The sequence below is a fragment of the Papio anubis genome, chromosome 4 (genome assembly GCF_008728515.1).
Source record: "Papio anubis isolate 15944 chromosome 4, Panubis1.0, whole genome shotgun sequence".
In the NCBI taxonomy this organism is placed as follows: Eukaryota; Metazoa; Chordata; class Mammalia; order Primates; family Cercopithecidae; genus Papio; species Papio anubis.
In genome coordinates this window covers 92,965,256-93,109,434 of record NC_044979.1, presented here as the reverse complement: position 1 = coordinate 93,109,434, position 144,179 = coordinate 92,965,256, and the positions used below count along the sequence as shown (strand labels likewise).

The 144,179-nt window shown below is 37.6% G+C and overlaps 1 protein-coding gene across 4 annotated transcripts; it reads left to right on the top strand.

Moving 5' to 3' along the window:
* The first annotated feature begins 28,821 nt into the window (after positions 1-28,821).
* FAM126A (family with sequence similarity 126 member A) lies at positions 28,822-140,561 on the top strand. 4 transcript variants are annotated; one of them, XM_009203250.2, is made up of 12 exons: positions 28,822-29,087; positions 51,629-51,707; positions 58,972-59,073; positions 64,887-65,066; positions 66,221-66,301; positions 66,828-66,943; positions 67,331-67,426; positions 79,051-79,167; positions 82,204-82,291; positions 83,108-83,267; positions 96,602-96,897; positions 97,686-102,572. In XM_009203250.2, exons 2-11 carry the CDS (start codon positions 51,657-51,659, stop codon positions 96,868-96,870), a joined length of 1,260 nt encoding a protein of 419 aa, XP_009201514.1. In that variant the 5' UTR covers positions 28,822-29,087; positions 51,629-51,656; the 3' UTR covers positions 96,871-96,897; positions 97,686-102,572. The 4 variants fall into 4 exon arrangements, with proteins under 4 accessions (XP_009201514.1, XP_017812343.1, XP_003896263.1 ...); XM_017956854.2 differs by lacking the exons at positions 96,602-96,897; positions 97,686-102,572 and adding an exon at positions 140,205-140,561; XM_003896214.3 differs by lacking the exon at positions 96,602-96,897.
* Positions 140,562-144,179: the final 3,618 nt, after the last annotated feature.

Genomic DNA, 144,179 nt, shown 5'->3' with positions numbered 1-144,179 from the left:
CAGTCCTAATATCATTACCGACAGAGTAGCTTCTTGGTGGATGAACCAAGGATTCAATTGAAGAGAAAATCATTCTAGACAGAAGGAACAATGTAAGGTCCTAAGATTTGAGGTAGTAAAGTGCATTCTAGGAAATATAAGTATTTTCAAAAGATTGAAGCACAGTTATTCATTGTATTATTAACTTTCTTATGCTTAATTTGTTTTCTTCATCATTTCACATATTCTTGAGTGCCTACTTTGTGCCAGGTACTAGGTGAAGCTTAAGGAGGTAAAACTAAGCCTGGGAAATATGACAAGATCCCAACTCTACTGAAAAAAAAAAAAAAAATTAGCCAAGTGTGATGGTATGCCTGTAGTCCCAGCTACTCACGAGGCTGGGGCAGGAGGATTGCTTGAGCCTGAAAAATCGAGGCTGCAGTGAGTTATGATCACACCACCACACTCTAGCATGGGTGACATAGTGAGATCCTGCCTCAAAAATAACAAGAACAAAATAAAAATAAATAAATTTTAAGTAAGTAAGTAAATAAATAAGTCATTATTTCTGTTCTCCAGGAGATCATGGGCTAGTAGGGGAGTCTGAGCGTGTGCATGCGTGTGTACACATAATAATTACTCTTGAGTATCATAAAATTTCTAAATAAGGTATTTGCATGCACATGCAAGTTGCTCAGAGAATAGAGGGTCTAACTCAATATACTGGTTGTGAGCAACTAGTGACAGGGCAAATTTCACAAAAGGACATGTGAGCTGAGTCTTGAAGTATGAGCAAGGTTTGTCAAGTGCACAGGGGACAAATGTCTTGCAAGACAGAGGGAATAGTGTATGCAAAAGCATAGCAGCAGAAGAGAACATGGCACTTAAAAACGACAGGTTGTTTAGTAGTATGACTAGAGGGCACAGGACAAGGTGCATATAAATGCACAAAGAGGAGATGTGATTTAGAAAAGTGGATAAAGGAAAATCATAAGATGTTTATATGACATGCTAAGGAATTGGACTTCCATACAGTTGGAATCTACAGAAATATTTTACTCAGAGTAATGACATGATCAGATTTGCATGTTAAAATGGTCATTTTGCCAGCATTCTTGAATATGATTTGAGGAAGGAAGAGACTAGAGATAGGGAGACTAGTTTAATGATTGCTGCAGAAATTGAAATATAGCATGCTGGGGACCTGACCTGAGGCAGTGACCATGAAAGTATAGTTTAAGGGGGCCGAGTGCAGTGGCTCATGCGTATAATCCCAGCACTCTGGGAGCCCAGACAGGTGGATCACTTGAGGTCAGGAGTTTGAGACCAGCCTGGCCAACATCGTGAAACCCCATCTCTCCTAAAAATACAAAAATTAGCTGGTGTGGTGGCGCACGCTGTAGTCCCAGCTACTTGGGAGGCTGAGTTCAAGAGAATTGCTTGAACATGGGAGGCAGAGGTTGCAGTGAGCTGAGATGGCACCACTGCACTCCAGCCTGGGCAACAGAGGGAGACATCTCAAAACAAAACAAAACAAAACAAACAATGTATAGTTTAAGGGACATTCTTGAGGGATATCTGAGACATGGAACTGATAGACTTGGTAATCAATTGAAAGTGTATGGGAAGAGGCCTACTGAGGGGAATCCAGGGACTGAATATATCTACCAAAGTCCTGATTTGGGTAACTGGATGTTGATTACAGGAGAAGAACTGTTATTGCAGGAGAAAGAGCAGATTTTAAACACAGTTGCCTGATAAGAATCTATTTTTCACATAAGATACCTAAAGCAGCACAAATTTAAATTAGAGAAAGATGTCAATTAAAATATATTATAGATCTATGCTGGGTGCAGTGGCTCACTCCTCTAATCCCAGCACTTTGGGAGGCCGAGGCAGGTGGATCACCTGAGGTCAGGAGTTTGAGACCAGCCTGGTCAACATGGTGAAACTCTGTCTCTACTAAAAATAAAAGATTTAGCCAGGAGTGGTGGCACACACCTGTAGTCCCAGCTACTTGGGAGGCTGAGGCACAAGATCACTTGAACCTGAGAGGTGGAGGTGAGCTGAGATGGCGCCACTGCACTCCAGCCTGGGCGACAGAGCAAGACTCTGTCTTAAAAAAAAAAAAAAGTATATATATATATAAAATTTTTTATCTTGTATCTCATACGGATTTTTGAGATATATATACTCATACAGACACACACACATGCACACACACACACAAGATCTAGATTCCATTCTCCTCTTTCCCAGCCAGAGACATATATAGATATAGATTATAGATATAGATATAGAAGATATATCTGTCGCCAGGCTGGAGTGCACATATATATTTGCTACTTTTCATTCAAATACAAAACAAAATGGACTCAGAGACCTCTCAGACTGTGTCCAATGTTCGCCTGAACTGATTCACTGGTGATACAATGGTTACCTTAGAAATGAGCTAAATAGAAAGTTGTTTCCTTTTGTGTTTCGAATAATTGCCTTGTTGCCTAGGAAGACACATTCTAACCTCAGGCTGTCTGTGAAAGGTTACCACCTCTTCCTCTCTGTTAGTTTATTTCAATTCTGCTTTGAGATTTCCACTGAAATCTTAAGACGTGTTGTTCCAGGTTTGTTTGAAATGCCTCTCTTTAATAGCTTCTACAATTATAACAACAGTTACCAAGTGTCTGCTATGCACCAGGCACTGTGCTAGGTGATTTAGTGATGTGATTTCTTTTCTTTTAATTCTCAAAATCCATATGAGATACAAGTTAGTCTGGTCATTTTGAAGATAAGAAGTAGAAGTTCTGTTAGCTTAAGAATCTTGCTCCAGGTCTCCTAACCAGTTAGTGAAAAAAAAAATCAGTATTTATATATTAGGTCCACCTGACTCCAAAGACCTTGAAATTTCCATAGTCATACTGATTAGAGTCACAGATAAAAAAATAACAATTTTTAATGAAAAAGTTCAAACATAAACCAAAGGGGAGGGTGTAGTATAATAAATCCCCACATATGTTCACTTAGCTTCTGCAATTATTTAACTCACAGCCAATCTTGTTTCATCTTTGCCTTCTACAATTTCCTCCTTCCCTCCCCTACTATTAAATTATTTTGAAGCAAATCCTAGGCAGTATATCATTTTATTTGTAAATATTTCTCTATGTAGCTTCAAAAGATAAATTCTTTCTAAAACCCCACTAACCATAATACTATTATTGCACCAAAAGAAGTAGGCAATAAATTCCTTAATATCATCATATATATAGTTAGTGTTCATATTTTCCTAGTTGTCTTATACATTCTTTTTACAGTTGGTTGTTTGAATTAGGATAATTAGAGCTAATTTTTACTTGAGGCACGTTGTTTAAATTAGTTAAAACCTCATCTCAGTTCAATCTATTTATCATTGTATCTACATGCATAAGAGCTAGGAAAAACTCAAAGACAAACTGTGTATAAATTACTGAATCAGTGAGTGACCAGCTGGTCTCTATTTCTGATGTAGACCAGGACAGACAAGGCTGGTAGTCAGTCCCATTGGTGATCTGTGTGAAGTAAATAATCACATTGGTTCCTTAACCAATGTGCAAAGTTTCACAGTGTTTGACCAACTATGACACATCAGATTATTGTGGCTTCCTTGGCTAACTGAGATCAGCAGGGGGACCTGTGGACCACACCCCCAAGCATAAAATTTTTTTTAAAAAACCTTAAGTTCCTTCAAAAAAAGTTCAGGCACCTAGCTAGCCCCCAAAAGTAAAAACAATAAACAACAATAAAAAAATAACAACAGCTTAAAACAATAGCTCCCAAAATAAAAATCGCAGGATGTTTATTTCTCTCTAAAAAAAAAAAAAACCATAACAACTTAATATATGTCCCTGATCGTTTTCAGAAAACCAGACCCCCACCAAACAAATCCACTGGCACATAAACTGCAAATTAAACAAAACAAAACAAACAAAAAGCAAAAACAAAGCAAAACAAAACAAAACCAAAAACAAGAACTGAACTCTGACTGCCATTCTTTGTTCTAAATTTCTTCCTCAGGGCCCTATAAAAAGTCACACCCATGAGCCAGAGCTAACATTCTTTTGTGCTGACCCAAATTTTAAACAGAGCTTCTCTTCCTTAACTAATTACAAATCAGAAAATCTTAAAATCTGCCTAGGACCTGTAAGCCCCCACATCAAGATGTTCTATCCTTTTTAGGTCAAACCATTATATAACCTTCATATATTAATAATTTTTGCCTATAACTTCTGCTTTCCTAAAATTTACCCCTGCCTTTAAAAACTCTCATTTGCGGCTGGGAGCGGTGGCTCATGCCTGTAATCCCAGCATTTTGGGAGGCCAAGGCAGGCGGATCATGAGGTCCGGAGATCGAGACCATCCTGGCTAACACGGTGAAACCCCGTCTCTACTAAAAATACAAAAATTAGTAGGGCATGGTGATGCGCGCCTGTAATCCCAGCTACTCAGGAGGCTGAGGCAGGAGAATCGCTTGAACTGGGGAGGTGGAGGTTGCAGTGAGCCGAGATTGCACCACTGCACTCCAGCCTGGGCGACAGCGCTAGACTCCATCTCAAAAACAAACAAACAAAAACCCTTACTTGCAAGTCACTGGGGAGACAGGGTCTTAAGTGTGAGTTGCCTGATTCTCCTTGCTTGGTGTCCTGCAAATAAACATCCTTTCTCTGGCTACAAATCTTGGTACAGATTTTTGGCCTTACTGTGCCAGGCTAATGGACCCCAGTTCGTTTCAATTACAACTGCTTCAAAAACAAATTAAAGACTTAATGAGCCCAGAATTTGAATGTAGATCTATGAGATTAAAATGTCACATGGTTAAAAATATAAGAGTTACATATATTTAGTTTCTACACAACACTAAGTCATGCCTATGTATCAAAATCCATTTAATGGTGCTCAAGTTTTTGAAGTAGCTAATGCTTGTCTCTAATGCCCTCCCTCTCCCTTTACTTCTTTCCCAGCTCCATTGTGGCTGGAGTCCGTATTTCCCTGTCTTCCTAGAGTTCCCTTCTAGAACACTTATTTAGGACTGCTCCGACTCCAAATTCACACCTTCTCCAAAATTGGTCATTCTCTACCTCACCCTCCAACCAAAACCCCTTTCTCTCAGGACAAGCTAACGTGGTGGAAAGCTTACGGGCTCTGGAGTCCAAAAAGTATGAGATGGAATCTCTTCTCCACCACTGTGTGACCTTGATCAAGTTGGTTAACTTTTCTAAGCATCGGTTTACTGACTTGTAAAATAATAAAATTACCCATCCGGGCATAGTGGCTCATGCCTGTAATCCCAGCACTTTGGGAGGCCGAGGTGGGAGGATCATGAGGTCAAGAGATGGAGACCATCTTGGCCAAACAACATGGTGAAACCCCTTCTCTACTAAAAATACAAAAATTAGCTGGGCATAGTGGCACACAACTGTAGTCCCAGCTACTCGGGAGGCTGAGGTAGGAGAATAGCTTGAACCCAGGAGGTGGAGTTTGCAGTGAGCCGAGATCACCCCACTGCACTCCAGCCCGGGCGACAGAGCGAGACTCCATCTCAAAAAAAATAAAATTACCCATGGGGTTGTTAAAAGGCATAGAAGCATTTATGCATCTTGCAGCTTTTAGCCACCGGCATCCAAGCTCCCTTTTGTGTGATGAATCACAAAGATAAGTCAAAGTTCCAGACCCTGAAGGGTGACCCAGTAGATAAAAAGACTAGTGGTGGAGCCTCAGGGGTGGCCAAAGAGGCAACCAGCTATCAGCCAGCCTTTTCCTCTTTTGTTTTTGTTTTCAACAAAAAACAAGACTCATATGCCAACTGTCCACAACCACTTCCCAAAATCACCAAAGCAAAGTTGTCAAAACTATCCTCCACTCCACACACTCCTTTCAGGCCATAGGTTGCCCTTTCATAACTTGGTGTCCCTTTTCAGATCTCTTGAGATACTTGCTGGAGACAGGGGTACAGTAGATTAGAGAGTGGGAGCACACTGTAAAGTTTGCTTCATTTTCAACCATTAGAAAAGGCTCTGCTTAGGTGGGCGCGGTGGCTTACAGGTGGCTCATGCCTGTAATCCCAGCACTTTGGGAGGCTGAGGCGGGCAGATTGCCTGAGGTCGGGAGTTCAAGACCAGCCTGACCAACATGGAGAAACCTCATCTCTACTAAAAAAACCTACAAAATTAGCCCGTTGTGCTGGTGCATACCTATAATCCCAGCTACATGGGAGACTGAGGCAGGAGGATCACTTGAACCCAAGAGGCAGAGGTTTCGGTGAGTGAGATTGCGCCATCGTACTCCAGCCTGGGCAACAGGAGGGAAACTCCATCACAAAAAAAAAAAAAAAAAAAAAAAAAAAAAAAGGCTCTGCTTAGAATTAGCCATTCTGGGAGTTGGAGGAGAGCCTTCTTCTAAATTTCCACAGTTACTGGTGTTGCACAGCACAGCCATGGGCAAGCAGAGGTAGATCCAGGACTTCCTGGGTGGAGTTGAGTGTTGCATGAATTCAGCATGTTCTGGGGGCCTTTCCATCACGTTTGAAATGTGACGTCTCTTGGCAGCCAATCAGTGAGACAATGACGTTCTCTAGTGTCTGAGAGGCAGATTCAAAATGGTACTTTGGGGCGGGGTGTGGTGGTTCATGCCTGTAATCCCAGCATTTTGGGAGGTTGAGGCAGGTGGATCACTTGAGGTCAGGAGTTTGAGACCAGCCTGGGCAACATGGCAAAACCCCATCTCTACTAAAAAATTACAAAAATAAGCCAGGCTTGGTGGTACACGCCTGTAATTCCAGCTACTTGGGAGACTGAGGCAGGAGAATCACTTGAATTCGGGAGATGGGGGTTGCAGTGAGCCAAGATCACACCACTGACTCCAGCCTGGGCGACAGAGAGAGACTCTGTCTCAATAAAATAAAATAAAATAATAAAATAAAATAAAATAGTGCTTTGGGAAGCCTGGGGTTCCAATGATGATGGAGAAGGAATAGTAGAGCAGAGGGTCTTGAGGCCCTCTTCACTCCACTTTAGATCTGTCGGGTTGGCTTTGTTCAGTGTCTTTTGTTATTCTGAAGGAAATTTCATTTGGAAAAAGAACAAAAAGCTTTGCTACTAAACACACACACACACACACACACACACCAGCAAACCACTATCTTGGATATTCTGCTCAAGGGGAAGTTAAAGAGGAATCATGGGGAGAGGGAGCAGGTGGGCAGCAAACAGCAAGGCCTTGTGTGTACTATAATACTGTATTACTAGTAATAGTTATTCCCAGTGAAGTTAAAAATATATGTGTTCAAGTGTTGGTAGAACCTTTGGATGAGTGATTCTCAACCCTGGATGCACAGTGTAATCACCTAGGGAGTGTTAAAAAAATCCTAGTGCCTATGTTTCATCCCATAGTCTCAAGATCATTGGTTATTAAACCAGCTCTGGTTGCTAGTAATTAAAAACATATATCAATACAGTAGCAATAGAATAATTATATATTATATAAATACACATATAGACATAAAATAAACATACAAAAATTGTAGGGAAGTAGCATAATTATAGAGTTGAATTATTAAGAATGTCTACAAATAATGGCATCTTGGGATATCTTCTCAATTTTATGTTCTTCTTTGAACATAAGAAGGCCATTAGCCTTCCTGGTGTTGTGTCAGAGAAACGGAGATCATAAAACAAACTTTTACAATTATGTCTATATGAACCAGAGAAATAATGACATACATTCATCTTCATGATCTATTAGTGGCTCTTAGTTACAACAAAGAACATTTTAAAGGGTTATCCTTCAGGTAAATTATCTGATGTTAAGTACTTGCTCCAAAATGTGACTATAAGAGGGTATTGGTCGTGGTATTGGAAAACACAAGGCCATAAATGTCCACTCTGCTTGAATGATGCTGCAAGAAAGAATAAGCATTAAATAACTTCAGAAACCACTTATTGTAAATTTAATCCAAAGTGTCTGTTATTCTTCAAGATGACAAAATGTAATAGCCCACAACCAACTATAATATTAAAATGTATATTAGGGCCGGGAGCGGTGGCTCATGCCTGTAATCCCAGCACTTTGGGAGGCCAAAGTGGGTGGATCACCTGAGGTCGGGAGTTCGAGACCAGCCTGGCCAACATGGCGAAACCCTATCTCTACTAAAAGTACAAAAATTAGCCAGGTTTGGTTGTAGGCACCTGTAATCGCAGCTACTCAGGAGGCTGAGGCAGGAGAATCACTTGAACCCGGGATATGGAGGTTGCAGTGAGCTGAGATCATGCCACTGCACTCCAGCCTGAGCAACAAGAGCAAGACTCCATCTCAAAGAAAAAAAAAGCTATGTATTTTTTATATTATATTATATTATATATAAGATATAAGAGTAATATAAATATAAGAGTAATTTTATAACATTAAAATAAAAAAATAGCAGCTTCTTACTTTTCTTTTCTTTTCTTTTTTTTTTTTTTTTTGAGATGGAGTCTCACTCTGTTGCCCAGGTTGGAGTGCAATGGCGCAGTCTCTGCAACCTCTATCTCCCAGGTTCAAGCAACTCTCCTGTCTCTGCCTCCCAAGTAGCTGGGATTAAAGGCACCCACCACCACGCCTGGCTAATATTTTTTGTATTTTTAGGAGAGACGGGGTTTCACCATGTTGGCCAGGCTGGTATCGAACTCCTGACCTCGTGATCCTCCTGCGTCAGCCTCCCAAAGTCCTAGGATTACAGGTGTGAGCCACCACACCCGGCTGGAGCTTCTTACTTTTCAAGCATTTGAAATGGATGTTTCCTAATTTTCCTGCTTTTCAGCATTAGAAATGGTATGATGATAGAACCATAAAATAAATTGTCCTAAAAAGTCCATAAAAACTCATGGATGTGAAACATACCATATTTAGAACACACACCCTTCTGAGTTCATAGGGCAAAATTCTTTCCTCCTTGATGCAACTGCTTTGAATGGAGCATTCTTTCCTTGGGAACCATGGCCTTTTTTGTTATGGACCTAATAGCTTTCCGGAAACTCTGTCTGTAGGTGCTGGTACCCCTCCATCACGGGAGCACGGTCTGTGAAAGTGAAGAGCAGACTCCTTACCCCATACAGATGGTTTCATTTTGAGAGTAACACAGGTTAAGATGGGCACTTCTGAAATTTGAAAATGGTGTTCCAGATTCAAATGTGGACCATGTGTGTCCCACTTGAAAAAGTCTCTAAGAAATGATGGTTGGGAGAGAGTGGCTATGGGGAGGCTGATGGAAGGTACTAGAGTGTTCTTGTCCTGGACAAGGTCATCTGTCTGTATTCTTAGGTCTAGAAAAGCTTTAGCCAAGAAGATTCAGGCAGAATTTTTCCATTCCTAGTGGTACTTAACAAAGTCATTTATAAATGCAAGTATTTATTTTGAGAAATAAATAAATGTTCCAAAATACTTCCCTCTTGTGCATCAAATAACATTTTCCACAGGGCAATAGGCAGGGGAAGAAATGAACATTTATTGAACACCTATTGTGGTACACACACTATGTAAGTTATTTTTATATGTATTAGCTCCTTTAATCCTCCTATAATGCCAGGTAAAAAATGTTATTCTATGGATTACAAATTAAAGTTTCAGAGAAGCTAACTTAACCCAGAGTCAAAGGTCAGAGGAATAGTGATGCCAAGATTCAAATTATAGCCTGAATTCAAAGTTCACATTCTTTAATTTCACCAAACTGCTTTTTTTCTAAAAAGTATAATGAACTAAACCACATGAAAACAAATGAATGACAGAATCAGAGTTTGATGGGGGTTGGGGAGAGGGCTGCAGTATAGTGTAGTGAGTAAACGGACTTGAGGGTCAGACAGACCTGAATCCCAGATTCTTCACTCAGCAGTCCACTAAGTTTTGGCAAGTTATATCCTTCACAGGAACTATTCTAAGTATTAAATGACAGAGCGATAAATAAAATCTTTGGCAGATACCATCACAAAGAAGACAAGAAAAAAAAAATCTTCAGCAGAGCATGGCACATAGTAAGTGCTTGATAAATGCTGGCTATAATTCTTTTCATTTTTAGAAATTTAAACACTGTTCCAACACTCTTAAGAAATAAAAACTGAGGTCCAGAGAGTCTAAGTGAATTTCTCAAAGACACAGGATGAACCACTGACATAACTAGAATTGGAATTCAGCCCTTTTGTGTCCTGGCATATTCTTGTTATCTTTCTAAGATATGTGCTTCACAAGAGGATTTTAAGAGTTTTTGAGATTGTCATCTTTTTTCTTCCTTTTTTTTTTTTTTTTTTTTTTGAGACCGAGTTTCGCTCTTGTTGCCCCGGCTGGAGTGCAGTGGCATGATCTTGGCTCACAGCAACCTCCGCCTCCCAGGTTCAAGTGATTCTCCTGCCTCCTGCCTCAGCCTTCCTGAGTAGCTGGGATTACAGGCATAAGCCACCACGCCCAGCTAATTTTGTATTTTTAGTAGAGACGGGGTTTCTCCATGTTGATCAGGCTGGTCTCGAACTCCTGACCTCAGATGATCTGCCTGCCTCGGCCTCCCAAAGTATTGGAATTACAGGCGTGAGCCACCATGCCCAGCCGAGATAGTCAACTTAATGGCCGTGTTTTGCAAACCACATGAAACAGAATATTTGAAACCAATACTATTCTTGAAAAATCCAGGATGTGAACACTGTTATGAGCTCAATAAACATAACTTCCTTTTCTTCCTTTCTAACAGAACCTCAGTTTTCTCCAGGTATCCACTCCTTCTCCATCTCTAGAAGTAAATTCTGTTTAGTCTAAAACAGTAGTCCTCAGACTATACAATATAAGGAGGACTTGTTAAAACTCAGATTGCTGGATCCCACCCTCAGCATTTCTGATTCCATAGATGTTCATTTCTATCAGGTCTCCAGGTTCCCAGCAGCTTAAACTGCTACTCTGAGGATGATGTTTTGAGAATCACGGGTTTAGGACCATCAGTGGCAGCTCCCTGTTCTAGGGACAGGCACGTGTAGTAAGTTGGCCCAATCAGACTAAAGGCAAAGATTCGTGTTCCTCGGTGGGAGGATTTCCTCTCTCCTGTTGTAGATGAATACTGAACAGTGTTGCTCCAGTCCTTGCAATGGGCCATCTTATCACCATGAGGAGAGAACTAGCTTCTGTAAAAAGCCAGCACTGTAGATGGAAGAGCAGAGAGATGGACAGAGCCCAAGCGTTTGATGACATCATTGAGCCAGTGAATCAGCTAACCTGGAGGCTTGATCTTCCTCTGTACCTTCTGGTATGAGAGGTTGTGCAAATGTCCTAGTTTAAGCTAGATCAAATCAGAACTTCTGTTATTTTGGCCACACTTAACTACCTAAAGTCAGGTAAATTCCTAAGACAATAAAATGAAAATGTGTATTTGAAAATAAGAAGTATTTTAACTTAATGCCAGCTTTTTTTATCCAAATAGCTGGCAACTGTATCTTTCATTAATGAGATAATACACACTTAAATACAAATCTGTTTCTGTGCTTTACATCACAGAAAGTGCTCAATAAAAGCACAGCCCTATTCTTAATGTTTTCTTGATATACTGTGGGCAGGAAAAACAATTGTCTTTTCAAAGACTCACTGTGATTAGTTAGTAGTTGTCAGTGAGAAACATACTTCAGAATATTACTAAATTAGGAAACACTTGAAATTCTTAGACAAGATAAATACATTTTATGTCAGTTGATCCACATAATCTTAAATATTGCCAGCTTGTTAGAGCCTCTATTCTGTTTTATAAATCTAGGTAGGAGTAAATAAGTTAATCCAACTCCTTTATGTTATTATATTGTTACTGTAAATAGCTGCAACTATGGTAAGGATATTAAAAAGAAAAAAAAAAAGCTCAAATAACATACTAGGTCCTCCTCCTAACATCACAGAACTGGAATATATATATATTTACCCAGTCCATTTCTTTTTCATAGAAACATGAGATTCATTGTTTATGACTGTAAGCAGACAACACTTTTGTCTACGATTCTGATACAATTCCATTTAAGGCTTCTCTGTGTAAAGGTCATTTTATTGTGGCATAAGTATTTGTTCTCTTTCAGAAAATATATATTACCTGAGGACAGAGCTTATCTACATCTTTAAGTCATTTGGAACGGGATCAATAACAAAGTTTGAGCTTTTCTGTTTCCCCTACACCAAAGAACAGGGTGAGTAGTAGTAACAGCATTTGTTGCTACTTTGCTCTGCTTCAGATATTGTGCTAAGTGCTTCACGGTGACTTTTGTTTCATTCAATCATTAATTCACTCACCATACATTTTTGGAACACCTAACATTTGCCAGTCTGATTTGTCAGAATGTTCTATAGAACATTTTCTGCTAGAATGTTCATCAGGGTGACAGAGAAGAGCAGTCTAATTTTGGATTCCAGGGCAAGAATCATATTGCCCAGGATGTAGGAGATGAAGAAGATAGGAATCATGTTTCCCTCCTTTTTATTTCCTGAGTTTCTGCTCCCAGCATGATATACTGTGTTTCTCAATGGGTATTCATTGTAATTGCAACAAGATAATGATAATAGATGTTATTTTAAAAGTTGTCATGGCTAAAATTTTGAGGAAGAAACATGGGAGTTTAACCATTAAACAGGATTCTTGCTACAGAAGTTCTCAGTGCCTTTAATAAGCTTTGGGGCACTCCAAGAAGGAGGCACATTTTGCACTATTTCCCAAACTTATTTGACCATAACCTCTGCACCCACCGAACATCATGGGAAGGGCTTACAGTGTTAGGGCTTCATGGTACATACTTCAGGAAAGGGCTCATCCAAGCTATTTTTGCTTTTAAAACTTTATCATTTCTCCTTCCAGAGCTCCTTCCAGAGCACTTTCATGCTCTGAAATCTCAGGGTTTTATTCTCCACTACTACAAACTCATCACCTTCCTGCCAACCTTTCACATCTTTGACATATCTAGTTTTCAGACCTCACAGACATTTCTAGTCACATTTGGGATATCTATAATAGATATTTAGCTATGAAGCAGGAGATGCAGAGCAACAGAGTGAGGAGGAGAGAATCTCAGGGACCAGAGCAAGTGAGGATCTCAGGAGGAAACAAAGAATAACCAGGCCTCCTTTGCACAGTGGGTAACAACCGGGTAACAACTTTGAACAAGCCCCCTATGCTCAATGAACAGAACATTTTGCTTTCAGATCAGAGTCCAATCCCTTCATTTTACAGATAAGAAAACTGAGAACACACATCTTACAAGAGCTATGTGAGCTTTCAGCTCAAGCCTGGCTTCTGGTTCAAGGCTCTTTCCATTCTCCCACTCTGCATCTTTTATAATCTCTCTGAGTCTCCTCATTATCTTACTTCAGCCTTGAAATTCCACTTGCTCAGATCTCTGGTATCTCCTAGGCAAGGAAAAAGAGGGATGAAGATTTCCTCTGCAGGTACACATATGCTGCCAACACTAGGCTATTAATCTGAATAAGGAAGACATTCTCAGTTTCTGCAAACACAATGCGCAAATTGCACAGGAATAAAAATAAGCTTATATTAAAGCCTGGCTATATCTCTTTGACTGAGCTGGATGAATCTGAAGAACTGGCTCACCGAGAGAGGTCAACTTGATCCATCCAACTATGCCACAGGTATTCTGTGTGGCAATCTCAGTAGGTGATGGAGGTGGCCAAAATTAGGTTCTATTAGGGTTAGTGGTGGCTTGGGCCACCTGAGGAATGTAGGGCACTTAAGGTTTCCATGCTTCAGGGCCAGCCTTGGGGAAACTGAGAATTTATTGACCTTTCTTTTAGGTGACCTCATACCCACACCTTCTTCCAGGTCCCTTTGTCCCCTTCCATCTCTAGGCCCTGGTTTAGCCTGGAGCCACTCTTTTTCCTCTTTGAATGAGGCTTCATTGAATGTGGCCCCACATTTCAGACTGTCCTTGGCCCTCTGCTCAGTTGAGGCTTACCTATCCTCTAGGGTTTCCCTTTCAGTGAGATTTCTGGAGAGGATCTGGTATCTAACTGTTCAGGGTGGCTACTTAGTGTGTAATGTGTTACCCTTCCCAAGAACTTTCCCCATTTTCTCATTCTTGGCTACTCTCTCCACATTTACAATATCTCAATGTGATAAATAAACTCTGTGATGGAATGTTTATATACTTCAGTCAGCCTGTAATGCAGGCAGCAAGGGAACACCCACCTAGCATCCCCTCTTGGTTAAGATGCACAGGAAGGGGAGCCCACCACAGCTCAAGGAGGCCGACCTGCCTCTGTAGACTCTTCCTCTGGGGACAGGGCATAGCTAAATAAAAAGCAGCAGAAACCTCGGCAGAGGTAAATGCCCCTGTCTGACAGCTTTGAAGAGAGCAGTGGATCTTCCAGCACGGAGGTTGAGATCTGAGAACGGACAGACTGCCTGCTCAAGTGGGTCCTTGACCCCTGAGTAGCCTAACTGGGAGACATCCCCCACTAGGTGCAGACCGACACCTCACACCTCACATGGTGGGGTACACCCCTGAGACGAAGCTTCCAGAGCAAGAATCACACAGCAACACTTGCTGTTCAGCAATATTCTATCTTCTGCAGCCTCTGTTGCTGATACCCAGGCAAACAGGGTCTGGAGTGGACCTCAAGCAAACTCCAACAGACCTACAGCTGAGGGTCCTGACTGTTAGAAGGAAAACTAACAAATAGAAAGGACACCTACACCAAAACCCCATCAGTACGTCAACATCATCAAAGACCAAAGGCAGATAAAACCACAAAGATGGGGAAAAAGCAGTGCAGAAAAGCTGGAAATTCAAAAAATCAGAGCGCATCTCCCCCTCCAAAGGAATGCAGCTCATTGCCAGCAATGGAACAAAGCTGGACGGAGAATGACTTTGACGAGTTGAGAGAAGAAGGCTTCAGTTGATCAACTTCTCAGAGCTAAAGGAGGAACTATGTAACCAGCGCAAAGAAACTAAAAATCTTGAAAAAAACAATGGATGAATGGATAACTAGAATAATCAATGCAGAGAAGACCTTAAAAGAACTGATAGAGATGAAAATCATAACACAAGAACTACGTGACAAATGCACAAGCTTCAGTAACCGACTCGATCAACTGGAAGAAAGAGTATTAGCGATTGAAGATAAAATGAATGAAATGAAGCGAGAAGAGAAGTGTAGAGAAAAAAGAGGAAAAAGAAATGAACAAAGCCTCCAAGATATATGGGATTATGTGAAAAGACCAAATCTACGTCTGATTGGTGTGCCTGAAAGTGACGGGGAAAATGGAACCAAGTTGGAAAACAGTGCAGGATACCATCCAGGAGAACTTCCCCATCCTAGTAAGGCAGGCCAACATTCAAATTCAGGAAATACAGAGAACGCCACAAAGATACTCCTTGAGAAGAACAACTCCAAGACACGTAATTGTCAGATTCACCAAAGTTGAAATGAAGGAAAAAATGTTAAGGGCAGCCAGAGAGAAAGATTGGGTTACCCACAAAGGGAAGCCCATCAGACTAACAGCAGATCTCTCGGCAGAAACTCTCCAAGCCAGAAGAGAGTGGGGGCCAATATTCAACATTCTTAAAGAAAAGAATTTTCAACCCAGAATTTCATATCCAGCCAAACTAAGTTTCATAAGTGAAGGAGAAATAAAATCCTTTACAGACAAGCAAATGCTTAGAGATTTTGTCACCACCAGGCCTGCCCTACAAGAGATCCTGAAGGAAGCACTAAACATGGAAAGGAACAACAGGTACCAGTCATTGCAAAAACATGTCAAAATGTAAAGTCCATCGATGCTAGGAAGAAACTGCATCAACTAGTGAGCAAAATAACCAGCTAAGATCATAATGACAGGATCAAGTTCACACATAACAATATTAACCTTAAATGTAAATGGATTAATTGGTCCAATTAAAAGACGCAGACTGGCAAATTGGATAAAGAGTCAAGACCCATCAGTTTGCTGTATTCACGAGACCCATCTTACATGCAGAGACACACATAGGCTCAAAATAAAGGGATGGAGGAAGATCTACCAAGCAAATGGAAAACAAAAAAAAGCAGCGGTTGCAATCCTAGTCTCTGATAAAACAGACTTTAAACCATCAAAGATCAAAAGAGACAAAGAAGGTCATTACATAATGGTAAAGGGATCAATTCATCAGGAAGAGCTAACTATCCTAAATATATATGCACCCAATACAGGAGCACCCAGATTCATTAAGCAAGTCCTTAGAGACTTACAAAGAGACTTAGACTCCCATACAATAATAATGGGAGACTTTAACACCCCACTGTCGACATTAGACAGATCAATGAGACAGAAAGTTAACAAGGATATCCAGGAATTGAACTCAACTCTGCAGCAAGTGGACCTAATAGATATCTACAGAACTCTCCACCCCAAATCAACAGAATATACATTCTTCTCAGCACCACATCACACTTATTCCAAAATTGACCACATAGTTGGAAGTAAAGCACTCCTCAGCAAATGTACAAGAACAGAAATTATAACAAACTGTCTCTCAGACCACAGTGCAATCAAACTAGAACTCAGGACTAAGAAACTCAATCAAAACCGCTCAACTACATGGAAACTGAACAACTTGCTCCTGAATGACTACTGGGTACATAACAAAATAAAGGCAGAAATAAAGATGATCTTTGAAACCAATGAGAACAAAGATACAACATACCAGAATCTCTGGGACACATTTAAAGCAGTGTGTAGAGGGAGATTTATAGCACTAAATGCCCACAAGAGAAAGCAGGAAAGATCTAAAATGGACACCTTAACATCACAATTAAAAGAACTAGAGAAGCAAGAGCAAACACATTCAAAAGCTAGCAGAAGGCAAGAAATAACTAAGATCAGAGCAGAACTGAAGGAGATAGAGACACAAAAAACCCTCCAAAAAATCAGTGAATCTAGGAGCTCGTTTTTTGAAAACATCAACAAAATTGATAGACTGCTAGCAAGACTAATAAAGAAGAAAAGAGAGAAGAATCAAATAGATGCAATAAAAAAATGATAAAGGGGATATCACCACCAACCCCACAGAAATACAAACTACCATCAGAGAATACTATAAACACCTCTACACAAATAAACTAGAAAACCTAGAAGAAATGGATAATTTCCTGGACACTTACACTCTCCCAAGACTAAACCAGGAAGAAGTTGAATCCCTGAATAGACCAAGAGCAGGCTGTGAAATTGAGGCAATAATTAATAGCCTACCAACGAAAAAAAGTCCAGGACCATTCTACCAGAGGTACAAGGAGGAGTTGGTACCATTCCTTTTGAAACTATTCCAATCAATAGAAAAAGAGGGAATCCTCCCTAACTCATTTTATGAGGCCAACATCATCCTGATACCAAAGCCTGACAGAGATACAACAAAAAAAAGAGAATTTTAGACCAATATCCCTGATGAACATCGATGCAAAAATCCTCAATAAAATACTGGCAAACCGAATCCAGCAGCACATCAAAAAACTTATCCACCATGATCAAGTGGGCTTCATCCCTGGGATGCAAGGCTGGTTCAACATACACAAATCAATAAATGTAATCCAGCATATACACAGAACCAAAGACAAAAACCATGTGATTATCTCAATAGATGCAGAAAAGGCCTTTGACAAAATTCAACAGCCCTTCATGCTAAAAACTCTCAATAAATTCAGTATTGATGGAACATATCTCAAAATAATAAGAGCTATTTATGACAAAGCCACAGCCAATATCATACTGAATGGGCGAAAACTGGAAGCATTCCCTTTGAAGACTGGCACAAGACTGGGATGCCCTCTCTCACCACGCCTATTCAACATACTGTTGGAAGTTCCGGCTAGGGCAATCAGGCAAGAGAAAGTAAGAAACGGTATTCAATTAGGAAAAGAGGAAGTCAAATTGTCCCTGTTTGCAGATGACATGATTGTATATTTAGAAAACCCCATCATCTCAGCCCAAAATCTCCTTAAGCTGATAAGCAACTTCAGCAAAGTCTCAGGATACAAAATCAATGTGCAAAAATCACAAGCATTCTTATACACCAGTAACAGACAAACAGAGAGCAAAATCATGAATGAACTCCCATTCACAATAGCTTCAAAGAGAATAAAATACCTAGGAATCCACTTACAAGGGATGTAAAGGATCTCTTCAAGGAGAACTACAAACCACTGCTCAGTGAGATAAAAGAGGACACAAACAAATGGAAGAACATACCATGCTCATGGATAGGAAGAATTAGTATTGTGGAAATGGCCATTCTGCCCAAGGTAATTTATAGATTCAATGCCATCCGCATTAAGCTGCCAATGACTTTCTTCACAGAATTGGAAAAAACTGCTTTAAAGTTCATATGGAACCAAAAAAGACCCCGCATTGCCAAGACAATCCTAAGCCAAAAGAACAAAGCTGGAGGCATCACGCTACCTGACTTCAAACTATACTACAAGGCTACAGTAACGAAAACAGCATGGTACTGGTACCAAAACAGAGATACAGACCAATGGAACAGAACAGAGCCCTCAGAAATAATACCACACATCTACAGCCATCTTATCTTTGACAAACCTGACAAAAACAAGAAATGGGGAAATGATTCCCTATTTAATAAATGGTGCTGGGAAAATTGGCTAGCCATAAGTAGAAAGCTGAAACTGGATCCTTTCCTTACTCCTTATACGAAAATTAATTCAAGATGGATTAGAGACTTCAATGTTAGACTTAAAACCATAAAAACCCTAGAAGAAAACCTAGGTAATACCATTCAGGACATAGGCATGGGCAAGGACTTCATGTCTAAAACACCAAAAGCAATGGCAACAAAAGCCAAAATTGACAAATGGGATCTAATTAAACTAAAGAGCTTCTGCACAGCAAAAGAAACTACCATCAGAGTGAACAGGCAACCTACAGAATGGGAGACAATTTTTGCAATCTACTCATCTGACAAAGGACTAATATCCATCACCTAAAAAGAACTCAGTCAAATTTACAAGAAAAAAAAAAATCCCATCAAAAAGTGGTCAAAGCATATGAACAGACACTTCTCTAAAGAAGACATTCATACAGCCAACAGACACATGAAAAAATGCTCATCATCACTCACCATCAGAGAAATGCAAATCAAAACCACAATGAGATACCATCTCACATCAGTTAGAATGGCAATCATTAAAAAATCAGGAAACAACAGGTGCTGGAGAGGACGTGGAGAAACAGGAACACTTTTACACTGTTGGTGGGACTGTAAACTAGTTCAACCATTGTGGAAAACAGTGTGGCAATTCCTCAAGGATCTAGAACTAGAAATACCATTTGACCCAGCCATGCCATTACTGGGGATATACCCAAAGGATCATAAGTCATGCTGCTATAAAGACACATGCACAGGTATGTTTATTGCAGCACTATTCACAATAGCAAAGACTTGGAATCAACCCAAATGTCCATCAGTGACAGACTGGATTAAGAAAACGTGGCACATATACACCATGGAATACTATGCAGCCATAAAAAAGGATGAGTCTGTGTCCTTTGTAGGGACATGGATGCAGCTGGAAACCATCATTCTCAGCAAACTATCGCAAGAACAGAAAACTAAATACCGCATGTTCTCACTCATAGGTGGGAATTGAACAATGAGATCACTTGGACACAGGAAGTGGAACATCACACTCCGGGTCCTATTATGGGGAGGGGGAGGGGAGGGATGGCATTAGGAGATATACCTAATGTAAATGATGAGTTAATGGGTGCAGCACACCAACATGGCACATGTATACATATGTAACAAACCTGCACGCTGTTCACATGTACCCTAGAACTTAAAGTATGAAAAAAAGAATGCACAGGAAGGCAATTCAGGGCCTCTTTTTCTAAAACAGAAGGAGCTTCCCATCAGCCACTGTTGCCATCTTTGGACAAAACTCTGACAGATGGGATTTGAGGTTAAGTAAACCGGTCTTTGTCCCTCAATAATCGTCATGTTACCAGAGGTTCATCCACATTTTCAGAGAATCTGTTTTTTCTATGAGTTATTCAGAGAAAGATCTTTCTGGAAGATTTTTATATCATGGTATCATCAAACAACTGTTATGGTTCACTTTCCCTTGTTTATAAGAACTAGTGTTATCTGTAGCAGTATTAAACATTATCCTATTTTATGGCTGATAAGTTAAATTATGTAGTTGTAGAAACTGTCATCAACTATTCTTAAGCCAGAAAACTTGAAAATCCAGCTGGTTTTCATTCTCTACACTCAACCCCATTCCTGCCCTCTGTCCCCAGCCCTGCTGAGACATTCTTTTCCCAGAAATGCTCTCTCCACAATGTCAGTGATAATATATCCTAGAGTGAAACCAGCAGGACTGACCAGAAACCACTTAGTCCAGAAAAAAACTCTCTCACCACCACCTTCAGACCAAGCACATGGAGGCATCTAATGTATGTAGACTCTGACTCACAGTAGGGACTTAATAAATGGTTGTTGATTTAAAATCTCAATACAGCTGAGGAACGATTTACAATGAAACAGACATGCAGAGTTGCTTTAAAATTGCAGAGCACAAAAAAGTCTGTGTGAGTCATCAGGGAAATGCAAATTAAAGCCACAATGAGATAGCACTACACACACACCAGAATAGCTAGAATTTAAAAGACTGATAATACAAATATTGGCAAGGATGTGGAGCAACTGGAACTCTCATATTCCACTGGTGGGTGTGTAAGTGATACAATTACTTTGGAAAGTCATTTGGCAGTATTATATAAAGGAGAGCATATGCCTACCTTCTTCCCAACAATACCCCTCCTGGATATATATCACAGAAGAGTATGTAGATGTGCACCAAGAGGCATGTACAAGAATACTCCAAATGGCATTCTTCGTAATAGTCTCAACTGAAAACAACCCAAATACCCATCAGCTGTAGGACTGTCAAACAAATCATGGCATATTCATACAGTAGAATACCTTACAGTAATGAAAATGAACAAACTACAATTCCAATAAGAAATATAGTTGGACTCCACAAAACCAATATTGATAGAAAAAAACCAGACACACAAGCATATATCCCGTATTATTCCACTTACATGAAATTTAGCAGGCATAGATAAACTAAAGCATCATGAGTCAGAACTGATGTTGTCTTTGAGAATAAGAGACAGGGTGATGATTGGCAGTGGGTCCAAGGGAGCTTCTGGATTGCATCAATATTCTTTTTCTTGATGTGGTTTGCAGTGTTTGCCTGTAAAAATCCACTGAACGAATCATATTTTTGTTGTCTCTACTTTCTTATATGTATATTATACTTTTTTTTTTTTTAACAAAAGTTGCAGTTGCAGAGCTTGTAGGACTGATTCAGGTCAACATAGCCTGCCCTCTTTGACCCTTTAGATTCATCTTATTTCCTTCAATGGTTGCTTTGATTCTTCTCAGGCCTGGTTGTGTCTTACTGTTCATGGTCCCCAGAGCTTGAGTCCTCCCTGGATACTGTTCCAGGCTCAGATATCTACATTCCCTCCCACTGCCTTCCCCATTTTTTTTCCCTAAAGCCCCACACTTTCTTAGGGACCTAACCAATTAATCTTAGCTAAGTTGTTGATGACTAATGTGGCTTCTCCTCCTGGTGTAATTCAACTTCGAAAAACACCCTCAAGAGTGACTTTAAAGGTTAGTATCATGGTCCAACCCACAGGGGTAGACGTTTTTTGGATAATGCCCTTTCAGTGACACAGGGTAGCTGGCCCTGGACATGTCTATGCTGAGGACTTGCTTCAGGTAAGCAGAGAAGATGAGAAAATGCGTGCTTTGCCTCTGCCAGCATAACGGGAGTTTTGATGATGGGATGGGTCACTTCCACGTGGTGGTAGAGGAAATGGAAGCCACGCTTGTTCTTATTGAACATTGGTGATGTACTCTCTTGCTGAATTTTTTTTTTTTGGCTTAAGTATCAGGGTGTGGTGCTGATGACTAAGTAGATGAGAACAAAATTTAAAAAATGGAAGTATTACTCATATACTGGACTCCCTTAGCACAGAGTTACAAACCAGCGAGAGTCAGCTGGCAAAACTCTTTGGGGGTATGCCTCTTTCTGGCATTTCATCCCTCTTCTTGCAGCTGGGCTGAGTTCCCAAACTCACCCTCCCTTCATCCAGTGCTTGTTGAATTGCTTTGTGGGAACCGCTTAGCAAAGAAACTAAGGAAGTGTGTGCCTTGATTGCTACCTCTGCTCTCTGGGTGAGGGGTTAACACATGGGAAATGATTTTGGAAAGATAAAAGGTGATACACAATGAAGTGTTAAACTGAATACAATTGAAATTCATTGCATCTAATGAATGCAGCCAGTGGTCAGAAAGGGGAGAAGTCACATTTTCCAATCCTTGGCCTGTATGCCTGTGGACAGGTGTGCCAACCTGAAAAAGATTCAAACTCAACCAATGTTAAGATGGAGGAGGAAAATGACCATCTTTTCATGTGCTCCTTTAACCTGTTTTTTTGAAGCTCCTCCACTGGCCAAGCACTATACTATTGCAGGGGGTCCAAAGATGACAAGAAAAGTTCAACTTCTTCTGAGGGAGTCAGTTTATCACATTTACCTATGTATTTTCCCCGTGTTATTTTCTGTTCTCTTGACCACCATTTGTCAGAGAAAATCTGTATACAAGTTCATGCTTCTATATTAAATACTCATTAGCAAGGTCTTTTGCTTGTCAGCAATAACCAGAGCTTCTCTGTGGAATTTATGAGAACATTTTAAAGAATTTTGAATAATGCATTAGCTAAAAGTGAAAGGAAGAATGTTTAACTGAGGTTCACTTAGGCAGAATTAACAATAAGCAAGGTACAGTCTGCTGTCTCTTCATCTGAAGAAATAATGTGTACTTCTGTTTTTGTTTTTTTTTTTTTTGAGACGGAGTCTTACTCTATCGCCAGGCTGGAGTGCAGTGGCACGATCTTGGCTCACTGCAACCTCTGCCTCCCAGGTTCAAGCAATTCTCCTGCCTCAGCCTCCTGAGTAGCTGGGACTACAGGTGCCTGCCACCATGTCCGGCTAGCTTTTTGTACTTTAGTAGAGATGGGGTTTCACCATGTTGGCCAGTATGGTCTTGATCTGACCTCTTGATCTGCCCACCTTCGCCTCCCAAAGTGCTGGGATTACAGGCGTGAGCCACCGCGCCTGGCCTGTTTGTTTTTTTAAATAAAACCAACACTTATTTATTGTAGAACATTTGGTAATTTGAAAACATGTATGAAGAAGAAGATAACATTCACTTATGATTTCTCCATGCTTATATATTGCTGATATATCCTCCTGCCATGAACACTTGACAGACTGTGACCATGTCATATACTATGCAGTTTGTAACCATCTGTTTCATCTAATGTGATGAAAGAAATGTCTTTTTCCCATGTCATCAAATATTTTTCAAAAACATGATGTATAAAAGCTGCATAATAATTCTCTCCCGACAGTAATTCTTCTAGAAGACATTGGTTAATAAAATGTCTTAGAAGATAAATGTGGATATTTTTCATTTCCAATCATGTGAGGGTAGCAGTTAGCCATTATGTTTTCCACCCCTATCTATACGACTTGCTCATAAATATGAACCAGGTTGGTGCAGCTATTAAAAGACAAGAGAAAGGAGACCTTTTCCCCCTTAAAATATAACATTATAAAGTTTTAATTTATGTCTTCTTTTTTAAGATGTGAAGAATGTTTTCTTCTTTCGAGAGATATTATTCCTAGAAAAAACCTATAACCAATCTTAAAGGATGAAATTCTCTTCACAAAATGCAATTGGTCCAGCTTCTTTCACTGAATGCATGATTCTGGAAATCTACATATTGGTTTATACAGGGGTGAAAGATACAACTATTTACTTGGAATAGGTGATGGAGATGGGAATTTTGGGGACTCTGGGAACAGCTACAGTTGGACCTCACAGATGTTGAATGCAAACACTGGAACTGGAGCGATTCAGTGCAGCTGCAGGAAATGGATTATCTCACTGTCCTTTCAACAACAGGGCTTCATTGACCCCCATCTTTGTTACCGTGACTCATTCCACTGCCTCTACTTCTGCCGCTCCTTTGTTACCTATTACTTCACCATCCACTTTATACATCTTGATGCTACCTAATGGCTTCAGTTTACTGAAAACTTGCCCTTTTTATAGCTTCTCAGGGCTTCTTTCTGCTGTCTGATTTTTTAGCTTCTGCTTCCGCCATGTTATTTTCTCTTCCCATTTCCAGTTCAAATTCTTGAAAGAGAATGGGTGCTCATGTCAGGTTACCTCTTGAGGTTGGCTGCCCTTGGGTTATACAGTTCATGAAGGGGGTTGTATGCTATAGATCATGCCTCAGGTTGCTGCTTTAGCTGGGTCCACTGGCTGGGGTAGTTCCCTTAAAAAGGGAATCTGATACAGCAATCCCTTGAATGACCTCCCAGGCATACTCTTTTTGTTTTGATTGCATTTCTTTGATTTTTTTTTTTTTTCTTAAAGTATGTTTAACATACCACAAAAGCAACATTTTGATATATTTTTCATGTTTTTTTTAAACAAAATTCTTTTTAATTTAAAATAATCATGCTATCTATTTTAACATGTTATCTATTTTAACTATTTTAACAATAGCTGTTGTCCAATTGACTTTAATAGAAATATAAAATATTTGAACTAGGTCAGGCACGGCAGCTCATGCCTGTAATTCTAGTGCTTTGGGAGGCCAAAGTGGGCAGATCACTTGAGGCCAAGAGTTCGAGACCAGCCTGGCCAACATGGTGAAACCCTGTTTCTACCAAAAAAATACAAAAATCAACCAGGCACGGTGGCACACGCCTGTAGCCCCAGCAAGTCAGGAGGCTGAGGCACGAGAATCACTTGAATCCAGGAGGTGGAGGTTGCAGTGAACTGAGATGGTGCCACTGCACTCCAACCTGGGTGACAGAATGAGACACTGTCTCAAAAACAAAGCAAAACAAAACAAAACAAACAAACAAACAAAAAAAAGAAAGAAAAAAGAAAGAAATAAAGAGAAAGATATTTGAACTAAATTTTTCTTAAAGTTCCTGAAATCTAATGTCTTAGGGAAAATGTTTATGTTTATAATGTTCAACTGTCACTTTTATACGGTTATTTGCAAGAAGATAAATGCATTTTAATAGTTTAGAATTATGCATGTGGATATCAGAGACTAGCAAAGATGAGCAGAAAAGATCTGGAATATGTTGACTTTTATAAAGTAGGTTAAAAGCATTTTCCTTTTGAAACAGAATGTTCTCTTAGGCATTTTTCTGGTGCTTTGCGATTAAAATATAAATGGTTATGTATAAAACTTAACTGCAGACTGTTATTGTTGGAAATTATTTTTATACACACAAATAGTGATGGAAAGGAAAGTAGACTGGAAACATAATTTGTGCTTTCGTTTTACTCTGACTTAGAGGGAAGACAACTGAAATTGCCTTCTATACTACCTTACCACTGCAAAATGGGAAGTGAAGTCAGACAGTAAACTGCTTCCTGTCTTCTTGCAGGAAGGAAACAAATTATACATAAATACACATAGCCAAACTTCAGTTTCTCTCCACTCAATCTATCCTATGCACAGCCCTGATTTGGCATTAGTAAAATGTTATATTATTTCCCTTTTGTCAACCTTGGGTGTATATTAGAACCACTTGGGAAGCTTTTTAAAAAACCCAATGTCTAGCCTCACACCCCAATTTTTTTATTTATTTAGTGTGGGGTGTGGTTTGAGTACTGATAATTTTGAAAGGCATCCTAAGTGATTCTAATGAGCAGAGAGGAAGCCACAAGGCAAAAGGAGAAAATCTGAACAACTGAGCTTGCCGTCAAGGTGCTCTATTATCTATCTGCAACCTAGCTTGCCAGGCTTGGCTGACCCAAATTGCCTCCCATGCCCTCTGAACATTGCTTGTACTTCCTCTCTTGTGTTATCTCTCCAGGCATTCTAGGAGTTACTTTCTCACACATTTAATCTGGTTCAAATTCCTCCTCATTTTTCTAGACCCAGCCCATTTTACCTCTTTCATGAAGCCTTCCCTGACTGCGCTTGACTGCAATGCTTGCATCCTCCTCTGAAAACACAGTGGTTATTGCCTAGAAAATCATTTGAACAATGAATCAATTATGTACTGCCTTATGTAATCTCTCCACCGCTGCATTAAATAATTACTTTAATCTTTGCTTAACCTTTCATCTGTTTGTTATCCAGCTACCTATACTGTAAGCAAGCTTCTAGCATTCATCTATATCCTTGACAAGCCACGTGCCTTGTACAGTACAGGAAGTCAATAATGTTTACCTCTCCCTTCCATCCTGACTTCCACAGGTTTGGTTCAAGATTCTCTCCTGGAATCTTGTCCTGGTCTTGGCTGGCCTTCCTGCCACCAGACACTTTGGCTCTTCAAATCAGGTCAACACATTACTGGCACACATGGCCAATGACCTGTAAAACTGATGGGGGGTGTGTGTGTGCATGTGTGCAAGTGTGCACTCTTTTGCTCATTCTTGTTTCTATCTTATGATTTGGCTGACTGGGTTTCTTTCCTTCCTTGGTCCCTCACTGTCCTACTCAATGGGACTTGATGGCAGAATTCAACTTCTCAGGTTTTGACCTCTTGTTTTCTCTCAGGTGAATAACATGCTGCCTGGATCTTCCTGTTCCTATTCCTTTGAGTAAACACTTGTGCTGAACAGGCTCTGGCCAAGGGGACCTAAGTTAAGTCAATCTGATCTGTCAAGAGTTTCCTCTCTATCCTGTATTTTTTTTTTTTTTTTGGATTCTCACAATTTAAAAGAAACCTGATTGTATTGTCCACATGATTAAAAGCTGTTGTTGGTCCCTCATTGCCTTTAGAAGAAAATCTAAACCTGAGCTATCCAATATGGGAGTTGTTAAAGTTAAAATTAAAAATTAATGCCAGACATGGTGGCTCACACCTGTAATCCCAGCACTTTGGGAGGCTGAGGTGTGTGGATCACCTGAGGTCAAGAGTTCGAGACCAGCCTGGCCAACATGGTGAAACCCTGTCTCTACTAAAAATACAAAAATTAGCTGGACGTGGTGGTGGGTGCATGTAACCCCAGCTAGTCGGGAGGCTGAGGCAGGAGAATTGCTTGAACCTGGGAGGTGGAAGTTGCAGTGAGCTGAGATCCCACCACTGCACTCTAGCCTGGGTGACATAGGGAGACTCTGCCAAAAATAAAAAATAAATAAAATAAATAAAAATTGAGTTCCAGCCATCTATGGTAGTTCATGCCTGTAATCCCAGCACTTTGGGAGGCTAAGGTGGGAGGATCACTTGAGCACTGTACCCCAGTTTAGGTGACAGCGTGAGATCTTGTCTCAAAAATAAATAAATAAATAAATTGAGCTCTTCAGTCACACCATGTTTCAAATATTTGATAGCCACATGTGGCTAATGGCTACTATTTTGGACAAGACAAATATAGAACATTTTCACCATTGCAGAAGGCTCTGCTTGACAGTGCTTGTCTGAATATCTTAGTGTAGCTTGTGAGGTCTTTTACAATCTCACCTCAACCTTTTGCTCCAGCCCAATTTTTGGCTGTTCCTCATTGTTTAACCCCATCTACTTTCTCAATGTTCCACAACGGCTCTGTGTCCTTTCCTAGCTCCATGCCTTTGAACATGGTGTTCTCTCTTTCTGAAATACCCTTTAACTTTCTTCTCTGGCAAAGTCCTATTTACCTTTTAAGATCCAACTCAAACATCACCTTCCTTGTGGAGTTCGCTGACTTTCCTAAACAGTCATTTCTTGTCCTCTGTTTCCATTGCTCATTGAACCAATCTCTATTGTCCTTATCACTGTAGTTTGTTGTTATTTACTTATTAATCTGATCCTCCCTTTGGAGGGAGGATCCTATCTGTTTTAGCAATCTGCCCTAATAATTACCTGAAATTGTTTGCTTGATACCCTTTTGATAATCAAGTAACATATCTTCTTCTTTATGTGCTTGTTATTTATGAGTTCAGCATGTTTGAAAAGTTCACTTAGTGTTTCTGGAGAAATCCTGCCCATTTCTAGTGTAAAGCTAGAATGACTTCCTGTTTTCTAGGGTGGAGGTCAGTTTTTCTTCTAATTAATCCTGACCAGACTTGAGAAGGATGTGGTAGGAGGGGTTTACAAGGTCAAAAACAGCAGGACTGTCTGCAGGAGCAGGTTCAGGTGTTCTCAGGTTCCAGTTATTATACAAAATATTTAGTATATGTTCAGAGAAAAAGTAGGGAGTAATGATGGAAAAAATAAAAACAACCTCCATGGAAAGAAAACTGGGGTATCGTATTTGACTTTTTCCAAGCTAAGCCCAAAAGCAATGATGTAGTGAGGGGGAAGTTTTTATTTCCATTTTGCAAAAACGTAATTTTTTTTTCCTCCCGGGATTTGGTAAGATTTTCATAAATTCTTGTGAATTCAATTACAGGGAAGTAAATCCTACTTACTAGTAAATTATCAATTTGTTTCTCTTAAAAGAGAAACAAATTGATACACTTCACATCACCCGGTAAAGCTTATTTTTTCTGAGAAGGCCATAAGCCCTAACGGCTCAGAATCTAAGAGACCTTCACTGATTGTCATCGCCTAGCGGCCACCGCAAACCTTACAGTCAATCATCTTCCCCCGGGCCCCGGATCACGCCCATTGCTCAGACCACGCCCACTCAAGTCGCCTCAGAGCTCCGCCCCAGGCCCAGCAGAAGAAGATTCTCATTGGTGGAGAAGTTGTTCTGATCCCGCCCCGGAGGACGGCGATAGGCTGAATCGGCGTGGGGCGGTGGTGGTTGGCTGCTTCAGGACGGGTCCCTGGTCGTGCCTGTCAGAGAGGCTGGCGGCAGTGGCGGCTCTCCGGGCTGGGTTGTCAGTCAGTGAGAGGAGGGGGAAGATGGCTCGCCGGGACCCGTTCTGCTAGGAAGAAGGGGAGCAGGTGGTGCTGCTACTCGGGAGGAAGCAGAGCAGCTGCCGTCGCTGTGGCTGCGAGCCTCACGAGTCGAGGTCCTGCAGGTGGAGCTCCGGCAGCCGCTCTGGTGAGTCCAGCCGAGAGACCCACGCCGGGCCCCCAGGGCGTCTGGCGACAGATAACTTTTTTTTGTCAGGGAGGAGCCGGGGCGAGGCGGCGGCGAGGACAGGACCGAGACTTTGTCCCCGGGGCCGCGGCTCCACTGGGGGTAACGGCTCCCGCGCGAGGCGCCACGGGTGGGCGCGAGGCGGCGCCAGGCACTGGGGGCTTCTGGCGGGCGGGTGGGCTGCGGCCGGCGGCTGTTCGCCCCGAAGTTGGGCGCAGCCCGCCCGCTGCCTGGAGGGCGGCAGCTTTGTGCGCGCGATTCGGGTCTCTCCTTCCCGGCGAGGAGCAGTCCAGCCTTCTGCCGTGACCCGGGTGCCGCCGCCTCGGCCCCACCGGCCGCTCCTTGCGGGATGGGCCTGGGGCGGGAGCCCCCGGTCCCCTCCCTGCCGCGGCGGATGCTCCGGCCTCTGCCTCCTCTCCCATCCGCGCTCTCCGCTCCCGCGAGGCCGCCGCTGTCCGTCCGGTCTGGTGGCCACAATGGTCACTATCGACCCCCCGGCCCCGCCCCTTGGGAGGATAGTGTTGGCCTGAGTCGTTCTTGGATCCCCTGCAGGGCGGAGAGGTTCAGACAGCAGCCACGCTTCCTTCATGGGTTATTACGCTGAAAATCTCTTCTTGAGCCCTTGCCCTTTCTTTCTATGAGTTATTCCTCTCCCGAGGCTCATTTTAACATACTCGGGAATCCTCGGGGGTTTGGCTCCAAATGGTTGCATTAAAACACCCCCAAGTTTGTATGCTTCAGAGCGAAATTTGGTGTCCGCCCGTCAGCTTGCACATGTGTGCTTTGTGAGTTTAGACCTTCCTGAAAGATTTTAATTTTGCCTAAGTGGTTTAGTACTGCACAAAATCTGCTCTCTGAGAAATACACTATCACAAGCCTGGCAGCCGCGGCGCTCTTCAGGTAGGGGGAATTCGTTCCACCGGCAGCTTACTCCTTATCTCAGAGACTGCGCTACAGGCAGTAGGGCCAAGCTGACCTTTTGCAAATTATTTATCCTTGGGTCACACAGTAGTTTTTTGGAGCAGGTGGGCCACCTCTTTGGTTCATGTAACACTTGACAGTTTGAGGTTTTCAGCTTTCATATCTTATTGGCATACAGTCAGAAAGACTGGGAGGCTTGTTTTCCATGAGAACATTCTTCTGCTAACATCCACAGGCACCCCACCTCCCCCGACATTTCTAAGTATTTTTTTTTCTTTAGGTGAACACATTTTAAGGTTTACAGGATGAATAGTAGTCTAAACCCCCATATTTTTGAAGTGCAGGCAAAGGCAAGGAAGGAAAAACATTTAAGATCTGCTTGGCCAATAGTAGCTTCAAAGTTAGCTATTCAAATAATCAGTTCAATCAAACCAAGTGGCAAGGGGGAAAAGCATCACATATTTAGGAAACAAATTCTGGATTTGACTCGTTTATCCTTATTCAATTTATTGAAATTACCGTAGAGGGATTAGAAGGATTAGAAACCTTCTTAGTCATCGGCATTAGCAGTACCTGGATACAGACACCCGATGAGGCATTAGCTGGGTCAGCGTTTATCCTTGCTGTGCTTCCTTTCTTTGTTGTATTTCTGTTTTATGAAATTTGCTCTGGGTTGTATTTTTTAGACTGGTGTCTTTTTGACAATGAGTTTAATATATGTACTGTTTTATTCAGCATCCTCTTGCCTAATATTTATTTTATAATGGATCTTAAGAAATTTTAAGAAATCAGTATTCAAGACCTCTTTTGGGGTATCGTTTATATTTTATAAATAATTGCAATTATGTCAAGCATAAATTTATTTTTTTTACTCTTCCAGGCTGAGTAGGTACTAGGGATACAGAAATGAATGTCATAGCTCTTGTCTTCAAGGAATTTACTATCTAATACACAAGGTGTTAGTAACATTACAGTAAATTAACAATTATAATACTATGTAGTCAGTGGGAATGGAGATATGCCTAGTGTAGTAGGAGAGTTTAGAATAGGAGATGGTTAACTTGCCTTGAGTGTAGGTGGAGTTGGGAGCACACAACCAAGATGTGAAGGATGATATAATTTTGCCAAGTGCAGGAGGTAAGTAACTTCCCAAGAGGAGGATATAATAAATGAGAAGGCAAGGAGGCCTGAGAAACTGTGGCGATTTAGATAAGTCATTGACAATGACAAGTCAGTGTCAATTGACATTGACAGTTGACAAAGTCAGTAACATTGACATTGATGTGGCTTGAATGCAGGGATTAGTAGGGAAATGGTGCCAGATGAAGATAGTGAGGGTGGTAGAGGGCCAGATCAGGGAATGGTATCCTTAGCTAAAGTGATTGGATTGAACGTGATAGATGAGAAGCCATTTATTGGATTTGTATTTTAGACCTTTACTGTGGCAGAGTGAGGGAAAAACTGACAAGTCCTAATCACCTATGAGAAGAAAGGAGGACTCAGGACTCTGAAGGTTTGACTTGGGGTTCTGTTGATTGGAAATGAGGAACACATAAATAGAAGGAAGATGATAAATTCTGTTTTGAATTTGAAGAAGCAGTGGAACTTCGGGTGAATATATAGATAGATGTTTGTATCTATGGATGTGAAAATCAGGATTAAAGAGATGATTGGGGGTTGAATTGAAGCTGTATTGATTTGGTTGTGTTGAAATGACTCAGGGAAAGCCTTTAGCATGATGAAAGTGGCAGCTAGAGAACAGACTCTCATAAATAGCAGAAGTAGGGAGAAGAATTGTCTGAAAGTTAGAGGAACAGTAGCTAGCAAGGTAGGAGGACCATCAGGAAAGATGCCAAGGGTGGGGAGATTTTCCAATGGAGGAGGAACAGGTTAACATTTTTGAATGCTGCAAGGAGGTGTCAAGTTAGGAGAGGGCCCCAGTGACCACTGAATTTGTCAGGACTCCATAGGTAACTTTAACAAGAACAGTTTTAACTGAGTGGTTCAGAAACCAGGCTTCAGAAGATTGAGAAAGAATGGGTGTGATAAAGTAGACATGCTTGATTGAGACTTTTTGAGAGAACTGAAATAAAGAAGGGAGAAAATGATAGCTATAGCTTTCATTGAGCAGCGGTTCTCAATCTTGGCTATGCATTTATTTACAATATTGTAATAATAATTTACAATAATCTCAGGAGCTTTAAAGAATTTTGTTTTCCAGAGAGAACCCCTATACCAATTTGGTGTGGGGGGTGTTGAACCCAGATATCAATATTTATTTCAACAGCTTTTCTGTTGAAGTGTAATTGATATGTAATATACTACATATATTTAAAGTGTACAATTTGATATTTGACATATGTTTATACCTGCAAAACCATCACCATAATCAAAATAATATTCACCTCCAAAAGTTTCCTGTGTCCCTTTATAATCTTTTCCTCTTATCCCCAGGAAACCACTGTCTACTTTCTATCACTATTGCTTACTTGCACTGATACTTTTTTATAGTTCCTTAAGTAATTCCAGTGTGCAGCCATGATTGAAAACTATTGCAGAGGAATATTGTTTGAAGGAATGTTATGTTTGTTTGTTTACATGCATAAGGAAAGAGAGAGTAGAGACAAGTGGGAAGAGATTCTTAAGCAATTTAGGAAAGATGAGATAATTATTGGAACTAAGACCCTGAGGAGCTAGAAGTGGATGGAATTCAGAGCTTTGACTAGTAAGAAAGGAAGACATTTCTGGAAGCGACATCTCTAAGAATATAATGTTAAAGACAGTATATTTCTTTGTTATCATCATCAAAGTTGGCATATAGTATCCAAATTGGTTCTCTGAAGTACTTCTGAAGTACTTAAAAAAGTTAGAGAGCATGTTAACATTGTGAAAATGGATACTGCTCAGAAAAATTCCTTAAATGGAGCCTGAGATCCCTGGCATCATCATGTAATGCTTTGTCATTTTTTGGAGGGGAGCAGATGGAATTAACAGTTTGACTATTGCTTATTGTTGAGAGCCAAGTCCTGCCATAGACTTTTTGACCTTCTCAGAGTTAGGCTGCATATCTGCACTAAGGGAAAAGAACATTTAACACTTGAAAATCTCCTATTTAAGGTATCTTTGCTCAGAAGAAATCTTGTTTGCTTGCCCTTTGGATATATGGCTTATAAATACATTTGAGGATAAAATCATTCCTCTGTCTCCTAAATGAGACAGAGAAGAGTTGTGACTAGAAGTTCTCAAAGGCCCACATTTTCTATCTTGAGAAGGGTAATAGCTATCCTCACCTCACCACCTTTTTTTTTTTTCTTTTTGAAATTTCTGGCTCAGGATTTGGATATAGGTAAAATTGAGTCCTGCTGGTTCTGAGGTCTAGGGCTTGTTCCTCAGCCTTGACTCTAAGCTTTCATAGGGGGCTGAAAACGGAATAGCTTATCCAAATATTATTTGGCCTTGTAACTTGGTCATAAATAAAGAAGAAGTGAAAAGTTTTGTCTGATTGTATTCTAGAGTTCTGAAAATTTCTTTCATTGTGATTAAATAATTAAAGTATGATTCTTTTCTAGAGAGGAAAGTCATCCCTAATTTTGGTGCAGCCTAAAAGAGTGGAAATATTGATGTTAGCATGATTTTGGACATTATTATTATAGTCACAGCCATATTGTAAACATTCTATATTTTCTTAATTACTATTATAATAATCATTGTAGGAAATTTGAAAAATTCAGGAAAGCATAAATGGTAAATAACACTTATAATGTCTCCACCCAGAGATCCTTATTTCTTTTGTGAATTACCTATTAGTGTCCTTTGTCTACTATAACACTGGAGATTTTTAAATACTAAGTTATGAGAGCTCTTTGTATATACAAACTATTAGGTCTTTGTCAAATTACATTGCAGATAATTTCCCTAGTTTGTCATTTTTATCTTAATTTTGTTTTTGATGTGAATTTTCTTTTTAAACAGATTGCTAACATTTTAATATGTTTAAACTTATCAAATTTTTATTTTATGATACCTTGCTACTTAGAAAGGGCTTGTATTCCCAAATTATATGACTGTTCACCTCTATTTCCTTATATTAATTTCACAGTTTTTAAAAAAATTTACATCTTTAGTCTGTTTGCAGTGTATTTTAACAGAGTGATGGTTCAGTTATTTTAATGCTACTTATTGAACAATTATCTTCTTCAGAGGTTTTAAATACCAAATCATGTGCATATACTCTATAGATATGGATATATGACTTTTTCTATTTAGTTTAATTGGGCTATTTATTTTTGCTCTAGTGATTCCAAACTGTCTTAATTATTGTGAGTTTTTAATGTATTTCACTAAATGGTTGTGTGAATACCTACTATTGTCTTTGTTAAAACATTTTCAGCATTTCTCATATATTTCTTTATTCATGTTACATGAAAGGCAGTAAAGATTCTAAAAGAACCTCACTGGAATATCTGAGTGAATTTTCTAGAGAAAGTTGTACTATCTCTATTAATACAATGTTATCATTTATTGAAGTCATCTTTTATGACTCAAAGATGTAGTTTTGAGTTTACTTCTTGTATTTTATAGTTTGTAGTTTTCTTCATGTGAGTTCTGCCCATTTTTCAAGTGGTATTTTTGATATTTTAAAACTTACTGATTCTATTGGGAATGGAACTTTTAAAATTATTTTATAAAGAGGATTCTATGTACCTGATGGAACATAGAAAGATGGCTAATTCTCGTATACTGTTTTCTAACTGGTCATTTTATGAAACTCTTAATTCTGATAGTTTTTATTGTGTTTTGTAGTAACTCAATTATAGCACGTGTAAATGGTGATGATTTTGTCTTCTTGCCAACACTTAATCCTTATTTCTTTTTCTTAGGATGTTGATCAGAATTTCTAGAATAATGTTAAGTTATAGCAGTGAACAGTGAGGATCCTTGGCTTATTTCTCATTTAAATGGAAACACCTTTAGGGTTTCATAGTTGTGTATTCAAAATTTTTATTTGTGGTATGTTAAGGAAATAGTCTTCTATGCCTTTTCAGGAGGAACCAAGACAGATACTTAGTTTGCTCACATGCCCTCTTAATGTACCTTGAGATGATCATATAGTTTTCCTTCTTTTACCTATTGGTTGATGAATTGTGTTACATTTCCAAGTAGCTTTCATCAAACAATTGCTGTCTTAGGGATAAAGGCAACTTGATAATAGCATATCTCTTTAAAATAGTGCTATATTTAATTTGCTATATGAGACTGATCTTTAGTGTTCCTTTTATATTACCTTTTTAAGGTTTTGATTTCTGAATATGCCAGCTTTGTGAAAAGAGAGACCGAGAAAGCTTTCCATCTTTGCATGTGCTCTGGCAATTAATCTCTTCCTTGGAAGATTTGAAATAGATTGGCTCTAAAAATGTCTAGGTTTTTTTGGACTGAATACAATTATAAAGATCTTAATATGTGCTTAAGTACTAAGTATTTTGCATAATTAATTTCATTTAGTCTCTATATAACTTTATGAGGTAAAAATTGTTTATTCTACAGACAAACTGAGACTCAGAAGTTAAGACAGTTGTTCACCATCAATAAAGTACACAAAGTTTAAACTCAATTCCTATCTGATGTAATGCCCATGTTTTCTAATCAGTACCCTAATGTTTTTCTTAATTTCTTCACCCCATATTACTGAGAAGTAAATTTAATCATTTTATTTGAGCATCTTATTAAGTATTTTTCCTCTTTGCACACTGAGTTTTAATTTTTGGTAACCCTATTATAATTATCACTGGTCTGTTCTGTGCTGATGTGTCGTATCTTTTGCTATTTTAATAAATACTGTGATCTTGGAGTGAGGTGGGATAGCGTGGGTGAACTTAAAATTGTTGTTCATATAATGCACTTAATATAATTTACATTTTAATTTGTTGAGTGTTCAAGATCAGTTTGCATTATTGAATCCTGTTTGTACCTTGTAAAGAATGTTAAGTGTACCACATACAAGAGATCAAAGAGTTTTGGAAACACAGTACTTTTCCATTTTAGTTTGAATTATTTTTGTTGTGAGCCTTGCATCAGGGTAGCTTTTTAGTAGTAATGTTAAGGGATATTTGTTTGGTGTTTTCTTGAACAAAGAGTCTTTTGCTAGTTGACAAACAGTTGCTTTCTCATATAAATACATAGAATTCATTCAGTCACTTAAGAATTCATTCAGTCATTTATACTTGACTTAATGAAACCATATATGAATTATTAAACTGTATCATGCAAATTAGGTTCTAGCCTATTAGAATATTTATATTTACTCTTATGTTGAGTGATGTATAGGCTTGCAAATTTAAGAGAATAGTGTAAGCCTTAAAAGTGCTTAAATTGGGAAAGCAATTGTAAACTTTTTATTTATCTTTTTGAACTCTTATGTTCCCCCCCTTTAAATGTAAATTAACGTTTAATTAATTCAGTTAGGGTTTTGGTTATAATCAACACACCCAGACTGCATTCCCCATGCCCTTCCTACGGGGACAATCTGAACCTCTCAAACCTGCCAGACACATACATGCTCTTTTGTTCTAAATTTCAAGGTTCCTGCTGATTTGTTAATCAGTAGATGTCACAGTTGTGGACAAGGTGACAAATAGCCCCCGCAGCAGTGCACCCATTAGTAGTTAAGAAAAGGGAGAGACTATTTTGGAAAATCATGAAACTTCAAGTGAGTCCTGATAGGGAAATGGAGAGGAAGGTGAAAATATTATAGAAATGGATGGGGGAAGAAGGGAAGATAAAAATGTGTAAATCAAATAGATTGTTGGAGAAATATAGAAAATTGGTTACATAGGTGATAGAACCAGAATATTCAAGTCAGTGAGGTCAAGAAGTAGAGTTTCAGAAAGAAAGACTCTTGCTTCAGGTTACAGAAAAATAAAGACCATAGAGAAAGAACTGATAGAGTTGTCATTTATAAGGTCATGGAGAGTGGATGATGAGACCCAAATTTATACTGTAAAAGGGATTAAGGAATAAATTGATGGTGAGCAATTGGAAGTGGTGGTAGTAGATTAAGCTACTAAATCAGAAAGTTAATCAGTGAAGAGTAAATAAGGATGGAGTAACTAGGGCATTAGAATCTGATGAAGCCTTACTCTTGTGCCCCCTCTTTTCAGAACTGTAAGATCATGAAATACATTCTTAATTGTCCAAATGATAAATACTTTGTTAGTGATACCTAGAGGTATAATTCATTGAGTACCTTTTGTTTGCCAATGCTTTATTTGCATTATTTTTAATCCTTAAAACATTCCTAAAAGATAGATGTTATTATCTGTCGTTCACAGTTGAGGAAACTGAGACTTAGAAAGTTTAAGTAACTTGTTGAAAATTGGTATGGGTTTTTTGGACTCCAGAGTCAGCATTCTTTTCATTATGCCATGTTGTTTCCTTTATGTATTGAGCTGTGTTAAAACACTGGGGGCTTATAAGAGGAATATAGGTGGGATTCCTCTGCTTGTAGAAAGTAGTAGAAGAGGCCGGCATGGTGGCTCTTGCCTGTAATCCCAGCACTTTGAGAGGCTGAGGTGGGTGGATAGCGAGGTCAGGAGATCGAGACCATCCTGACTAACACGGTGAAACCCTGTCTGTACTAAAAACACAAAAAATGAGCCGGGCATGGTGGCACGCCCCTGTAGTCCCAGTTACTCGGGAGGCTGAGGCAGGAGAATCGCTTGAACCCAGGAGGCAGTGGTTGCAGTGAGCTGAGATTGCACCATTGCACTCCAGCCTGGGCGACACAGCGAGACTCTGTCTCAAAAACAAAACAAAACGAAAAAAGCAGTAGAAGAGAAATCCTAATTATGCTTGCCATAATTTGTGTTGACTATATTTTTATTTAAAATGTTTTTATAAAGGGAATCCTGGTAAGCTCCCCTACTATGTTTATAATATCTGATTTTTAACAATTTTTTACCCATGATAATGATGGGTTGAGAGGAAAGGAAGAACAGGTCAAGAAAAAGCATGTAAAGAAAAGTAAGACTAAAACTTGTTATTTTCACTATGAGAACTTCTAATATGTCATACAATTTTAGGTAGCACCTCAGAAAGGCCAGCCTCTTCATGGAAATCGTATCGAGCTAGTCACAAGATGGTAATTAGAGCAGATATTCTTCATGTCACCAGATTATAGAGCTCCAAAGAATTTATTGTAATATAGTGTGATTTATTGAATTTAGATTTCATCAATCAGGAATTAGTTATTGGTGAAAGGGTCTAAGCAGATGTTTGATTTTTCTGTAATAAACCTTTCTTCAAAAACAATGTGTAATTGAAAAAGAAATGCTTAAAATACTTTAGGGATTAAACATTCTTATAGGACTTTGAAGTACTTTGGGAGGAACCAGGATAGAAATTTTTGCTGTGCTAATTTTAGCCTCATATTCAGCTACAAAACAACGTCTAGGTTACATTCTGCTGTACTAGTATAAGATAGTATTATTGAAAACTTTATTTTAAAAATAATTTTATAATTCAGCCTCTGCTAAAACAAATTGACTCTTAGCCCAGTTAATACGAATCAGCGTGGTCATACTGAACTATTTATTTCTCCTTTGGTTACTATAATATTTTTAAACCAAGAAAAACAACTATATTCATAATATCCACATAGTTTCTGATTGGGGAGAATCAAATAGAATTTTGTACAGTCAAGATCTGTTGTTTTTATTATTATGGCCCTATTAGCACACATGACTACCATTAACTGTGTTTACTTACATTTTCTTATTGCACTTCCCTCTTTGCCCTACTATTTTCTATTGAACATCTGAGCCTCTATTGGCAGACCTCTTTAAAGGTTGAAAGTCTCATTCCAACATATTAAAGGGCAGCGACTTCCTCTAAGACTTTAACTCCCAAGTTAATTGGAATTTGATTCTCTTAACATTTCTGTCTTTCTTTGTCCCCAACATTGCAAAAAGGAAAGCACTTAGAATGCAAAAAACTTTAAGGAGTCAAAGTAGAGCTGTGCTTTGGAAACCACATTTCCATATGCTATTATGTTTTGGAGAGAGGAAAGAGGGGTTATTGATAGTAAAATGATTGAAATATAATGTTTACATTGGGCTTTCTTTTACATTCCTCCTTATTTTTTCTCATGGCATTCATTTATTTTATTTTATTGCTTATATTCTGATTTACCTTGGTTTGTTTTTAAAACAGCTTAAGACACACTCATTTCTGCTGTTTTAGGTTTATTTGTCTCTCCTAATAGTCTGTGAATCCCCTAAGTCAGCCATGTCATATTCATTTTTGTAAATCTAGTATCTAAGACATAGTTGGCATTTAATAGTTTATGAATAAATGGATGATATTTAACCACCTTAATATAAGAAAAAAAAGAGCCAGGTTGGTTGCTGAACCCTAGATTACTGCAGCTTTAGTGGTATTATGGGCTGCACTGTGTCCCATCCAAAATTCATAAGTTGAAGGCCTAACCCCCAGTACCTCAGAATGTAGCATCATTTGGAAATAGGGTCTCTAGAGAGGTAATTAAGTTAAATGGGATAATTAGGATGGGCCCTAATTCAGTATGATTGGTGTCCTAGTAAGAACAGGAAATTTGGATAGGCCGTACAGAGGGAGGATAATGTGAAGGCACAGAGAGAAGACCACCATCTACAAGCCAGGGGGAAAGGCCTGAAACTATTCTCTCAGAGCTCTGAGAAGGAACCAACCCTCCTGAATCTTGATCTTAGACTCCTATGAATCTTGATCTTAGACTCCTAGCCTAGAGAACTGTGAGAAAATAAATTTCTGTTGTTTAAGCCACCCAGTCTGTGGTACTTTGTTACGGCAGCCCTAGCAAACGAATATAGATGGCTTTTATACTTGGATGTAGCAAAATCTCAAATACCCTTAATTTGCCTATTCCCAAGGAACAGTTTGCCAAGGCGAATGTCAAAACCTCAGAAATTTATATACTTCTCCTAGGTAAAACATGGAAGAGAAAGATTTGGATACCTTAATGAAGAAAGTAATAACTATTTGCTCCTCCTTCATCTTTCCCAATACAGCCAATCGCAAGCAACTGGCTAATTCCTTAATTTAATTGAATTTGTTTAGTTCGGCAAGGAGAAAGTGTTTACAGGGTATTTGTGTTCCTAAGTGTTCAAGAGCCTCTCCCAATAAACCTGGTTCCTTTTTCATGGTAGAAAATGGAAGAGGAAGACTAAATAAAATACTTTTTAATATGATGTTAATTTGAGCTAATGGCTTGTGTATAATCTTAGTCACATTGTTTTACTTGAGTTATAGTCAACAGGGGCAAAACAGTATGTCTTTTACATGCCCATTGCTGTGGTAGTTGCTGTACCCTTTGATCATCAACTAGTCATACTGAGTTGCCACAGTGGTTGTCAGCGTTTTTTCATTACATGCTGTAGCCACAAACTATATATATATATATACACACACACACACACAATTTTTACTATTATTTCTTCTTGACATTTTTAATTGAGTTATGTATCAAATAGTGCTGTGTTCAGTCAGCTTTTATAGTGCTTTGAGATACTTCACTGAAGAGAAAATTTCAAACATATACAAAAGCAAAACATTTGCTCTTTCATCATTTGGGGGCAGTTTTCCCATAGTTCTGAAAGTAGGGTAAACTAAATTAGAGAACTGAACAAAGATCTCAGCCCCAGAATTTAAAAAAAAAAAAAAAAAAAGTTTGCCGTAAAGCAAAGGAAACCAAAACCAAACAGAAAACCTCTGACTTAGGGGCACATAAGAATTTTGGTCTAATTTTGGCATTTCAACTTCAGTCACACCCATATGTTTTTGGACCACTTTTGTTACCAGTATGTAGGCACTGTGGTAAATACCAGTTGATAGATTTTTCTCATCTTTTTTTCTTTTCCTTCATTGCAACTGAGAAAAATACTGCAACCACATGCTAACAAGTGGCAGAGCTAGGTCTAAGTAAATTGAATACTTTTTCTCCAGTACCCTACCGTGTTCTTTGACTGCCCTGTAGTTCTCAACCTGGCCGCCAAACACAGTCATCTGAATAATTTACTTTTCCCTACCAATTTATTTTAAAATGAAAATATCCTACTTTTCAATTTAGAATGAAAATATTAGGAAGAAGAAAAGAGTAAACAAGAGTAAATTATATATGAGACAAGGGAAAGGCTTTGAACTGTTTTAGGTGCCGTGGGTAGGGATTGCTGATAGCATGGTGATTAGAATGGGGTCTTTGGAATTCGACTGCATGGGTTCTAACCCTAACTTAACCACTTTGGTAGTGTGTGATCTTGGGCAAGTTATTTCTTTAAGTGTTAGCTTTCTTTTTTGTGAAATAGAGATTATGTTAATTTACCAGCTAGGATGGCTATGAGAATTAAATTAAAATTCCAATAAATCGCTTAGCATAGTGCCAGAAACATAAGTGCTTGAGGAATGTTAGTCATTATCACAACATTATCCATGGACATCTACCATTGCTATGTATGACACATTCGGTCACATTGAATGTTTTCCAGACCATATTCCCAGTGATGCCAGTTGCGTATGGACAGCAAAGGATCCCATGGTCAAGTGCATTTAGGAAAATATTTCATTCTAAATGCGTTTCTTGGAGATTAGTAATACAGATTTAGCATATTAAAGGCTCTTAAAAGTCCTTTGATTAAAAAAAAAAGCTTCTTTAACTTTGTCAAGTAGTTAAATTTTCACAAGGAAAGCCTTTCTTTCTGCTGTCCTCCAGGATCTGTCTTCATGTGGCTTCTCATGCAGATGTCTGTCCCTCAGCTCTTATAGCATGGTGGTTACCCTCTAAGAGGGACAATTGAAGAGGACAGGTCCTAGATGGAAGCTCTTATTAAGCTTCTCCTTGCACCATGCTTGCTAAAGTCCACTGGCAAAAACATGTCACTTTGCCAACTCCAGCATTGATGTGGAGGAGGACTACACAAAGAAGTAAATTACAGGAGAGGTCATTTGTTGAAGGTCGTAAATATAATAGTAATAGAGTACCACATATTTTTTAAAAAGGTCCATGATGTATTAGGTGAAAAAAATCAAGTTTTGATAGAATGTGGTTCTATTTTTATGTTAAAATCAAAATATAAATGGACTATGTATACATGTATGTATATATGTGCATATATACATATGTACATGTTTTGATAGAGCAGATATATTTTGTTTTGGTTGAGCAGATATCTATATAGATATAGATAGGTACCTATCTATATACATGTGTTATTTGGTTGATATATTTTTCTTGGTTGAAAAGATATATTTTGTTTTGGTTGAGCAGATATCTATATAGATATAGATAGGTACCTATCTATATACATATGTTATTTGGTTGATATATTTTTCTTGGTTGAAAAGATATATTTTGTTTTGGTTTAGATATACTGCTCAATACTTTTTAAGGGTAGAGAGTTTTCAGAACTGCTGATTATATAGTATATGTATAGAAGAAAGTCTGAAATAATATAAAGTTAACAGTGTTTTCTTTTGAAGAGTGGGATAACAGCAGTGAGAACGATGATTATTTATTTTAATTATGTGGAAAAGATTTAAGTGCAGCAATTTAAAAAAATCTCTAGTAAAGAAAAATATTAGCAGGGATGGGAGATCAGTTTTCTTCCTAGTGTTCATAGTTTTTATGTGTGTTTTATTTTCTTTCTTGGTGGAATTTTTATAATCTTTTATAGTTGCATAATGAGCAGAACCCTTGTTTTAAACTCTTCATTATTGATTTTGTGTATTTCTGATAATTTTCTCATGATTGCCCTTGCAATTATTCCTTTAGAAAATGTAAGATGCTACCTTGACTTATTTGCCCCTCGTCTATTCCCTGCTTTTCCTTTGCCATCTGGATTACAATTGCCTTAAGGACACAGATCGTATTTTACTATTCGTTTGCTAATAGTGCACACTAATAGAAACACTTTACATTACGCTCAGTAGACACTCAAGGACTTGCTGAATTATTAATGTTGCAGTTTGAACATATAGTAGTATTGACTTTTTGCATATATGAAAATATTGAATGAGTTACCCCTTAATGTGACCTCCCATTCTATGTTTGTTTTTGCTACTTCTATTGCTTTGTTCTTACTCTGACCCTGTCCAGCCTACTGTCTGGATAAATTATATGAACAGGCTGTCAACTTGACATCCTGTTCTAGTGAATATGTAGAAAGCATTTCTAATCACTATGCTATTTAATATGCAATTGTGTGATAATCATGTCAATGAATGTGATTGAGGTAATTATTATAGTTCAAAATTTTTACACTGATCTCTTGAAATCTTAACATAAACTTTATAATTTGTATGTTATCAGGGCTTACTGAAGTTTGATTCACTGAGGTAATACTTGAATCACTTAGTATGTACTATAATTATATTTTGTAAAAGTTGGTACAAACATTTTGGAAAGCTTTATTTCAGCAATAACTGCTCTTGTAGATTTTTACCCAATATTAAATGTAAAATAATTGGTTTGTGATATTTTTATGTTTAATGAAATATATAACATATTAATGGACTTTTAAGATTTCTTATAAAATTCTAATAAGAGGTTTTCTAAGTCAAGGTTATCTGCATCAATCAGTCTTTAAAATAATCAGATGATGCTGTTGTGTCTCACAGATGCAGTGTCAGTTCTCTCCTGGCAGCTTACCTTGCCAGTGCATGCATTTCATTAATAAGAGCCCCGGGTTTTTCCTAGGTAGGGTGTAAAAGCTGAGGAGCAAAAGGAAGATAGAGAGGAGAAGCATAGTCAAAGACATGGAGCCTGGAGTGGCATGGAGTATTTTGGGGAATAGTGTTAAGTGAAATTTGGATAAGTAAATTATGACCATATTATAGGGAAAGTTTGATGTAGAATATTTGTTAGGTCTGATGTCATGGTGTGTTCAGGAGAAAAGTAATTTCAATAAGATTATATGGCAGCAACATGCATGGTGCACTGGAGAAGGGAAGAAACCAGGAGCCAGAAGGCTGTGTGATCAGCACATGCAGAGGAAATAAAGGCCCAGACTCAGGGTGTTGCTGTGGAGATGGAGAGCAGATGGTAAATTTGACAGGCATTATAAAGGGTGAAATTTATTCCTCTATTCAATAAATATTTATTAATACTTGCTGTATGTTACTTATGCTTATAATATCTGGACTGAAATTTGCCTGTAATTACTAATACAGTTTAAAACTTTAAAATTATGTTATGTAATTTTTATTTGAAAAAAAATAATGTTGAACCACTGAGTCATGTGCTATATTAATGTCAATAAGAAGTGCTCATCTTAGTGCCGTGGTTCCCAGAGATCTCACCATTCTGTCTGCTCTTATCTAAAAGAAATCTAATTTGTTGATACATTGTACATGATCTTAGTCAAGGCTATTTGAATGCTAGCTCAAAAAGGAGGGAGAATATTTGCAATAGAAATCCAAGAGCAGTAACTGTTGGCCTCAGAAGTTTCACAGCATTGTGTTTGCTGTATTCTTTTGGTCAACATGGTTGTTAAAAAATAGTTCTTCCTAACTTCTCTTATTGGAGTCCAAATCAGATATCCTTTCCCTGGACACAATGTTCTTCTGAAGTCCTGGAGGATCTTGTCTATGGCCATACTACCTTGAATGCGCCCAATCTTGTCTGAAGTCCTGGAGGATCTGAGAAGAATGGGAAGATAGAAATAGGGAATGAGAAGAAAGAACTTCTTACCTTCTAATTGTTCTAGCTTTTCCAACAGAAACACACTGGGCTGGTTGCCATAGCACACTGATATCCCAGCATGATCTTATTTGTCCTTGGGGTAGGCAAAAGATGGTTTAGCCAAAAACCATTTTATTGAGTAAAAACCTATGTTCTATTCTTGATAATCGGACACTTGTTTTGTGATTTGGAGGGAAAATAGTCCTAAGTAATAGGCCTTTGGAAAGACTTCCCAAACGTCTCTTACTATGAATTATTTACTTTTCCTGGTGCCTTGAGAGGCAGCTTTATTTACTTGATGACCTAGGTAGGCAGTGAGGCATCAACATCACTTCTTTTTAAACAACAGCACAAATACCCTCCTCCTTCACAGTTGATTGGTCAGTTTCTAAGCAGCAAAATCCTAAAATTAAATTAATTTTATTCTGTAACATAATCTGAACATTTCTCTCCATTCTATTTTCCTGAAATTCACCCAGGAATTCTTGATAATCTTCTGGTAGTGCTTAATTTAACTACAGCAATGGCCTCATTGCATAGGAGAGAAGTTTAAAATTTCGTGATGTGTCACAATCCATTTATAGAAATTTGGTTGCTCTATAAATTTATAGAAACTTGGTTTTCATAATGATATATAAAACAAATGGTTATAAAAAGTTTTATAGTAGTTTATAGTTAGTACTTAATGATGGAGGGGATGATTTTAAAAATAGGAATAAGGAAATGTTTAGAGTTTTACAGTGAAAGTTACAAATACTTTAAAAATATTCTTATAAAATAATTAAAATGTTATATGCCTCTGATGACAACACTAAAAGATAAACTTTGGTAATTGTTATTAATAACAATGTGGGAATTGAAGAGTAAGACATTTGACTTAGAAAGGTTTTATTGTACATTGAAAATATAAAAAATTAGTGTTAGACAGACTAATTGGGCTAGTGAAATACTACATGGACTCCTAGCAAGCCTTCTAATGTAATTTTAAATATTCTCCTACGGAACATGTTTGGCAAAAATAGGAAGTTAGTTACACAGCAGGAAACACGTATTTTAATTTTATCTCTTACCTTTGAGAAGAATAAAGTTTTTAAAAATGCAAGTGGCCAGGCGCGGTGGCTCAAGCCTGTAATCCCAGCACTTTGGGAGGCCGAGACGGGCGGATCACGAGGTCAGGAGATCCAGACCATCCTGGCTAACACGGTGAAACGCCGTCTCTACTAAAAAATACAAAAAACTAGCCGGGCGAGGTGGCGGGCGCCTGTAGTCCCAGCTACTTGGGAGGCTGAGGCAGGAGAATGGCGTGAACCCGGGAGGCGGAGCTTGCAGTGAGCTGAGATCCGGCCACTGCACTCCAGCCTGGGCGACAGAGCGAGACTCCGTCTCAAAAAAAAAAAAATAAAAATAAAAATAAAAATGCAAGTATATTTTGAATATTACTAGAGATGTCTAATTAGATTTATAAAGCTTGCAGAGTTATATAATCAAGTCTTTGGCATAGATGTTAATAGGTTACATATTAGATATGAAATGTGGGGTGGGTTAGCAACTTGTAGAGAGCCTCCTGCTGCTTGCTGGTAGAGAGAAACTGTTTTAAATCATCATTTTGTGACCAGTTTACTTTTTGTCCTATCTAAGCTTTAGTGATACCTTTAGTCATAACTGTTATTCATCTTGAAGCCCAAGGCTTATGGAAATAATTTTTTTTTTTTTTTAACAATGTTACTGTATGTGGTAAGGACAAAGAAAAGCTTATGTCAGCTAGTAAACACTGTTGACTTTTTAATTTTTCATTTCTTTAAATACTTATCCTACAATAGTACTTCAAACCTCAGCATCACACACTATACCCATGTAACAAACCTGCTTATGTACCTCCTGAATCTAAAATAACAAAATTATCCTACACTTTATAGAATTCCATTGTTCTCTTTCTTACATAATGCATTGCTATTTCAGGCTTCATTTTTAATGTTTGTATATTTTCTTTTCTTTCTTTCTTTCTTTCTTTCTTTTTTTTTTGAGACAGAGTCTCACACTGTCACCCAGGCTGGAGTGCAGTGGCGCGATCTCGGCTCACTGAAACCTCTGCCTCCCGGGTTCAAGCGATTCGTCTGCCTCAGCCTCCCAAGTACCTGGGATCACAGGCACACACCACCACGCCTGGCTAATTTTTGTATTTTTAGTAGAGAGGAGTTTCACTGTGTTGGCCAGGCTTTCTCAAACTCCTGACCTCAAGTGATCCTCCCGCCTCAGCCTTCCAAAGTGCTGGTATTACAGGCATGAGGCACCGCACCCAGCCATACTTTCTCTTCTAAAAATATTCTTTCTTTTATAGTTAAGAGGAACTTACCAGGGGCCAGGCACGGTGGCTCATGTCTGTAATCATATTGGATGGTACTTGATATTCACATGACATCATGTTGATGTTAGCTTTGATCAAGGCAGTGCTTGCCAGGTTTCACCACTATACAGTTGCTCTTTTCTTCTTTCCATACTCTATTTTTGTGGAAGTGAATAGCTATGTCCAATGCACTCTCAATGGCGAAGCAAGGACTAAGCTCTACCTCCTGGAAGAGATAGTGTCTACATCTATTATTTGGAATTCTTCTGTAAGGAAGCTTTACCTCCTATTCTCTTATTTATTTAATCATTTATTTATATGAGTATGGCCTCATGTATATTTATTTTACACTTTGGGTTATAATTCGATACTACATTATTTGTTCTATTGCTCAGATTGTTCCAGCTTTAGCCATTGGGTATTCTTTCAGGTTGGCTTAATATTTAATAGTATAAAGAGTACCTTACCAAAATGTTTGAAAACAGGTGGTCTAGGGTATGATCATAGATTATGATCATAGGATTGAGTAGCTAAGGCAGGGAGGAAGATAATAGTGTAGGAGGAGAAATCTAGGAATTAAGACTTCTAGGAATTAAGACTTCAGGCAAGAAAAAAATCACCAAGATTTAAGCAGGAGTTGTTTGAAAGCATGACAGTGACCTAGGAGCTAAGATCATCCAGAAATGAAGGGGAGAGACCAAGCAGGGCAAGGGCTTGGGGTGGATTGATTGATAGATGATGGTGACAGAGTTTCAAAGCAGCTTTGGGTGGATGGTTGAAGGAGGAAAAGAATGATCTTGAGTGGTAATAAGAAGGAAGGAGAACACCTACTTTACCTCTAGGCCCAGTGGTTTCTTTCAGGGATGTGTGAGGAAATGCAATCACTATTTGGTAAGGTTGCATGCAGGGAAACTAGTGTCTCATGAAAAGAAGAAAACATTTGAAGAACTGTTGAAGATATAGAGGATTTTGCTGGTAATAGACTCTAAATTCCAGAGGACACAGTAGAAGTATATCCTCCTTCCAGAATTAGGATGGGATGGGGGATGGGAGATCGGAGCAAAACAGAAGATGTACAAAGAGTTATGATGACAGTGTGTGGGAGATGAATGTCACCTAGGTGTCTGTAGCTTCTTGTGGTGCCGGACATAAACAGGGATGAAGGGAATAATGACTTTAGTCCTGGTGGACCTAAGGCAGACAGTGGTGATGAGACTGTGAAACTTTCAGGGTAGGGAGGCATGTCATAGACTCCCTTTTGAGTTCTACAGGAGACAGAGAAGTTTGGGGAGGAACAATTTTATTCTGAGCTTGCATGCATGCTAAACAGGTGAGTGTCCATGTGAGCTCAGCTATACAATGAGGGCACCCATTTGATCTCTATCAACTGGAAGATAAGAGACCCAGGGCTGACTGGTGTTACTAATGTATAATATACACACAGAAAAATGTACAAATTATGAGTGTTCAGCTTGGCAAATTTTTACCAAATGTACACACCTGAGTAACCAGCACCTAGATCAAGAAACAGAATGTTACCAGAACCGACAAGATAGGCCCCTCAGGAGCAGCCACCATCCCAACTTCTAACACAAATGGATTCGTTTTATCTGTTCTTGAAATTTACATAAATGGAATTATATAGTATGTACTCTCTTTTCCTGCATTCTTTTATCCAACACCGTAACACAGATACAGTTTATTCATTCAAAGTTATATTTTGTTGTATAGTCAGGACAGCCCTTGACTGTTCTTGGTTCCTTGTGCATTCCTCTTGATTTCTTTTAATTTAAAAAAAGTTAACCTTAATTTTAATTGGAGAGTTATTGTGAAATTTTGTAAATTTTATACTGTACCAATTTGCATTCACATTAGCTGTGTCTGAATATTGATTGCTCCATATCTTTTTCAACACTTGGTGTGATCTGGCTTTCATTTTAGCTACACGTGTATGTGTGTGTGTATGTGTGTGTGTCTGTATGCTGTATTTCACTGTGGGTTTTAACTGACGTTTCCCTGATGACTAACAAAGTTGAGCACGTTTCATGTGCTAAGTTTCCATTTGAATAAATGATGGTCTTGTTTTTCCTGTAGGATTGTCTACCTTTTTCTTAATAATTTATGAGTTCTTTATATATTCTGGATATGAAACTTCTGTCATATATATGAATTGCAGATATCATCTGCCACTCTATGGCTTTGCCTTTTCATTCTCTTAGTGGTGTCTTTTGGGGAGTAGAAATTCTTACTTTCAAGGAAGTCTGGTTTATCCTTTTTTTCCTCCTTGTGGTTAGTGCTTTTGTGCCTCTTGTTTAAGAAACCTTTGCCTAGCCTAAGATTATGAAAGTACTCTCTTGCGTTTTCTTCTAGAAGCCTTATGGTTTACTGTTCACAATTAGATCTATGATCCAACTGAAACTGTTTTATTGTTTTTGCATGCAGCATGATCTCTGGGGTCATGGTTCTTTTTGTCCTCCCCTTGTAGCTATCCAAATAACCTAGCCCCATTTATTATAAGGATCATCCTTTCCTCACTGAATTTCAGTGTTATTTTTGTCATAAATCAGGTGACCATGTATGTGTGGGTCTATTTCTGGCCACTCTATTCTGTTCCATTGGTTGATTTCTATCCTTCCGACAGTGCCACCACTGGCTTAATTACCATAGTTTTTGGTAAGTTTTATGCTGAGCTTTGCTATCGGAAGTCCAGGTCCCACAGCGCTGTTGTTCTTCAAGACAGCCCTTGACTGTTCTTGGTTCCTTGTGTATTCCTCTTGATTTCTTTTAATTTAAAAAAAGTTAACCTTAATTTTAATTGGAGAGTTATTGTGAATTTTTGTAAAAATTTTACCTCCCCAGTTCTATGTAACTTGATGTAGTGTGGTTCCATTTGTGATAACTTTCTGTCCTAATTTATTAAACAATGTAATTCATACAAAAGAAAATTTTTGTGCATTTATATTGGCTTTGTTTTACAAATATACATAACAACATGAAACAACGTAGATACAGGCAGACAGAAAATAAGAGTAAGACAAAGAGACTCAGTTATGAAACTCACAGTATTCATAATATAAAAACAAACAAGTTACTCCAAAGGAGAGGTTTTCCTGGTACTGCAAACTTAAGATGTGAATTTTCTAGACTCTGTTGGCTTTTAAGGAGGATAAATGTGATCTAGCAGTGCTTTGGTAACATTTTGGACATAATTTCTCAGTTTCTCCAAACAGACAGTTCTATAAAATCAATAATACACCACATGTATGTGGTTTTCTGTTAGTCTGACTTGATCCAAGGAGGAATATTTTTTATTTTAACAATAAAATTCATATTACTCAAGTAATCTTTTATGAATGAATGAATGACCAAAAAAATGTTTTAATCATGTATTTTATGAGAATTAGACATCAGGAACCTTAGAATGTATTCTTTGACTAGAACCTGTGTTGTTCATTAAGGCATATCTGGATACTTTGATAGACAGTTGAGCAGAGTTTATAAGAATTAATAATAATAATATTGCATAGTAATAATACTTTGTTGCCAGAAATGGAAATAACTGCTTTTATTTGCATTTTAACATGTACTCCTCACAATAACTCCTTGCAAATAGGTACTATCGTTATCCCTATTTTGCAGATTAAAAAAAAGTAAGGCAAATATCTTGCCCAAGGTAGTACTGCAAGTAAGTAATAGAATCAGAATTCATTTCTGGCTACTCTGCCTGAGTTTCTACTACGTTATAATGCTGATAAAAATTAAGTAGCCTAATGAAGGATTTGTGACTGAATTTGGAAGTTAGGAAATTCAGATAGAGCTCAACTTTTCCATCAGGAAATAGTTTCCAAGTGTACTCCCATACAAATGGATGGGTAAAGACAAATACATTGTATTTTGACATTTTGCTTGAGATAAAACTGTTCTGCATTTCCTTTAGCTTGTTTCTTTAAATTTATACTTAAGTAAATCCCAATCTTCTGAATAACTATTGTCAAATATGGTCATTTTGAATATTGTCACTTTTACTTTTTAAAAAACGAGTATTACACTTTCATGAAACCAAATGGCTTGCCTAGTTACTGTTGTAAAGAACTGAAATATAAGCAAATTAAATTACTTTAATGCTTTCTATAAAGTCAATTTTGGATGCATGTCTTCTTATATTTCCACGGTTTTGAAATATTTTCTGCCTTTTTTTTAAGTTCAATGATCTTTTTGAAATTATTTTATTGAAACTAGAGAAAAATGTCCAGTATGTTTTGCAGCTGGCATTCCTGAAAACCAAATGAAAATTGCAGAGCCAATTTCATCATGTTATGATATTTATGCTTTTGTCAGAATTCTTGCATTTTAAGGCTTGTTTGTGCACATTGGTTTTGAAATGAATTTAGTAATTTATGTTTGAAACTCATTTCACAAATATGAAGTAACAACTTTATAGGATTATCTCTATTCATAGTAATCTGACTAAATGTATTCAAAACGTTAACATTTTTCTATGTTAATTTTCAGGTTGAAGGTTTAGAACAGATGTGGAAAAATGTTTACTTCAGAGAAAGGGGTTGTGGAGGAATGGTTGTCAGAGTTTAAGGTAATATTTACTGTTCTACTATAGTAATTATAGTCCAAAGAAGTTTTGTCTGGGGTTTAAATTCCAGTGATTTTTTGTATTTTATATGACTGAAGGGTTAAATATCTGTGGAAGAAGTATTTTCTATCAAATCTCAATAGAGAGTTATTTACACATAGTAATCTTTTCTAGGAAATTGATTCCTTTTTTTTCCCAAGTGGTTCAAAGAGTTTATTCGTTTGTTTATTTTCTTTCTTTCATGGCAATACCACAAATAATTAAAGTCTCTGAATGTTGATGTCATTCTCCAACGACCATCAATGATTCATTGTCAAAATGTTTCTTGCAGTTTGGAGGGCAGTGGAACTGGGCATGACCAACAATGAGGGAAGATATTTGCTCAACTTTATATCAGTGGATCTTTCTCTAGCTGGCTAACCCAGTGGCTATATAAGGGGTGTATAACCTTTGATTAGTTAATGAAGAAAATAAAACTTATATTTTCTTGTCTCATGAATTTTCTCTAGGATAGCTAAAATGGTGTTTCTTTAATCAGCTAATTACTTTTCTCTGTCCTTATATGACACATAATTATGTGTACTTGCATGATCATGAACCACAGGAATGAAGAGTTTGGGCTGCAACTGTCACTTTGATTTTGTCCAGCCCAGTCAGCCCAAGACCTATAAGGACAAAGTTACAGACTGACAAAGTCAGGCTTATTGACTTGTTGCATTGAGAGAGATTGCCCAACAGATACCATGGGACCATCTCACCAAACCAAAGAAAAGATAAAGTTATAATATTTTGGAGGAAGGGTAGAGTTTAGGTAAAATTTAAATGGAACAGTATTCTGGTAGACTCAAAACAAAGCAGGGCTGTTTATAATGGGGTGAACATCTGGTCTGGCCTTCAAAGTAGACCCAGGATCTTGTTGTCTTGAAAACTACAAAGTTAACGTAGATTTGAAATGTTATGTTCAGAAACTCTGTATTTATATCTTTGTACCTGGGTTGAAAATCAAGGCTGCTTCTCTATGTCAAAGTGACTTAGATGCTCTAGGCAAGAGTGGGATGTTTTGTTCTTACTGATACATGTTCAACAACAAACTTTTTTATAATCTGTGATTTTAGGCAACAAGTCATCTTAGTAAGTAAGAATTTAGTAGTCACTCAAGGAGATTGTTATGACATTTTTCAGTTGCAGTGTGTATTTAGGAAAAGCACCATTTCCTGTTAATTTTACAGCTGGCCTTATCTGTCTCTGTTAGCTAATCCTGATGAATTGCTGGGCAGACTTTTACTGTCTGAGCTTTTGTAGCCATGAATTGAGCATCCTTCTATGGATTCCCTAAGTCATCATGAAGTGACATAGAATGTTACAGAAGTGCTTTCTACATATTTTAATAACTTGTGGCCAGATGTGGTGGCTCATGCCTGGTAATACTAGCACTTGAGAGGCGGAGATGGAAGGATTGCTTAAGGCCAGGAGTTTAAGACCAGCCTAGGCACCGGGCGCGGTGGCTCACGCCTGTAATCCCAGCACTTTGGGAGGCCGAAGCGGGCGGATTACGAGGTCAGGAGATCGAGACCATCCTGGCTAACATGGTGAAACCCCGTCTCTACTAAAAATACAAAAAATTAGCCTGGCGTGGTGGCGGGCACCTGTAGTCCCAGCTACTCAGGAGGCTGAGGCAGGAGAATAGCATGAACCCAGGACGCAGAGCTTGCAGTGAGCCGAGATTACGCCATTGCACTCTAGCCTGGGTGACAGAGTGAGACTCTGCCTCAAAAAAAGAAAAAAAAAAAGACCAGCCTAGACAACATAGCAAGACCTCCTCTCTACAAAAAAAAAAAAAAAATTAGCTGGGCTTGTTGGTGCATGCCTGCAGCCCCGGCTACTTGGGAGGCTGAGATGGGAGGATCACTTGAGCCCAGGAATTCAAAGATGCAGTGAGCTATGATAGCACCACTGCTGTCCAGTCTAGTGACAGAGGGAGACTTTTGTCTCTAAAAGAAAAACAAAAAACGAAACAAAAAAACTTTGATTAATCTTGTGTGTGTGTGAGTGTGTGTGTGTTTCCTGCTTGTGTTATCTTTGTGTTTAACATAGTCTCTTATCATGGCTTTTTTTTTTTGGCAGATTGATGGAAATTGTCAAGTTTAACAGTTGAATGCTATTTCTTCTAGGGCGTTCTTATGTTTCATGATGAAGTAAAATATGCAAAAGCAAATATCGCTAACTATCCATTCTTTAAGATGGAGTTGTGGAAAGAGAGCATGTTAAAGGGTGGGTTGTAGGGGTAAGATCAGCTAGTAAGGCAAATAATGGAAAACTATGACTGATCTCCTTCTCTTCCCATCTGTTCATTTATTCCCTTCCCCTCCTGGTTTGGATATATAGACACCTAGGAAGTGCAGTACCAAGGAGTGAGGGGCAGAGCAGCGGTTATTGGCAGTAGTGTCTGAGGAAGTAGGTGGTTGGGGTGAAGGACTACAGAGGTGGCATGTAGAAGAGTAACCAGAATAGTTACACTGGTAGATTGGTTACATTGAGCAAATAAGTTGATTGAACAAATAAGTAAATACTTTGAAGATAATGGGAGTTAGATTTCTGTCTGTCTAAAAAGGGAATTACAATTATGGAACAGCAAAAGTCAAGAAAGAACTCTAAGGGTGTTGTATTGGAATCATTATGAACTCACGGGTTCTAAGTATGCATATGATATATATGTGTGTGTGTGTCTGTACATATATGCATACATTTATCCCCTAGCTTTGTTCACTGGGAGGACCTAGAAACAATGGCACCCCGGTTGCAGTGAGTACACTAAGCACCCAGATCTTGTTTTCCAAATACCATCTTCCGCTACAAGAAACCAGAGTATGCATAAATAGAAAATATTATTTAAGTAGTATTTTATCAATATAACATATTATGTGGCTAGCAATATTTTATTAACATTTTTAATAAATTTAATGCAAGCATAGGGAAACTTTTCCTTTAGGAGGAGGGAGTGAAATCATGGCCTACAAGAAATAAAATGTAGTTTAAGAAGTTTCTCCTGCCCAACCCCAAGATTAACTTTACCCAATTTTGAATCAATTTGATACTCAAATGTTTTAAATTATTTTCAAATCTGTATTATAGCCAGTTCAAGGAAGGATATTTCCCATTCCTTGGTTAGTTTGGTAGGCATTCCTGATAATTATTTGGAGTGTTATTCTAAATTGGGTTAATGTGTGTTGAATTCAGCTCTATGTTTGACAAAGAGAAGAAGGTTATCAGGCAAAATCAGCAGCATACCAGAGGTAATAGAATATAGAAAAGTGCTTGGGAACATGTCTGCTAAGTACTTCTAAAATTAGAGTAACATATCTTTTGAAATCTCTGATGTTAAATACACATTTTTGTTAAAATATTTAAGAAAGGTTTTGGTTACATACATATTTCTAGAAAAGCTTCTGCTTGGTGGTTTGATTTAATAACCATGATGCTCATAAGGCCATGATGCTAATAAGGCCACTTACTCATGATTGAGTAAGTAAACTGAAAGTCAGAAACCCTTTGACTTAATTCTAATTCTCCCCTAGGCTGGTTTTATGATGTTGGGCATAACTTCTCTGGGTCTCATATTTTCATCAGAAAAGTTAAAGTACTGTAAGTGGTTTATGAAGATGATTTTTAGCTCTACACTGGTCCACGGTCAGTCTGAACTCCTAACCTCACCCAACATCTCTCAAATGTGTAGAGACGACACAATTTGCTTTGTACAAATACTTTATTTAAAATTTTTGAAATTGAAAATTTGGTAAAATTATTCAGTGTCTGTTCTAGCTATGGACTCTCATTAGTATTTTCTTTTTTTAAAATTTGAGACAGGGTCTCACACTGTCACCCAAGCTGGAGTTCAGTGGCACAATCTTGGCTCATTGCAACGTGTACCTCCCGGGTTCAAGTGATTCTCATGCCTCAGCCTTCTGAGTGGCTGGGATTACAGGTGTGCACCACCATGCCCAGCTAATTTTTGTATTTTTAGTAGAGATGGGGTCTTGCCATGTTAGTGAGGCTGGTCTCGAACTCCTGGCCTCAAGTGATCTGCTTGCCTTGGCCTCCCAAAAGTGTTAGGATTACAGGTGTGAGCCACTGTGCTTGTCCTATTTTCTTTATATACCAACTAAATGATTAGTTTAGGACTTCATTATTTTAAGATTTCATGAATAGTTCAAGCTCTATCTTTTCAAAGATTTATTTATAAAATATTACCTTTCAGATTGTGTTATTTTTGTTACTGCTGTGTGGTAGATTTATCTAGCAGATTTCCGGACTCCTAAGTTTTTAAAATTTTCTGATAGTTGCTGACTCTCAATATGTGACTCAAAATCAAATCTTATGTGTGATGTCGTTGAACAGGATTGTTTTAGTTACTGGTTCTTCACCCATCTGTCCATCTTGATTAATTCTCTGCTACTCAACCCATATCACCTCCTCACATTTTTGAAAAACCATCTGTCAAATGATACTTTAGTATGAGGCATCTGTCTTCAAATTTTTTTTTTTTTTTTGAGACAGAGTCTCGCTCCGTTGCCCAGGCTGGAGTGTAGTGGCACGATCTTGGTTCACTGCAACCTCTGCCTCCCGGGTTCAAGCGATTCTCTTGCCTCAGCCTCCCTAGTAGCTGGGACTACAGGCGCATGGCACCACATACCTGGCTAATTTTCGTAGTTTTACTAAAGATGGGGTCCCACCTGCCTCGGCCTCCCAAAGTGCTGGGATTGCAGGTGTGAGCTATCACACCCGATGTCAAATTTTGCCAAGAATAATATACCAACATAATTTTCCATTAGGTACTTTTCAACTCCAGTTATGCCTTCTGAAATGTGAGAAAGCTAAGCTGGTATTTAAGAAGGTCAGTACCTTTGAACTAGTACAGGGCATGAAAATTTAAATGTTTTTGCTATAGTAGTATTTAAATTCATTTGGCTCTTTTAGATCTTGTTTTTTAAAGCACCATTTATGAACACAACAGTTACATTTTCTCCCTCTCTACAGACAAAATTAACTTTTCCCACATTCATTAAATGAAATGTCAGAATTGTGAATAAAAGGTATTATTACTGCACTAATTTTTAAGATACCCTTCCTTTCATTTATCAGTGGTAACCTGGGTCCATGGTATTTTCTAGAGCTTGTCTTTTCAGAAAACAGCTGTCTTTTTGCCTTTGGGTGTTTCACAGAAAATATTTTACCTCGTGACAGTCAGCTAGTATATAAGCTGAACATTGTAATTCATGTTTTTAATGAATGATCTAGTTTTAGCCTAGATCATATATATATGTATATATAATAATAATCTTTCTATTCACTAATAATTTTTCTAAAGATTTGTATTTTGATTCATTTATTCTTTAATTTTATAGTTAGACATATATATTAGACATGTATACTTAGTTACATAAGTTAGACATCAATGTGTTTTAAATATATATAATGCATTTTATACATAATTTAGATTTATTTTTATTCAGAGGATTAGGAATCTGCTGTTTATTTGACTGTTATTCCCTTTTATATAAATTTCCCAAGTATTAGGTTACTCTTGATCAAATGACGGAAATGGAATGTTGCCTGGAGATCTTTTGTGTCATGCTTTTGAAATATTGAAGAATGCCTTAATCTCTTCTTTATGTAAGCAGTTGCAGTAAAACCTTTTTTTCCCCACTCTGGAGAATTGTGAAAGGTTTCCAAATAGTTCACATTTGCTTACCCTTCTGGTAAATAAAACTCTTATTAAACTTAAAAAAAAAGTCTATTCACTTATGTATCCTAAGGTGAAATGTGACCCACTTTTAAAGAATCTACCAAAGTATAAACAATGGCAATTTTTATTTCTTATTTTGTTTATCTGTAATATGTTCCCTCAGCAAAGATTTGTGTATGAGGCCTTGTGGTGAGTGCTGTGCATGGAGAGATGATAAGACAGTTCTTGCCCTCAAGGAGCTCACAGTAAAGTGAAAATGAATCAAATGTCTTTATTGTAAAAATTTATGCTGTTTAATTTATGCACACATTCACCTATACGCTAATCATAACCCATATTAAATTTTGAAATACTAGGATATGAGACATATAAGGAATAATGTATATTTTAGAGTGAGTTAGGAATATCCTGAGACATGGTATCTACTTCAGGATTGACATTGATTGACTGAAGGAAGTAATTTGGGTGAGATAGAATAATGACTTAGGAGACAGATATCGCTGTCTGTCACAGATATCTGAGGAGGGGGTGTACTCCAGAAGGAAAGGTTTTTATCATTATGATAATGAAATGTTTTTGTTTTCAGATTTCCTTACACTTTTATTCAAAATCATCTGACTTACTACTGGAGTTTTATTTCTTCCCATTCTTCTCTGGTCATGGTGTTCGTTCTGAATAGGTGGTGCTGGCAAGCTGTGACTCGTTGTCCACATTTTAAATGGCATTAGGAAAATTAGTTTGTTGGTAGTGTGGATATCTTTTTCTCTAGCTCTGAAAGTTCTAAATTTTCCCCTCAGTTGGTAAAGTAGAACAGCCTACCCATGCTTAACAGTCACAGTATGTAACTCTGGAGTTAATTTGACCCTGTCTCATTCTGTTGCCCAGGCTGGAGTGCAGTGCCGGAATCATGGCTTGCTGTAGCCTTGACCTCCCAGGCTCAAGCCATCCTCCCACCTTAGCTTCTCGAGTAGCCAGGACTACAGGCATGTGCCACCATGCCCAGCTAATTTTGTTTATTTTTTGTAGAGATGAGGTCTCACTATATTGCCCAGGCTGGTCTTGAACTCCTGGGGTCAAGCAATCCTCCTGCCTCAGCCTCCCAAAGTGCTAAGATTACAGGCATGAGGCACTGCGCCTGGCCTATATTCTTATCTCTAATCCCAAACTGTGATCGAAGATGAAGTGTTGATGTTAGTTTATGTCCTTGTTGATAAGAGGATAAAATATATTTTTTGTTTTATTTTGAAGTTTTGTTGAGATATAATTAATATAACATAAAATTTACTAATTTAAGGTAAATATGTTTACCTTGCCTTGGTTTTTGATATATTCACAGTGTTGTACAACCAATGCCAGCATCTAATTTCAGCACATTTCCATCACCCCAAAAATAAACTTCATACCTGTTGGTCACTCCTAATCTTCCTCTCCCCTCTGCAGTCCTGGCAACAACTAATTTACTTTCTGCATCTATGGATCTGGACATTTCATAAAAATAAAATGTATTTTTTTAAATTTGTTTAGACATTACCAGAAACATCTTTACCAAATTATGCCACAAATTTGAAAGACAAGAGTTCTTTAGTTTCATCTCTCTATAAAGTTATCCAGGAGCCACAAAGTGAGGTAAGTACTTTTATGGTTTATTGTGCTAGTAGTATTGACTTGATTGATTTTTAATTTTTCATTGTCAAATCTATATAAAAGGGTAAGAAAATATATATGTTTAAAGAACAATACTGAAATGAACTTTAGTGTACCATTCCCCAAGCCAAGAAATAGAATTTATTACCATATTCCAAAAGCCATCTCTGAACATTTTCTCTCTTTCTCTCTCGCTAGAGGTAGCTTTGAAAAGTTTATGTCACTACATTTCATTTTATTCATTCAGCAAGTATTTGAGTGTCCATTATGAGCCCTTCAACTATGCTAGGCAATGGAGAATCAAATTGAGTAACACATGGTTTTTATCCTGAAAGAGGAAAGTGGGAGAAAATAAGTAAACACATGGTTTCAAGGCAATCCTTAATCCAGTCTACGGATAAGCGCAAGTTTTCCAGGTGGCAAGGTAAAAGAATATTCCATGCAGTGGGGATAGTATACGGAGGCTCAGAAAATGAAAGGCATTTAAAGAATGGCAAATAGTTTAGTCTGGCTATTGCCTTTCCCAGTCTTTCCTCTTGCCCCTACTACCACCCTTTCCTTTTTCTGATGGCTAATTTAGATTTTTTTTTTTTTTTTTTTTTTTGAGACAAGGTCTCACTTTATTTCCCAGGCTAGAGTGCAGTGGTGTGATCATGGCTCACTGCAGCCTTGACCTCCCAGGTTCAAGCGATCCTCCCACCTCAGCACCCCCGTACCTGGGACTTCAGTCATGCACCATCACACCTGGCCAATTTTTGTATTTTTGGTAGAGACGGGATTGCACCACGTTGCCCAGGCTGGTCTCGAACTCCTGGGCTCAAGCGATCTATCCACCTCAGCCTCCCAAAGTGCTGGGATTCCAGGCATGAGGCACTGTACCCCACTAGCTGCCCATTTAGTTTGAAGGTAATAAAATAATCTATACTCCAGATTCTGGTGCTTGTAAATCCTACTATTCATAGTAGAAATAGAAAGAAATTGGAGATAGGATGAAAAATAAAAAGGTACGGCTTTTGGAAAAAGTGAATAGACTTAACACAGTAGTTAACAAGAGAGGGTAAGGCTGTGATAGGAGCTGAAGCTAGAAAGCTAGGTTTAGGACGTAACCGTGGTGGGCGTCAAATTCCATCTTAAGCAGTTTAGACTCTCTCTGCACTGAGGGGTTAGGAAGGTGGCTATGTGGAGGATAGATTGGCAAATGAAAAAATGGGGAACACAAGAAGACTAGGAAGCTATGACAGTAGACTAGGAGGGAGCTGTTGAGAACCTAAACTTGAGCAGTGTCAGGGGGAGTGGAAAGAGGTATGGTAGAAGAGAGGGATCTGAAGTACATAATTCCTTTTGTACTTGAGTTTGATGGATGGCATGATAGACTCTAACAGCAGATTCAGTGGTAAAGTAACATATCCTGGAGTCCAGTCCAATATGGATCTACGTATCTCTGGGATTAAACTACCAAAATTGAGGGAGGATCTTCTTTTGAGTAGTTAACCTCTTTTGGAGGGGGTGTCGAATAGCCCACTCCTACTGGTTATACTGTAATGCATATCATGAATTTTAGGTGCTGAAGGGATTAGGGAGTATATATTGACAAGCCAAAAAACTTTAACTGGAATAACTGAATTGAACAATCATATTTGTCTTGTCTCTTCCTTCTCCCCAAAACTTCTTAACTTGTATAGAATGCACAGGTAGGCTGTTTTCTTGAAGGGTTTTACTTTTTAAATATTGAGTGAAAGCTGTTTTAAAATTTTGCATGTTTGGTTTAGAATTATTTCACAAAATAGGGTAAGTATAGCCATGTGCTTTATGTTTTTTAACAAATTAAATCTTGATGCTCATGTATTATTTATTATTTTGAGAAGCTTAAAAATTATTCCTCTGATGAAGTATGTTTTAACTAGGCTACTTTGGAAAGAGTTTGTAGGATAAATTTATGATTGGCTAGATTAGTTTATAGCATTCCTTTTATTCAGATAATGCTAGAGCAATGTTTCTGAAACTACTAGTGATGATGGACCAGTTTTTTAAAAAAATTGTAATCTGTCACAGACAAATATGTGTATCTAAAGTACGTGACTAACATGCAACTCACACCACAGTGTGAGGCACCACACAAATTTGATATTCCATAACTGATGTATACTCTGATAAATCTGATGGCTCACTTGGATGTTGCAACAATATTAAGTTGCTATAAAAGTTTCTAAATGTTTCCTCTCAATTTCTCTGTTTATATTGTTGGAGACTGGCAACAGTTTGTGGATGATCCTCGGGACCATACTTTCCGAAGCACTGGTTCTGGTCTTGCATGTTAGTTTGTTTTGTGCTTTTATTCTGGTTCATGTGGTAAAGACAGTGTGTATTCTGTATTCTTAAAAAAAACACTCGCTCTTTCAAATATATTTGGAAGTGCTTCTAAAATACAAAAGTGTAATCTACTTTAACATTGTAACCTCCCTTTTGCTGTTTAGAATATTTTGTGTCTTAATTTGAAAATATTCCTAACAAGTTGATATTATTGTTTTCCAGAATTTTTGAAATTTGAGATATTGTTTCTGGTATTATTTGAAGTTCAATGAATTTGGCATTTAAACTTTACTAATAGTACTTTTTCATTATTCAGTTTTATTCATTTAATAAATATTTATTAAACACATATAATGTATCAGGAACCACTTAGGAATTATGAGAATAAAATAGACTAAATTCTTGATCTTGTAGATTAAAACTTGTTTTCTAGTTAGTGAGATAGACATTAAACAAATAGCTAAACATATAATACTATGTCAGTTAGTGATAAATCTATAAGGATAAATAAAATGAAGGGAAATATATGTTGGGACTGAGGAAGTTGGTGATTGAATCAAGATCCAAACGAATTAGGAGTTGGAGTGGAATCAGGGGCAAGAGCCTTCCAGGAGAATGAACTGTAGATGGAAAGGCCCTGGGATGTGTGATGTGTTCAAGAAACTTCTAAAGAGGCAGTTTATATGGGTACAGTGCAATTTGCTTAAATGGCGCTTTTAGTTGACTATAACTTTGAGACAGGCATATGAGTAGAGGTTAATACTGCTTAAGTCTGTTATGAAATCAGCTGTTTTTTGAAAGACCTACATAAAGTCCCCTTCGAGTTCTAGAAGTCGAGTCCAGAGAACAGAGAGGTCCGGTACCAGTAGCTGCTGATTCCTGAATAGTAGTGTTCTCCAACTTTTCCGTATCCTTTTCCTACCCAATGTTCCTCAGTAATTGTTCAATACAAAAAATATTACAAGATTTTCCTTCTAAATTTACCAAAACTTGACTCTTTTCCTGCTTAGTCATTAAAGAACATTTTCCTTAGTCACTAAAGAGCATTTTTGAGTCATATGCCTATTACCACTAGAAATCTCTGTTATAATACAGACTTCTTACTTATGAATGGATTGTTGTAAAAATCCATTTGCGGCTTAGCTGTTTTAGAACTCAAAATATATTTTACAGTGGAGAGATGACACGTGGTGACTAGGTTCTCCTTAAACCCAAAAAAGCCATTTAACACATAAAAGTATACTTGAGGTACAGTCTCTCTTAATAGTACTGTAAAACGTAACCACGATAAATAACACAGTTTCCATGAAAAAAAAAATACATTAAAAAATGCAACCCAGACACCAGGAACACAGCAGGTTCTGATGCTCCTTTGCTTGCTTCAAATAGAGTCAAATTAGATATGTCAGACACTGTCCATATTTCCCACACTGTGTATCATTTTATTCTTCCTGACATTTTTCAGGTATGTTAGTAAAGAAGTCAAAATACCTGGCTCCAGGTCTGACCCTTGTAAGCCATGTGATTTTGGTCATAGCGGATAGCCTCTTTGTCTTAGTTTCCTTCTGTGGAAAGTGTGGATAATGATATTTTACTCTACAGTGTTGTGGGAATTTAATGAGTTTATGTATATGTAAGTACTTCACAGTCTGGGACACACTTCACAGATATTGATATTTATCTGTATTAATTTCAAATGCATAATTTCATCTAATCTTGGTGCGATATATTTCTACCTCCCCTTTGAATCGGTCTTCATTAAGTTATACTTTTGTACGGCAAAAACTCTAAATTTTGGATTTTAAATGGATTGTAAAGCCTTTTGAGTATGTTTTGATTAAAATTATATGTTCATACAAACTGTCTTGAATAAATTTTCAAATAAGATTTCATAATGGCCAGGCGCGGTGGCTCAAGCCTGTAATCCCAGCACTTTGGGAGGCCGAGACGGGCGGATCACGAGGTCAGGAGATCGAGACTCATCCTGGCTAACATGGTAAAACCCCGTCTCTACTAAAAGTACAAAATAATTAGCCGGACGTGGTGGTGGGCGCCTGTGGTCCCAGCTACTCAGGAGGCTGAGGCAGGAGAATGGCCTGAACCCGGGAGGCGGAGCTTGCAGTGAGCTGAGATCCGGCCACTGCACTCCAGCCTGGGCAACAGAGCGAGACTCCGTCTCAAAAAAAAAAAAAAAAAAAAAAGATTTCATAATTTTGCAGTGTTTGTTAGACTATCTCAATTGATTTAGCTTTCTGAGGGATTTAGAGATGAGGGATGTTATGCCACAATTCGAGATTATTGATATGGGTCCACAAAGAAAATTTTAAAAACTCCGCCCTGAAAGCTAAAACATCCCTAACCAGTCATTCTTTCTTCCAGCCACCTCTAACCCCCTTCTTTCAAATTCCTGCGCTAAAAACTTCTCTTGCTATCTCTGAATGGGATGACTTTGCCTCCTGCCCCTCTGTTTTTCTGTTGTCTTTCCATGGCCACACTGGACATCTCTTGGCTTCTAAAGACCGTTTCAGGAGTGGAAAAAGTATTCCTTGTGGAAGATTAACTGTCAGAAGTTTATTAATTTTTCAATAGGAAAGACTAATTTGACTTAGTCAATGTTTATTGAAGTATAACTTTTGTTATACCTTTTATAAACAATATTGACTTTAATTATATTCAGTTTACATATTTCACTTACTTGAAATCAAAACATCCACTGTAAATTAGTTTCTGTTCATTACCATTATTGGTTGTAGAAAATCTGTTTAGTATATTTATTTAAATTTGTTGCCTTAGTGAAGTGTAGTTCATTGGATATATATATAATAAATAGCCTGAGAATTTGCTTGAAAAATCAGTACCTTGTGAACAGTACCTTGTGAATCTTTTAACATATTTGAGTATGACTTGTGTGTGATCATTGTATATGCTTTAAGAGAATACTTACTTGTAAGAGGGTCTTACCTTGCCTATGTGATTTCTTAAAGCGCCTTATAAAGATGCAGTCAGCTCTGTTCTCTGTTAACTGGATAATGTTGAGAGTGTGGTGGGAGAGGAAAAGGTTGTGGATGACTCCAAATTATGTTTAAAATAAAATTACAGCAATTTTTAGACTCTCCAGGGCCAATTAGTCATGGTCACAATAGGGATCTAGATCTAGGGGGGTCTGTAGTTATTTAGCCCCCCTACACACCAATCATTGCTGTCAGATGTTGCCTAATTATAAACTCAGGAGGAGGGAGATAGGACAGTAAGTACCCAGGATTCCCATTTCAATTTCTTCAACCCCATAGTCAAACCTTTATATATTGGCATGTGTTTTACCAGGAAGAAAGGATATTTTAGGAAGAAACTCCCTACAACTTAGGTATTTTAAGAATTTAAAAAGACATGATTTTTACCAATCTGAGAAAACCTTTTATACTTCATATAGTAGTTCCATTCAAATACAGTCCAGTTCTTGAATTAACATTTTGTATTTCTTCCAGTTGCTGGAACCTGTCTGTCACCAGCTCTTTGAATTCTATCGCAGTGGAGAGGAGCAGTTGCTTCAATTTACGCTGCAATTTCTCCCAGAACTAATTTGGTGCTACCTTGCAGTCTCAGCCAGCAGAAATGTGCATAGCAGTGGATGCATTGAAGCTCTTCTTCTAGGGGTTTACAATTTGGTTTGTATTTAATGGAGTTAACAAAATCTTTTTTGAGAAAATCAAATATATAACCTGTGCAACTGCTTATCATTTTAATGAAGCTAGTATTTGTTTTTTCATATGTCAAATGACTCATAGCCCATTCTTCCAAATATAACTTTCTGGGGGTTGGGAGACATACAAGCATATATGTAATTATGTAACTATACCTTTATGGATTAATTGAAGGTTGAAAATCGGACCATTTCATTTCTTTTATAGCGACATCTGAAAATATCAGTGTTGCATTTTAAATTTTGTAAACTTAAAGTTCATTGCCTATAAATGATCTGTTTCTGACCTTCACAGAAAGTTTGGGAGAAAAGATTTACTCTAATATTCGCCAATTATAGTTCTATAAAATCTAGACTGTCTCCAGAGTGTACAACATTGTTTTAACATATAGCTTGCCTTACTAATAGAGTTTGTATATTAATTAGTATGGTATTCTAGATACTTAAGTTTTGTACCTTTCAAAATGGAAAAGAAATGTGAGGTCATTTTCTTCACATATTTCATATTTAAATGATTACTTCACTTAACTATAACTTGTTACATGAGGAAGATCAAGGATTATTAAGACACTATATCTGTATCTCAGCCATCCTGAAAATTATGTTACATATATTTTTTAAGTGGAAGGATGTACAGTTTAACTGCCGGTGTTGATGAATAATAATGGATTATCATGGTTTAAGATTTTAACTTAAAATTCCTTTCTATTCAGGTCTTTTTAAAAAAATGTTTTAGACGGCCGGGCGCGGTGGCTCAAGCCTGTAATCCCAGCACTTTGGGAGGCCGAGACGGGTGGATCACGAGGTCAGGAGATCGAGACCATCCTGGCTAACACACTGAAACCCCGTCTCTACTAAAAAATACAAAAAACTAGCCGGGCGAGGTGGCGGGCGCCTGTAGTCCCAGCTACTCGGGAGGCTGAGGCAGGAGAATGGCATAAACCCGGGAGGCGGAGCTTGCAGTGAGCCGAGATCGCGCCACTGCACTCCAGCCTGGGCGACAGAGCGAGACTCCGTCTCAAAAAAAAAAAAAAAAATGTTTTAGACTATTTAAATTTAGTTTGTAAATTTATGTGTAAGAAAGTATGTATTTTAATATATTTTCTTTCACTTCTATAGGAAATAGTTGACAAACAGGGACATAGCAAAGTATTGAGTTTTACAATTCCATCTTTATCCAAACCATCTGTATATCATGAAGTAAGTGACATTTTATCATAACAAGTTTATTGACCCTAAGCTTTGACATTGCCACAAGTTATAATCTAGTTATTTAGGAAAAAAAATTGATCAATTTATTAGTACCTGCAAAAGTATAAATACCCGCAAAGTATTTACTATTTCCAAATTGAGATGAGAAATCAAAATAATTGAACATCAAACTAAAATCTGCTAATAAGAGATCTATTGAAAGTATTCTTTTTGAAATATTTTTCACTCCTCCTGATGGATGGCTACTTGTGTGTGTTGGCGGGGGTAGTGGGGGCAATTGTATATTTCCATGGTAGAATTTTTGAAATTAAACTAATTTTTATTTCTCATTTGTGGTTTGTTTTAAAATTAGTTACTAAATCTTTGAGCAAAAAAATTGGTAGGCAGCCTAAATGTGTTTAAGATACATGATGTTCTTCATGGTAGCTGTTTTAGTGGTACATATATATTCTAAGTATCACCTTTTCAGTAGAATAGCTTTTTTTCTTTCTTTATTCAAATGTCTTTTCTCTAGCCTTCCAGCATTGGATCCATGGCTCTGACCGAGAGTGCACTATCCCAGCATGGTTTGTCAAAAGTGGTATACAGTGGACCTCATCCTCAAAGGGAGATGCTGACAGCACAGAATAGGTATACTGTGGGGATAAAAATTCTTATCTTACTCCACTAATTTTTTAAGAATATTATTTCAGTAGATTTATAAATAATGTTTAATGAGTTGTGTGTGACAATTTATTTGAATATTGAGTCATTTTATACAAGAGAAAAATAGATCTAGATTTGTCAGTGTGCCTTGCTTCAGGTGTCAGCTGGAACATTGAATTTTAAAGACAGGTTTCATATGGCTGTTACTTGGAAAGTCTTTTTTTCCTTGTAGTTTTTCATTATTGGTGTGCTTATACTGTGCAGGTCTGTTCTGTAACATTATATCTCTCCCCAAGGAGTGCCCTCTCCCCTATTATAGTTGACTTCTTAGAATTCTAAAGATTTGGTAATATTCTTTTTGTTTGTCTTTAGGTTTGAAGTGTTGACATTCCTTTTGTTGTGTTACAATGCTGCCTTAACCTATATGCCCAGTGTTTCTCTTCAGTCATTGTGTCAAATTTGTTCAAGGTAAAGTAAAATTCAAGTGTTTCTAATATTGAAATATATGAATCTATGATTGCTAGTCTGGTACATCCCTAAGTTATTTTTGTTTTGTGTAATCATTTGTTTAAAACATTAAATAAGTTAATGTAAAGCTCAGCCTACCCAACACATAGAAAGTTCCCTATAATTGATAGTCACAAAAAAACATGTGCAAAGCTCATGTCTGTAATTTCAGCACTTTGATAAGCTGAGGTGGGAGTATCGCATGAGCCCAGGAGTTTAAGAACAGCCTGGGCAACATAGCAAGACCCCTGTCTCTATAAAAAAATTTTTAAAAAAAAGATCAGCTGGGCATGGTGGTGCACGCCTGTAGTCCCAGCTGCCTGGGAGGCTGAGGTGGGACAGTCACTTGAGCCCAGGAGGTTGAGAATACAGTGAGCTGTGATTGCACCACTGCACTCCAGTCTGGGTGACAGAGCAAGACCCTGTCTCAAAAACAACACAAACAAAAACAACAAAAACAAGAACATGATGAAGAATGTAAAGATGAATAACATATAAATTGAATATTTAATCAGAAAAGGATTATAGTATATAGCTAAATGATAGAGCTGTTATGATCTTTCAAGTTTTGGCATGTGGTTGGCTTCTTTTTGTTTGTATTTATTTATATATATTTACTGTGCTCTAATTTGGAACTAAGAAATAAGTAAGAGATACTGGTTCTTAAACTTTTCTTGTTAAAAATAAATTGAGTCAAGGAGTTATAAACTAAATTATATCCTTGAGTGTAGTATATTCACATTTAAAAAATCCTGATTTAAAACAGTAGTTAATGATACTATATATGGTATTGGTTGAATATGACCAGAATATTAACAATGATTGTCTCTAGTTGGTGGAATTGTGGTTTATTTTAATTTTCTCCTTTGTGATTTTGTTTGTGATTTTCTAAATTTTTGGCAATGTCAATGTTCCTTTTTGAGTTAATAGTTGCAGCACACCAGCATGACACATGTATACATATGTAACAAACCTGCACATTGTGCCCATGTACCCTAGAACTTAAAGTATAATAAAAAAGAAAAAAGAAAAAAAAGCAGAAACAAAAATGACAGATTATTGCCCTCGATAATTCAAGTAAATAAGAGATATTATAGAACTAAGGAACTTGTGGAATAATTTCTATTTGAGGAATTTATTTAGAAAATGCAACTTATGGGCTGGGTGCGGTGGCTCACGCCTGTAATCCCAGCACTTTGGGAGGCCGAGGCGGGCGGATCACGAGGTCAGGAGATCGAGACCATCCTGGCTAACACGGTGAAACCCCGTCTCTACTAAAAAATACAAAAAAAACTAGCCGGGCGAGGTGGCCGGCGCCTGTAGTCCCAGCTACTTGGGAGGCTGAGGCAGGAGAATGGCGTAAAAACCCGGGAGGCGGAGCTTGCAATGAGCTGAGATCCGGCCACTGCACTCCAGCCTGGGCGACACAGCGAGACTCCGTCTCAAAAAAAAAAAAAAAAAAAAGAAAAGAAGAAAATGCAACTTTTCCTGAGTGTATTAGTCCATGTTCATACTGCTATGAAGAAATACCTGAGACTGGGTAATTTATAAGGGAAAAGATGTTTAATGGGCTCACAGTTCTACATGCTGGGGAGCCTCACAATCATGGTGGAAAGTAAAGGAGGAACAAAGGCATGTCTTACATGGCAGCAGGCAAGAGAGCATATGCAGGAGAACTCCCCTTTATAAAGCCATCAGATCTCGTGAGACTTATTCACTATCACGAGAACAGCATGGGAAAACCTGTCCCCATGATTCAATTACCCCCGCACTGAGTCCCTCCCGTGACATGTGGAGATTATGGGAGCTACAATTTAAGATGAGATTTGAGTGGGGACACAGCCAAACCGTATCACAGAGGGAGGGATCATTGAGCAATACTTAGAAATGAAATGAAAACAAAATAAATAAAAAATCAGAACTTGATACTGAATAGGATAGAAAGCCATGCAGAATCAGCAGAGGAAGAGAATTCACAAGACAAAGGGCTTAGTAGAGAAGATAGAGAAGTGAAGTCTTTCAGATGTTTTCCAAATAAGAGCATAATTACATTTCCTAACCTTAAAAGATGGTACCAATGGTTCATCTCTCCCACTTACCAAGTCGTTCTAAGATGTTTTTTGCTTTAAATTGTTTAAAGGCAGAAATGTCCAGACTTTTGAATTTCACAGATCTGTAAAATCTCAAAAAAGGTGGAACAACTGGGTTATTTACATACGTGTTACCAACTTTTTATTTTGCCAAGTCATTATATTATAAATATCTACCATCAACATTATTTAACAAAAGGGAGACTATTTTAATATCAAAAAGGTGGGGGGGGGGGTGGAAGGGAAGGAAAATAATTTATAAATTAAATTGGGATAAGTTTAGCTTTCCTGGCTTTTCATTTCACTATGGCCTAGTGAAAACTCTTGTTATCGACTAAAATGGGTATGAAGACCAACATTCAGAAATACAGATTTAAGGAGTAACAATGCAGCAATTTTCACCTCTAGAACTTAGAACACACTGCGAAGTCCAGATCCTACTCTGAAGCAGTATATTAGGTGCTAGGATCCAGGAATGCCTATATATGTATATATTTTTATTTTTATGTATTATGTGTAAATGTATTTTTTGAAGCTCCATAGATGTTCTAATACAATGCCCAACCACTCTTGATGTTTCCCTGAAACTACTGATGGAAAAGTTAGAAAAGAACATGTGTCACTGATTTTTGTCCTAACTCTAATGTAGCACATTCTAATATAATTACGTTTACATTATGAGTAGAAAATTGCTAATATACCAATTTTACCTGACCAGGGAACTGAATAATTCTTCAACAGAGAATGCAAGTAAAAACTGGCTTTAAAAACAAAGAGAAACAGATTATTTTAAAACTCGCTGTAGGATTTTGGCCAAGGAAGTTTTGGTAGAAATAGATCAATCTGTGCCACAAGAGAAATTAATTTCATATAAATGTCCACCAGATTTAAAAAAAAAAAAAAAAGGGTGGGGGAAAGATCTAAGTAATTTAAAAGACTTAAGCTATCTAAATAATGCTAACTCTTAACTACAATGCCTTACATTTGAGGAACTCTATCAAATTTATCATTTCTATCATTTTTAGTTATTTATGTTTTTAAATTTTCATTTTAGATTCCCTATTAACTGTATTCTCAATGATAGAATCCAGTTATTTATTTCTCATACCTACTGGCTTTCTTAATCGTTTCTCAGATATTCTAATTAGGAGGTTTTGTACATTTTTAAGATGAGTAGAAAAGAATTAGAAAACACTTTTGTTAATCAGGTTAAGCCTAGTTCATATCTATGGAAAGAAAATTGGTTACAGAACTGTGGTGTAAGTAAGTTAGAAAACGGTTATACCAGTTAAAGTGTAAGAGCTTCTTAATGATCTTAGCACTAATGCTGGTTTTCCTGAAGATAAAAGTGATCCCACTGTTATATGGGCCATCTAATCCTGTTTGCCATGTGATAGTTGTTTTAGATTGCTGCTGAATTTGGTTGATGATTATACCAAAATGATTGGGTCATCTAGGAGGAAGGATACATAAATACAACCAGAAAAAATTCATGGGGTATGTGAACTAGATTCAGTGACAAATGTGTTTCATTCTTTTTTTTATCTTCTGATTGTAATTAGTTATAAAAATAATTAAAACAATCTTGAACACTTCCCACCCTCCACCTATGCTAACATAAATTCATTCTACTGAGCAAAAATCTGTTTAGTTACTATAAGCTTTGCCTTCCTGATTCAGATTGATTGATGGCCAGCTTGATAGCCTCTTTTCCTCCTACGTATTGTGTGTGAACAACTTGAAGAAGAGATCCGACAGCAAGCAAGAGCTAAACTGAATAAGCTATAGTCAAGAAGCTTTTGTTCTCTGCTGGTACTAAACATATATGGCCCTATGAAAAGAAATATACTTACCAAAGCTACGAATAAGTTTTGATAGTATATATCAGGGTCCTCTAAGTTTGAGGAAATGATTTCTTCCTGTTGGATATTTAATACAAGGCTGTTTAACAAATGGCTTATCTTCTTTTTTGATGTGGAATATAAATATTAAGAATGAAACTATGCTCAGCTACTAAGTTGAATTCTCTCCCATTGTCTAAGGGACAGCTCTGATTTTGTTTAGCTAGTGAGTCATCTAACTGACGAACCTGGATATGGATAGCTGTGAGTTCCTGATCAGTGTATTTGTTTCTGTGTACCTGTAATGAATCCCTGCCTCTCCTCACTTCTAGGTCAATTTTTCTGACCACCTGAATAGATTGTTTTCTGTCAATTAAGGGCACCTTTGTTACGAGTAAGCCATTTTACTCCTGACTAATAAAATTTATATAAATATAAAGCACTTAATGCAGCATCAGCCACTTTGTTATCATCTAGTAAATGACAGCTGGCATATTATTGTACTCCATCAGTGAGCACACACATTCACTATGGATGCATATAAGGCATTGCTTTTTTTTTTTTCCTCACCTGTTTGCTATGACTGTATCAACAATTCTAGAGCATATCTGATATTAGGTCATTTCTAGTTGAAAGAACCTATGGCAAATTTTTCAATTGCTTGTTATTTTGTTTGGAAACTAGTTTTTACCAGTATCTAAATTTTGCCCATCCTTCACAACCCAACTAAAATAATCTTTCCTCCAACCATGTGAGCATGATTTTTGTGTGTGATCTTCACTTGAGAAACATGACAGGAGATGCAGACTTTATTAAGCTCTTAATTTCAAAGAGCAGAACAAGCAGGACAGAAAAGTGCTTGTTACTAATCAGGCAATTCTTCCACTTTCTCTTTTCTCCTTTCCCCTTTTTCTATTCTCCTGGACTTTTCCTCTCCACTTCTCTCTGCCCCTCTTTTTTTGAGATGGGGTCTTGCTCTGTTGCCCAGGCTGGAGTGTAGCGGCACAATCTCTGCTCACTGTAACCCCACTTCCCAGGCTCAAGCAATTCTTGTGCCTCAGTGTCCTGAGTAGCTGGGACTACAGGCAAATGCCACCATGCCCAGCTAATTGTTTGTATTTTTAGTAGAGACGAGGTTTCGCCATGTTGCCCAGGCGGGTCTCAAACTCCTGAGCTCAGGCAATACGCGGGCCTCAGACTCCCAAAATGTTTACAGGCATGAACCACCACACCCGGCCTGTTTCGCCTTTTCAGCCAAGTTTCTACTCACTAGCCTGATGATCTGAAGATCCATCTGATAATAATGTTATGTTATATATAATATTATAATTATTTATTTATAATATATTTATATATTATATATAAATACATATATCTGATAATAATAACCTTTCTTTTCTACTTTCGGTTCTGGTCTATCATGAATAAATAAACTCACTGGAATGGGTCTTCCTAATCATTGTATGGTTTGTAACTGAGGCTATGTTAACAATCTCAAAAGTTTTTTTTAATTCTAAGAATGAAACACATATCTCTCACCAGAGAATGAGAATCACAGCAAGAGTTTTTCTCACTTACAAATTGATGCCAAGAACTTCTCCAAGAAATATATTGACCAAATACACCTTCCAGAAGGGATTTTATTTTCACATGCCTTGTGAATTTGGCAGAGTAAACTTAATACAGACATGGCTGTTATGGCACTCAGCTGCTCTTTTGTAAGGACATATCCTTATGTTTGGATTTGTGAAGGGAAATCAAAGAACTTCAGGACATAGCCCTGATGAACAGAGGAACCAGGAATTCATGTGGCATATAGCTTTATTGCTTTGTTTTGTTTGGCATTTAAGTTCACTAAAGGGTATATGGGCAAACAATATCCTTGAAGATAGGGATCAGAAAAAAACTTAATTCAGAGAATTCTTAAGTACCAAAATAAAGGAGTAGAGAAAAGAGATGCCATTACCAGTTAATGATGCAGAGGGATAGGACCAGACTATTTTGGGTCTCAGCTCAAATGGTACTTCGTTGGAGAGGCTTTCCATGACCATCATTCCCAAAGTAGAACTTTCCTGCCCTAGTTTATTTCCTTGTAGCACTCATAACACTATAATTACCTTGTTTGTTCTTTTGATACAGCCTGTCAACTGCTAGAAACTTCATGAGGTCAGGAACTTTGTTTTGTTCACTGCTGTATCACAAGAGCTTAGAAGTGCCTGGCATATGATAGAACCTCAATAACTGTTGAATGAATGAATGATAGATGAGCTCTTCAGCTCAGATTTATAATTTGATAAGTAGAGTTAGGATTAAAGGAAATAATTGGGTTTTTACTTTTAAAAAATCTTTCATTGGTAAATAAAATCACCAGTTTTAGTTTTCTTAGTTATAAAACATTAACCATTTGCATTTCTGAATAAATGTTTAATTTCAGCCTCTAATAAATGACCACTTATTTCTTCACAAGTAGCTAGTATAGAAAATGAGAGAACCTGGAATTTTATTTCCTTTGTATATCTTTCACGTGTGGTGTTGGTATTTGAGAGAACTGTCTCTGTAATTCTTACATAAAGTAAATTTAAAAGATGAGTGACCATCCTAGAGCCGTGCAAATATTTTTTAAAAGTTGTATAGTAACAACAATAATTTATCTATGTTCTGAACCCTATACTATTTCCTTCCTGATTCCTAAACCTGTATATTCAATCCAGGAACTATCTCTGTCAACATGTCCCATAGATACCTTGTAAATTTTAGGACTCTTCCTGTGGCAGCCAACTGATATCTACATCAAACTAAATTATACCAAAGGGGCTGGATGCAGTGACTCACCCCCTGTAATCCTAGAACTTTGGGAGGCCAAGGAGGGTGGATCACTTGAGGTCAGGAGTTTGAGACCAGCCTGGCCAACATGGCAAAACCCCGCCTCTACTAAAAATACAAAAATTAGCCAGATGTAGTGGTGGGCGCCTGTAATCCCTTCTACATGGAGGCTGAGGCAGGAGAAGCGCTTGAACCTGGGATGTGGAGGTGGCAGTGAGCTGAGGTCATTGTGCCACTGCCCTCCAGCCTGGACAACAGAGTGAGACTCCATCTCAAAACAAAACAAAATGAAAAAACAGATATTTGAACCTAGGAAGAGCAGTCATGGAATTGGCCTCAGGATGGCCAGACGGTGGCTCACGCAACCTCCACCTCCCGGGTTCAAGCGATTCTCCTGCCTCAGCCTCCTGAGTAGCTGGGATTACAGGTGTATGCCACCATGCTGGGCCAATTTTTGTATTTTTAGTAGAAATGGGGTTTCGACATGTTGGCCAGGATGGTCTTGAACACCTGACCTTGTGATCCATCCGCCTTGGCCTCCCAAAAGTGCTAAGATTATAGGCGTGAGCCACTGTGCCAGGCCCTTACATTGTCTACTTTTAGTGACCTCAGTAGAAAGAGCTTCTTCCAGTTTCAGTATTAAAAACATCCAGCAAAGGGTGTGCCAGCCTGAGACTTCTACATACCCCTTTGGGGCCATGTTGAGTAATATAATTGGAAGAGTACTCTATCAGGTTAAATATTGCTTTGGTTGTATTAACACAGACAAACAATGATAACTTAAATAAAGTAGATATTTATTTCTCTCTCACATGAAAGTCCAAGCTGGTAGGTGGTCTAAAAGGTAGATTGCTTGCATGTTTCCAGTGTGTTCAAGTTCCTTCTGTCTTGGGATTCTGCCATTCCCTATGATATTTCTCTTGTTGGTATGGTCTCAGATCACCACTATTACATCTGCTTTCTATCCTGCAAGCAGGGAGAAAGGGAGTCAAAGGCATGTAGCTGCTTTTTAGGGGTATGACATAGAAGATTTTTAAGGGGTGTGACCTAGAAGTTTCACCACTTTGGTTAATATACCATTGTCTAGAACTTAGTCACATGATCACATCTAAATGCAAGGAAAACTAGAAAATGTAGTCTCTAGTGGAGCGGCTGCCGTTCCTAGCTAAAATTGCTGGGGGAAAGGAAGGGAGTGTGACTTATATGTTTGTATTATTAAAAATAGATATGGAGGTAGCGACCTCTGTAATAGATAGTTTCATTAGCAGCCTCACCATAATCATGTGATTATTCTTGATTATATAGGGAAAGACTAGTTCCTAAAGGGAAGAGGGATGGCAGTGCTTTTAATAGAAGATAGGGATGGTGGCATGGCAGATAGGGATGGTGGCATGGCAGGCAAAATTGATACTATGTCACGCTACCTAAAAACCAACATATCTGAAACAGTATATTCCCGTATTCCTATTTGTTCTAACTCAGTTAATGATACCATCATGTGGCCAGCTATTCAAACTAAATGTGGAAATAATTATCTACTCTTCTTATTTCTTTGGTCTTACCTTCTTTATACTTCCTAGATATGACTGCAAACCTACCCTTCCTCCTTCTACCCACCATTTTGTCTTGTCTTCAGTCCTCCTTCATCTCACTACTGGGATCCTCATCCCACCCACATCCAGTTTCAGTGAACTCTTCCAATATAGCCAGAGTGATGTTATCAGAAGACCAATCTGATTTTGGTACTCCTTTGCTTAAAACAAAACAAAACAAAACAAAAAAATCTTTAGTTGCTTACCAGTGTCTACATGGTAAAACCTAGCAGGTTATAAGATACTTATGATCTGGCTACATGATGTGATGAGCTTCTCTAGTATTTCCTAGTGTCCTAGCCCTCCATCCTGCTAAAATGTCCACAGTCTCCTCAATGTCATGCTGTTTCTTCCCACCTCTGCCTTTGAACTTTCCTATGTTTTCTACTTGGAAAAATATCACTTTTTCTTCAAGACTCAATTCAAAGGAATCTCTTTTCTGAGAAGTCCTCTCTGACTCTCCACTTCTTCCACCTGAGTTTACCATTCTCTCCTTTACCAGCTCTTGAACATGTTCATTGAAAATATTTGCTTACTACATAGTCTCCATGATTAGATTGTGAGTCCCTGTGGGAGCTACATCCATCATCTGTATCTCTAGGGTCTGACACAATATCAGTCTTTAATTAATATTTACAGAATGAATAAATGAGTTAATTAAAAATTTCTTTCATCCATTGGTTCTCTATTATTTACAACCATACAACCATCCCTAGCATAAAAATGTAAGGTGTAAGAAAGTAAAATTTTTTGTTTGCTTCTTTAGTTAATAAGAGTAAGAGGAGTCTCTATTCTAGTTTGGGCATACATTTTTGTAAATTCAAACAAAACTTGAGTTTGTTTTATTTCACATGCAGCTAATTTTTCTATTTCCCTGCTTACTTTTTACTCTTGGTTCTAAAAAGTTCTGGGATCCTCTGATATTAAATGCATTTATGTGGATCTTTTAAAGTTGTCTGAATTAATAACATTCTTGGGGAATATTTTTGAAATGGTCTGTGGCATACTCGGACATTTTAAAGTGAAGGTTTAGATTCATTGAGTAGAGAAAATAACTTTAGTTAGTTACTCTAACTCTAGTTAGAGTAGAGAAAAGTTCTAGGTAGTGAGTGCAGGGGAAGAGTAAGTAAATAATTACAATCTATTGGCTAGCACTATATTAAGTGAAGCTCATATTATATCAAGCATAGAATATTATGTGAAAGCATTTATTTTCTAGTAAATTTGTTTATGAAAAATAAAAATGTACTGTTTATTTTAGAAACAGTGCATGCTGACCAACATGGTGAAACCCCATCTCTACTAAATACAAAAAAAATCAGATGGGCATGGTGGCGCAGGCCTGTAGTCCCAGATACTTGGGAGGCTGAGTCAGGAGAATTGCTTGAACCTGGTAGGCAGAGGTGGCAGTGAACCAAGATCATGTCACTGTACTCCAGCCTGGGCAACAAGAGGGAAACTCCATCTCAAAAACAAAAACGAAAAACAAACAAACAATAAAACAGTGCATGTTGGTCAGAAAGTTCAAAAAATACATGTAAATATAAAGAAGAAAACAGATCTATAATCCCACAGATCAGAGATAACTATGACTTTTTAATGTTCTTTTTGCAGTGACACACGCTATACACCTATTTGTTTATTGCAAAATGGTATTGTGCTGCATCTGTTGTTTTGGACAGTTTTTTCCCTGTCATTTAAATAGATTTTCAAAACATTATGTTTAATTTCTATAGTATTCTCTGAATGATTTATATAATTGGTCTCCTGTGTTGGACTTTTAGGTTGCTTCCTTTTCATTATAATAAATGCTCCTTAACTTTGGTACTCCTTAAATATTCCTCACTATAATACATATTTCTGGAGCTGAGTGTGATACTTGTAATCTCAGCAACTGGGAGGCTGACATGGGAGGATCATTTGAGATCAGGAGTTCAAGACCAGCCTGACAACATAGCAAGACCCCATCTCAAAAAAAATATTTTTTAAAGCAGCTAGGTGTGGTGACATGCACCTATACTCGGGAGGCTGAGATGGGAGGATTGCTGGAACCCAGGAGATCAAGGCTGCAGTGAGCCGTGATCATGCCACTACACTCCAGCCTAGGCACACAGCAAGACCTTGACTCTAAAAAACTAATAATAATAATAAATAAATATTTCTTTGCTTTTTATTTTTAGTTTCCATGTCTTTTTTTATTTTTTAATTTTTTGTACTTTAAGTTCTGGGATACATGTGCTGAACGTGCAGGTTTGTTACATAGGTATACATGTGCCATGATATAAATATTTATTTACATGTCATTTTGTTTATGGTAGTTTCTTGAAAAAAAATGGTAAAATCTATTGATCTTTCTTTAGGGTTCTACCTTTGGTGTCATGTTTAGGTAGCGTGCAAAGAGTATGTATCTATTTGCCTATGTTTTATGTCCATTGTGATTTTTAAACATTAAGAGTTATCTATCTGAAGTTTATTATGGTATACTGTATGAGGTTTGAGTCTAATTTATAGATTTTTTTTTGGATCCTACAGTTTGTGTCAAGAACTTTATCAGCAATTGTGGATCATACCACACATCTATTTATGACAGTGCCAAGTTTCTTTTCTCTTTCTTTCTTTTTTTTTTTTTTTTTTTTGAGGTGGAATCTCACTCTGTCACCCATGCTAGAGTGCAGTGGCTCGATCTTGGCTCATTGCAACCTCCACCTCCCAGGTTCAAGTGATTGTGCTGCCTCAGCCTCCCTAGTAGCTGGTACTACAGGCACATGCCACCGCGCCCGGCTAATATTTTGTATTTTTACTAGACATGGGGTTTTACCATATTGGCCAGGCTGGTCTCAAACTCCTGGCCTAGGTGATCCACCTGCCTTGGCCTCCCAAAGTGTTGAGATTACAGGCGTGAGCCACTGAGCCTGGACCGTGCCAAGTTTCATATAATAGGTTTAGTGGTACCCAAAAATCATTGATAATTGATTGACCAAAATTACTGAACTAACCAGTGAGTGAATCTGGTTCACTTACTCTATGTATCTACATACCTCAACTTTATATGTTTTTTCCTGGTATAACTTACTCAGGAATATATTACAGACAAATGTTCTGTTTGGAAAGATTCTTTGTTTCATAAATATTAGGTTTGTTATGAAAGTGTACCTAGTACATTGTTGGCTTATAAATGTTAAAATAACTTACCTAAATTTTTACCAATTTTACAAATACATTTATTTTGGTTTTTCTAGAATCTGTGTTTGTGGATATCCTCGACAACATGTAAGAAAATACAAAGGTATAAGTAGCAGGATACCAGTTTCTTCAGGATTCATGGTGCAAATGTTAACAGGGATTTATTTTGCCTTGTAAGTATCTCATCATATGCAAAGTAAACCTTTAATTTCTTTGGAAAATTATAGTCTGTTAGTCTATTGTCACTATATTATAATGTCAATAGATAAGTAATTTACATACTTTTTGTGAAAGAATATGAATGAATATCTTAAATAGTTTTATTTAAGGAAGATATTCATTCAAATTCTTTATTTTATTAAATAGTTTTAATGCTTTAAAACTATTACCTTAGTTTGAAACATATCTTTTAAAGTTCTGATGAATTTTTAACCAACTAAAACACTTTATCATCTTTCTTAAATTCAAGGATGGAATGAAAATTAGTAACACTTAAATATATTCATAGTCTCTTTCTTCATTTTTTTTTTTGCTATAATTTCCAAATAGCTTTTTTTCCTCAAGAAATATCTTTTCCCATTGCCAGAAACTTTAGCTCTTAAAAAACATTTCAGAGCCTCTTTGATTAGAAATAGTTTATTATTAGCTTTCTATTAGTTTCTAGTATTGGTGCTCAGTCTCAGTTTTACCTAATGACTTGGGTACTAGTATTTTTCTTTGAACCCTATCCTTTACTTTATAATTCTCTTATTATACATGTCTCATTTACTTTGCATTATAGTTACTTGATACTTTTAATTTTCTCTGGTAGAGTATAAACTTTTTGAAGGCAAAATTTATAAACTTCGTAAAGGCAGAATTTATCGTCTCTGGGCCCAATCTGGCCTGATGCCTGTTTTTGTCAAGTTTTTGCAACACAGTCATGCTTGTTTGTTTATGTATTGTCTATGGCTGCTTTTGTGTTGCAATGGCAGAGTTGAATAGTTGAGACTGTATGGCCGACAGGCCTAAAATACTTGTTGTCTGGCCCATTAAGAAAAATTTTCTGACCCCTGTGTTAGACCATTAATATTGTCCCACGGTTCTTGGATGCTCTGATCTACTTTATCTTTTTTCTTTGTGTTTCAGTTTGAGTAGTTTCTGTTGGATATATCTTCATGTTTACTGATTTTTTTCCTTGACTAGGTCAAGTCTAGAAAGGAGACCACTGAAGGCATTCTTCATCTTTGTTACTGTGTTTTATTTCTAACCATTTCATTAGACTCTTTCTTGTAGTTCCCATCTCTTTGCTGAAATCTTCATTTGTTCATGCATGTTGTCCATCTTTTCCACTAAAGCCTTTAGTATATTAGTCATAGTTAAATAAATTTCCCAAATAACTTCAACATTTAGGTCATCTATGAATTTAGTTCTACTGCTTGCTTTATCTCTTGACAGAGTTGGTCTTGTTTGTTTTGGTTTTTGTGTGCCTTGTAATTTTTGATTGTTCATGATTTTGTTCAGTGGTAGGACAGTAGAGACTGAGGTAAATATTATTTATGACAGGAAATGGGCATGCCTCTTCTAGGCTGCTAGTGGAATTATTATAGGCAGAAGTGAACTAGGATTGGGTTTTATTGTTATGGTTACCCTCAGGGCACCATCTACTTCAAATTCCTCTAGTGCTACCTGGTACTTAGGTGGAGAGCTGGATTGCTGGAGGGTTTTTGTTAATACTGCTTCCTCCTCAGCTTTCAGCCTTCCTCAGCTTTCAGCATTCCCTGTATGCCTCCACTGCAGATAGATTTCTCTCCATGTTCTCACCCCTTCCTCCAGCAATAGAGTTCTGTTGCTTGGTTCTGGGTGTGCAGTAGCCTGATGGTGGTTGGGGTGGTGGCTTGGAGGGGAGCACGTGGAAGTGGGGGAGGTAATGTTCTCTGTTGTCCTAGTCCAGCCTCAGTTTTAGGCTGATCCCATGTCCCTGCATCTCAGGGATGGGAGTTTCTCAGTGGTCCTGCCCCTTCTTCAGTGATGATACCTCTACTTATCTCTCTACTTGCTGCTCTTTCCCCAAAGGCTTTAACATTTTTGTTCCATGTGATAAAGGCATCTGGCTGGGTCTTTGTACTTTTCTCACGGAGAGGTTACTCTTTTCCTTCAGGCCTATACCATCAAGGGCAGTTTTCTCTGACCTGTCCTTTTTCTAGTTTTTCTTGTGAGTGCCTAAAGGAGATTTATGGAGAAGAGCCTGTGGTGGATACAAGCTGCCACTCGTATGTGCTTTTGGAGATCCTGTACTCTCCTGCTAGCCCATGAGGTACCTTTTAGCAATTTGGCTTCTAGGAATTTGTTAAGAAGATTAGCTAAATGTTTCTTACCTGCTTGTATTGTGGCCCATCTCTCCTTAGAGGCACCTATCTCTCCTTGGGGTTCCGGCTACGTGGATGCCCCTGTGACCTCGGCTCTTTGATGGATTCATGAGAATTTATAATTTTATAGATTATCTGGCTTTATCTTGTTTTTATGGTGGGAGTAATATTCTTGCCAGTTTTTAGGCCTCGCTTGCACTCTTAATGTAGTGTATACCTCTTTATTTTGTTGTCAGTTGATCAAGCCACTATATCTCTGTTCATTTTTGTAATTTAGCTGATTTTTAGGAAGGGTTTGGCATATCTTTGAAAATTATGCATACACACACACACACACACATACACTCACACACACATGCACACATACTTTTTCCCTCATGTTGCTCTGCTATTTGCAACATGTAGCAAATACACATCTAAGTGACTATCAAAATGCAAAGAAATAACTACTCAGGCCACATTAGTTGTATATTCTCATTAAAAACTGTGGGAGTTACAGAGTAATTTGGCCATAAAGTGTTCTGAACATTATTCTAAGGTATATAATTTATTATTCCCTGATTTGCTTTGAAAGTATAAAATGCTTTGAAATTGCCTTAGCTTTTTTAATTTCTGTTCTATAAATAGTCATGTTCTTTAGAGAAGAAATGTAGATCTATAAAATTTTCTTTGCTATTAATAGGCATTTAGATGCAATTCGAAGGAATTCAAAGATTTAAAAATACATTTTTAAGAGGAGTAGAATGTTAAGCAATGTGCTAATATGATCTTTTATTTTCTTCAGTAAAGATAATTTCTCATTGTATTCTGTTCAGTTAAAAATAATTATAATTTCTTTGTTTAATTCATCTAATTTTATAGTTATAATGGAGAATGGGATCTCGCTCAAAAAGCACTGGATGATATTATATACAGAGCCCAGCTAGAATTATATCCAGAGCCATTGCTGGTAGGTGCCTGACTTATTTATGTAAATTTTATAATTTAAGATTTCTCAATTTAGAACTATAAATTGAGAGAGCCATTCATAGTTCATTAATATGTCATTAATACTCAGTGTATTCATGCTCTTGTTATATATACATGGAAGTTTTATAACTTAGAAAAGTAACAAATAAATTTTTAAAAAAATTTTCTTTGAGACAGAATTTTGCTCTTGTTGCCCAGGCTGGAGTGCAATGGCATGATCTCGGCTCACCACATCCTCCACCTCCCAGGTTCAAGCAATTTTCCTGCCTCAGCTTCCCAAGTAGCTGAGATTACAGGCACACGCCACCATGCCCAGCTAATTTTTTGTATTTTTAGTTGAGACGGGATTTATTCATGTTGGTCAGGCTGATCTTAAACTCCCGACCTCAGGTGATCAGCCTGCCTTGGCCTCCCAAAGTGCTGGCATTACAGGTGTGAGCCACTGCACCCGGCCAAAATAAAAATTTTTATTAGACCGACTTCCTAGACACCTAACAGCCTTTTTAACTTATAAGAATTGTTCTCCTTAACATACTTTAGCTGCATTTATTAATCAACATTAGGCATTTGGAAATCTAATTGAATATTTTGAAATTTTTAACTTTATCATTTACATATTTTTTAAACCATGGATTTCCCCCTGAGCCCCTATTCTTATCTTAGAGGATTTCTGTATCATCTTTTAAAATGCTTGGGAAGAGCATCTTTGTATAAGCCTGTTTAGCATCATGTTTTATCTAAGGGTAAGGTAATACATCTGCTCATGTTGATCTTAAACTATATTTTTTCTTCTTAGGTTGCTAATGCAATAAAGGCTTCATTGCCTCATGGTCCCATGAAATCTAATAAGGAAGGTACAAGGTGTATTCAAGTTGAAATCACACCAACTTCCTCTAGAATATCAAGAAATGCAGTAACCAGCATGTCAATAAGGGGTCATAGGTGGAAAAGACATGGTAAGAAATACGTAACTCTTCAAGTCAAACCATTGTTGATTTCTTTACATTTTTCGCTGTACTTATGGTGCTATAACTTCTAACTTCAGTAAATAGTAGTCTGGAAGAAAGAGCTGTGGAGTTGCCCTTAACTCCTAATTTATTATCTAGGAGCAATAGGCAATAAGAAAAATGGAGCCCCTTATGTTACACATATGAATGAAAATTTATTTAAAAATCGTATTCATTTTTAAATTGTTATTTCAGTAGGACAATAAGGAAAATGCATTTTAAAATTACTCATACATTTTGGGCTTGTATTCAAAAGTATTTGCAAATATTCCTTAATTAATATTTCTGATTTCTCAATTAACTCTTAAGCAAGTGAATTTACATATTGAAGTAGAACAACTAATAGGGACTTTAAACACTTTGTCTGGACTTTCTGGTAAAGAATGCCATAGTATTGATGCAACACTAGTTATTTGTATTTTCTTGAAGTTAATTTTCTTCCAAGATTCTGTGTATGTGTGTGTGTGTATATATATATCCCTTCTTGTCTGCTTCATTTTATTATTTTAAAATTTTACTGGAAGTCAGTTTCATTCATTATGGCTTTTTCAATGCTTTCCCATTTCCCTCCCTTGTCTTTTAATTTATTATTCTTTATTTAATTTCGTATTCTTTTTATAACTTCCCTCCTATCTAGACGTTATTGTAGTGTCAACAACCAGTCTAAGAAGGAAATTATCACCTTCCTCAGAAGGTAACCATGGTGGGAAGCACAAAGCTACTTCTTTACCCTAAGCAAACATCTATATTAGAAGTAAAACAAAATCCATTCTCTGTTTTCTTCTTCCTGTAAACTGAGGTGAAAATAGTAGTTCCTTTTGGTATATTTAGTTCCGGTTGTGTTGTGGTTTCTATAGAGAAAATGGGAAAGGAGGAGAAGAATGGAGCTATTTATGGTAAACTAGAAAGTTGATGATGAGAACAGTTGCCATTGTTTTCACTTAAAGAATCTAGGTGATTGTATGTCAGAAAAGAATAATGATTATCCAGCTTACCTAGTGATCATTTTTGGTGTTTTTAAAGTGTGGCAATTCTTGAAAGTTCCATAGGAAAGCATAAAAGAGGTGGTGATGTCTGCCAATAGCAAGGCACATTATGCCACCATTTAAAACATACAGTCTAAACATACTTCAGCTTCCTCAGTGAAAATTATGCTACTGAATGGGTCTAGATTACAGGTAGAAAGTCATCTAATTAGATATGGTTTACCCTGAGATTGGTTTTTCTGTTTTGGCATTAATGTGTGAAAACAGGCATGGAGGCAAGGAAGCAGATCATAGTGGTTACTGTGGCTATAAGTGCTCCCGAGCTACTGCTACAGGAAGCACAAGAATGAATTTTAATTTCTTTTCCACTTTCCTTCTTGCTATTTAGGTAGACATATTGGGAATTAGGGAGAGAAATGCAGGTCCTGCAGTTAAAAATGTGAAATATTGATGCTCCCTTGTATTTGTGCATGTGCGTGTGTATGAGAGAGAGTACGTGTGCATGTCCAGGCATACATTTAAACAAGGAGGTTTGTACCCTGCAATAAAATGGAAGCCATTTCCCAGAAATGTTTTATAGGAAAAAAATTACAAAACAAGAGAAAAGACTGCTTGGATGTATTGTATCTAGCAGATTCTTACATATCTTCCAGATTCCATTTTGGCTGCCACTTGAGGGGTTAGCACTCTGTCTTAGGATTTTACCTTCGTTAAAGTAGTATTCTTATCACCTGTCCCCCTTCACAATTCTAACACTTGGGAAACTCCTGTTTATTATAACAATAAAATCACAGATGAGAATATAGAAGTGAACGAACTATAAAAAGTAAGTCACATGTGTGGAACAGATACAGAATACAACTTAGCCTTGTTCATCACTCTTCTTTGGTGTGAATTTCTTTTATCCAGTGGACTCTAAAATACTCCTAAGTCCTTCTTATTTGCCTCTACAGGTAGGTTGCAGTCTTCTCCTTTTTTAGGGTAGTCTTGGCTTTCCCTTTTAGAGCAGTAAAGTTACTGTGTTCGGCTGAATTTAAAAGGTTTCTATTTTCCATCCTCATGGTCCTGCTTCCTACTTCTAGGCTCTCTAACAGGCACTGGCTTCCTGTGGGGAAAGTAGATACCTTTGCTGTACTTCTTAGATATATAGACAATTCTCAAATTATAAATAGATTATTAAATTTAATTTTGTTTATATATAAATTACAAATTTCTCAAATTATAGATTTTTAAATTTAATTGTATTAATATATAAATTCTATTGTTGATATTTATATATAAATCAAAACAAAATTTGTTTATACATTTCTTTAGAAACGATATTAAAGGGCTTGTAGATCCCAGGGTGAGCCACAGCAGCCTTTTTATCTCATAATGTTTCTGAAACATAGGACTATAGAATGTAAGTTCAGTTCATGGCTGTGTGAAAATACATTTAGAGTTTCTATATTTAATGGAACTCTAAATGTGTTTCCCATTCTACCCACTCATATCCCTACTATTCTCTCACCACACCAACTCTCACAGTAGGACGAATTTCTTCCCAAACCCTCACCTGTATCTATCATACAGTAGAAACAAAGAATATCCCACCCTAAGCCAGTGGTCATGAGGGTTGGGAAAGGAGAAGGGACAAGAACCATGAACTTTAAGAAATATTCTTTTTTTTTCTCTTTCTCCTTGCCTCTTTCTTTGTTTTCCTAGTTTTTGGAAAGCAGAAAGCAATTGGCCCTTTTTTTCTTTTTTCTGTTGGAGCTCTTCCCTTTTTCTTTTACTTATTTGTCTTTATTTATTATTGCATTTCTCCTAATTTCTTCTCTTTCTATCTTTTCTGGATAGATGAGGGAAAGGAGTGAATGAGGTTTTCTCATGGAAAGAGCCAAGTAAAACTTTGCTTTTTGCTTTTTTTTCTTTTCCATCTCCCTTTACCATGAAAGAATATACGTAATTAAGCCATGTGAATGTACTGGTGTGTTTGCATATATGAGTTCCCAAAAATTATTACACAGCCAGCAAATACATTAAATTAGAGCAATTAGTGGACATTTATTCTCCTTTATTATCAGTAACAGAAGAATCTTTCCATTTTCTTTACAGCCCAGTCTCACACTGTAGTGTTTTTAAAATGAATTTTGAAAAGTTTTAATTATTTACATTTTAAAATATTTTAAAGCTATTCTAGAATGTATTTTAGGATTCTCTAATGCTTCATAGATCTACCATTTTTTTCTTAAGGTTAAGAATTATTCACAACATATTTTAATGGAAAGTATTATAATGGAAGTTTAAAAATTACTTTATCCTTAACATTTCTACACATTTCAGAATATGCATCCTTGGCCATGGTTTTGTTGTTGTTGTCAACCCAGGTTTCTAGAATTGCATTTTGACCAGTCCTGTTATTTGCTTGGCTCTGTTTTTTATTTTTATTTTTTTAGTTAACTTTATTTTTTAGAGCAGTTTTAGGTTAACAGCCAAACTGAGTGGAAAATAAGAGAGTTCTTAAATACCTCATGACCCCACATTCATAGCCTCCCCCAGTATATCAACATCCCGCACCAGAGTGGTACATTTGTAAGGACCTGTAATTTAAGTTTTGAGCAGACAGTGCATCCTCATGTCAACTAAATAGGATGATTTTTAAAGAAAGATTGGTTTCAACTGAGGTATTATTTTGGAGAGATCTGTTTGACAACTAATGGTGTGTTTGCTTGATTTGCCCCACTTTTCAGTTTAAGTTAAACCATTGTATGGACATGGCTTAACTTAATGTGTTTTTCAAATTTTTTAAACTTTGTGTTTAAATCTTTGAGAAAATTCTAATGACTTTATCATTTTATGTCAATAAATATGTTTGGGAAATAAAATTACAATGTAGAATTGCTGCTTTTGACTTCTAAGGAACATAATTTCAGAATTAAAAGCTTTACGTATTGCTTATTCTTTTATGCATATTGTATTTAATTTAGTCTACAGATGGCGAATAATTCAAGGCAAAGGTGTATTTTTTTCAAACTGATTTTCAAGTCACCTACAAATTGAGGGCTATCTAGAAGTCATAATTTGAAAGTAAAACACAGTTGGAGAAAGATAATAATAAAATAAACTTTAAAAAGCATTCAATGAGTTTAGAGAAGACTGAATAGATTATGACCATAATAAAAGTCAAAATGAAAATTCCAGTAAGAAAAATGAGATAAAATTTAGTAAAATAATTCATTAATTTTTCAAGTTAATAATTAAAATTCAATTTTGCTTAAATATTTCCTTTAAAAAATAAAAAAGTTAAAGGAAAATAGAAAGTATTTCTTTATAATTATGCTTTAATTCTATAGTCATTCTTAAATGTTGTTTCCAAAGATACCTTTATCATCTACCATTTCAGCTATTTTAAAAAGCTCCTTTTCTTAAGTCCCTGAAAAGTTCTCTTTTCACTCCAGTATTCCACTCCAGTATTCTAGTGTACAGTTTATACTTGTTTATTTCCTTGCGTTTTTCCATTCCTTCCTCCTCTTCTTTTTTTTTTTTTTTTTTTGAGAGAGAGTCTGGCTCTGTCCCCCAGGCTGGAATGCAGTGGTCGGATCTCAGCTCACTGCAAGCTCCGCCTCCCGGGTTTACGCCATTCTCCTGCCTCAGCCTCCCAAGTAGCTGGGACTACAGGCGCCCGCCACCTCGCCCGGCTAGTTTTATGTATTTTTAGTAGAGACGGGGTTTCACCGTGTTAGCCAGAATGGTCTCGATCTCCTGACCTTGTGATCCGCCCGTCTCGGCCTCCGAAAGTGCTGGGATTACAGGCTTGAGCTACCGCGCCCGGCCTCCTTCCTCCTTTTCTAGAGCAAATCTAATTGCTATTTTCTCTCTGTTCACCACAGCTAACTACTACCATGATTACTCATTCTTCTTCCACTTTTTAAGAAATTACCTATTCTTGGAACAATGTAAGAGATTTCCTCCTTTCTTTCAAAATAGTTATTGTAATACCAGTCATTTGTTCTCTAAAAGTTCCCTAATTAAGTTATAGTTACAAATAATGAGTGCTTATAATTTTTGCCAACTATCAAAAGGCTTATCCAGTGAAATCTCGATTTTTTTTATTGCTGCCCATCATTCTTCCCACTTGCGCCTTTGTGAGATAATGAGACAAGTGAAAACATTTGGTATACTTTAAAGCACTACATAAAGGTAGATTATTAATTAAGAACAGTTTCATTTGTTTTACTAGCTACACAATAAGTATATTTTTAATAAGTTTTTATTAGCTAGTTTGCTATTCAAATTGTCCTGTGATTCTTTAGTACTTTCCCAAAATTCTAAGTTTTTGAAATTTGTAATTTGGATTTTCTCAACTTGAGTTAAACTTGTTTAGTTTGAGTATAGCATCAAACACAAAAGTACACATGTTATGTAATAGTAACAATTACTTTAAAGATTTTTTGTGTGTTCTGTGGTATTGGAGTACAGTACTCTAACTTTATTATCTAATGTGTATGTCACTGTTACAGTAAGGATTTTAAAAATGTTATTGTTTCAATCCCAAGTTAACATAAAAATAGAAGTTACATAGACCAAATTTATGTTTCTTATTTATGTACAGTTATAACTGTTTGCAACTAGTAGGTATCAGTAATAAAAGGAATGTTTATAAACTAGATACTTTGAATGTTTCCCTACTTTTGGTCCTGGCATATGTTAAATGGTTTATTTTAATAACAATGCATTGAATTATTTTCATTTAGGGGATCCAAGAGTACAAAATTTTAAGTAGTAAAAAAGAATTAAAAATAGCAACTGTATATATTTTTAAGTCTTCTAACTTAATAATGCAAAATAAGTACTGTGAGAATTTTAGAATATTTAATTATATGCAGTGTTTATGTGAAAAATCAGACTAAATGAAGTTTATGTAGTTGAAATAAAAAGAAAGTCTAGTTTCATGTTGTTAAAGCAGTTTTATTGCATTTTTCAGCATTTAAAATAATTGCTTCTCTTTAATGGATGCCATCATATTTAAATAAAGTTAAATGATTATAACAGAGGTCAAAGAGATATTATTTAAAAAAACGAGAAAGTGATTTGTTTCATAATTTGCTCATTCAGTGGTTTAGTACTAGCTTCTTAGATGAAAAAAGAAAAGAAACAAAGATTGCAGTTCATATTGGAAAACATTAAAACTGGTTATTGATTTAGAAAATGTTAATAAATTTCTACTGTATAATAACATTGATAAAGCAAAGAAGTACTAATTGTTGAACAAATCTGAAAAATTATAATGGATGTATTTTAGTAAATATAAATAATACTTATTTATAAATATTTTTAAGCATTTAAGGTTGTCTTTCTAGATACTACAAAAGGTAAACGGTAATAAATCTTGAAGTGGAACATCTATTTTGTAAATCTGATTTTACAACTATGAGAAAAGTCTTCAGTTGAGGAGAAATAAAATTGCTAACAGTTACAGAAGAATTTTGAAAAACAAAGAAATGGTAATAATTTTAAACCCCAAAGTAGTAAACTTTAAAGAATTGTCTATTGGAGTAATTTTCACATCGGCAATTAAACATTTTTAATGTGTATGTTTTTATTTGAAAGGTTGTCTATATTTATTAAGGAAATTTAGGAAATAAAAAATTATCTGGCAGTTTTATTTTTAAAAATGAAAATGCTTTTAGTATCATTTTGAGAAGCTCCATTACTTTCAGATTGTAAAATGCTATTTGAGGAACAGATTTTCTTTCCCAATATAGAAGATAAAACATTTGAACAAAAAGCATTTATTTCTTACCAAAAATTTTGTGAATTTTAACTGGCATTTTTGATATGGAACTTCCTTGGAGGACAAAATAAAATATTAGGAAATACTAGATTACTCAAGGAAAAAAGACATGTTAACCAAAGAGCTGAAATATGTTGATATGTTTGACACATGTGGATATTAAGTTTGAGAGAGGAAAGAACGACTGTGTGCAGAATCCTGACTTAGACTATTTTTGAAGAAAACAAAAAAATCTCATTTTATTTCCAGGTAAAATGAAGTTGAAAAATTTTCCAGCCAGTGACAGAATTAATGGTCTTATGAGGCAAAAAAACTTGTTCATGAATTACTGTATTCTACATTTTTACTAAGGGGGACTTACATAAATCTTGCAGTAGTTGAGAAAGTTATTATTTATTATGATTGTTTATTGAGCACTCCTCCTTTCTCCACCTTTTTATGAGCATTTGCTGCACATTGCACACCAAGGAAGAAATAAGCTTTTATAGGTAGTTTTGTAATAGGTGTTGCTGACCTGTTTTTGGTCTGTGCTGTGTGGTCATGAGGATCTGTAATAATCATAAAGGATTCACCTGGTCCTGCAGCAGCTTTATGTTGCAATTCTCTATTGGATTTTTTTTAAAAACTTGAGACTCAATAAAGATGACAAAAGGAGTTACTGAGAGTAATTGAATCCACCTCAATAAGGAGAATTCTGTCATTTACCATGTATACAACCAAAGCTAAAGATCTGACTGTTTTTCACTTATGGAGACTGCTAATAGCTCCTAACTGGTGTGTCTAAATAAATTGTCCTGTTCCAGACTGTTTTTCTGCATGCCCCAGGCTGCTCTTTTCTTACCTAGACAGTCTGCTTACTGCTTCAGAGCTCAGATTTTGACATCTGAGTCTTTGTTTTTGTCCTTGCTCAGAGTACAGCCCTTTAACTGCGGTGGGGTCCCATCCTGTGTTTCTGTGATAGCTTTGCTTTCCTCTAATCTGCCTTGTAAATGCTGGCTCAGGTTGAGCATTGCCACAGTGCTGTTCTTTCTGACTCAGGATACACTTTATGATCAGTATTTTGTGTTACGCGAATGTGACTTCTATTGATAAAAAAGGCTAGTAAAGTATGACAGTATGCAAATAGTTTTTCCATGTAGCTGTCAATGGCTATCCACTGTAATCACAATAAAATCCAGACTTCGTACTATGGCATATGTGACCCTGGTGATATGACCTCTTGACTACTGCTTTGACCTCACTTTAAGACCACTCTCATCCTAGTTCATTAGACTCCTTCATTCTAACACTTCAACATACTAAGCTGTTCTGCCTTAGGGGCATTGTCCAGTTATTTGGAGTATTTGAGCTGAAATGTGAATAGTGAAACGTACCTTGACTGCCCTTACTCCAGATTGCTGTGTGGCTAGCAGGTTTTCATCATTCACGCCTCAGCTTAAACATCTCTTCTTCAAAGAGTTTTTCCCAGACCACCCATCTAAGTACTTTTATCCCCTACTACCCTACTTACTCTTTCCCATCTTATTTTTTTTATTGCATTTTCTGCTATTTAAATTCTCTTGTTTACTTAGTTCCAATATTACATTGTGATCTCTGTTCCCTTATTATATAGTGAGGGCAGAATCTGTCTTTTTGGCTGTTGTATCCCCAGCATCTAAAACAATGTCTGACATATTACAGGTGCTCAACAAGTTTTAGTTGAATGCATGAATAAGTGAGTGAATGATAAAGAAATGTATAACAGGGTGAGCAAGTTGGTCTTTTCTTGTTTTGTTGAAGAACAGTATAACAACATGATAGTAAACTAGGTTAGGGGATATTTACTTATAATTCCAATATTTAAATAATTTTCATTTTAGTTTTTTCTATGCATGTATATTTTCATGGTTGTACTCTATTTAAATGTTTTTGGTATTTTGTTTTTGTTTAGTTAATATTGTCAGACATTTTCCCTAGTTCTCCTAGTAAATACAGTTATTTTAATGGCTACATAATATCACATTGAGTTGATATTCCATCATTTGCTTAATCATTTTTCTAATATGTTAAGAAATTTGTTTCTGAGTTTTGCTATTATAAATAACACTGCAAGGAATAGCTTAATGAATATAGATAACATTTTTCTCCATTGAACAGAATATATTATAAACATAAAATGACTATATTAAAGGATATTTGTTCTGGTATTTTATGGCATTTAAAATATCTACATCTCATAAATTGTAAAAGAATGTGTATGACTTTGTTTTGGGGTTTATTCTAAGTTAAAATACTTTTCATAATTCATATAAAAATTGTGTGATGCAGACAAATAATAAATTATATTTTTAAAGCTTCAGCTTATTATTTTCACAAATAAGTTTGTAAGCACCCCATATAGCCAGATGCCTTTAGACTCAAAGTAATCTGAGTACAGAGATGTATAAATTCTATGAATAAATAAATTATTTTATTAAAATTACCACCTTTAGTAAATAGGGCAGCCATAAAACAAATAAAAGCAAAAGCTAAAGTGGTTTTGTAAGTGACATAATAGAATAGATATTTGGGATTATAAAATGACATTTGAGAGAAATCACAAATTTTCGTGATTGGTTTTAATATTATTTGCAATTTGCTTCACTTTTTTTCTTAAAGCTGGAAGAAATTTTTTAGGGTGAAATAATTTGAGTACCTTTGAGAACTAATTTGGAAATGTCTATTAAAAGTATTCTTTAACTTTCATTTCTACATGTGGAGAGTTTACCTATTTATGCATATAAGAGGTTACACAAATAAAATATATCCTGAGAATTTTCTCTTTGGATCTTTTTTGAGCTTTTTGAATTATTTGAAGTCAAGTTTTTTTTTTTTTAAGGTGTGGATTAATCATGACTTCATTTGCATAGATTGTTAAGTTCTGGGGAAAACAAAATCTAGTTTATTATGCATTTACATTCCCTTGCAGCATCTTCTATATAATTTTCTTAAAGAAAGGATTAAGTTCTACTCTTTAGCTATATATGCTATCCTCTGGATAACATAATGCAAAAATAGATTTTAAAAATGACCTTTTTGACCTAAGCATCTTGCTAGGCTCCTTAGAGACGGCTCCTTCACTTTTCCAAAACAAAGAGGCTTTGCTTTTCTTTGCCATATAAAAACTCTTATTAGCATAAGCTATATGTATTTCATTTATCCAGTCAACACATTCACAGCTTACCCTTCTCATATCTTCTGTATGTTTTCTTACTTTTATTTATTCTAATAATTTAATCTGATAACAGAATATTCACTTAATTCATCAAAAAAAGATTTCTTGAGTGCCTACTATATACAAGCTACTTCTCCAGGTACTAGATATATAGTAGCGACTAGACGAAAATTTTAAAAACTCCTTCCTCATAGAACTTAGGTCTAGTAAACAAGATAAATAAATAATTGTAGATTAGATAGAGAGTGTTAAGTGCTAAGAAGAAGAAACAAAGAAGAGGGTATGTGAAACGTGGGGTCTATTAAAACTTTGGATGGGTTGACCAAGGGAGACTTCACTGTAAAGGAAATTTTTGAAAAAGATTTGAAGTAAGGAAGTGAGCCATTCAGCCACCAGGAGAAGAGAGCAGCCAGGAGAGCAGTAAGACAGTGTGGGTGGGAGTGTCGGGTCACAGAGTTATACAGGGAAAGAAGTCGGAGAGCTGATAGAGAGCGGGATTAGGTAACAAATGTTTGTTTGGATTACTTAATTATCTTTCTTTATTCTGTAATTTTTCTGAGATTTATGTTTCTGTTCTTTCTAGCTCTGTACAGAATTACTTGCTCTTATAAATTTAATAAGCAGTTTAAAAAATCTGCCATTGTTAACCATTTTTGAGTGATAATAAATATCAATTAATTAGTCAAAGATTTGTGTTTGTGGGAAAACACATGATCTCGTTTTTCTACTTGCCATTTAATTCCATGATTTTTTTTTAATGTAATATCATTGCTTTTTGGGCTGCGGACGTTGATCACTATTCTGATAAATGTGATTACATTTCAGTTGCCTAGTAGTGCTTTATGTAATATTCTCCCTGTCATTTTCTAGTTTTTCTTGCAAAATCCTAAATTTCTGCCACTGAAGCACCATTTTAAATTAATAGCTTTCTTCGGCATCTTTTAAAAAATTGACCCAATTAAAAAAAAAAAAACAGACCTAAACTCAAGAGTAATTACTTTCCTAGGATTTCTTCCAGACTTTTATTTTCTCTGGCTCTCCATTCAAAGTAAGTTACTTGCTTTTATAAAATGGCCAGGAGTCTACACAAGTAAATTAAACCTAATTGTGGGATGTCAGAGGATATTTAACTCAAATGGACTCCAATGAATTGAAGAGTTAGAGTTAGTATTTATAGTATGTTAGAATAGACATTTGAAGTTAAAATATTTTACTGGTTAACTTCCCCCACTGAATAGTTGTGTAGTTCTTCCTGAACTTCAGTTTCCTTGTCTGTAAATGGGAATCAAATTGCCTACTTCAGAGGCTCACTAATAGATTGTTTTGAGATTATAATTGAATAATATATGTGGACACTTTCAAGAAAGTGACTTAGGGCAATTCAATGTAAGTATTGTTCTGTATTCTATGAGGCCACCTATGCTTAGTTTTAAAATTTTGTTAAATTTTAATATTCATTGCCTTTTTTATGTCTGGATAATTTCTGAAGTTTGATTTTTTTTTTTTTTTTTTTTGGACTGAAGATCCCTTCAGTAGATCTTTTGTGAAACAGCTTCTACAATGTAAATAAACAAGTCTTGGCCTTCACAGTGCCATGGTGATTTTATCTCAGTTGCAGTGACCTCTGGCATGTACCTCAATAAGAATTTATTTGCCCTCACTTGGATGACAGTTGTCAGCAATTGGAAACAGGCTTGGTTGGAGCTTTTTAGTTGCATTAAACCTTTATTAGAGAGCACCCAGAAGCAGCAGTGCACTACTACCTCACCAACATTCTGCAGCCTATCTAGGAAATAAAAACTTTAGAGAACCTTTAGTCAAAAGCCTATGAAGCACTAATTAAGGGGAAATAATTATACCAGCATGTTGGCTCAGCAGTGCAAGGCACCATGAAGCTTTGAGAAGGGGCTCCCAGAAGTGCGTATTGCTGCTGAGTATGGAGTATCCAAGGCACCCGTAACAACTTTTGTCTTAAGTTTTTAAAATTTGAAAATCAGAATAGAGCAGTGGTTCCCAGACTTTGTTACACATTAGTCACCTGGGGCTTTTACAAATCTTATGCCCAGGTAATATCTTACACTAATTATAAATTAGAATGTTTGGGGATTGGAGCCAGGCATCAGTAGTTTTTAAAGATGTACAGATGATACCAATGTGCAGCTAACTTAGGGGACCACAGGAATATGTGGCTCTGGCCTTCGTTCTTTTACTACCTATTACTGTTTCTCAGCCTTTAGCATCGTTAGTGGGAGTCTGATAATCCTATCACTAAAAATATTTGAAAATAGTAGGTGATGTCCTGTAAGCAGGTTTGTGGTCTACAGTTTTTAAAAAGTATATGCTATTTTACGTGGTCTTATGTTACTTTGAACTTTGTTTCACTACTGTCACCTTCTAGATATACTTATGTTACTTTTTCCCATTTACATGAATAACTCCTTGACAACTTTAAATAACATTATGCCTTTGTTATTTAAGACCAGAATAAAATAATGTCTACAGGTATTAACTAGTTAGGAGTTTTGTTTCTTTGTTTCATTTATAATGGCTGTTTTCAGATGAAGGGCTGACAGCCAATTTGTTTTTCCAAATCCATTTTTATTTTTCTGCAGTCTAGTAATGAACTAAATTTATGAAATTGGTATGAGTCTGAATAAATCAACTGCTTAACTATATCACAGCCACATTAATATTTACTATTAATAATAGATGATATATATCTGAGACAAAAACTATACCTGTGGCATTACTAACCATGATATCGTATGTGAATAAGCATTTTCCCAAATATCATGGTTTATTAAGTCAGTCTCAATGTAGCCTAGTAAAAAACTAGAATTTTAAGAGTACAAAGGGGAACTTCTATGTGGCTTTGTTCATAATGTTGACAAAAGCTAAAGTTTTGGCTGTAGATCCTTGAACATTTGCCTAAGACTTGACATAAATTCGGGTGGTCACCATATTATCTTAAAAACACTAGAAAATTACCCAAAGAACACAAAAAGAACAATTTAAAAACAAATTTTATTTTGATTTATTAGAAAATTTATCTTTCATATTTCATGTGAAATGTGTGTGTGAAAAAAATGCAGAACGTGAATTGATGCTCTGTGAATTTTTTGTTTGTCATTTAAAATTAAAGAATATGACCCTATTGTCTCTGGTGCTCTCAGAGTATTATAAATTATGGAAATTACTACAGTGCAAATATTTGGCTTAATTCATAACATTTAGTCGTCCAATTTTTGTTTTGAGTCTTTTGCTTTTCTCATTTCACATTTTTGTTTTGTTTTCATCCATCATTTTGTCTTATCATCTTCAATTCTAGAGCAACCTGACAACAATAATGATACTACTGAATTGGGCATCCTTGTCATTCCTGAGATTAGTGTCACAAATGTGGCCGGAGAGAGAACCGGGAATGGGGAAAAAGGCAGAACACTAGGAGAAATTGATGCTCAGCATATACAGGGTGTGCAGGAAACAGCCACAGATCCTAGAACTGAGAGCAAAGGCTTGCCAGAGATCAGGAGGCAAAAATCTGTAAGAAAAATGATGGAGGATGGAATAAACTCACCTGGCAGAGTGCAGTTTTAGCAGAGCACTTTATAGCTGCACTCCAAGGTATCTTAAGGCAAAGGGCCACTGATGCATGTTAAGCAGCAGTTGCACAGTCACAAAAATTTTGCATGTAATCTAATCCAAATGCATGAATTATGCACCACATTTCTCAATGACTCTTAATGCTCTTTGGAATGATTATACCTATATTGTCTTTTAGTAAATTGTTATGAAAACTGAGGCAGAAAATTCCTTCTAAAATAGTTTTCTGCTTATGTTTGGAGTTCTAAAATTACTTTTTCAGCTTTGTCTTTTTGCCATCTTTGATATGAAGGGTAATGTGTATAGAATTTTATATTTGAGCTTGTGATATTTATAGTCTAGATTTTTGAATTTGATAAAATAATCTACAGTATAGAGTACAACCTTCTAAAAAAGTCTTTAAAGTATTCTAATACGAATTTTTTAAAAGTTCCTTGGTAAAAGCTTTGATTTTATACTGCTTTGCTACTGAAGGAGAGTTCACCCCTAGTTTTACTGTGTGATAATATTTCTAATTGTTTCTTATCTTTTGCATGAATAGGAGAATTCTTTCCAAAAACATAATGGGGTATGGTTTATGGCATGCTTGTTGTTTAATACACTATAAATTACCATCATTTAATTACAATGAACTATTTTTCACGTTTTTATAATGTTTTGATTTATCCTTTGATTTTCTATAATCTGTTGCTTTATAAAATTATGCTAAAGCTTAATTTATTTAAAGTATAACTGATTTGGTGTTAATCATTTAAAAAGATTGCTTAAAATACTTAATGTTAATTAATCTTTGTCATTTCTTTGTTTAGGAAATACAGAATTAACAGGTCAAGAAGAACTGATGGAGATATCTGAAGTTGACGAGGGATTTTATTCCAGGGCTGCGTCTAGTACCAGCCAGTCGGGTTTATCAAACAGTAGTCACAATTGTAGTAACAAGACAAGTATAGGAAAGAACCAGAGACGGTCAGGAGGAAGCAAAACTGGAGGAAAAGAAAAAGAAACTACAGGGGAATCTTGCAAAGATCACTTTGCTCGAAAACAAACTCAGAGAGCCCAAAGTGAGAATCTTGAGCTTCTCTCTTTGAAGAGACTTACTTTAACAACCAGCCAATCCCTACCTAAGCCTAGTAGCCATGGTTTGGCTAAGACTGCAGCGACTGTATTTAGTAAATCCTTTGAACAAGTCAGTGGTGTCACAGTCCCACATAACCCGTCATCTGCTGTTGGTTGTGGGGCTGGGACAGATGCCAATAGGTTTTCAGCTTGTAGTCTCCAAGAAGAAAAGCTTATTTATGTTTCAGAAAGAACTGAACTTCCAATGAAGCATCAATCAGGTCAGCAGAGACCTCCTAGTATTAGCATTACTCTGTCCACAGATTAATTAGTAACGTATTTTTCTCCCATAACCCAGTGAACCCAGAAATACAACTTTGCTTCTTTATGAAAGTACCCTGGGTCTTTCATCCGTGTTCCTGACAGGAGCCCTGATGTCTTAAATTCTGAAGGCTCCCCTGACTTTATGAAGGGAAGATTGTCTAGGTTGCAGTAAGTTGAAATATATATTTTTTTATTTCTAGATTAAGATTTTTTCCCCTTGGTTTGAGTCTTTTTTTCCCCCCTTCTTATTTGTTATTGTTGCCCTAAGATTATCAGTGACAATAAATTTTGACAGGTTGTCTGATCAAGTTGGTTATGTCTCATGTGAGGTTATAAGGTAGTTTTTCTTGTTTTGGTTTGGGTTTTTAATAGCTCCTATTTTGGTGGCTGTGTGTTTGACCTTCAGAGTCAAAGGGAGTCTCCATGTATGGGAACTGTTTTATAGAGGATGGGGCAGAGGCACAACTCCAGGAATTCTCCAGCTCCTGGTCAGGAAGCCAATCTGAAAAACAGGCGTGTGGAAACACAAAAATGATGTGTATGAAAAGCACCTGATGAAAATATTTGTAAGCAGATCATCTTTATGATTAGAACAATTTGCTCAAAGCACTGTAAAATGCCTGGTAACCCAGTACCTAGAATATTATATGATTCCAGGGGATGGGTAGAGGCATTTCTGTTGTTATCTCTGAAACATTTTTATATCAAAAATCAGATTGCTGGTAGGTGTGTTGTTTTGAAGTGTTTGGATTTAGCAGGTGAAGATCCCTTTCAATTATTAAGGTATAATAGGCCATAAAGCTGATTTACCCTACTGCTGGACTTTAGAAATCCTAGTTAGTTTGGACTCCTATAATTCAGAGCATACGTCATTGGAAGACTTCCTGGAAATCAGTGTAAATCTTGCAACACAGCTCTCAAGATACCACTGTGTAATATGGAATTGTTTGTATGCAAATGCATTTTTCATCTATAAAATGTCATGAAAGAAAATAAAGATAGTAAAATATGGACAAAGGACATTTATATATTAACTAATTTAGAGTTGTTTATGTTTGTGTTCTTAAATTTAAAATATGAAAAAAAAGAAATGTCTTTCTTGTTTGTGAACAGACCTATTTAAAATATCTTAGTATGATATCAAAAGAATAATCAATTTAGTTACCTCCCAACTAAAAATTAAAAATAAAAAAGATGATATGGCAGAAGTGGAAACAAACTTGTATGTATCTGTATGTGACCTCTAGATGGAAATAAAAGTTTGGTGTTTGCTAGCAGTGGTCCTTTTGGCTATCGTTGGGGTTCCCTTGTAAAGTAAGTGTACTTAAGTCATCATTCAGAGAGAGAGCAGGGCTGAGGCTGAGTCAGTTGACTGTTGAGGAAGTCCTAAGGAGCTGTCCGGTTGGCTCTTTCACTGTGAGTACACAGCGGTTTCCTTCTTCATAGTCCCTCTCTGTGGTCACCAAGAGACCATGCTAGTGTTTTCCTCTTGTACCTGCTTATGCAGAGCTCAGATATGTGAAAAATTTGTACGCTTTGAAGGCTGCCAAAGCATTTATCCTCTGAACATAGTTTTGACCGCAATTGCTTTGGCTACCAGTTTAAACTGAATTCTTCAAAAAGCATGAACTGGTTTTCATTCATTAGCCCTGATTACAATGTGGTTTTTGACATAAATGAATTTGATTTTTTTTTTAAGCTCCAGTAACAGAATGGAATAAGATCTGTTGCCATAAATTGTAGTTAAGAACTGTAAGGCAATCAGGCAGTGAAACTTGATATTGTATTAACTTAATGGGAACCCTGTATACAGTTTAAAATATTTGTAAAATGTCACTGTGAATTTACAGATGTCTTTTTGTCATTCTTTACCAATGAATTTCCCCTGTGCATAGTTATTAATAGTGTGGGTATTATTAAAAACTAATTTGTAAGATAGGCATTTTAAGCAAGTTGAGGTGCTTAGGAAACATTGTAGAATAAGTTTGAGGAAATGTTAGCTGACACAGCTGAGAGATCAGATTTTCATGTTCTACCACTGTAATGGAACCTCATTTGGGTATTCTTCTAGACCTTTGCTAGCTGTGTGGTCTGAGGACCAGTAAGTAGGATTGGCATTATCTGGTATCTTGTTAAAAATGCAGAATTTCAGTGCCACTCTAGGTCTACTAAATTAGAATTTGCATTCTTAACAAGGTTCCCAAGTGATTGTTATGAGAAGAAAGTATCAGAGTGCAAACAAATTACTTGTCTGATATGTAGAACTACCAGTAGTCTCACAGCTCTAGATCAAATGTGTCAGACACTAGGTCATTATAATCTTCATTGGTTTTGACAGCTAATTAATTAGTTTAATAATATTGACATATGGCTTCTTAAGTATTTGAATTCTAAATTGCTAATGATCCTTATTTTTGCAATAAAAAATGTAACAGTTTATATTTTTCTTGTTAACTATAAATGGAATCAGAGCTGCAAATACCTGAAATTTTAAGTATGAAAAGGGGTGCCACCCTTTTATATACTGCACAACAAATTTGCATTTGTATATTCTTTTAAAAAAATCTCTGAAGGCTTACTCAGTGAAATGGTTCTGATTTTTTGCTTCAAATGATTTGCACTAATTGATTTTCTGGAGAGTGGAGTTATGTTAACAAAATTCTTTTATAGTTCCTTTGATACTATTTCAAATAAGGATTACACATTGAAAGTTTTTATAGAAATTATGAAAATTGGATAATCTTAACTATGGTAACAATGACTATTATCCATACTACTTTCTCCCCACTCAACTGTCAAATTTTAAAGTTGGGGTAGCTTTTGTAGGTCACTTTCTTATAAAGATGCTGATGGTCACAGACCTCCTAAGTATCCAGAATAATATTTTTATCATGAGAAGGATTCGACACACAATTGGGGTCTTGCACCCCATATTTCAGAGGATCTGAACAGAAATTGTGGCTCCATTGCACATTTTAAATCTCTATAGATTCTTGAAATCACCCAACCTCTCACTTTTGAAAACCCAACGGCTTGGAGTATTCTGGTGGCATTGGAGCCAGCACTAGCTTTTTGGAATCCAAGTGGGGAGAGAAACAAAGTAGACTTTTCAAGGGACTGTCCCAGAGTACCCAGGGCAAATGTCTTCCTTTCCCTTCCTGAAGCCACAGGAAAGCACCCTGAAGTCCTTTGTATACCACTATGGAAATTTTTAAGGCAAGCTCTCTAGACTTGAAGAGTTGGAATTCTCAGCATCTAAATGATGACTGAAGTTTGTTTTGAAAAAGCAATATTTCATTGCCCTTTTCAACTGTGAAGCAACTGCTGAGCAAATATTACTCATTTTTTTAAAAAAAGTTGAATTAAAGGGAAATATATTTTTAAAACCAAAATAGATCAAAATGATCCCAGTTTTAAGGGATTTTGCCTATTTTGGAAGAATAAAACTAAAATGTTAAAACTGTTGAATTATGGAGAACAGATGTAGTCCGAGACATAATTTTAAACAAATATTTAAAATAAGGCAGTTAACATTTGCGTCTAGGCACAATAAATCTATATTAAAGGGAAGCACATCAAGGAAATATATATATGTTGAATAATGTAACTGAAAAATATTTTTTAAAAACCACTTAAAAGGAAAAATAATTTGGTGGGTACTTTAAGCATTGTAGATATAAATTAATGTATAATAGTGTCTTCCCAGTCTTTGTATGAAAAATTAAAACTCTCTAGTCCTTTAATGAGCATGAATTCATACTTCTAGATTTGTTGCTTAATAAAATTATACTCAGTACTTTGACTTATTCAGATTTATGTTTACTATTGTTAAATTCTTCATCAGAGAGCGTAAATATATTGTTTTCTATACTTTGTAACTTGTGCATATCTAAAGAAACTAACAGTGAACATTTTGGGAGATGTTTTTGTGTTTTTTTTATAGTAGAGTTTTAGAGTACTTGTGTCTTAATAGGAAGTTTTTACCATAAACCCAAGATTTTATTTCACGTATTGTTGCTTTCTCTTATATGGAGCTTATTGTGTACCTCTTACCTTTATTTCTAATCATTTGGTGATACTAATCTTTTCATAGTAAATATATTTGTTTCTAATTGTATTCCTAGAGTTTACATTCCTAAAGAATAAACTCTGACTTTGGATATTTTTATGTGTTCCCTACCTTCTTAAGGCTATGGAAATAAACTGGAGTTTAGTTTTTTGAATTTTTGTATATTTGCGTAAATGTTCTCCATATGCAGTACTTTATACCACAAGTGTTGCCTCTTGTTTTATTGAAATAAAAACTGAAAAAAATATTTTTTCCAGATCAGTTTACTCATTTAAAAAATTGTTATAAAAATTTGCAGAAGTTATGATATGAAGGAAGAGAGTAAAGGAGGAAGACTTAGGTGAGTTGAGCCATTGAGAGCTTTTGGGGGTAAGTGATAAGACAATGACCTCATTCCTGGCTTTGTGCTTTATATGTCATAGGGCTGAGGAGTATGACAGGTCCACTCGTATTCATCCAAAGATGAAGATGAGCTCTGTGGGCCATGCACCAGTGGCGGATTATTTGTCATATCAGAAGCACAGGCAAATTTAGGTAACATCACTTTGTCCTTCTAACTTTAGAATCTTTATTGCCAGATGTGGTGAGTAGTAGTCCCGACTACTCTGGAGGTTCACTTGAGCCCGGGAATTTGAGACCAGCCCGGGCAATATAACGAGATTTTATCTCTTAAAAAGAAAAAAAAAAAAAAAAGAAGAAGAAGAAAGAGTCTATATCTTTGAGTACAGAGATCATATGCCCCTAGTACCTAGATAGGACTTTGTGCATGGTAGGTATCTAGACATTTAGTGAATACATGAGTTAGGTTGATGTTAGCTTTGGAAAAGAATCAAGGATAAAGTCTTCAGTGTTTTCTTTAACAGTACAATTTTAGAATTTTGTTTGTTGGCTTTAGGAAATCTCAGTGGCATTACATGAATTGCATTATAGCATGCACTTAGAAAAAAGAACCTATGGCTGGGCGCGGTGGCTCACACCTATAATCCCAGCACTTTGGAAGGCTGAGGTGGGTGGATCACCTGAAGTCGGGAGTTCAAGACCAATCCGACCAACATGGCGAAACCCCATCTCTACTAAAAATACAAAAATTAGCCGGGTGTGGTGGCGGGCACCTGTAGTCCCAGCTACTCAGGAGGCTGAGGCAGGAGAATTGCTTGAATCTGGGAGGCGGAGGCTGCAGTGAGCTGAGATCACGCCACTGTACTCCAGCCTGGGCAACAGAGTGAGACTCTATCTCAAAAAAACAAGCAAACAAACAAAAAAAAACAAAACGGAAAAAAGAACCTATTAGACCTTTGAAAAAATTCCTGGCTTGTAGTTGATTATATGTTTGGTTAATTCCATTTCATCTAAGAAACTAAGTAATTTAGGAAATGTGTTCTTAACTACTCTTAGAAGGGTATTTGTAGAGAACCAGAGTGGTGATTTTGTAAGCAGTATTTTGTCCTATGCAATATGCACTCTTCCAGTAACTCCAGTAGTCCACATAGTTGACTCACCTCCTACAACCTTTGTTAATATCAAGATAACTTTTATAATTGTAAAGAAAGATTTTTTACAAGCAATTGTAGTTATTTTATTATTTTCTTTATATTATTGTGATAGTAGTGACAGCTAATATGTGTAATTAAAATGATCATCTTATCCTCAAAATCATCCTATAAAGTGCATAGAATTCCCATTTTACAGAAGAGGAAACTGAAGCTCTCGATAGGGTAGAGGACTTGGCTAAGGTCACCTAGCTGCTGAGTGGCAAAACTAGGCCTTGAACACAGATCTTAGGACTCTCACTTTTATATCGCTTGGTAAAAGAAGGTACTAATTAAATCCTACCTAATGGAGATGTATTTAAAATTCACTCACCCCATCTGTCTTATAGGTGATAGTTGTAAGGTAAGATAAAATCAAAGTGTTCTAAAACTAAATCATAATACATTTTACAGAATTAGAGATAATTGTGTTTTAGTGGTCAAACAATGCTGGTTAGTGAAAGCATGGTAAAATGCAAATTAAAATAAGATTTCTTTCTTTTTTTTCCTGTCAGATTGATAAAGATGAAGAAGATTGATTCTAGTATTGACATTGGTATGGGGAAATCATTAGTCACTGAGATGATTAGCAGGACTGTAAATTGGTACAAATGAATTGGTGGGCAGTTCAACAGGATCTATCAGACTTTAAAGTGCACCTCATACCCTCTGAAACAGCAATCTTACTACTCTTCTATATTCTATTCTCTGTATTCTACTGAAAATGTAGCACAAATACATAAACATAAGCATGCAAGGTATTCATTGCAGCATTGCTTGTAATAGCAAAAACAAGCCAGCAAATCTAAATGTCTATTATTAGAGGAATAGATAAATTATGGTACATACATATAGTGGAATATGATGTAGCCATTAAAAAGAATGCAGATCTGTATGTGATGATTTAGACTGATTATATATTGTATGATCCCACTTGCTTTGTAAATGTGTGCAGTAGTTAAATATGAGTGTGTGTATGTGTATAATACACACTTATGTTTGCTAGTATGGGGGAGGAGAGCATTGTGTCTCCAAGTGTGGTCTAAAGACAGCCTGCATTAGGAAATTTTTTTTTAAATGGAGATTCCTGGGCTTTGTGCTAATTTCCCTGAATCAGAATCACTGTGAGTAAAACATGGAAACCTGTATTTCTAACAGGTTCCTCAGTTGATGGCTTATACAAATGTAAAATATAGTCTAGTAGCTGACAGCAATGAATTGGATATCTGGTAGTGGATTGTAGTTAGAAAGGGCAAACTTCTTGAAGAGATCTTGTATTTTAAATGAGGCCTACCTAAGATAAAGCCAGTTGATTAACATTATCAACATAGACCTGTTAATGAAGGTGAATTGGCCTGACATAGAAAAATGATTCTACCGTACAGGAGTACACACCAATTAAATGAGCAAGCCTTTTAAAAAATCCTTGTTGAACTTCCCAAATATCAGATGACCTGTTAATAAAGCACAATTAAATAATAGGACTTATTGTGGTAAGAGAAAGTACCACCTTCATTTGATTAACTGTGTGTCAGAACAAGAAAGTAAGATTATTGGTAGGGCTTTGGGATCTATGTTCAAATGGTTTAAGGTATGTCTGTCAAGGCAGGGAAATGATTGGGATTAGCAAAGTTGATAGTTCAGGATTAGTGGACACAGCAAGCAAGGGTCTTGAAGATTCCTGGTAAGTCAACTGTTGTTTAAGAAACAAGCTGTTTGCCCAAGTGAGCAGGGCTTCACCTGTAGGAATTGTTTTCAACCTTAGGAATTTCCTCGACAAACAACAACAAATAGGGGTTGTTCTTGTTTTTATTTGCTCTGTTTTATTTATAATCTTATCTTTTCTGGGCAAAGATTTCCTGGAATAAACAACTAAGTTATGTTGACATACATGGGCTACAGTCTTATCCAAGCTGTGCTGACACTGATAGATTCAGTTTGCTTTTGTTAGTTCTCTCTGTTCAAAGATTGTAAGTCAATATTATGTGTACAGCAATTGACAGGTCATAAGTACTGCATGCTAACTGCTTGTACCACTGGAGCCCCAACAATTGATGGATCTTTGGTGACTTTTTAGTGTTCTGCTGAAGATCTCAAAGATTTCTTTTGAAGCTTCTTGACCTCTATAACACTTGGTTCACACTTGTGAAGTGTTCTAATATAATCCATATCACACTGTGCTGTGGCTTGTCTTTCTTATATCTGTCTCCCTCACTAGAACACAGCCCTGTGGGAATATAATATAACTACTACGTAATGGTGAATAAAGATTTGTTTTACTAGATAGAATATAAATCAAATCCAGGAAATCAGTGACAGCATAGGAGAGACTGTTGCTTCTCTTCCATTCAATAGAAGTCTTTGAAACTCCTTTTATTCTCTAATATTCTTCATGGAGATGAAGATGAAGGTTGTAAAACTTTTGATTATTTTAAGCATGCCTGCATAAAAGTTTTTTGAGAAGTAAATTATGCATCACATTTCTCTTTAGTTAGAGTATGAATGGTGTGAAGAATTTTCTGGGCTAATGTTTGACATTTATTATTCACTCCTGTATATTTGTGGTGAGTATGAATGGCATCTGGACTAATCAGAAAACAATGTAGGAAAGGCCTAACTTCAACACTGTGAGTTCTCACTCCTTGTCTCACTTGCTTCCTTTTGTGGAAACTACAAGTATATTTAACTTTTGTATCCTCGATCCACTACTACCTACTGAGGCCTGTCGTGCATTTATTTTTAAACTTTTACTCTCTTCATTTAGCCAACATATTTCTACTACTGTGTTGCCTGCTGTGCTGTGTCATTTTCTACAAACATTTTCATCTCCAAATCCCTTGAAATGAAACCCTCTGGAAGAGCATCACCACTTTTTCTTCTTCTATTCTAATTCCCCTCTAGTTTCCCTTCTAGTTTAAGACTTTTGTTTCAATATTTATCCTTTCCTTAAGCCTTTTAATTCATTTATATCCACCAAGTTGAATTTGACGAGGCAAGATATGTTTGAAAGAAGGACAAACCAAACAAGCGAGCAAACCCATGAATACATGTACAACAGGAAATAATATACATTTCCCAGTTCCCTGAAGCGGGTAAAATTGAGACTGATTATACAAGCAGTATTGCACAGCATGCTGATACTAGCTCAACATAGTCTACAGTGTTTCAGCTTCACTCAGAGATAGTTCTGGAGGACAGTGAGGAAATGAACTTTTTCCAGTGAGAATAAATATGAGCACTATTTCTAGTCTGCTTTGCACTGAAAGTACAGATCACCATTTATACCTGGCCAGGTGACTGGAAACATGAACATAATAAGATTGGAGGATGAGTGATAAAAAATGGGAGCTAAACATATTGGACTTCTTAAAATAGGCTCAAAATGCAAGAATAATTGTTTCCTACAAACATATTAAACAAAGGCCCTATGGTGAAGGAGGTGCTAAATAATCAGATGGTCAGGATGACTTTGAGGATATCAGTAAATCTCTTTGGTATTCTAGCCCTTGTTCAACCAGTTTATGAGCAAAGCTGCTATACTGGAAGGATAGGGCTACACATGGACTTCAACAATAAAGGCCTCCTTTCATCATGGCTGTCTTTATTACTGCCCAGAGCCAAATTGGCCAGCAGCAGTGCCCATCCTAAGATATAACATCTGAGGGTGACCAGATAGCGGCAGATTGATTATATCAAATATTTTCTTTCATGAAGAGACAACTATTTGTCCTCATGGAATAGAGCCTTACTCTGAATCTGGGTTTAGGTTTGCCTTCCCTAAGCACCATGCTTCTGTGTGCAATACTAAGCTTCCTGTTCACCATTATGATTTTCCCCAAAATATTGCTTCTAAGAAACTTATTTTACAATGTAATAAGTGAGGTAGAGGTAGAATTACATTTTCAGTCATGGGAGACTAGGTAATTAACATCAAAATCTCCATTGGCAACTAGATAATCTAGCAAAAACTCTTTAAAACATGAAAATCTAGGCCAGGCGTGGTGGCTCATGCCTGTAATCCCAGCACTTTGGGAAGCCGAGGTGGGCGGATCACCCGAGGTCAGAAGTTCGAGACCAGCCTGGCCAACATGGTGAAAGCCTGTTTCTACTAAAAATACCAAAAAAAAAAAAAAAAAAAAAAAAAAAAAAAAAAGGTTGGGCATGGTAGCCCATGCTTGTAATCCCAGCTACTCAGGAGGCTGAGGCAGGAGAATCGCTTGAACCTGGGAAGCGGAGGTTGCAGTGAGCCGAGCACCACTGCACTCCAGCCTGGGCAACAGAGCAAGACTCTGTCTCTAAATAATTAAACATGAAAATCTAGAGAGGCAAGAATTGGCACAACTTCTTTCCGGAGGTATTGGCTGATTCTAGAAGAAGCATTTAAGGGGATAAGCCGTACTTCTTACTGCTCCAGGATATTAGGAGGACAAAAACTGAATACCAGTGCCTGCCAAGTCATAAAAGAGGGCTTAGGAAATTTCCATGCTTTGGGCTGGGTCCCAAAAAAGCTGCACCATAGGAGTAAGAGCGAATCGAAAGTGCATCAACTCTCCCTCATACACAGGGAATTCAGCACGGATTCAAACCATCCCAATTACTGAAATCAGACTAAAATAATCCCTTAAATGCTTGGTGATAAACAAATGCTCCATGAGGGAGGAAAAAAACCCATCGTAAGCCTCAAGTTCTACAATTTTTCAAATGCAGTCTTCACAAGAGAAAAGAAAAATAACCAGACACTTCTACAGCAGAGCAACACTCATTGAGAACAACAAGCAACTTTGGATAAAATTGCTTAAAACCTCTATTTGAAGCCATTGAAGAAATTTCAGCTAAACAGGACTCTAGAAGACAAAATACCAGAGAGAAGGTGTGCAGAGAAGAGTCAACATAACAGGCTGAGATGCTATCCTTAGCCCTGATTTTAAAGCTGAGCTTTGGCTAGCGTCTGGGAACTTTGATTACCAGAATGTTCCCACCATTCCCTAACTGATAAGGGGGTTTACTCTGTAAATTATATAAACAACATGGTTTATGCTGAATTCCTGCTTTCCTTCTAGGAGTCTGGAATTGTGATTCGTGCTAGGCAGAGGGTGCCTGTGTCACCAGCTTCCAATACAAACTTTGAGCAGTAAGACTCTTAAGGAGCATCCCTGGCAGACATTTCACACCTGTTGTCACGATTCAATACTGAAGTAATTAACCACATCCTGTGTGATTCCACAGGGAAAGGATTCTTGGAAGCTTGTGTCAGGCTTCCTCTAGACTTCACCCCATGTCCATTTCCCCTTTGCCGATTTTGCTTTGTAGTACTTTGCTCTAAAAAATCATAGCCATGAGTATGACTGTATGTTGAGCCTTGTGAGTGCTTCTGTTGAATCACTGAACCTGGGGTGCTGGCGTGGTCTTGGGGACTCCCAGTACAGAAGTATTTTAACGAGAGAAGTGAGCAGACATTCTGCAGCTACTTCTTCCTTTATGGAATTTGCCAAATCTTGGTAAAAGGCCCAAGAAGAGAGTTACTGCTAAGAATCAGAGAAGCAAACAAGTTATGGCAACCACACAGGACTGGAGAAACAAAAAGAATCAAGGCCTTTAAACCAACCAGCACTTGGGAGAGCAGAGATCCTAATAAGACAGGAAGTTCAGAGAAGTGAGCCTGACACTTTCCTTGTTTTTCTCTTGAGTATTTGCTGAATTCTTGGATTGCTCAGAGAGGGGGATGGTGGGGCGGGGGCGGGGGGGAAGCAGAAATTTACTGAAAGCCAGAAAAAAGATTTTTAGTTTTTTTTGCATCATGGCATTGAGAGATAAAAATGTTATTTCAGGATCCTTCAAGAGGGAAAGGCCCTAGTACATATCCCAGGATCTCATTTAAGAACTCTGTGGAGATACAAACAGGAGAATCAGAGTAAATTATACCTTATAAAAATCATAACTTAGCTTCAAGTCAGCTGAATGATTGATTGAATTAATGCGGTCGGCCTGCCACCACTCTTTATCTTCCTACCAGGAATATATCATCCAGACACTATAAAAATGTATCATATCTAATAGTTAACATTGTGTCAAAAATTACAAAGAATGTTAAAAATCTGAACTATGAGGGAAAGGCAATAAAAACATGCACAGATGACCCAGTTATTAGTATTATCAGAGACAGACTTAAAAAATAGCTTTGATTAATGAGTAAAGATGGAGAATTTCATGAGAATCAGAATCTAATTTAAAAATTCAAAATTCTAGAATTAATGCAAAACTTAATATATATGTATTTATGCATATTGAAGAATGGATTAATCAAAAGAGATTGTCAGACTGGATTTTTTTTTCAAAAGATCAAACTATATGGTGACTACAAGAGATATGCCTTGGATTCAAAGACACAAGACACCAATAAGTTTAAAATAAAAGGTTCCAAAGTGCTATACCATACAAACAGCAACCATCTAAGAGAGTCAGAATGGCTACACTAATATCAGACCATTAGACTTTAAATCAAACAAATAAAAAATGTTATTAGAGATCAAGAGAGAAATTTTATAATGATGAAAATGTCAACTATACAAAAATGTAACAATTATGAACATACATGCACCTAACCCCAAAATACATGAAGCAAAAATTAACAGAATCGAAGGGAGAAACAGACAATTTGGTAGCAGTTGGAGATTTCAAGATTTTACTTTCAGTAATGGATATAATATCTAGGTAGGAGATAAAGATTTATCCCAATAATTCAAGGTTGATGAATTAGCTTCCTAGAACTGTTGTAACAAAACTCCACAAACTGTATGACTTAATACAACAGAATTTATTCTCTCATGGTTCTGAAGGCTGTGTGAAATCAAGGTATCAGCAGGAAAATATCCCCTTTAAGGCTCTAAAAAATAACTTCTGGTGGCTCCTGGCAGGTCTTGGCTTATAGCTGCATCCCTCCAATGTCTACTTCTGTTGTCACAGGGCTTTCTTTCCTGTGTATTTTCATATGACCTTTTTATAAGAACACCAGTTATTGGATTTAGGGTTCACTGTAATCCATTATGACTCCAACTTAGCTAATTACATCTGCAAATATTCTATTTCCAAATAAGGTGAAATTCTGAGGTTTTAGGCCACCGTGTTTTGGGGGCTTATCATTCAATCCCATACAGTCGTCCCTATGGCTCCCCAAAATTCACATTTATCCCACATACGTTTACCCAATCTCAGTGTTCTCCGAAGTCTTAGCCATTCCAGCATCACTTATAAGTTCAAAATCTCATCTAAATATCATCAACTAAAAAAGTCCTAAATCTCATATCAAAATTAGGTATTAGTGAGAATCTGGGTATGGTTCATCCTGGGGAAAATTTCTCATCTGTGGACCTGGGAAACCAGAAAGTAAGGTATCTGCTTCCAAAATACAATGCTGGGACAAACATAAGACAGACATTTCTAATCAAAAAGGGAGAAATTTGAAGGAATAAAGGGGCCTCTGATACCCAACAGGTTTCCTGATTCCATTAAGATTCAAGGTCTAAGAATAATTCTCTGTGACTTGATGCTCCATCTTCTGGGCTGCAGCAATAATGACCCCATCTACTGCATCCATGACTCAGTCCTTGGAGTCAGCCTTCTTTCATTTTACCCCATCTTTACTCCTTTTAGTACAGGCTGGCAGTGTTCCTATTGGCACAAAATCCTCAAAAACCTATCTGTTTCCTATGCAGCTCATTCAAGCCATTAGACAAAGGGGTCTTCCATACATTTTTTTCTAGATAACTCCACCTCTATTTGTGGCTTCTGATAAGATGGTTGATTGTATCTGTAAGTCACATATCTCATCAATAAACTTTTGTCCAGCCACGCCTTTGGTGTTCTCTCCAGACCATATTTTCTCATCTTTTGCTATCTAGATAGGCTGATAATTTTTTTTCAGGCAGCAAGTGCTGGTTCCTTTCACGTAATAGTTCCCTTCTCAATTTATCTCACACCTCTTGCATTTTACTGTAAGAAACAAGGAGAAATAAGATCATATCTTCCACACTTTGCTTGCAAATGTCCTCCACTAAATCTCCAAGTTTATATCTCGCAATTTTTACTTTCCATCCAAAACTACAGCACAATTCAGCCAACTCTATTGCCACTTTATAACAGTAATCACCTTTCCTCCAGTTTTTCAATCATATATTTCAATTCCTTCTGACCTCACCAGAAACAGCTTCAATGTTCACATTTTTACCATCAATCTAATCATGATGACATATGTGTTATCTAAATGATAGAAGCTCTACTATTCTCTTCTTTTCCTTCTGAGCCCTCACCAAAATCACTTTTAATGCCCATATTTCCACCAGCAAACTTTTTAAAGCAATTTAGGTTTTGTATCATGTATGTCAAAATTATTTCAGCCTCTACCCATTAACCAATTCCAAAGTCACTTCCACAGTTTCAGATATTTGTTATGGCAGCACCCCATGCCCTGGTACCAAAATCTATATTAGTTTCCTATTGCTACTGTAACAAATTACCTCAAACTATGTGGCTTAAAACAACAGAAATTTATTCTCTCACAGTTCTGGAGGCTAAAAGCCTGAATTCAAGGCCTGTGCTCCCTTTGAAGAGTCTAGAAGTCTCACCACTTCTAGTGGTGACAGGCTGTTGTTTTATTTTATTTTTTTTGGCATTCCTTGTCTTCTAGCTGCCTCATTCCATTCTCTGTCTCTGTCATTACATGGCCTTCTTTCCTGTGTGTCTTCATGTGGCCTTAAAAGGGTACTAGTCATTGGATTTGGGGCTTATCTTAATCCTATATGACTTCATCCTAATTTCATTTGCAGAGACACTATTTCCAAGTAAGATTATATTCTGAGATTCAGTCTTTCACATTATGATGCAAACTGTGGGTTTATCTCACATGTTCTTTATCAGATTGAGGAAGTTGCTTGATATTTGTAGTTTGTTGAATGTTTTAAAAATCATCATGAATGAATGATGAATTTGTCAAATGTTTTCTCTGTAAGTATTGAGATGAACATGTAGTTTTTGTCATTTATTCTATTAATGTGGGGTAGTACATTAATTTATTTTTTGAATGATAAACCAACCTTGCATTCCTGGAGTGAAGCCCACTTGGTAATGGTGTAAAATTCTTTACACCATAAAAGTTCTTTTTATGTTTCTTTGATTATTTGATTTGCTAGTATTTTGTTGAGGAGTTTTACATCTCTACTCATGAGGAATATTACTCTGTATTTTTATTTTCTTATGATGTTTTTTCTGGCCTTGTGTCAGGGTAATAGTGGCTTCCAATAATGAGTTCCCCCCGCTTTTATTTTTTGGAAGAAATTGTGGAGTATTGGTATGAATTATTCTTTAAATGTTTGGCAGAATTCACCAGGGAAACCACTAGGCCTCCAATCACAGTATTTTCTTTGTGTAAAGTTTTTTGATTACTAGTTTATCTCTTTACTTTTATAGGTCTGTTCTGATTTTCTATTTCTTCTTCTTCTTCTTCTTCTTTTTTTTTTTTTTTTTTTTTTTTTTGAGACAGAGTCTGGCTCTGTCACCCAGGTTAGAGTACAGTGGCATGATCTCTGCTCATTGCAACTTTCACCCCCTGGGTTCAAGCAGTTCTCATGCCTCAGCCTCCCAAGTAGCTGGGATTACAGGCGTGCACCACCACACTGGCTAATTTATGGGGTTTTTTTTGTTGTTGTTATTTTCTTTTCATTAAAGTCAAGATTTTACCATGTTGGCCAGGCTGATCTTGAACTCCTGACCTCAAGTGATCCGCCTGCCTGGGCCTCCCAAAGTGCTGTGATTATGGGCATGAGCCACCATACTTGGCCTTCTATTTCTTTTTAAATCATTTTTGGTAGTTTGTACCTTCTAGTAACTTGTCCATTTCATCTAGGTTATCCAATGTTTTGGCATACAGTTGTTTATAGTATTTCCATGTAATCATTTTATTTGATTCCTAAATTTCCTTTATTTGGTAAGGCCAGTTGTAATGCCCCCTATTTTACTTCTAATTTGTGCAACCTAAGTCTTATCTTAATCTTTTTCAGTTTAGCTAAAGGTTTGTCAATTTTACTGATTTTTTTGAAACATAAACTTCTTTTTATTTTCTCTCTTGTTTTTCTTTTTGCTGTTTCTTTAATTTCTGCTCTAATTCTTACTATTTCCTTCCTCTTGCTTTGAGTTTGGTTCTCGTCTTTTTACAGTGTACTTAATATGGAAGATTAGGTTATTGATTTGAGATATTTCTTCTTTTTTAACATAGGAAGTTACATCTATAAATTTCCCTCTAAGTACTGCTTTAGCTATGTCCAACAAGTTTGGGTATGTTGTATTTTCATTTTCATTCATCTAAAAGTATGAATTTACTTGTGCTTTTTTCTTTGACCCATTGGTTATTTAGCAGTATGTTGTTTTATTTCTACATATTTGTGAATTTCCCACATTTCTTTCTGATATTAATTTCTATTTTTATTCCTGTGGTTGGAGAGGATACTTTGTGTTATGTATGTGCTTTTAAGTTTATTGAGACCTGTTTTATGACCTGACATATGATCTATTCCTGAGATTGTTTCATGTGTACTTAAGTATGTGTATTTTGTTGTTGTTGGGTGAAGTGTTCTACCAATGTGTGTTAGGTCAAATTTGTGTGTAGTGCTCTTTAAGTATTTGGTTTTCTTGTTGATCTTCTGCATAGTTGTTCTATCTATGATTGAAAGTGGAGTATTTAAGTATCTCATTATCACTAAATTGTGTATTTCTTCATTCAATTCTCTCATTTTTTTACTTCATATGTTGTGGGGCTCTGTTTTTAGGTGTATATATATTTCTAATTGTTATAGCTTCCTGACGGGTTGACAATTTTATCATTATAAGATGTCCCTATTTATTTCTAGTGCTTTTTTTGTTTTAAAATCTATTTTGTCTGATATTAGTATAGCCACTGTAGTTTTTTTTTGTTTGCTGTTTGCATGACGTATCTTTTCCCATACTTTTACTTTCAACATATTTCTGTCTTTGAATCTAAAGTGTGTATTCTGTAGACAACATATACAGGTGGTCCCGGACTTACAATGGTTCAACTTACGACTTTTTAACTTTATGATGGTGTGATGGTGATATGAATTCGGTAGAAATCATACTTTGAACTTTGATCTTTTCTTGGGCTAGCAATATACCATACAATACTCTCTTGTGATGCCAGGCAGTGGCAGTAAGCTGCAGCTCCCTGTCAGCCATGCTAACATAAGTGGTCTGAGCATGTTCAAGGTGGGCTTAGCTAAGCTATGATATAGTAGGCTGGATGTATTAAATGCATTTTTGACTTATAATATTTTCAGCTTGTGATGAGTTTATCAGGACATAATCCTATTGTAAATTGAGAGCATCTATAGTTGGATCTTGCCTTTTATCAAATACGACAATCCCTGTCTTTCAATTGGATCTTTTAATCATTCACATTTAATGTTATTCATAAAGTTAGATTATGTTTGCCATTTGACCTTTTGTTTTCCATATGTCTCATGTCTTTTTTGTTCCTCTATTTTTCCTTTACTAATTTCTTTTGCATTAACTGAATATTGTCTAGAGTAGTATTTTCAAACTCATTTAATGATTTTTTTCACTGTAGGCTTTTGAGTTTTTCTTACTGTTTGCTCTAGAGCTTTCCTATACATATTAACCTATCAGAATCAGCTTCAGATTTATGTTACAGTTGACCCTTGAGCAATGTGGATTTGAACTGTGTGGATCTCCTTGTACATGGATTTTTTTCAACCAAACTTGGCTTGAAGGTTTGTCAATTGAATGTGAAACCTGTGTATATGAAGGGCTTACTTTTTGTATATGCAGGTTCTGCAAGGCTGACAGAATTTTTAAAACTCATATTTTTAAAAATATGAATTTATACTGATATTATTTTTACCCATAATCCTCACTATGTGAGTTCTATGGGATACATGGGTGTGGGGAGCAGTGTGGAGCCAATCCCCTGTGTATACCAAGGGACAGCAGTAACTTAATTCCAGTGAGATATAGAAATGTTACTCCACTTCCTCTTTCCCTTTTTTTGGTGCTACTGTTGTTATACATACCAAATATTTATATTCTACAAACCCAAGAATACATTGTTACAATTATTACTTTATGTAATTTTGTGTCTTTTTCCATTAAAGATGGAAAAAGAATGAGGAGAAAGTATATATTTATAGTGTTTGCTGTATTTAACTTCTTCTTTACCTTGATACTTTTTATTTGTTCTTGTGTGTTTGAGTTACCATTTGGTGTTATTTTCCTAGTCCAAAAATTGCCCCAAGCTACTGCCTTTATTCTGTTTTTGCAAAGTATTCATTTATATGTTTTAGGCCCAAGAATACATACATATGTACTTGCAAACATATATACATACATACACATAGTTTTATATACTTGCTTTGTAAATCAGCCAAGAGAAATGTGTTACCTCATTTTTGCATTGCTATAAAAATACCTGAGGCTGGTTAATTTTAGACAAGAGGTTTAATTGGCTCACAGTTCTCCAGGCTGTACAGGAAGCATGGTGCCAGCATCTGTTTCTGGCGATGCCTTAGGAAGCTTACAATCATGGCAGAAGGGAAACGGGGAGATAGTGCATCACATGGCAAGAGAGGGAGCAAGAGAGAAATGGGGAGATCCACATACTTTTAAGCAACCAGATCTCACATGAACTAGCTGAGCAAGAACTCATTACCAAGGGGATGGTGCTAAGTCATGCATGAGGGATCCACCCTCATGATCTAGGCACCTCTCACCAGGCCCCACCTCCAGCATTGAGAATCACATTTCAACACGAGATTTGTAGGGGACACACATTCAAACCATAACAAGAAGAAAAAAGAAGAACTATGCATTTATACTGGTATATATTTTTACCTTTACCCATACTTTTTGTTTTTTCATGTGGATTCACACTTCCATTTGAGTTTACTTGCTTTCAGACTGAAGAACTTCCTTTGGTCTTTTCTGTAAAATATCTCTGCAAGCAATGACTTTTTTTTTCAGTTTTGTTTATTTGAGAATGTCTTTATTTCATCTTCATTTTTAAAAGATGTTTTTGCTAGACATAAGATTCATGGTTGACTGTTTTTCCTTTCAGCATTTTGCATATGTTATTCTATTGCCTCTGTCTTTCATTGTTTCTGCTGAGAAGTCAAATACTAACTTTATTTGGGATCTCTTATATGTGATAAGATGTTTTTCTTTTCTGCTTTCAAGATTTTTTTTTTCTTTTGTTCTTTTTATTTATTTATTTATTTATTTTTAAAATACAGGGTCTCACTCTGTCACTCAGGCTGGAGTGCAGTGGCACAATCATAGCACACTGCAGCCTTGAAGAGATCCTCCCACCTCAACCTCTCAAGTAGCTGGGACTACAGGTATATGCCACCATGCCCAACTAGCTTAAAACATTTTTTTGTAGAGACAGGGTCTACAAAAAAATCACACCATCCTATGTTGCCAGGGCTACTGTCGAACTGCTGGGTTCAAGCTATCCTCCCTCCTTTGCCTTCACAAAGTGCTGGGATTACAGGCGTGAACCACTGTGCCTGGCCTAAGATTTCCTTTTTATCTTTGTTTTCAGAATTGTTACTCTCATGTGTCTGAATTTGTATCTCTTTTCATCTATTTTCCTTGGAGTTCACTGAGCTCAGATATGTAGATTAATGTTTTCTTAACATATTTAGAACATTTTATGCTGTCATTTCTTCAAATAGTTTTTTTTTCTGTTTTCTTCTTTTTCCTTCTTCTGACATTCTCCTTATGTGTATGTTGGTGCACTTAAAAGTGTCCCATATTTCTCTGAGACTCTTTTAATTTTTCTTCATTCTATTTTTCTCTCTGTTCTTCAAGTTTGTTGATTGTTCTGACACTTTAAATCTAGTTTAGTTGAGCCCCTCTATTAAATTTTCATTTCCGTTATTCTACTTTTCAATTCCAGTATTTCCGTTAGTTTTTTTTTTTTTTAAATAATTCATATCTCTTAATTGATACTCTCTACTTGATGGGACATTGTCATCATAACTTCCTTTACTAATTTTGTTTTTTTGAGACAGAATCTTGCTCTGTTGCCCAGGCTGGAGTACAGTGATGTCATCTTGGCTCACTACAACCTCTGCCTCCTGGGTTCAAGCAATTCTCCTGCCTCAGCCTCCTGAGAAGCTGGGATTACAGGCATGCACCACCACGCCCAGGTAATTTTTGTGTTTTTAGTAGAGACAGGGTTTCGCCATGCTGGCCAGGCTGGTCTCAAACTCCCAACCTCAGGTGATCCCCCCGCCTTGACCTCCCAAAGTGCTGGGATTGTAAGTGTGAGCCACTGCGCCCGGCCTCAACTTCCTTTACTTTTTAATGCATCATTTACTTGAGTTCTTTGTACATATGTGATGGCTACTTTGAAGCCTTTGTCTATTAAATCTGAAATCCAGCCCCTCTCACGTGCAATTTTTTTTTGTTCCTGTATATGTCTCACACTTTTCTGTTTCTTTGCATGTCTCACAATTTTTTATGAAAATTGGACATTTTAGGTAATAAATTATTGAGACTATGGATACCAATTTTCCTCTCCCTCTCTGGGGCTTGTTTTTGTTACTTGCTTGAGTGTGTTTTTGTGACTTGGCTAGACTATTTTAATGAAACCTGTTGTCTCCTTGTCATGCACGTCCATGTGAAGAGACCACCAAACAAGTTTTGTTTGAGCAGTAAAGCTTTTTAATCACCTGGGTGCAGGTGGGCTGAGTCCGAAAAGAGAGTCAGCAAAGGGAGTTAGGGGTGGGGCAGTTTTATAGGATTTGGGTAGGTAGTGGAAAATTACAGTCAAACGGGGTTGTTTTCTTGTCAGCAGGGCAGGGGTCACAAGGTGCTCTGTGGGGAGCTACGGACCCTTATTGTCCAGGAGAAGGAATGTCACAAGGTAATGTCATCAGTTAAGGCAGGAACTGGCCATTTTCACTTCTTTTGTGATTCTCCAGTTGCTTCAGGCCATCTGGATGTATAAGTGCAGGCTTGGGCTCAGAGGCCTGACATTCCTGTCTTCTTATATTTATAAGAAAAATAAAATAGTGTTAAAGTGTTGGGGTGGTGAAAGTTTTTGGGAGTGGTATGGAGAGATAATGGGCCATGTTTCCCAGGGCTGCTTCAAGTGGGATTAGGGGTGGTGTGGGAAACTAGAATGGGAGAGATTAAGCTGAAGGAAGATTTTGTGGTAAGGGGTGATATTGTGGGGTTGTTAGAAGGAGCATTTGTCATATAGAATGGTAGGTGATGGCCTGGATATGGTTTTGTATAAATTGAGAAGCTAAATGGAAGACCCAGGGTCTGAATAAGAGAGGGAGAAAAATCAGGTATTGAAGGACTAAGAATTGGGAGGACCCAGGACATCCAATCAGAGTGTCTAAGGGGGGTTCGGTGTGATTATTTGCTTGGTTGGTGAGTTTTTGGGCTCTATCCTTGAGTTTTTTTATATAGTCATATGCCAGGCCAGATTGATTTAGGTAAAAACAACACTCTTCATTTAAAAATATACAGAGTCCTCTTTTTTTAGCAGTAAGTCGAGGCCTCAGCGATTTTGGAGGAAAGAGAAATGCAAAGGCAGCAATTGTTTGTTAAAGAAGGATTAGAAATGGCTAGGAGAGAGTGAGATTGATAGTGTGGTGGAGATAGCTGGGGAGAGGTAGAGGGTGGCATAAGAACGGGAACGAGAATAAGAGTGAGTATAAAAGTAAAGAATAGGACTTCATCAGGGTGAAAGTGTTGGAGGGTACCTTGCCACTGCAGATCTTTTATCCACTTTAAGAGAGACTTAAGGGTGGCAGTTTGAGGTAAAACCAGGAGCCACTGAATACCAAGAGCCTGAGAAACTGCTTGGGTGATTTGACTAATAAAGGCCAGTCTGTTATCAGACTGTATTATGGAGGTGGGAAGGCCAAACTGAGGAATTATGTCTGACAGAAGGGAAGAAATGACCACAGTGCCCTTTTCAGATCCTGTGGGAAAGGCCTCTACCCATTTAGTGAAAGTGTCTACCCAGACTAAGAGGTATTTTAGTTTCCTGACTTGCGGCATTGTGAATAAAGTCAATTTGCCAGTCCTGGGCGGGGCAAATCCCCGAGTTTGATGTGTAGGGAAGAGAGGGTGTCTGAACAATCCCTGAGGAGTAGTAGAATAGCAGATGGAGCACTGAGAAGTGATTTCCTTGAGGATAGATTTCCACAATGGAAAGGAAATGAGAGGTTCTAAGAGGCGGGCTAGTGGCTTATAATTTGCATGGAAGAGGTTATGAAATGACAACAGAATAGAATGGGCCTGCGAGGCTGGAAGGAGATATTTTCCTTGGTTTAAGAACCATTTGCCTTGTGTGGGAAGAGATTGAAGTAGGTGAAAGTTTCAGTGAGGGAGTTAGGTGGGAGTGACTGATGAGAAGGAGAAAACTGCCATGAGGGACATAAGCTGGAACACTAGCTGCTTCTTTAGCCACCTTATAAGCATAAGCATTACCCTGAGCAATGGGATCTGATGCCTTTTGATGGCCCTTGCAGTGAATGACTCCAGCTTCCTTGGGAAGTAAAGCGACCTTGAGAAGAGTTTTTATTAAAGAGGCATTAATGATGGAGGACCCTTGTGTAGTGAGGAAACCTCTTTCAGCCCATATAACAGCATGGTGGTGCAGGACATGGAAGGCATATTTAGAGTCAGTATAAATATTGATGCATAGTCCTTTCGCAAGAGTGAGGGCCTGAGTTAAGGCAATGAGGTCGGCTTGCTGAGAGGTAGTGGAGGGGGGCAGAATGGTAGCCTCCAGGATAGATGTGGAAGATACTATAGCATAGCCTGCCTTTGCTGGTGAGTGGCTATTAGGCCTGGTAGAACTGCCATCAATAAACCAAGTGTGATCAGGGTGAGTAACGGGAAAGAAGGAAATATGGGGAAATGAAGTGAATGTCAGGTGGATCAGAGAGATACAGTCATGTGGGCCAGATGTGGTATCAGGAATAATGTGGGGGCCAGCCTAAAACAGTAAGGTCAAGTTGTTTGTACAGAAAGGCTACAGGGCGCGGTCCCAGCTCTTGTGTAAGAATTTTGACCCCACAGCCCTGTACTTTGCCTGTGGGTCAGCTAGGTTTATCTAGAACAGAATGGATTGTGGAGGGAGGTATTGAGGATAGGAGAGTATATGGGTTTGGCACCACGGGTGGATAGGCAAGACAATTTGGTTGATAAGGCACAGATCCTGAACTAACCTATAAGACTTGTCTAGTTTTTGGACAGGTAAAATGGAGGAATTGTAAGGAGAGTTTATAGGCTTTAAAAGGCCATGCTATAACAGGCAAGTGATAACAGGCTTTAATCCTTTTAAAGTGTGCTGTGGGATGGGATATTGGCATTGAGTGGTGTAAGGGTGATTGGGTTTTAATGGGATGCTAAGGGGTGCATGATCGGTCACCAAGGAAGGAGTAGAGGTGTCCCATACTTGTGGATTAAGGTGAGGAGATACAAGGGGAGGATTTGAAGGAGGCTTTGAACTGGGGAAAAGGGCAGCAATGAGGTGTGGCTGTAGCCTAGGAATAGTCAGGGAAGCAGATAATTTAGTTAAAATGTCTTGACCTAATAAGGGAGCTGGGCAGGTGGGGATAACTAAAAAGCAGTGCATAAAAGAATGTTGTCCAAGTTGGCACCAGAGTGGGGGAGTTTTAAGAGGTTTAGAAGCCTGGCCTTCAATACCCACAACAGTTACGGAGGCAAAGGAAACAGGTCCTTGAAAATAAGGTAATGTGGAGTGGGTAGCCTCCATGTTAAGAAGGGGACAGACTGACACTCCACTGTAAGATTTATCCAAAGCTTCTGTGATGGTCCAGGAGGCTTCTGAGGCGATCAGGCAGTGTCAATCTTAAGCCGCTAAGCTGAGAAGATCTGGGAAGGAGTCAATCAGAGAGCCTTGGGCCGGAGTTCCAGGGATTCTGGGAGTGGCTGCCAGGCGAGATGGACAGTCTGATTTCCAGTGGGGTCCCGCAGAGTTGGGATGTGACTCAGGAGGAATCCTGGGCTGTAGGCATTCCTTGGCCCAGTGGCCAGATTTCCAGCACTGGAAGCAAGATCCTGGGGGAGGAGGTCCTGAAGGAATGCCTGACTGCTATGGCTTAGGCGTGTTGAAGTTCTTGTGTGCTGGAGATGTGGCTGGGGTTTCTCTCACAGCAGAGGCAAATAATTGCAACTCTTCTCTATTATTGTACACCTTGAAGCCGAGGTTAATTAAGTCCTGTTGTGGGGTTTGAGGGCCAGAATCTAATTTTTGGAGCTTTTTGTAATGCTGGGAGTGGATTGGACAATAAAATGTATATTGAGAATAAGACGGCCTTCTGACGCCTCTGGGTCTAGGGTGGTAAAGCGTCTAAGGGTTGTTGCCAAATGGGCCATGAACTGGGCTGGGTTTTTATACTTGATGAAAAAGAGCCTAAACGCTAACTGATTTGGGAGAGGTAGGATAAAGAAAAAGGAGCATTAGCCTTGGCTATGCCTTCAGCTCCAGCCACCTCTTTAAGAGGAAATTGTTGGGCAGGTGGGGGAGGGCTAGTCACTTAGCCCGGAATGAAACTGTAAGCCAGACCAGGTATGAGGAGGGGAGGTGATAAAAAGATTATAGAGTCGGGGAGCAGAGGCTGAGGAAGAATTGATACCTGGCTTGGCCTGCCGAGGAGCAGCCTGGGGAGGAGGGGAGAGGTCAGATGGGTCTGTAAAAAAGGAGGATTCAAAGGACTCAGAGCTTGGGGTGGAGACTAAGGAACAGGAGAGAAAGAAGAAAGATTTGGGATGAGTCGCATTGGGAGCAGAGACGAGGGAGGGACCAATGTGTAAAAGAATGCCTGGACGTCAGGCACCTCAGATCATTTGCCCATTTTTTGACAAAAATCATCCAGGTCTTGTAAGAAGGAGAAATCAAAAGTGCCATTTTCTTGCTATTTAGAACCATTATCGAGTTTGTATTGGGGCCAAGCGAGTGTTGCAGAAAAAAAAAAAAAAAAAGATGCTTAGGTTTTAGGTCAGGCGAGAGTTGAAGAGATTTTGTGTTTGAGAACACAGGCTAAGGGAGAAGAAGGGGGAATAGAGGGTGGAAGGTTTCCCATTGTGAAGGAGGCAAGCCCAGAAAAAAGAGAGGGTAGAGACACGGAGAAGGGGGGTGGTGGGCAGCCAAAGCAGGCGTCCCCGCAATTGACTTGCCACCAAGGAAATGTAGGTGAATGACCAAGGCAGGTGTCCCTGTGGTGATTAGACACCAGTAGAGTGTGGGTGAATAACCAGGCAGGCGTCTCCATAGTGATTAAACACCAAGGGAAGACTGTCTTCCCGAGTCCATGACCGGCTATGGAGTTTTGGGTCCACAGATAAAATGTGTCTCCTTTGTCTCTACTAGAGAGGAAAAAGAACTGGAATTGGAAGGACAGGGAGATTGAAGGGTAGCAAGAGAGGGAGATCGAAGGGTAGCGAGAGAGGCTGGAGAAGAGAGGGAAAAGACTATTTACCCAATTTGAAATTGGTGAGATATTCCTTGGGCTGGTTGTACTGAGGACCTGAGGTCATAGGTGGATTTCGTCACGGAGTGAGGGCGCGGACAGGGGACTGGTCTCCCGAAGGAGTCCTCCTGTCCCGGATCTTTGGCACCAAATGTCACACGCGTCCGTGTGAGGAGACCACCAAATAGGCTTTGTATGAGCAATAAAGCTGTTTATTTCACCTGGGTGCATGTAGGCGGAGTCTGAAAAGACAGTCAGCAAAGGGAGTTAGGGCTGGGGCAGTTTTTTGGATTTGGGTAGGTAGTGGAAAATTACAGTCAAAGGGGGTTGTTCTCTTGTGGGCAGGGGTGGGGTCACAAGGTGCTCTGTGGAGAGCTCCGGACACTTATTGTCCAGGAGAAGTAATGTCACAACATAATGTCATCAGTTAAGGTAGGAACCAAACATTTTCACTTCTTTCGTGATTCTTCAGTTGTTTCAGGCCATCTGGATGTATAAGTGCAGGCTTGGGCTCAGAGGCCTGATACTCCTACTGTGTGGGGTATGACTCCTAGGAGGGTATTGCTTTGGGTGTGCACACAGTGAAGTTGGATGACAGTGATTTTGGCAGGACATTCTTTGACTATCTTTTCCCCTTGTTTCTCTGTTAAGCTGTCTGCCTCATTTGGTATCACACCCCACTGTAGACTCCATGAATTGCCAGCTGATTCCTCTATTGTTTTCAACAATGCCCTGGGGCGTAAATTGCTGTGCAGTCTGATCCAATTAAACTCAGGCAGGGGCAGTTTTTGAGACTAGTCTTTGAGGTTTAGTCTGACCCTAGGAGAGTACTTCTTTTTTTTTTTTTCCAAGATGGAGTTTTGCTCTTGTTGCCCTGGCTGGAGTGCAGTGGTGCTATCTCAGCTCACCGCAACCTCCACCTGCTAGGCTCAAGTGATTCTCCTGCCTCAGCCTCCTAAGTAGCTAGGATTACCAGCGCCCACCACCACGTCCAGCTAATTTTTTTATTTTTGGGAGAGACAGGATTTCATCACGTTGGCCAGGCTGGTCTCGAACTCCTGACCTCAGGTGATCCACCCACCTTGGCTTCCCAAAGTGCTGGGATTACAGGTGTGAGCCACCATGTCTGGCAGAGAGTACTTCTTAGTTGTCAGTTTCCTTGGTTCTCTTTGGTGAAATAGCTTGTACATGCTTTAGCTGGTGCTCTTACTTAAGAAGAGCTGCTGTTTTCTAGAACACCCTTAGGCTTGAACTTTCCCACATTCTCTTTCAAATGGTCAGGTACTTTGGGGAAAGATTGGAACTCTCTTTTCTGATGAACTAACTCTCCCCATAGGATAAATCTCCGAAGCACTATTCTGGGTGGGGCAGTAGTCTCTGATCTTCTTGGCTTCCCTCTCCTTGCTAACTTGAGCAAGCTGAAGCAAAGGTAACTGGGGTCATCCCAGCTTGGCCTGCTGCACTTGGTAGAGCCTCCGTCTTATGTGTGAGTGTTGGGTGGAGGAAGGGAGTTCCCAATCTCCTGGCTGTACTCTCCTGGAATTTTTCCTTCTGAAATTGGAGTTGGAGGGCTTGAGAAATGTTGGCATTCTACCCTCCTGTTGAGATATGGTACCCCTTGATTAGGAGCTGAGGAGAGAGGGAACTCCATCTTCCTGGTTGTATTCACCTAGGGTGGAGCTTCTGTCAAGCTGAGCTGGGTGTATAGAGTTGGGAGACGGTCATGACTCAAATTCCACATACTCTTATTGGTTCTTTCTGAGTTTTAGTAAATTTTCTTTAGTAAATGTTTCTTGATTTGCTGTATGCTTCAGAGAATTTCCAGAGACTTTAAATAGTTGTTTTAAAATAGTTTTTTATCAGTTATGCTTGTATGCCAGAAAGTGGGTCCTTGGAGTTTCTCATGCTGCCATACCAGAAGTGGAAACTTAAGTTTAGAAGACAAATGACCATAAACATTGGTTTTAAAGACATTTTGTGGTCTTCTATGTAGCCAATGAATGTACTTTTATGGCAAAATCACTAGCCAACCTTCAAACACATTTGTCTCTTCTTATTCCATTAATTATTCTTTTTGAAAAGAGGATAAAGATGTTCTGCTAAGTTGGGGCTACATGATCAGAAACAGTTAGTTAGAATTCACTTCAAAAATATAGTACTGGGATTAGAAACATTTCAGAGAAGTTGAACCTTTTTATTTTTATTATTATTATTATTATTTGATACGGAGTCTTGCTCTGTCACCAGACTGGAATGCGGTGGTGTGATCTCAGCTCACTGCAACCTCCGCCTCCCGGGTTCAAGCGATTCTCCTGCCTCAGCCTCCTGAGTAGCTGGGACTACAGGTATGCGCCACCATGCCCAGCTAATTTTTGTATTTTTAGTAGAGACAGGGTTTCACCATGTTGGCCAGGATGGTCTCGATCTCCTGACCTCGTGATCCGCCCACCTCGGGTTCCCAAAGTACTGAGATTACAGGCGTGAGCCACCACACCTGGCCTTTTGAACTTTAATGTAGGTATGAGAACAATAAATGGTTTGTCTCTAGGGACTATTTTAGGAGTAAATTATCTTGCTGCCAAAGACATTGCTAAAGTTTTCTTCTAAAACAGTGAGACTGATTATCAAAGAATTGCTTGGTATAAAAACAAAACAAAAATCTAGTACTAGGTCAATTGCTTATGATTAACAATAAACAAATAAGCCAAAACAAGACCAGCCTGCACAACGTTGCTCTCATTTACAAGGCCCCTGTTTCCTTGATAGCAGCCACCAAATTGATGGCCATCGCAAAGGTCCAATTTCAGTATTTATCCCCAGATTCTATGATACAATGGTAAAAAGTCCTATATTTCTTCCTTTGTGTTCCTGAAATGAAAAGCCATGTAAATGAGCACTTTACATAGTTATCACTTTAGCCTTGCCATGAAATGTTATCAGCTATAGGCTTCATTTAGACTAAAACCTGAAGTTCTCAAAATGCGCAAGTCCAAAATGATAAGCCCTAATTGTTGTATAATACAACTTAATATAATAAAATATAAACATTATGAATAATGAGAGTGACATAGTTTCTGTGGATTTCTGCATTTTTTTTGAGTGAACATATTTCAGAAAGAATAAGCATACTCTTAAAATACTTTCTTACAGTAACTCACTAGAAGTTAACTAAAATTAGTTGCCCCTTCCCCCAAAAAACAGGGAAATGTAATGATATATTTTATGCCAAAAGTAATTGGATTGCTAAAATAGATCTGCTTATGATTTAGAATATGAAAATTTTCCCATTTTAGTAACATTTTACACATCATATTTTAGCATTTCTAACCTTGCAGTTATACATGTGCATCCTGGGAAACAGTTTTTATTGTAGTGGTCCTACCCTTGTTTTTCATATTAAAAAAGAAATGGCTTCTTTATGCTAAGAAAGATTAATTAATATTATGTGTTAAAGAGACATGTATTAGTCTGTTTTGCATTGCTGAGACTGAGTAATCGTAGGAAAAAGGTGTATTTGGCTTCCGATTCTGCAGGCTGTACAAGTATGGCATCCACATCTGCTTGGCTTCTGGTGAGGCCTCAGGAAATTTACAATTATGGTGAAAGGTGAAGGGGGAGCAGGCATGTCACATGGCATGAGAAGGAGCAAAAGCAATGCCAGGCTCTTTTTAACCAACTAGCTCTCTTGTGAACAAACAGAATGAGAACTCACTCATTACCATGGGAAGGGTATCAAGCCATTCATAAGAGATCTGCCCCATGACCCACATACCTCCCACTATTCCTTCAACATTGAGGATCACATTTCAACATGAGATCTGGAGAGGACAAAGATCTGAAACACTTGGCATCCCTTGCTGGTGCTTATTAATAGCCTTACATATTTGTCGCTAAGTTCATTTCATATGTGCATATTTTCTGGTCTGGATTTTTTTCCCCTTTATTTCAAACAGTCATGTCCATATGTAATTCATTCAATTCATACACATGTACTAAAGACCTACTCTGTGTGAAGCCCTCTGCTGGGTACTGAGAATGCAAAGATGTGAGGGTCATGATTATTTGTGCTAGGTGTCCTAAGAGAACTAGCATAATGAGAGTGGGATGGGGAATGACTAATTTTGTTTGAAAGAAGGATCTGGTGAGGACTCTCAAAAGAGGTGCTTAACAATACCTACATAAAAGATCAGGAGTTTGCCAGGTAAGTAAGGGAGAGGAGGGTCCTGGGGAAAGGAATATCAGGCAGAGGGAACTACAGGAGGAAAGGTCTAGAAGAATAAAAGACCTCGATGTGTTCAGAACATTGTAGGTGTGCAAACTTAGGGAGTCAGCAAGGCCATCTTCAGGGTTAGTAATCCACTAGAAGGATTCACAGAACTGACTAGAAGCAGTCACGCTCATGGTTATGGTTTATTATATCAAAGGGATATCGATTAAAGTCAGCCTGTAGAAGACATGCATGGGGTGGTGTGTTAGGCCATTCTTGCATTGCTGTAAAGAAATACTTGAGACTGGGTAATTAATAAGAAACAAGTTTAATTGGCTTATGGTTCTGCAGGCTATACAGAAAACATAGTGCCAGCATCTGCTTATGGGAAGACCTCAGGAAGCTTCCGGTCATGGTGGAAGGCAAAGGGGGAGCAGGTGTCTCACATGGTGGGAGCAGGAACAAGAGGTGGGGGTAAGGTGCTGCACACTTTTAAACAACCAGATCTTCCAACAACTCACTTGCTGTCATGAGGAGAGCACCAAGCCATGAGGGATCCACCGCTGTGATCCAATTACTTTCCCCCAGGCCCTACCTCCAATACTGGGGATCACATTTCAACATGAGATTTGGAAAGGACACAGATTCAGCCCCTATCAGGCATAGCCCAGGAGAGGTCCATGTGTGGTTTCCAGTTGTCCTCCTCCAGCATGGTCATGGACCATGTTAACTTCTCCCAGCAATAATGGGAGACAATCCATCTGGAGTATTATCAACCAGGAAAGCTCATCTGAGCCTTAGTGCACAGAGTTTTTACTGGGGCTCAGTCACATCAAAATGGTTGACTGCCAGCATAACTGACTTTTAGGCTGTAGCCCCTCTGGAGGTCAAGCTGATACTGCATAGCACCAAACCCCTACAATAAATCACACTGTTAGACTACCCAGTGGCCCAAGGCCCCCAGGTAAACAAAGTCATTCTTATCAGGCAAGACATTTCAAGTGCTTAGAGATGACCTTTTAGGAGCTGAGGGTAAAGGCCAGACCTCTCTTTGGGTACACTTAATTCTTTACTATACAAGGTATAAGGAGTCCAGTCTGACTGGAGTGCAGAGTTTATTAGAGGCTGGAAATGTGTTCAGGGCCAGATGGAGAATCATTGATGGGGTGACAAATGGAGGGGGAGTAAATGCAAGTAACAGAAGATGTAGATCAAAGATATATGGAATTAACAGCTATATTTGGGGAATGTGGTTTTCAACATTACCTCCTTCCACATAATGCCTGGAAGACCAGAATAGAGGCATAATAAAACCAAAATCACAAGCAAAAGAAATGCCAAATCGTGTTTGTGTGCTGGAACATTACAGCATGTGTTTCACAACAATGCCATACAAGAAAATGTAACCAAAGCAAGCCACTTAAATTGAGTATATAGTGGAAGTCAGATCAAAAAGTTATCTATGGGTATCAGGGCTCTTGTTATCTCCTTACACAGAAGAGCACCAACGTCTTCCAAAAGAAATTTGTCAAATGACCTTTTTACCACTCCATTGTATGGAACTATGCCTTGTGCATTTCCCTATTTTTCATCACTTAAGCTTCTCTTATGTTTTAGTCTACTAAAACAAAATTATAAACTCAGAAAATTTGGAGGCAAGAGAGGTCTTAATACTCCTTTAAGTCCACCTTTTGCTTAAGGGCAGCCCTCAGATTGCTTGCATGAGAACCTTCTGGGAAGATTTCTCATTCCTAATAAGAGATTATGGTTCAGCAAATGGGAGAGTGGAGGTGGCAGTGGGAAAGAAGCCTATAAATCTGCATATTTATTTATTTATTTTTGAGACAAGATCTTGCTCCATTACTCAGGCTGGAGAGCAGTGGCGCAATCTCGGCTCACTGCAACCTCTGCCCCCTGGGTTCAAGCGATTGCTCCTGCCTCAGCCTCCTGAGTAGCTGGGACTAGGAGCGTGTGCCACCAGGCCCGGCTAACTTTTGTATTTTTTTAGTAGAGACGAGGTTTCACCATGTTGGCCAGGCTGGTCTCAAACTCCTGATATCAAGTGATCCACCCACCTCAGCCTCCCAAAGTGCTGGGATTACAGGGGTGGGCAACCGCGCCCAGCTGAAATCTGCATTTTAATAAGCATGTCAATCTGCATCTACCTATGAATCTTTCAAAATATTTTGCACACTTCCTTATGATTATTTGTTTAGATAAGCACCAGGAAAATATTTGGCTCACCCAAGCATCTATTACCTAAAAGGCTCTCAATAAATGGTGTTTGAATAGTTGTTCACTCTCCTAAAAGATCTCCTAGATTCCAGGGACCAGAAGACGGGGCTGAGGGATTCTGTGATGAGGTTACCTGGACAGGCTAAGGTAACGTGCCAGCCAGCCTCAGCCAGTTTTTGGCTAGACCCCACCAGGTGCCAATACTTTTTTGCTTCGTTATTACCTTTGTTTCATAATAAAGGTTTATTTTTTAAAATCCAGGCATCTTAGTTGAACTAAGTAAGGAGAAAGGGGAAGTTTGCACACGCCTCCTAGATAGTTATTCTTTTGTGAGGGCCTGAACCAGCCTGGGCCAGGTGATTGACTTGTACACTAGACGTAAGAACCATTGCTTTTTTTTTTTTTTTTGAGACAGAGTCTCGCTCTGTCACCCAGGCTGGAGTGCAGTGGTGCGATCTCAGCTTACCTCTGCCTCCTGGGCTCAAGCGATTCTCCTGCCTCAGCCTCCAGAGTAGCTGGGATTAATAGGTGCCTGGTACCATGCCCAGCTAATTTTTTTATTCCCACCTTCCAACCCCAACTTCTGCAAATGAGTGCTTCCAATCTTGGGCTTTTAATTTCATTTCCAATGTTTAATAGATGTGTAATTGTGCCCTAGATTGTACATGTATTAAAGAAACCCAGCCAGGTGTGTATTTTTCATTTTGGTAATTTGATGTCTTTAAGTCTGCATGTGTACATGGTTTGTCCACCTTGGCTATAAGTCAGGCAGAATCAGATACTAACCTTATATATTTACAATTGTTTTTTATTAGTAGTATATTATACACTTAGTCTTCTCACACAAGAATAAGGCATATGTCTTCATAAATTTATTTTTCCTCTATTAGAGTTTTGTATCTGCCTGTAAATAGATTGCAAAATTATAAATCATGTTAAAGAAATCCTCCATAACTTAATATATTTCATTTTTATCAAACAACTTATGTAGATATAAAACATTTGATACTCTATGTGAAAAACCAGAATGCATGATGCCATGTATAAATATAACTGCATCTCAGGAAAAATTAAAAAGAATTATATAAAAATAAAAACTTATGGGATGATAGTAGCACTTTTTTCCTTCTTGGCAAATTTTCTTTAATAATATTATTAAATCTTTATGAGAAGAAATTAAGTAAAGATGGTGAGATGGTTTGGATATTTGTCCCCTTCAAATCCGTGGCTCATGCCTGTGATCTCAACGCTTTGGGAGGCTGAGGCAGGCAGATCACTTGAGGTCAGGAGTTCAAGACCAGCCTGGCGAACATGGCGAAACCCCATCTCTACTAAAAAAAAAAAAAAAAAAATTTAGCCAGGTATCCTGGTGCGTGCCTGTAAATCCCAGCTACTCCAACAACTCGCTACTTGGGAGGCTGAGACAGGAGAATCACTTGAACCTGGGAGGCAGAGGTGGCAGTGAGCCAAGATCATTCCAGCCTGGGCAACACAGCAAAACTGTGTTTCAGAAAAAAGAAAAAAGAAATGTAATCCCCAGTGTGGAGGTGGGCCTGGTGGGTGGTGTTTGGATTATGGGGGTGGATCTCTCATGAATGGCTTAGTGCCAACCCTTTGGTGGTAAATGAGTTCACAAAAGATCTGGTTTTTAAAAATTGTGTGGCCCCTCCCTCCTTCTCTCTCTTGTTCCCTTTCTTGCTGTGCGATACTCTACTCCCTTTCTCCTTCTACCATGATTGTAAGCGCCCTGAGGCCCTCACCAGCAGTCTTGTGGATGCCAGCACCGTGCTTCCTGTATAGCCTGCAGAACCATGAGCCAATTAACAATTAAACCTCTTTTCTTTTCTTCTTTTTTTTTTTTTTTTTTGAGACAAGGTCCCCCTCTCTCACCTAAGCCTTCTGAGTAGCTGGAACTACAGGCACATACCACCATGCCTGTCTAATTTTTGTATTTTTAGTAGAGACAGGGTTTCACCATGTTGGCCAGGCTGGTCTCGAACTCCTGGCCTCAAGTGATCTGCCCACCTTGACCTCCCAAAGTGCTGTCATGAGCCACCATGCCTGGCCCTACACCTCTTTTCTTTATAACTTACCCAGACTCAGGTATTTCTTTATAGTAACGCAAGAATGGTCCAACACAGATGGTGACTTTTATAAAATATTCTATTTTAAAATGTGACTTATACCTTTATTCTGTTGAAAGCATGATGAATTATGTTTTACTTCACTTTGCTGAGAATTAAGTGCTATGGGTTTCCAAAGACATCTTTTTTTTTTTTTTTTGAGACAGAGTCTTGCTGTGTTGCCCAGGCAAGAGTGCAGGGGTACGGTCTTGGCTCACTGCAAGCTCCACCTCCCAGGTTCACGCCATTCTCCTGCTTCAGCCTCCCAAGTAGCTGGGACTACAGGCACCCGCCACCATGCCTGGCTAATTTTTTGTATTTGTAGTAGAGATGGGGTTTCACCGTGTTAGCTAGGATGGTCTGGATCTCCTGACCTTGTGATCTGCCCACATCGGCCTCCCAAAGTGCTGGGATTACAGACATGAGCCACTGAGCCCAGCCCCAAAGACGTGTTTTTTTAAGGTTTCAATTACTAAGTTTCTTTAGGATTTGATAATTTCTACATTTTCAGTATTATTGGTCTTACTATGTTATACATTTTCTTGATTTTGTTTTATCAGCTTGAATATTGTAATATATTTATAGCTATCTACTTCTAGGTAAAAATAACATTTGTTAGAGAATATAAGAAAGTTATAATCCCTTAATTTTTCCTTCAACATTTCATAATAAAAATTGTCAAATGTTACAGAAATGTTGATTCCTAGTGCTTTTTCCTTTATCCATTGATTGCCAACCCCTCTCTGGCCAGGTTATGATATTAAAAAATGTCTCCACATGTTGACAAATTTCCTTTAAGAAGGCAAAATCATGAACCACTACTCATGAGGGGTATTAGTATGTCATTTTAAAAAAGAGTTTGACATTAGAGTTATTTCCTCATGAGTGGGCAGTGTTTCCTCCTGCTTTGTTTTCTGAAAAATTGTATGTGAGATCAGTATTATTTCTTCCTTCATTGATAAAATTTACCAATGAAACTAAGTGTCCTAGAATTTACTTTGTGGGTAGGTTTCTGGTAACAGATTAAATTCTTTTAACAGAGATAGAGCTATTCAGATTTTCTGTTTCTTCTTGTGTCAATTTTGATAAGTTGTATTTTTCTAGGAGTTTGTTCATTTATGTAAATTATCAAATTTGTTGGCATAAGGTTTTTCATAATATTCTCTTACAATCCTTTTAATATTAGTTGAATCTATAGTTATAATTGTTTTTAAATTCTTGGTTATTTGGATTCTCTTTTTTCTTCATTACAAGGAGTTTGTCAATTTTAGATTGTTTCCAGTTTAGGGCTGTTACAAATAAAGCTGTTATGAACATTTGTGTACAAGTTTGTATGTTTGCATGTTTTCATTTTGCTTGGATATATGCCTATGAGTGAAATTAATGGGTTATATGGTAACTATGTTCAATCTTTTGAGGAACCACTAAACTATTTCCCACTGTGGCTGCATGATTTTATATTCCCCAACTCCAGAAGTGTATGAGTGTTGTAATTCCTTCAACCCCTTTCCAAAATTTATCAACACTGTCTTTTTTATTCTAGCTATTCTAGTGTGTATGAGGTGGTATCTTATTGTGGTTTTGATTTGCATTTTCCTAATGACTAATGATATTGAATATCTTTTTATGTGCTTACTGGCATTTGTGTATCTTCCTTGTCTGCTGCAGTTTAATTTATCGTTTCTTCCATTTATGGTCTATGCTTTAGCGTTTCTATCTAAGAAACTATGTTTATCTCAAGGTCACTAAGATTGTATCCAAGTTGTCTTCTGGAAGTTTTATAGTTTTAGGTTTTATATTAGTCTATTATGCAGTTTGTCTTAATTTTTGTATATGATTTGAAGAAAGGGTCAGTGCTCCTTTTTTCCCCATACAGATATGCAGTAGTTCCAGCACCATTTGTTGAAAAGACTTTTTTTTTTTTCCCATTGAATTTCCTTGACACTTTAAAAAAATAACCATATATATGGCATATTTCTGGACTCTCTATCAAGTTCTCCTGGTACCTTTTGCTAAGGCCAAACTGTTTTGTTACTGTAGCTCAGGGCTTCTCAATTTCAGATTATTTAAATTTTGGTTCCAATATTTCTTTGTTGGTAATATTTTCAAAGAACTAGCTTTTGGCTTTGTTAATTTTCTCTATTGTGTGTTTTCTATTTTTCTGACTTTTGTTGTAATTAATTTTATTTACTTTCTGATACTTTGGGTTTACTTTTTTTTTTTTAGCTTCTTAAAATAATAGATCATTAATTTAAGACTATCAAATTATTTTCTAATACAAGCATTTAAAACTATACATTTCCCCCTGAGCACTGCTTTACCCACATCCCATATATTTTTATGTGTTCTGTTTTTATCATTGTGTTTAAAATAGTTTCTAAATTCCCTTCTGATTTCTCCTTTGACTCATAACATTTGAAAGCTTGCATTTAATTTCCAAATATTTGAGGTTTCCTAGGTATGTTACTTTTATTGATACGATTTGTAATTTGATTCTATTGTGGTTGGAGAATATGCTCTACATGTTATCAATTCCTTAGAAGTTACTGAGATTTGTTTTATGGCTCAGCATATGGTCTGTCTTGGTGAATGTCCCATGTACACTTGAAGAGGATATGTATTCTGCAGTTGTTGGATGTAATATTATACAAATGCTGATTATATCAAGATATTTTATAGTATTATTCGAATCTACTATGTCCTGAATTTTGTCTAGTTGTTCTATCAATTGATAAAAGAAGTATATTAAAATATATTACTATGATTGCAGAATTATCTCTTTCTACTTTTATTTTGGTTAATTTTTTTTCTTCATGTATTTTGAGGTTCTGTTATTAGGCACATATTTATAATTTATATGTCTTTCTGATGGATTGCTCCTTTTATATTTCTGATATATTCTCCTTCATCTCTGGTAATATTCTTTCTCTTATTGTTTATTTAATCTGATATCAATATATCCTCTTCAGCCTTCTTAGGCTTACTTATTTTTCCAAATACCATCTTAGTTGGGGCTAGAGTTTTGACAAGTGAATTTTGTGGAAACACAAACATTTAGTCCCTAAAAATGTTCTTATGATTCGTATTTGAAATGAGTTTCTTGTAGACAGCATATAGTTAGGCTGTGTTCTTTTATCCACTCTGCCAATCTTTGTCTTCTAATTGGTGTGTTTATGCCAGTTACATTTAATGTAATTATTGATATGTCAGGGCTTAAATCTTTCATTCTATTTTTTTCTATTTTTAGTTTTCTGTTAGTTTCTTTTTTATTTATTTTTTCTGACTTCCTCTGAGTTGCTTAACATTTTTTTAAAAGAATTATTGAGAATTATTGGTGTATCTTTTTTTTTTTTTTTTTTTTTTTTCTTTGAGATAGGGTCTCACTCCTGTTGTCCAGGCTGTAGTGCAGTGGCGCAATCATGACTTACTGCAGCTCAACTTCCTGGGCTCAAGCAATCTTCCCACCCCAGCCTTCCAAGTAGCTGGGACTGCAGGCACAAACCACCACACCTGGGTACTTTTTTGTATTTTTAGTAGAGATGAGGTTTTGGCATGTTGCCCAGAGTAGTCTCAAACTACCTGCCTCAGCCTCCCAAGTTGCTTACAGGCATGAACCACCATGCCAGGCCAGTATATATTTTTTATTGCATGTACTTTCAAACCTATTTGTGTCTTCTTACTTAGAGAAATTGATAAAAGAAGTATATTAAAATATTTTAATTAAATTTTTAAAAATTAAACTAAAAATATTTAATTAAAATTAAAATTAAACTATAGTAAAATATCTTACTTAGAGAAGACACAAATAAAGATGGTATTATGTACAGAGCATATGGTTGAGTCTTGCTTTTGTTATCCACTCTGATAATTTTTGCTTTTTAATGTGTTTAGATCATTAACATTTAATATAATTATTGATATGGCTGCATCTAGGTCTACCATTTCATCATCTCATCATCTGTACCCTTCATTTTTTGTTTTTCTGTTCCTATCTTATTGTTTTTTAAACAATTTTCTTAGTATTCCATTTTAATTTTATCTATTTGATTTTTAGCTATATTTCTTTGTATTGCTATTTTAATGATTGCTCTAAGAATTATAATATACATCTCTAAGCAGAACTTGCCTTTTTAATACAGCGCTTCAAAGGTTTTCCTGGAAGCTTACCTAGCAGATGTCTGTTTACATCTCATTGGCTAAAATTGGGTTTAATCACTACCTTTAGACCAACCATTGTCCATGGATAGTGACTAGGTTAGACAAATTTGATTCACATTCCGGAATTGGAGGATGAATCCATCTACACTGAAACAGGAGAGTCTCTTTGTTTGGTATTTGTTAGTAGGAAAGAAGGAGGGTGAATACAAAGTAAACAGTGGTCAGTGCCTGCCATGGTCATTAAGCTTGTTGAATGTACTTAGTGTGCCAACATTTTAACCTCAGCACATTTTTAACACAGTTCTTTTATTTTTTTGTTGTTATTTCCCTTTAATTATCTTATCAATAAAGGAAAACTATCCCCTTCAAAAAATTACATTAAATGTAGCTTCTAGTATTTGTTGCCCATGCCTCCTATTCCCATTTTGTTGTTTATTTAGGCTAGGAATGCCCCTTGGAATAAATTTTGAAAGTCTGTGCAAAAGTGGCCTATGGTAGATAATGCTTATTATCTACAAATGAGTGATTAAATAATGAATGCCCAAAAGTGGCTATTTTCTGACTACAAAAATGAAATTTCATGAAGAATCGGTTTAATTTTATTCTAGCAGATCAGAATTTCTCTTGAGATTTATTTTGCCATAAAGGAGACAACCGTAACTTTTCTTTAGACAAAAAAGCAAAAGAGAAACAAAAAGATTAATTTGGGCCATTGGCTATTTCCTTTCCCATTTTTAAAAGAAGGTAGGTGTCATAAACCATGTTACATGTCATTTTGTTTTTAAAAGCTTAAGTAGTATTTTAAGTGTCTTTGACTTAATACATTTTGGTACAATATGGATATACTTGTGGAAATATTCATAACTAGAGGAAAAAAGAATTGGCATTTGCAAAGTTTAATTACATATAAGATGTTTGGTTTGCGAAAACCAGGCCCATAATTTTGAAAGCACATTGCCCACTTTCTTCTCTAATAGGAAGGTACAGCTACTTATTACTGATGATAGAATTATAAATTCTCTAAGGCAGAGACTATTTTCTGTCTCATTAGCAACTTGTGTGTGCAGAGGGACAGGTTGGTCAGTCTTATGATGATTTACAACTTAATAAATATATATGTACATTATCTTATTGGAGATCCTTAACCTCCCAAGAAGGTAGTGGAGGAAATTTCTCCCATTTTTTGGATATTTCCTCTATGCCAGCATCCCTAGGCACCCCCCTCCATGCTGTACAAATTCCTTGGAGTTGGCCCATGTACAACCTGCAAGGAGACTTTCCTGCCTCCTAAGTGTTTTCCAGACGGACAGCATGGGGAGTCTGGGTGGAAAATCATTGATTGTGCAGGACTGTTTCATTTAACATCCCCAGACCTCATTCAAAGTACCAACACTGCCGACCTGCCATCGTGACATTCAGAAATGCCCCTCCCCACCAACCACCAGATGCCCCTGGGAAGTAGTGCCATGTCAGGACTCGCTACCATGCTGCCTCTCTAAGGTCATAAGTGGCAGGATTTATAACCACAGTGAAGAAAAATGGCCTTGACAGAGAATTGTGAACATTTTGGACCAAACACATAAACCTTCCTGTATGCAAGCTTTCTTGGACACACAAGGGAGTGCTTGGAGGAGATTAAGAAGTATTTGGACCAGCCTGGGCAACAGGAGGAAACCCTGTCTCTACAAAAAATGCAAAAATTGGCCGGGCACAGTGGCTCACGCCTGTAATCCCAGCACTTTGGCAGGCCGAGGCTGGCAGATCACAAGGTCAGGAGTTTGAGACCAGCCTGACTAACATGGTGAAACCCCATCTCTACTAAAAATACAAAAATTAGTCTGGCATGTTGGTGTGCACCTGTAATCCTAGCTGCTCAGGAGGCTGAGGGAGCAGAATCGCTTGAACCCAGGAGGTGGAGGTTCCAGTGAGCCAAGATCATACCACTGCACTCCAGCCTGGGTGACAGAGTGAAAAAAAAAAAGAAAAAAGCAAAAATTAGCTGGGCATGGTGGTGTGTGCCAGTTACTTTGGAGGCTGAGGTAGGAGGATGTCTTGAGCCCAGGAGGCAGAGGTTGCAGTGAGCCATGATCGTGCACTGCACTCCAGCCTGGGTAACAAAGCAAGACCCTATCTTTAAAAACGAGAAAGAAAGAAAGAAACATTTGGAATCCCTCAAGCAATATGAGTGTCAAAGCTTAGAAAAGGAGTTGGCATAGAAGAATCACCTCAAAATAATAATCATGGTGATAGCAATAAGAATGCTCAAGCCAGGTGTGGTGGCTCAGACTTGTAATCCCAGCACTTTGGGAGGCCAAGGTGGGTGAATCACTTGAGCTCAGGAGTTTGAGACCAGCCTGGCAATATGACAAAACCCCATCTCTACATAAATAAATAAATAAATAAATAAATAAATAAATAAAACACACACAAAAATTAGCTAGTGTGGTAGTGTGCACCTGTAGTCTCAGCTACTTGGGAGGCTGAGGTGTGAGGATCACTTGAGCCCAGGAGGAGCTCACCCCACTGCACTCCAGCCTGGGCAACAGAGTGAGACCCTGCCTCAAAACAAACAAACAATGCTAACACTGTTATTACTATGTGCTAGGCACAATGTCAAGCTACCTGCATGTACTATCTTATTTAATTCTCACAATAGTGCCATGCAATTGTTGCTACCATTACCCTCATAGATTAGTGAACTACCATCATCCTTTGCCACAGTCATTATTATAAAGTCCTTTCTGGTCTTACTGCTTCCATGGAGTAAGCAGTACTTTTACCCTTCTGGAGTCCACTCTTGACAAAATCAACCAGAGCCAATTTTATAAAACAAAATCAGATCACGTAACTCCTCTGCTAAAACTCTCCAGTTGCTTCCTGTCACTGAATAAAATCAGAAGTCCCACAGTGGTCCACAGGGTGCATATGTCCTGGTTCCACATACCTCCCTCATCTCCTTCTACTCTGTCCCACACAGACCTCACTCCAGCCACACAAGCTTCTTATCATTCTTGGAACAAGCCAACCTTAGTCTCACCTTGGTGTTTGCAATGGCTGTCTCTTCCCAAGATGTGACTCACTCTCTTACCTTATTTGGTCTCTGCTCAGACCTCATCACCTGAAGAGCCTTTCCTGGTGGCTCCATCCAAAGTAACCTCCCTCCTTCACTCTCTACCCTTCCCCCACTCCAACTGCTGACCTTTGCCTCCCTCTGACACTCTATTAAGTGCCTCTTTGTCCTCCCATTCATTGTTTCTCCAATCATAAGTATGTGAGCTTATAAAGTGGGGGCTTTGTCTTGTTCTCCCCTGAATCCCTATCTCTTAGAAAACATAGTAACTCAGTAAATATTTCTTGAGTATCTGTGGCTGCCTGAAGTAAAGTGACTTGTCCAATGTTCAGAGCTAATAAGGAGTGATTCACACTCTGAACTCCCAGACCGTCACAGAAGGCCCTCCTTTGGGAAGAGGGGAAAAAAGTACAAATGGAAGAGAAGTTTAGTGTGGAAGATGGGAATGGGAGAAAGGCCTTTCTTCTCTGCCAGGGAATGCTCGATGGAACATTTTTTTTTTTTTTTTAATGCATGCAGTAACCAAAGGACAATTGTATAAAAGGTAAAAACTAAGGTGCAGACGCTGAGACTTCAGCAAGTCAGGAGTTTGTCAGTAAATTGGAACCAGAGTTGTTTCTTTCTGGGCTATGCAGTTGCTAGACAGCTCTCTGCTTTAGCCTTGCTGTCTAATTGTCATATGTAGGAATCATGCAACTGCAGAACGGTGTCTGTTAAAGCAGCTCCGTAGTGGTCATTCTGAGCAAATTAATTTAGGATTAGCTCAGAAATAACTAATGCCTCCAGGGCAGCCAGAATTGCAGTCTGCCTATTAACATTTGCTTTGTTCCATTGCTTTAGAGTCATATTCAATTTATCAATTCCCCTCTTCCAGTTTTTGGCATGGTATCCTTTTGTCCCTTTCTCCTTCTGTATCATAACTCTCAGGGAGCCTAGCTCGCTGTGTGTTGAATACTTTAAACATTTTTTTAAGTAATTATGCAATTTTAAAAATGACTTATCTTTTTGGCTAGGGGGAAGCAAGGGAAATCGACAGAATACCACCTCAAATGATGTGGACTCAGTTTCTTGCTGGAATTTGCAAAGCCGGTTTAAATACGATCTTAAGTGTCAGAAGATTGTTTTTAAAATATAGGAATTCAAGAAGACAGACTTTGAGAATGCAAATTTGAAGAACTTGGAATCTTTTCCATTTCAAATATAATATTAACCACGGAGCTTGTCTAGCTGGATGCCACAGTCTGTACAACATAAGGAAATCATCATAATAAAAACAGCTTCACGGCCTTGCTGGTGTTTGGTGCTGTCTTTGCCCTTACACCATTTTTTGCATGTTGTTGGTTAGAAAAATAGCAATGTATGTAGGAGATCTAAAGGGCAAATCATTAAATTATGGCCACTAGCTATGAACCAATGAATGAATGTCAGCAGAGGAAGTGTGATGACTTAAAATATAGAAATGATGCTTCCAAAACTTTCCAAGGTTGTTTACATCACTGTTGGGGGAAAAATAAGGTTTATGTGGAGAAAAAAATTCAAGAATGCCTGAAAGTCATATAGCAATTATGACAAAAATTCAAAGCAGTTCATAGGCAGGGATAAAGGTGTAAGGAAGGCAGGGTCTAAACTGGTGCAATTTGTGTGGGGAGGGAGGGGGTGATGGTGGGAGACAAGGGGAGGGGAAGAATCGCTTAGCCCTCCATGGATTTATGTTTAGCATTCTATTAAAGAACACTGGGATTTAATCCAATGCTAGCTTTACTCTAAATCTGTTTGATGTATGCAGGCAGCGAGCCAAAGGGCTGGAGGCTAAGGACTGACTTGCTTAGTTAACTAGAGAAGCAGATGGGGTGGGGAGGTTCTGTGCTGTGTCTCTCCCTCCACAGACAAGGCTGAACCTGGGAGCAAAATTACGAGTTGGGGTTGGGCATGGTTGCTCACACCTATAATCCCAGTGCTTCAGGAGGCTAAGGCAGGAGGATTGCTTGAGGCCAAGAGTTCAAGACCAACCTAGGCAACCTGGAAGATTCTGTCTCTACAAAAAAATGTTTTAATTAAAAAAAAAAAAAACAAGTGTGGGCGTCCTTCAATCTTGGAGCTCTAAGACCACATCTAAGTGAGTGGGAATGTGGTTGGGGTTGTGAACAAGTCCAGTAGAATGTGGGATGTGGGGCAAAAGACTGGAACTTAGCTTCCCCAAGGGCTCAACCCCAGGGTACACACTGGCAGGTTACGCTACGAACTCTCTAGGTCTTTACAACCTAGTGCCATTCAGAGGAAAAGGGAAGAAGGTAGGAGAAGGTTTGCCAGGTCCCCTCTCACCCTCATTCAACACTGCAGCCCTCACAATCCACCTCCACACTCTCCACCCTCGATGACATCACTGCTCATCCACACCACAGTAGGTCCCAGTTTGCCATCTCCTGGTGAAACAACATTTCCTTTTTGGTATCAGTAATGATAATTTTTTTATGTTCCAGCAACAATAAGAGTGATAAAATGAGCTTTGCCAACCACCCTCCTTCTGCACTGATTAAACATTAATAGTGGGGTTAAAGGAAACTCTCATTAAAAACAAATCTACGCTAACAAGCAGTTCTCCAAGGCTTCATCTGATCTCTCTTACAGCAAAGTATATTGGTGATACACAGGGGAGCGAAAGAACTGCCCCATAACACAAACACCCTGTGGGTAGAAAACAAGCAATGGCTGAGATTTTGGAAGCACCAAGGCTAATGGTCTTCATTCTTCATTTTAATATCCTGGCCACAGGACATAGTAGGCACGCAATAAGTGTTGAAGAAATAAATGATTGAACACACTTTTTAGGATACTCAAATCCCTCCCTTTTAGCACTGACTTCCCCAAACCTGTCTTCTGACATCCTAATTTTATCCCCAATAAATGGTCCAGCTGTAATTATTTTCAACCAAGTTCCTTCAGAGGAATTTGTGTATCTGTGACTATGCAAAAATATCTTGACTCTGGTGATGTCAAATAAAGCTCATATACTATTAAATACTAGACATGCATTAAAAGAACAAGGTAAGCCAGAGTATAGGTGAGGAACAGACCTGACTTTGTGGGAAGCATTGGTAGGAATAACTTCCTCAGAGATCATCAGCTTTTCCCATTCACGTGACTTTTCACTCTGACATTTGAAAGAGATCATTTTTCTCTGTCTCAATACCCAAAACACTGATTATCATTGCTGTTTGGAAACTTAGAAACCATATAGTCCAAAACGCTCACTTAATAGATAAGGGAACCGAATTTCAGAGTGGTCTAATGATTAACGCAAGATCTCACTTCCAGTTAGAATTGCTAGAGCGAAAGAACAAATGTCTAGTGTCTCAGGCGAGTAAGCCATTTCCCCCACAAAGCAATGACTTCTGCAACAGACAGAAGCAGCAAGGGAGAGACATTCATCAGGCCTATTGAAGCAATCCATTGTGGTTATTGGGAATAGGCACCATTTAAAAAAAAATGAATACTAACATGGAAATAGCTCCAGACATTATTGAATGAAAAAAGCAGTTGCAAAATAATGCATAGGGTATGAGTCCATTTATGTGAACCAAAATGAACCGTGTAAATTTTTCCATGGACAAGGTGTGGAAGGATGGATTCCACTCTGACAACAGTGCTTCCCTCTGAAGAGGGCTCTAGGATCAAGGATGGTGGTCAAAGGTCAATTTGTCCTTACCTGCAATTGTCTGGATTTTTATAAGGAGGATCTATCTATGCATGAATTGTTTAAGAACTAATTTAAAAGGGTAAAACTGGCCGGGCATGGTGGGTCATGCCTATAATCTCTGCACTTTCGGAGGCTGAGGTAGAAGGATAACTTGAGGCCAGGAGTTTGAGACCAGTTTGGTCCACATAGTGGGATCCCATCTGTTTAAAAAAAAAAACAAAGTTTAATTGAGTGTGTTGGCACATGCCTGTAGTCCCAGCTAGTAAGGAGGCTGAGAGGCAGGAGGATTGCTTGAGTCCAGGAATTCGAGGTTGTACTGTTGTACTGCTCACTGGCTATGATCATGCCACTACACTCCAGCCTGGATGACAGGGCCAGGTCTTGTCTCTAAAATAAAATTAAACAAAAATAAAAGAGTAAAACTGTATTTATCGTTGTGTTCTATGTCACTCTGATGGCTTTGTTCCTAACACTATGGATCATGCTCTGGGGGACTCAGCCTTTTACCTTAATTCCAATGGATAGTCTAGATTCATCCCAAAACTTTAGGGTTCATGGTCTACCACAGGGAGAGGAGAGAGTATGTTTGTGAGGTTATCTTCCCAAAAAGTGTTTATTGCCCACTTCTTCACATTGATTTCCATTTCACACCTTGAATATAATAATAATGACAATAATAATAATTGAATATGTAAATGCTACTAATAATAAATGACAATAGCTATGCTCTTTTGAGCTCTAACTCTACCCCAGGCACTCTCCTAAGCACCTTCATGCATTCTCTTTTAGTCTTCATAACCACTCTGAGAGGTAAGTACTATTATTATTCCCATTTTAGAGATGAAAATCTGAGGCTTAAATATATCAATGAACCTGACCTTGGCCACAGGGCTGCTGGGATCTGAACCAGGCAGTTTCACTCCAGAGTCTGTGGTGGGACACAGGCATTGGCACTTCTTGAGCCTGGAGAAATGCTGACCAGTGTCTGTAGGAGGAGTGTATCATGCTAGAAAACATGATTTCATCCACAGCAGAAAATGCTGCCTCCAGATAGACCTTCTGTCTAATCTGCTTCCCCATTGCTTTCTCTTCGAGTTCCTTTGAGTCTTTTTACCTATGGATTCAAATGCCCCTGGGTCACTAAGTTGAGTGCATAATTCTATCACACAGTGGACAGTGAGGGGAAAATATTCTTATTTGGAGAGTAAAAACCCATCTACTATTATGTACAAGCTCAGCAACAATTTCTCAATTACCTGTTCATTTTATTTAAAACAACAGTCAATAAAAA

Bases quoted from the DNA above. Each gene is read 5' to 3' on its own strand.
- FAM126A (XM_003896214.3), top strand. From the start codon at position 51,657: ATGTTTACTTCAGAGAAAGGGGTTGTGGAGGAATGGTTGTCAGAGTTT. The intron at 59,074-64,886 runs GTAAGTACTTTT...TATTTCTTCCAG, and splicing joins TCCAGGAGCCACAAAGTGAG to TTGCTGGAACCTGTCTGTCA. The intron at 82,292-83,107 runs GTAGGTGCCTGA...TTTTCTTCTTAG, and splicing joins TATATCCAGAGCCATTGCTG to GTTGCTAATGCAATAAAGGC.